We start from the raw sequence: 144179 nt of genomic DNA, 5'->3' as shown, positions 1-144179 counted from the left end.
TGCTTCCAAATGTTTTCTTATATTAATCATATGAAAAGTTTTAAACTTTTTTCCACTCCAATTAATTCTATAAAAATTAAGATTATTTTTAAATAATCTTTGTGAGAAAAACTATTAATTTTCATAGAATTGTTAGATTTCTATTTTAAAAATATATCTTTACACAAAACCCCACCCCTTGTGCCTTTTATAAGACATACATATTTTGTCTTGATGTTTCTGTATTACAACCAGCTGTGAGTTGGCATTTATCAAGGCTGAATTTATTATGTAAAATAAGAAAGCAATAAGTTTTTATAAAGTTTCAGTATAAATCAGCCTTATTTTTTAAGTTATCATTTAATCAAAACCATCTGTGTCTTCTAATGCCTGATCAGGCAGAGACTAATAGATGAAAGCTGAAACTTGTATATAATCAAGTATGAATGTACAGAAAAATCAGTCTAAAAGAGTGCAAGACTATGTCAGATTAAAACAAAACTCAATCTTCAACATTTTTCAGGAGAAAATGAGTATTTAATCACTTACTCCTCCAAAGTGGCATGTAATCAGTTGCTTTTCCAGGTCAACAAATAGTAGTCAATTGCATATAAATGGAAATAAAAGAAAAGCATACCAATAAAGCAATTATGAAACCACAGAGCACAAGGAAAGCAATGAATTTTGGGGAAGAAAAATCTGGAAACTGCACAGAACAGAAATACCTATATGTAATGTTGCCTAAGCATTGATCTAGACTTCATTGTTTGTTCAGCAGTGAAGCTGTGAGTTTGGATGGGTGCATTATAGTCTTCCTAACTTAGTTTTTCTCTAAAAATGTTAGGCTTTTTATTAATTGGTGGATCCAATGCTTTCTCTCTTCCTTTCTTTGTGCTCCCTTTCTGAAATTGCTGTATTATACATACACTATATAAAATATTCTGTATGTGTAATGCAGAGTATTGTGTACTTAGGCTCATATGTATATTTCTGCAGTGTTAAAACTGACAATTTTCTACTTCTTCTATTAATATTTTCTTATCTTGTAGGTTTTCATAGAATATATAGGGCCAATAAACTAACTTTAACTACAGTAACTAATTTCTAATTTCAGTTCAGATTCACCTTGGTCTCCTTTATTTCATTAGGGTCTTTTACTGCAACACCTTCCATATACTTGTGAAAAACGTGAGATGATTAATTCATGTTCTTATGATAAACTGGAAAATTATAAAGCTGTATAAATTTATATCAGGTAAAAGTCTATGTTTTAGGAGGTTTCTGCAGCAGATGGTGAAACTGAGCACCCTGAAAATCAGGCGTCTCCATTCAGAAGGGAACAAAAGACTTTGCAGCTTTCTCAAGTATTGGGAGGGGACCTGTTGAGATGAGCCGGATCAGCAACTCACACCTCGGGAGCCACTTTCACAGACCATCAAGCAATATCACCCATATCTCGAACATTCATCAACTATAAGGATCCATAAAAACTGAATATTAACACATGGACTTGGGAGGGGAGCTTTTTTTCAATCTGACTGGAGACGAATTTGGGTTTGAATAACTAACCAAGAAACAAAGGGAAGTATGGGGAAATATTGCCAGAGGCAGAATAAAGAGTATAAAAACCAAGCCTCGAACATGGCAAATTCGTGAACCCAGCTAGAGACACTGGCTGCCAGGTCCTGTGTCTCTGGGGTCACCCTTGGCTCAACTTTTCCCGGGAGAACTTCTGTCAAGTAAGTTTCGCTGTTTGTGGGGTTCGTATTGTTTTGTTTTTATTGTTTAAAATTGTTATAATTTGATTCTAAATTTTGTGATTTGGATGTTAATAAACCAAATTATTGAATTTGGCAATAAATTTGTCCTGGCATTTATAACATACTGAAGTAGTTATTAATGTTTGATTTCTCTAGTTACTTTGGTTTACAAATGTAAAAGGAAAACAAATGTTAAAACAATCAAAATTCATTGAAGTGAATGTACTTATGTAAGTAAGTGCATATAATAAATGTATGTACAGTACATATTACTCTATGTACTTTGACTTATGTGTAAATATTTCTTTACAGTTCTGTGTATTCTACAATATTTTTTAACCCATCTCAAATATACATAAGCTCTATGCTGTTCTGGTATCTGTGACTTGTTAGACAAATACTTAGTCATGTTTTGCACCCTTGTGGGGGTTTATTATTATTTTTTTAAATATTCTATACACTATTATTATCAGAGAAAAAAACCCATACCAAAATACTGTTGCTGAAGAACATGTAGGTATCATTGGAAATCACTGACTACACTTGACTGGCTCATTTCAAGATCTTTTCTTGAAGTGCATAGAAGTCTACCTCACATGCCAAGTATTCTTTGATTAATATGTTTACAGATAACTAAATACCCTTCATCCTGGGTTTTTATAAGTGATTTATTGAACACCTTTTTTTTTCTTGACAATTTTTTGTTGCCTTTTTCCAGCTGAGCAATATTGGCACAGCTACTTAAAGACACTTGTCACTGGAGTTAGATAACATGACGTCTGGTAACATGATGGCTCCTGAAACAGTAAGAAAGTGAGAGTGTTGTCAGTTTTGGGGTTGGTTGGTTTTGGATGGATTCTTCGGGTTATGTTTGGTTGGGTGTTTTGTGTGTCATTGTGGGGTTGGGGTTTTTTTTTTTAAGGCTGTGTTTCTGAATGAGACAGTTCCAGAGAATACTACACTGGTTACACTGATGATATTAAGCATAATTCTAATGGAAACTAAGACTTAGTAACTAAATTGGCTGAGATCTCCTTTCATTTCCTTTGTATCCCTCTAGACCTCTACCCTCAGGAACTGAGCTGTGGATTTTACTTGTAAGAGTAGAAGGAAATGAGATGTCATATTCTCTTGTCCTCAGAGGCTGAAGGGAGTTCACCTGCATATTGTTTGGTCTAAAATTTCAATCCTGTTGCAAGACATTTTAAAGTAGAGAAAGAACACTGTATAGTGCATGTCTTCCTTCCATTGCTTCCTGAGAGCCTTCATTAGCAGCCCTGCAAAATCCTGTGTTTTGTTAGATTTCATTTATCTGCATTAATGATGACCCCGTCAGGTTTGCCCATTGTCTGCTTGCTCACACATTAACCCATGGCTGTCAAGCAAGCAATAGGTGGAGCTCCAGTGGGCTGGAGCTTCCTGCTCATTTCCAGATGTACTGATAAAAGACTCTTTGCGTGGATGTCTCTCAGGGTTTGAGAGGCTGTCAGGCTAAAGCTGAAGGGCTGGTTTTCCTCTTCACATGTCTCAAACACATGTACACACATATCTCCATATCAACGGTGTCAAAGCAAAACTTCCAAATGCAAGCTTGTTTCAATGCACATTTTCAGTCAGCACTTCTTCTTTCTTATGTCTGAACACAAAGTAATACCGATGTCCTCTTATATTTTTATGAAACCTCTAATCAGAGACAAAAAAAGCAGTTCTGATTGACAAAAGCACCGCTAGCTATTCTTATGAATATCCTCATGGCTTAGCAAGAAAAGTGAACTGAGCACCACCTATTCTATTAAACAAATGGTTTTTCTTTGATAATAACATTATAACAATTACAAAGCACTACAATGCTGAAATATTGTGTTGTTTCAGAAAATTTTTCAAAGGAGATTATTAAAAGGTTATTTAATAGACAAAATTTGCTATTAATTACTGAAGTTATAGAATATTCTGAGTTGCAAGGGGCCCAAAAGGATCATCGAGTTCAACTCTTAAGTGAATGGCCCTTATGGGGATTGAACCTGCAGAGAGGCAGCTGAATGATAATAAGAAAAAATATGCTTTTGTATATTTTAATTTGATTCAAATTTAAGCAAAGCAATTTAAAAGCTTCAGATTCAGGAAATAGATCAATTTTTACATTGAAATTGGATATGATTGATATACATAATTAGTTTGCACTATAATAGAAAATAATTTTAGAATAATCTTGGCTCTGGAATACTGCATTGGAACTTGGCAGCTGTCTTTGGCTATTGTGACATTTGAATTGTGCAGCTCAGTCCCCATTAGGGTGTTAACCAACTTTATCCATAAATAAATTGAGACATTTTAGGTAATGATAAATGCACACTGTTGGCTCTATATATCTGTAAAACTTGTATGGAGTTTAAAAAGTCTATTGTCAAATTCTTTTTCTGGGAATCAGAGGGTGGGGTGTTTAGTGCTTAAAAAATAAATAAATAAGAAAGGAAATGGGTGTGGCATTCCTCTGTCAATTGCAAGCCCAGGTTGGTAAACTGAGACTTTTTTTCTCTTGGATGTTTTCAATGGATTGACTAGATGAGTACAATTATGGGGAAATGCTAAATACTTCATGCTTGACTGGAAATTTTTCCCTGAGATTTTGATCTCACGGACTGTAATGTGCCTTCTACTTAAATAGATGTGTACCAGTGGTAAAAACACTTGGGACAGTCTCCCATTGAATTCTGCATTTAACAGCAGAAAGAAGTGAACTTCTGTTAACCTTTTCACAGCACAGGCACAAGCAGGTATTTACACTTAGGGAGGGTACACAAATCAATAAACTAATGGGTTACTTGGTGCAAAGTGATGTTTTCCATTAATGATGCTTATTACACCACTGAAGACATTATACCCAACTCTAGCCTGGGATGGGGAAATTCTGTTTGGCTTGTGTGGGCATCTGGTGCTGAAACTCATTTGAAGAAGAGATAGAGCAAATGATGGTTCAGTAGATAAACTGCAAGACTGACAGGGAGAAGTTATGTGGTAAGGCACAGAGAAGTAGAGGTATAGTCTAAGCTAAAAATCGAGAAAATTTGTCATTAAAAAGGTTGTATGGATCATAAAACTGTGTATAAAATATTAAAATCCTTTAAGCAAAAGCTTTTTCAAAGACTAGTCTGGGTTTTTTTCATCATGTTACTTCCTTCTGAGTTGCAGAAAAAAGCATTTTTTTGTTACAGCTGAAATATCAGATGCACTTAGGAATGCATATCTGAGCTTGTATAATAGCAAGCTTGCAATTCAGCAAGAAATTGACCTTTGTGAAAAATATCCATTGATTTTTTGGTATTAGAATTAATGAAAAGTGATCTGTAAGGCTTTCAGATCTATTCTTTCTACATTTTCAGCAGTAGGAGTATGAATCAAAGATGTATTTCCACTTTTAATAATATTTTTTCTGATGATTTTTTAAATGAGAGTATGTCTGAGTCTACTTGGTAGACTCAGCATGTGGGTGTCATCTGAAATGTAACCTGTGGTAGTTTATCAGGATAGAAGGAAACAGCAAAAAAAATCCTTGATTACTGAATGTTCTAGATCCTCTTTGTAAAAATGGGTGTAACCAAATATTAATCAACTTTTATCCCTTATGTGGCTTATGAAAAATTATGACAAATAGCTGGACCCATTCTTTCCAGCATGTATAGATATTTTCTTGAGGGGAAAATTAAATGGCAAATGTCCTTAAATCAGTCCAATCAATTACTAATAAATATCAGATATTACTTAATAACTAGACTTTAATGGCAAAAAGAATTAAATATTTAGAACAGAATTAAATCTATTTAAATTTGCAGTGGGGTTTAATTTGTAGTGGTCATTTTCCTGTCTCCTCTCCATCTGACAGAAGAACTAGACTCTCTAGTATATAGAACTATATAAAAAGGGTTGCTTTTTAACATATTGTAAGGATAATTTTAAGCAAATGATGTGACTGTTTTAAAGAAGGAGATTAAAATACAAAATGATTTTTTTTTTTTCATTTATTCTTGGGATAAAACAGTAGATTTATTATTATTACTATTTTGAAATGTCCATTTCCAGTTTAGGAGTCAACTAACACTAAGAATAAAGGAAGAAAAGGGGACAAATTAAATTAAAACAAAAATTGCATTGAAACATTACACCTTGAATTAAGCTAAATATTTCAGGTAGATTAGAATACATCTCTCTTTCTGCTTCCTCTCCTCCCAGTCAGCATTTTTAGAGCTGGAAAGTACTTTCTTGCTTGTGTCAATCTTAGTAGCCACAAACAGCTCTCAATTTCAAATTGCAATATTCACAGGTTTGGTACAGAAGGGAAGACTTCAATGTAGTTCCACTCATTCTTCTTTGGGACATTGCAGAAGATGGCTTACAGGCAGTTGCTTTTTATCTTTCAAAAGCCATAAGCTCTGAAATACTCAGAGTGACAGATGCAATTTGTTTCATTGAGGGGGTTTGTTTACTTTTTTTTCTGTTTTTAAAAAATATTTTCTTTTCAATTACAACAGCAGATCTGTGGGTGGATATGGCCTGATATAACTGTAGGATATCATTAGTATTTCTCTTTTATTTCTGTTTCAGCTGGAACTGTTGCCTTCTTTTACATTTGGCTGATTACAAGCCACAGTCTAAGGTCCTCTGATTTATTTGCAACCCAGATGAGTTTGGCAAGACAGAATCTTTTGAGCAAATGGCAAAATCTGTTGCTTCTCGCTCAGCTGAGAATCTTTCCTGCAAGTTGATCAAATTATTTTACAGTAGTTTAACATTCTCAGTGTCATATTTTCTTCTTGCTAAAGATACAGCTTTTTTTTCTTTTATTTTTTTCTTTAAAGTTCTGTGATGTTTTTTGATTCTTAAATTAATTAGTGGCTGAAAGAGAAATGCCTTAGATCAGTAATCTGAAAACTTTTTGTGGGCAATCAACCACTAGAAAAGGACTGAACTTCTTGAAATATTTATTCTAAAGAAATAAATCATTTGGTAAATAGCATCCCTTACAAAATTCACTTAAGATCTTGAGAATAAAGCTGTGTTCCTCATATTTATGAGGTTAGTGATTGACAAGAATCGTCTCAGTTTTGATTCATTATTGTATTGGTCTTTTGAGTTAATATTTTGGTTTGGGTTTTTTGCTGCTTCTTGATTTTATTTTTAATAAGCTTGATTTGAGTGTTATTCGTGTAATACAAGATTGCAATATTATTCTTGAATTTTTAAATTTTCTTATTTTTTATGAAACTGTCATATGCCAGAGTGAAAATTTTCACAGCAGTTCACAAGTCCAGAAAGTCAAATACACCTTCCACTAATATATTTTCAGGCTTTATTTAAAAATCAGTATTTAGCTTATTTTATGCAGTAGTGACCACAATGTCAAGTAAAATCATGTTTCAGCAGCTACTCAGCACACCTTCAAAGATGATCCATCTTTCATCAGTACAGCTACACAGTTTAAAAAAAGAGGGCTTCAGGTTAAAAATAGGTTGTATTGTAAAGACAATTACATCTTCAGTTGCCAGCATATGTTTATAGGGGTGGGCTATTGGCAATGAACGCTTTTATTAAGTGTGTTTTTCCTGTAAGTTCCCTGTAGCATGTTCCATTTTTGTTGACACTGTACCTCAGCTGTCTCTAAGGCAACCAGGCTGGCTTTTTGTCTTCTAAGACAGGAAGTCATAAGACACACATATGGATACACTAGAAAAAGAGACATCTGCAAGGAATTTAAATACTACCCAAAGACTTCTCATTCCTATGCTACTGCCTGATTCTCCTTATTTATTTGTGGGATCCATTCTTGTAGACCTGACCTGGATGAACATATTAGTCATAAGAATGAAGACTTTATCAAACGATTCAATAGAAAGATATGTAAGGGATGGAAGGTAAAATGGAGCAGGCATTTAAAATACTCTATATTAGGTAACTTAGAGCTCTCAGAATTTGACTGAGGTCACTGTGAGGTCAAATCAAGGCAGAGCAAGTACTAACTAGAGAAAATGTCATGATGTTAAGTCACAAAAAGGTCAAAGTTCAAAGGCATCAGCAAAAACCTGGTGCTAAGATGGAAAAGGTGGTAGGTGAACAAGTAGTGAATTGTAATTTTAAGGCCTCTTTTAGCAGTGATAAATTTATTATGAGTAAAAAATTCTATGATATGATTTTATTTAGAATTTAACTTTTTCCTTGTAGTTCTACTTTGCTGACTTTGCTTTTTCCCATATATACAAAGTAAGGGCATTTAGAGTAGGCATTTACATCAGGGAGCTTCCCCAGCATTTTGTTCTGGAGGAAATAATGACGAGGAAGGGCTTTGAGTTTTTTTATACTGGTGTTTCACATTTTTATTTTATTCCTGTTTTCTTCAAAAAACCCCCTATTTTCTGTGTTGTTGACTGCTGCTAAATTTGAGGATGGTAAATTTACAGCCTAGGTCAGGTTGTCTTGATGTAACTTTCCTGCAGAAATCTGTGCCATCAGGAAAATGTGTTGTTAAACGACTCTAAGAATTTCACATACTGAACTTCCTATGAGAACTGAGAAAGCTATGTTAATAACTATAACAATTATTAGCAAAATCATTGAATGATGACTGGACAAACAAAGCAGGTTTTGGTAACGAACACTGCTGCAATGTGCTAACTATGTTTCAGTGCAATTCAGTGTATCATCTTTCTGTTTGAGAAGGTTGCTTTCCTGACTTATATCTGTGCGGAACTGAAGAATAGTTTAAGAGAAATTAAGTTTTTAAGTAAAATATCTTTAATATTGCAAAGTATATTATAATAAATATTAATAAGTATGCAAGGAATTATGGTGTCTCTTGAAACTTTATTTGTTCCCCTAGAAATGTTTAGACCAAATTCAAAGACTAGGCACGTCTCCTGGTGGAAAAAAGGCTCCCAGAAAGGGAGTTTTAAATTACATTTCATGGTTAATTTATCTTCAATGAATACAATTGAAAAAAATTGGGGCCTTAGCTGTTCTTAAAATATGCCACTATACCACTGTTGAATATTGCCAAGTTTCTCAACTGTCAAATGGTCTTTGTACTCATGGTTCCATGGAAAAAAAATTGATTTCATGCCATATGATGACATAAATAGGAAGACCTGTTTCCTTGGAGGATAGAATTTGCTTTTAACTTGAGAGACTATTTTATCATAGCAAATAATTCTAGATGTTATCTAGCACTTCACGTCTGTTTCTTTGTTTTTGTCTTCTGTCTTTTTTGATGAATATGTTCTCCGAGGGGTATTGTCTGCATGCATCTCATTTATGCCTGATAAAAAACTGTGGTTAGATTTAATTTTGATTGTACAACTGTTTTCAACTTGCACTTCAATTTTCTTTGATTGCTTTTCTTTATCTGGTGCTTGCCATGAGTCATATATTAGTGAAATGTAAAAAACGTGCTAGTATAATATTGGTCTTTGGTCTTGTTCCACCCTTTTATATCATTGCACAGTCTCCAGACATGTTAATTTAAATAACTATTTCCAAATTTTTTTTTATTGCTCCATTCTTTCTACATCGCAACAATTCCTACTTCATGTGTAGAAGATATTTTCTCATTATAGAAGACATTTTCTCATTGTAGAAGATATTTTCTCATTATTTATGAACTGTTGCCTGCCAGCTTCTGACAACTGGCCTTCTTTACCTACTTAGTACTTACGACAATTTCTTCTCTCCAAATCCTAAATTGAAGTAAAATTTGGATATAAATGTAGATAAAATAAAAAATATATCTTAAAATATTTAAGATAATTTCTATCTTTCAAGCTATTTTTTTCTAAACATCATTATATTTGAAATATTGCTGTTCTGAACCCTTGCACTTGTCAGATTTTAAACATACGGAAGATTTTCATTCCATTTCCCAAAAAAGATTTTCATCCCAATTTCCCATTGACTTTGTGCTGTTGGATTGTGTCTTTTCCTGTTCTTTTTTTTTCCCCCAATATTCCCTCATGTTCTAACACATTAGTTTTAAAAATATTTGGAGACTCAAAGATTCGATACTGACAGACTCTTGAAGTAAATTGATCTCTTAACCTTTATACATACATTTTTCAACAAAACTAGGCAATTTAGTTATATTTTAATGAGAGCATGATACTGCAGTTTAATTTGTCCTGTGATCCTTTAAATGAATCACAATAGCATAAAAGGAACATGCCCATAGGATTGTCAGCACAGCATGCTGAAAAGAGCTTCCAGTCACCCATACCCAGGAAAAAAAAAAAGCCCGTAGAAATAATACTGCTATTGACAGTTGCCACTATAGATCCGACATGGTATTTCTAAGTCACACTAATAGTGTATAAGGTAAAAGTTATGGTTATGATATTTTGCACCCATGTCACAGATGTGATCAGGCATACATTCAAGACACAAAAATTAGTATTTCTGTTGTAAGAATAGTGCTACTGGTAAAGACAGTTTGTTTGGGATATAACTGACCAAATATTGACAACCATAATACAAATATCATAATCAGAATTAGTCATCTGGGTTCATTTATAGGCAGAATAGATAAATAGTCATTCTATGGCACAACAAATCTCAGTCTACAATGGGTAAGACAAAATACCTGCTTTCAGTGTTCTCCAGTGTCTGTGAAGGGTCACAGAGGTAGCTCAGGTAAAGCCCAGCTGCCATGTCACTGTCTACAGAGTTGGGAGACATCTCCAGTCAGCTCCCACATGTACTGTGTGCAATTGAAGCCAGATGTGAGTAGACACTACTCTTCATATATAATACCTGCTTCTGTTTTGTTGCTAAGAACAAAATTTAATTAGAATTTGGTTTTGTATTTTATTATATCTCTTTGACCTGCTGGACATCTTGCCCAAGGAAAACCCTCTAGAGCAACTCTTTATGAACTTGTTAGAATCCTTTCTTAAATTTGAATTACAGGTACTATTGTAATTCTCATTCTGTGTTCCTCCTAGGTTTTGAAGTTCAGGGCCATTCTGTCTCACCAATATAAATTTTGGAAATGCATAAAAAGTTCTGCATTAAAGCATCTAACTGTGGTGGAATAGTGCTGCTCCAGAAATTTATGATCAGCGATGAAAAGTAAGTAATTTAGGTAAAGCTGATTATGATGAATGCAATTACAGTCAGGTTTGCAACTTCCCCCTTATATATTTGGGCTGCCTTTGGTCTTTATTTATTTAAGATTTAATAAATGGCATATGTTTGTTCTTGAGAAAGTTGAAGATCTTCAGCTTTGTGATAAAGTAAATTCCATTGAACAGAAGTGACTGCATTTCTCATTCCTTCATAAGCCATTCTTGGGAGAAATTTACTCAGAGGCATTGAACATGAGTGCACGAGGGACACAGTGAACAAAAACAAGACCTCAGAGCTTCCCATGGGAAATGTCTTTCTTGTTAGGTCACACAATCAGGCTGTCACTTGTGCATTAAATATTTGAATCTTTTCAGCACAGATATGCTTTTACCAGCGGGGGAAAGGAGACTGGTCCCTTTATAGCCCACTCACAGCTTATCAGTTGTGGGGATATGTTGTTTCCTGGAAAGGCTCTTATCAGAAGATGATTGCACTAAGATAAGTCATTCCTACTATTTGCAACTGGTTTTGTCTTTCTTCAAGGCAAAACCTCTGCTCTAGAAACCTGACTACCTTTGTCTTCAGCTTTGGGTTTGAACAATGTACAGCAGCAGCAAAGCTCTGCATAATGACTCCTTCTTGCAGCCTTTTTCTGAGCAGCAGTCAGTCGTGTTCAGCCATAAATTCACTGTATGAGAGAGTAGTGCAATGTCTTGTGCAGGGATATGCCTACTCCATTTTTGCAATGGCATAGATTAGTCTAGACCACCACAAATTTGCTTTTGCATATTAGATTTTATTGGGTCTTTTTAATTTCCAAAATTTTAAATGTATTTAAGTAGTACATAAACAAATATGTTATGGAATGCTTGAAAAGGCTGAGGTTTTCCAGTTCTTCAGATCATTCTTATGAAAAGCAGACAAGAGCTTCATTTGAAATTTGAAAGTAATCAGGTGGTAAAAGTGAGCTGTGACCTCATAAATATGTGAAAATTCAGAGGCTTGCTCAATCACTGTGTCTGTTCTTCCTTTATGATTCTGGCACTGTTTTTCCATCTTGATAAGGATGTAAATAAATAACCAACTTTCCCTATCCAGACCTTTCACTGTTCCCCCTTGTATATGCACAGCAAACAGAGAAAAGGACTAGGAAAGGTAATTTGTCATTATCGAGTACGATTATCAAATTATGTCCAGGGTTATCTAGGAATATTCTGTTCTGCAGGGTAGAAAAAAACCCCAACAAATCATTACTTGGTGCAGCGTTTATTCCATAGTGCCTCCCAATGCTCAGGATCACTAGAGAGAAGAGGGTGTCCTTACACTTCTAGAGAAGTCTGAAAACCTGGAGAGCCCAAGTTTGGGTGTTTATGAGGTGCTCAGTCCTACTGCTGGACCATCTTAGTTTCTGCAGACAGGTTCCTCCTTCCATGCCTGAAGAACTATGTTCATTTCCTTAGAAAGAGAGTTAGAGGAAAAGCAGATCCTTTCATTAGAAAATGAAATAAGTACTTTCTTGGCATCTGGAGTGGGAATTAGTTCAGTATTAATGTAACATTTCCTCTGGTGATGCTTTGATAGAGTCAAAATCCATTAATTGACTTAAACTCAGATCACACTTTTATGAAGCAATTTTCAAGAATTATGAAAAACAAAATGATAATGACTTGATTTCAATTCCAAAGGCAAACATAAATCAAAATTAAAAAGGCACCCCTTAGGAGCACTTCCAGAGCACACTAGGTGGTGCTGTAATTCCAACAGCAATTGTTGAATGTGCTTTATTCCCTCTGCTTTCCTGTGAAGGTATAACTTGCTGCAGTGGGCTGTTAATAGTGTTCTAAAAATTATGAAATTATAAATGTTTGCAGTGTACTTAAAAGATGCTCTAACTGATCTTTTATTTAATAGAAACAACATTGAAACCTCTATTTTTTCATGCTTTGATTTTTGGTATGGTGAAATAAAGCCCAAAGATTTTTGATCCTTATTGTACTTAGGTCTGAGGTTTCAGACATCAAATCCTGGATGTCATGCTCAAAAAAAATGCTACTGGAGACTATCATAATCTGTGTCTGCATTGGTAACACCACTTTACCAACATCAGTAGAAGTGACTCCCACTGCACGTGGTCTGGAACAGGTCTGTCAGAAGTGCAGGAGAACACAATGGATTCAGATTCCCACCACTATCCATGTTACAGTTATGTAGCCTTGGGGCCCCATATACAGGAGTTGCTGCTAACTCGAAAAATGCCACTGGTCTTTGTGTTAAGCTGACAGCAGAGCTCCAGCTTTATCTGGCTCTGCCTGGACCTTGTCTTGATGTTCCTGGAAGTTTTTTTTAGTTTGTTTAGCTGCTACAGCAATTGCCTAATGAGAAGATGACCATGAATGTCTCCTTCTATCTTTTGCTTAGCTTTGTGCAATTTTGTGGTATAGTACTTCTTGTTATGTAATTTGCCTAATAATAGACAATAATATAATAAAGCTATTCTATATAGAATGAACGATATTTGACCCTGGAATAAAATGTAGGCTAGAGGGGACAGGGAATGACAGTAAAGCCTTTTAAATTATATGAGAGGCCCCATTGCTATAAACCACTCCGTGTGGTCAGTCACTGGTCACCACAGAAATGCAGCCTTGGGACTGGTCAAAACCAGTGTTAGGGACAACAAGGAGAACAGGGGAGAAGTATCTAATATGTTAAAATATGCTGTGTATAGGGAATTTGGTTGTACTGTGGAACTGTAAACCAGTGGCACAAGCAAAGTGTACAGCATGTTAGAAAGTGCCTCAAAATAGTGCTACAGGGACCTTAGAGGGGAGGAAGAAAACCAGCATCATGCCTCTCCTTGAGGAAACAAGAAAGGAGTCATCAGCTTACACTCTTAACCAAAGGAAGGGTGTGATAACACCAAAAGTAAAGTGTAGACACTACTAACTGGGTGGACTCAATTTTAAGTACTGCTTTGGAAGACTTTTCCATAATAGTACTTTTTCTTTGATTATTGTCCTTTTTTCCCCCTCCCTGTAACAAGGAGTCCTGGGCTAATAATCATTCCTTGATTAGACTGTTATAATTTGAGATTTGCAAAAATGAGGTTTTAACCCATAAGGTTTTTTTTTATCCCATACAAATTGTACAAGTTGTAGCTCAATAAACGTGATGGGCAGCTTAAATTATGATCTGGAAACAACACCTCCAGCATTCTGGCAGCACTGTGTTTTACTTCCCCCTCTGGGAGACCGTTGCATGAGCCAGGGAAAGAAGATAAAGAAAATGATTTTAAGTGGCAAGATGAGTGATTGAGACTTCATACCTGCTATGTATGTATACAGATGATTAGAAACTCTTCCACAGCACTTTCCCACCCTTGTAATCCAAGTGTGTGTATTTAAGCAAATATTAGTAGGGTACCACTGGCATACCTAATGTTACTTAATTTCATTGTTAGTAAGAAGAATGGAAATTGAGTACAACTTTCAAAGCAAAAAAAAAAAAAAGTCACTGCAGAGCTGGATGAAATTATCTTGCAAATACTACTCATACTTGTTTTTATATGTATAGCTCTAAAAAATGATACGCGTTCACAGTGGCCCTATTAACATATCAATAACAGCTGGAAATACTCTCCAGCCTTGATGTAAATTAGGAATCATGTGGGAAGATGTGAGAGCATTCCAGTTCAACATTTAGATTAACAATTTTAGACAGTTTGAACCCCTACCCTAGGAACAAATAAAAAAACATATATAATTTTTAGTTCTGCACAAGTCATATATTACTTTACTGTATCAAAGTTTGTTCAGGTTATTTAAATAGAGCCCTTCTCTTGTCAAGTGTCCTGTATTAAATTATAGTTACATGTTGACATTCATTACAAAGGAAAGATTTCATCAGATGTTTCCTATCATGTCAGACAGACTTTGCTTTGGGTAGGCAAGAACTGCAGAAATTATCTCGACTTAATTAAATATAAATAGTGAAGATTTAGGAGAATACTTTTCTAAAATACTTTATATGCTGTCAGCAGTGATTATTTTTGAGCTTTCTAATTTGTTTAAAGCACAAAAAAGGCCAATTTCCATGTTAGGAAATTCTTTGCTCCTACTTTTGCCTTTCAGTTTTCTGCTCGAAAACTTGTTTTATCCATTGTTTTATCTATTATCTTATTTATTAAGGAGTGTTTAAATTCACCATTCTAATGGTCCTTTCAGCTGATAAATTCTTTAATTTCTGGAGAAAAAAATAGTTTTTTATGTTTGAAATGCAAAATTATATTTGGTTAATTTAAAATAAGTGTCTACTTTCAAAATTGAACTAAAAAGGAGCAATGTATCTCATTTTATTATTGTTTTCTATTCTAATCAAAAAGTAATCATGCCAGCAGCATCTTTTTTGTTATTTCATACTCCGCATAAAAAAAAAATCCAGTCAAACATGCTCTATTTTTCTGAAAAAAAATGAATCAGTTGACTTATTTCAACTACTTTTGAAAGACTAATAGAAGCCTCAAGGCTATTAAGTTCATACAGATTCCTGAAAATTAACCTGAAACTTGGGGTATGGGTGATGCTTCCTGAGTAAAATGCTGTGGTATAAGGTTAGTGAGACCCATGAGTAGATTCATCTGTGGGAAAAGCCTCAACTCTGTGGACACTTGAACATCTAACCATGACACGTCTAGCCATAAGAATCTAAGTATACTGAGTTCCACGATTTTTTTAAGAGTTTCAGCAATGTGTAAAGGCCTATTATTTTTTCCTTCTTCAGAGGAAAGGGGAAGATATGTATATATATGTACATATTAAAAAAAAAATATATATAAAATCTGTATTACTGAATCAATAGAAAGCAGATGTTTTTTCCCCAGCATTCTCTTTTCTACTTATAAAGCTGCTTCTGCTTGAAACTGAAATCTTTACATCAGTATCTCTGAAGCAAAATGTTTACTTCCAATGTACTACAAAAACCTAATATCATTCTTTTCGCATCAGCCTCAAATCTGGTTCCTTAAATTGTTGTGGTTCTCCTTGAGAGCTGAGATGGTGTATCTCTTGCTTTATTAGAGACCATGTGTCTGCCAGTGACCTCCTCTAGGCTATGTGAGCTTTGTGGCTAAGTAGTATCCAGTGACTATGAAAGCTTATTTTTTTATCACATTTTCAGGCTAATTTTTGGTAGATGAGGAAAATTAGATAATTTGATGAGATGAGGATAATTAGATAACAATTATTAGATAATAAGTGGAATGAGATGGATTGTTACATCATGAAATATAGCATGCCAAGGTAAGGAAATGCCATTTCCCCGTAGGAAGTTAAAACAATGAACACCTATTTTGAGATGAGAAAGATGCTATCAGCTTATGTAGACAAAAGCTTATCATATGTCATAATTTTATGATTGCAAAATAAATATCATTAAAGATAAAACAGTCTCTTGTAGATAGTGCTTTTTACTGATACTCTTCTAACGGCTTAATGAAGCAACATTTAAAAACCTCTGTAGTCACTTTGGAAAAGTTCATATTGCATCCTTCTTTTTCCCATAACTGTTCCTGCAAATTTTTGCCAAAACCTTTTTAGCTTTAGTTTCACATCCTCCATGTTGTTTTCACTCAATTGACAAAAGGTGAAAGGTCTTTCTCTTGTTTTAAAGAGTAAAACACGTCCATAGGTATCTCCTTTTAAATCCAGACAGGACAAGAGTTTGGCCATATAGGGTTTTTCTCTCACATTTTGTCTTTAAAGCAAAGGCTGAACACAGACTATCATAAGCAGATATCACTTCAGGTCAAAGGCTCCATCAGACTTTCTTCTCTTCTGTCCATCTCCCTTTGTCATCTTTCATGATACTAATATTCTGCTGGAAGAAAATCGATGCCAATACACTAAGGTTTCGGAACATCTAAAGTTTAGAGGAGTTTGACCAAATTAATGAAATTCTTTGTACGAAAGATGATGATATTCAGTCATTGCCAACCTTCAGTAAAAACTACAATGTGTGCTTTTGTTTATTTCCTTTAGCATACATCAAGCAAAACCTGAGGGTACAAGGAAGCAAAACTAGAGAAATTAGGCGCAGCCTGTTTTTCACTTCCTCTCTCTACCTATTCCCCTTTCCCTAGGATTATATAAAATAAAATTAAAAAAAAAAAAAAAAAAAAAAAAAAGGATGACTTTTGTGATTCTAAGACATAAAAGGTTTTGAAAATGCTCAGGTAAGAAGTTTAGATTAGTTATGTTCTTCTAATGATGCCTTTTAAAGCAAATAAAAACATTAGGATATTATTATTTATAAGTCATAACTTAGAATAAACTAAACAAAAACTTAACAAATCAGAGGTCTGGCAAACACTGGTTGTATGGAGCTTAAGACAGACAAGTGCCAGATTGTGCACCTAGGATAGGGCAACCCTGGGTGTACCTACAGACTGGGAAATGAAGTGCTAGAGAGCAGTGAAGTGCAAAGGGGCCTGGGATCCTGGTCGAGGGCAAATTGAACATGAGCCAGCAGTGCCCTGGCAGCCAGGAGGGCCAACCCAGTCCTGGGGTGCATCAGGCACAGCATTGCAGCCAGGCAAGGGAGGGGATTGTCCTGCTCTTCTCTGAGCTGGGGGAGCCTCACCTTGAGGTTGTGTGCAGTTATGGGTGCTTCAATATAAAACATACATCAGGCTATTAGAGAGCAAAGACAAGACAGCGGAGTGCCTGAGGGGGAAAGCTATAAAAGGAGCAGCTGAGGTCACTTGGTCTGTTCAGGCTGGAGGAGACTGAGGGGAGACCTCTTTGCAGTCTGCAACTTTCTTGTGGGGGGAAGAGGAGGGGCAGGCACTGATCTCTTCTCTGTGGTGACAGTGACAGGACCCGAGGGAATGGCCTGATGCTGTGTCTAATGGAAACTGAGAAACTGGAAGAATGGAAATTGAAATTGAGTAAAAGGGGAGGTTTAGGTTGGATATTAAAAAAGGTTCTTCACCCACAGTAACACTGGGCACTGGAACAGGCCCCCTTGTTCCCAGGGTTGTGGTCACAGCGCCAGCCTGACAGAATTTGCAAAGTGTTTGAACAATGCTGTAGGGCACATGTTGTGTCTCTTGGGGTTGTTCTGTTCAGAGCCAGGAGCTGGGCTTTGTGGGTCTCTTCCAAATCAACATAGTCTGTGATTCTATGATTCTATAGCATATCAACCGTTAGCTTGTCTAGTAACAATACAGATATGCAAACAATATTATTTCCATTTGAGAATAATTTTTAATTAAGTAATCTGTTCAGGGATTTTTGTCAAGTTGCCTGGTGACATTACCTCTTTTCAATTTAGACTTATTGTAAGATAATAGGAAGATTTTTAAAAAAGCAGACAACTCTAAGAGTAAATCTGGAGCTTTATAGAAATTTGTCAAATTTAGGGCTGGGAAACTGTATTCAGAATCCTTGCCATAAAGAAATTCCTAACATATTTTGCATGCTAATCACAGATATCAAGGTATCCTAAATACTTTAGTCTGGCTCATCCTCTAGCTTACAGGTATTTGAAAGTATTAGTTTCCTCCTTTTAGGTCTGTACTTTATTGAAGTTACTTAGGAACTTGCATTAGTGATGCAGGATAGTGGTAATTTTATACATTTATATATATATACATAAGTGTATAAAATGTATAAATATATATAAATATATATATATAAATGTATAAAATGTATAAATATATATATTTATATATATAAAAGTTTTTCAATTTCTTTACCAGTTCTCAAGTTTTGAAAAACTAGAACCGCTTTGAATTCTTAAAAAAAGGGAAGAATTTGGGTGACTATTTAAACTCAGCATTGGGCTAGGTTATACATACTATTAAAAATAATTATCATTACTGTAAAATAACAATGGATAATCAGGCTACGTAATATTTATTACTCTTACATCTGTAGGGACTAGAAATGAACATTCAAAAGTCCTTAGTGTAGAAGTCCTACAATGTCACTTTTCATTTATATCACTGAGAGGGAGAATGAGCCATAGAGAATTTATTTCTGCAGAAAACATATGATGTACAGGAAATATGCAAATGTACTCATTCTGTTAACAATTTTAATTTACCTTTCAGTCTAGAAGAGCTTGGAAGTTTTAAAACTTTCACAAAGCAATTTGTAAGATCAACTTAGATCTGAGTTGTGGTCAATTTTCCAGATCTTTGTTGTTGTGACACTTTGAGTGTTTTACAGTAATTTAGTTTATTTTAAGTACCATAAAAGACACAGGATGAAAAGACTTAAGCTGTTAAACTAAATTTTATTTTTGTAGGAGTGATGGTCATGCATTAACTTTATAAAGAAAATTAAGAAGGATCACTAAAACTAAGAAGATAATTTGTTTCAATAAAGCATGTAATATTGCTTTGAATAAAAACAAGTTTTAAAAGTTTCAAGCGCTAAAGGTCAGGAAATAACTCACATGACCAGTTTAATTCCTTCTCAAAATATGTTAATGGGAGGGTAAGCATAGAGTAGAAAGAAGAAAACAAGGATGTAATGTATACTTGTATATAGGTCTGTTGCACTAGGTTGAGACTTGTAAACTTAAGGTGAACTAAAACTTTTCTGCTTATTCATGAAGATTAAGAAGAGACTTTGCATAAATTGGCCTGCCATATTTTAGGAGATCTACTGATTTTCTCTTTGATTTATTTCCTAACAGTATCTCCAAAGCAGAACAGGCTGTGGTCCACTTTTTGAAGGGTTTTCTGGCTTGTGCAATCGAACTCCAATGATAATAGCTGTGACTATTAGCTGGTTTGAAATGTAACCCTGTTAAACATCAACCAAAGCATTCCACAGAAGGCTGCTGTCTTCTGCTGGTGCGTGACTTAGCTGTTTACAGAAAACTGACTGGATGTTTCTGGCTGTTTACAAAGTGGTTCTGAAGGTTTACTTAGCAGTGGTCTGCTTTCAACAAAGTTGTGTGTACGATTTCCGACTGCATTAGATTTTTTTTCTTTCTTTTTTTTTGGACTTCCGTGAAAAGGCGGAACAGTTTAACATTATTTAGGAATCTGTTTCACTTGGTTTTAGAACTTAGTTTGGAAGAAAGCATGTGCCTTTCTAGAGGAATTATCTTCCGGGCATGTTTTAGATTGTTTTAGATTTGTTGTCACCTACCTCTGCTTTGGATCCCAAAGATGGCCTAGATGGGGTTGTTCCAGGTTTACTTTTTATATTTTACTACTTGCATTTAGTGGGATCTAGTATTCTTAAAAGATCCTCAGCAAACAAGAAGGTGACAGCAGCACACAGTTTTTGACCACTTTCATCCCACAATCCAAAAGAATCAATTTAAGTAGTTTGTCTTTTTCTTATATTGTTCTGAAATGTAATCCTACACATCTAATAATACATTTTACTCCTTAAAGAAAGTTCTTGACTTTTTCTTTTGTTCTTCTAAGTTTATTCATCAGTTCATAACTCTGTGGCATGATACCAGAGCTGACTTCTCCTAATATGTCATCTGCATTCCTGCAGCAAAATTTACCACTTGGAATCATGAGTATCATATCAAAAATATGCCATGGGGAGAAAAAAACGTTAATAATAAAATCAACATTTGTATTTCCCAGCATTATGAGATGAAATAGATTACTGCTGCAATGTCAATTTATTAAATAGTATTTCTCAGTCATCTAACTTAAAACAGGTACTTGATATAAATTAATGTCCTGAATAACAGAATAAAAAGAATATGTAGCATATTTTCAGATAACAATGACTTAGAAGGAAGCCATAAGGCATAGATGGTGAGAGATTAGAATGTTTTTTGAAAACACAAAAGTATTTCAGAAACATGTGACAGAGGGAAAAGGTTAGCAAAAGTGTTGAAGCTGAAATGTATTTACTTAATTAGAAACCACAGCAAATTAATCCAAATTTGCGAAGATATTAGTCTAACTTAATACAAATATTGAAAAGATGAAGTATTTGTTGTGAAAAATATATCTGCATGGAGCTGGGAAAACTGATCTGAACTCACTAAAATGCTGCACTAGGTTGCTGACCCTTGGTAAACAGGTGTTCTTCAGTGCAGGCTTATGATTTGTAGCCATGTAGCACTCCATAAAACCTGTTTCAAAGTCATACAAGTGTTGAAATCCCAGTCTTAAAAGTTAGGTATTTGAATGCTTTGGAAATTGAATGTCATTGAAAATGGAAACTAACACTAAAATTTAGGCACATATAAAAATCATGCTGTCAGCCCAGTACACAAAGAACAATGGACAGTTGACATAGCTTTCAAAAGACAATGGAAGGAAATGCCTTTAAGGGAACTGTTAAAGAAAAGCTTTTTAAAATAGTCCATAAGTCTTTTTTGACTCTGCCTTCAGTTCTGCCATAAGTTGGCAGTATCTCAAGGCATGGCTGCTGCAATGGTGCTGTTGAGGATCTTTGTGTGTGAATGTTGAATAAGGCTTTAGATTGCAAAGGAGGATGAACTATTTCTTCATGAAGTCATAGACATGAAGAGGGAAATTCTAGTCCTTTTTCCTATGGATCCCAATAGGTGAAATAAAATCAAATACTTGCCTTGAGAGTTGGTTTCAAAGGAAGTCAGCCATGGGGTAAGAAATTTGCCTAGACAGGCCAACCCATGTAGCAAGCATCTGCTCCTGTTAGCCCCGAACAGCGGCTGGCATGGGTCTGTGTCACCTGCAGGTACCTTCTTCACACTGCTGTCTAGTGACACTATCTCCGTGTCACCACACTGTATCAGTATGTAACCAAAAACATAACTCAGGTCACAGGCAGACATAATGATAATTTATGTAAATCTTGAAAAGTATCTTCAATTAAATTTAAAAAAAATTACAACCAGCTTTTATCAGAACACAACAGCAATTCTCATCAGGCTGTCTGTAATCAGTATTGCCACCTTTGACTATAATTTTTGTAACTCCTCCATCCTCTCTACTGGGAAGCTTTAAATAATAATTGCACGTACTGTATTTACTCAGTAGAATTCTTACAAGCAAAGATTTTGGAGATTTATTGTATTTCACTTCTCCGCTCTGAGTAGATTCTTGAGAGTCTTTTTTGCTTCTCAGAGAACAGCTTGCTCCAAGCCAGAGAAGGCAACATGATGTATTTCTTAGGGTTTAGAAAGCATATGAAGTTTCACGTACTGCAAATAAATATGTGTGGTTAGTTGACCCCGGCTGGATGCCAGGTGCCCACCAAAGCCACCTTATCACTCCCTTCCTCAACTGGACAGCAGAGAAAAAGTATAACAAAAGGCTTTTGTTATAATGAGATAAGGGCAGGCAGAGATCATTCAACATTGACCCTCGTGAGCAAAACAGACAGTTGGATTTGTTACCAATAAAATCAAAATATGATAATGATAAATGAAACATGTAGGACTGGTCGTAAGTAGTATTGTTAATTTCTGTGAAACCAGCCTGTTGGTTGGGTTCACATGTGAATATCAGAATTTTGAATAGCTCCATGGGGTGAAAATGAGAGGGGAAGTAAGATCTCTAACATCATATGCAATGTCTTTAGATTCTGGCCTTTAAAACTCACTTCTAGATTTGCTTTCAGATAATAATTGAAAGGAATCTTTTACCTGTAAGAGATGAATGCAGGGTAGAGCTTACCTTATGATAGTAATTCAGATGCTTAATTTCATTAGCCACATTTTAAATGAGATTTTCTACTTGCTCATTTATCTGAAAGGATGGTGAATCCTCTAGAAGGATGAACATCTTCAGTTCTTCCTTTGAAATGCACGTCATAAATCTCCTTGGCTAAATGTACTGCTCCTTTTCTTGCAGTGGCAGCATCCTTTGAGGTAATTCTTCCTGCTCTTCCCATTTTATTCACTTTCAAAACAAATGGTCTACTACTGTGTTTTTCAAATTCTTTTGGGGGCTTTTCCAACATCTCTCACATAGTATGTATGAGATACATGAAAAAGCTAAGACAATACACATTCCGGAGAAGCAGCAACAAAAAACATTACTACTATTTCCATTAAAAATATATATTTATATTCACTTTAATTATCAATTAAATTTTAAGGGTAAGAGATTTCCTCAAAAGAGATTTACTTAAATACTTACATTAGAGATTTGATTTTGCAATTGTCTTCAGAAGTTGTTTAATTAAACAAATGCTTATCCTTAGTTTAGGAACTGTCAAAATATGTACTTTTAAAGGTCAGGGCTTAGGTAGTTTCCTTAATGTCATGAGGAGGGAAAAAGAGGAACAAAGATCACTGCTTGGATACTTTCCTTGCTTTGAATGGAAAGAAAAACCCAAACAAACCATAAAGTCTTAACAATCATTTCGCTTTCATCACGTTTTAAAAGGCTTGCGCAAAGCCCTTCTCCTTTAAAAAGCCAAGCAGAATTTGTCCCTTTATGATGATTGTCTTAGAAAATTTAAAATGCAGGGAAACGAGTTTAGCAGCTGTCAAAATTAGTGCAACTCCTGGGACTAATAAAAAGAAAAACTGTAATGTTGGCACATCAAATAACATCCTCGGGATGTGGGACAACACCTAATGTGCGTTTTGTCTGACCTACAAGATGTGTGAGTGGCGGCCCTTACCCACAGTCATTAACTTGAAGAGGGACACTATGCTTAGGTCTCAAGGTGCATGTACCACTTAAAGGAGAGTAAACATTATACTGTAAGTGTGGGGCACCAAAACAAACCCCGAATTTGTGGAGAGCTGCACTGCAATACTGATGCGTGCTTAAATGCCCCTCATAACGTGTGTGTGTGTGTGTGTGTGACATTTCTTCAGTGTGTGGATGTGTCTAATAATGCTCATCTTTATAAAATATTTATTCAATTTATTAAATTCAGTATTTATTCATATCTATTCAATTCATTGTGAGAAACTGTAAGAATAACTAAGTATGGGTTTTTAAAAAATATTTCCAGATGCTAAAACAGACAAAAATATCATTAGAAAATATAAGTATGAAAAGAGCAAAGTGATGTTTCAAGAGAAATTTATTTCCAATATACTGCTTTAATTACCTTGAACTAAATAGGTCAAGGACTAAAATGCAGAAAATGATTGAAAGTCAAAATGTAAAACCCCCCCATACGCATCACCCTTCAAAGAAAGGTTTCCAGGCTTATCTGGATGAATCCTGACCTGAAAAAGAACCTCTTCCCTCCTGCCCTAAAGACAGCATGAAAGAGAGCTTTATCTTGTAGGTCAGAGAAAGTAGGAAGAGGTTAGAATTGCCAGAAGTCAAGCTGAAGCGACCTTTGCAAGGAAATTAAAACAAATAAACAAAAAGATTCTTTAGATAAAGAAGAGAACAAGATCTGTTTGTACGAGGTAACCTGTACTGGCCCCAAATAAGAGTAGTATTTCAAATCACTTTTAAATAATTATGCCAAAAATGCGAAAAAGACAGACAGCTAATGATTATGGACATGTGGCAATGGAAACCACCTCCCTAATGGTGGTACAGTAACTCAGTATGTAACATATTCTAAATGGATTATAGATGGGAACTGATTAGGTGCTCCCAAGAATTTTGCCATTTCAATGTGGTAGCAGCTGTTTGGGAAAATGGGATGAGAAGTAAAGTTTAAAAAAAGTAGAATAAAGTATAATTTGTGATTTTCAATTATCTATCTTCCTAAAGGAATATGAGCCTAGATAAAATACCTGATCACATTACCAGAAATGGAAGTTATTTTTTGATATCCCTAACTCAGTTCAAGCATAAGGCATATGCTTTTTGTGCCAGCTGTGGATGTTGTGTTTTGTATTGAACACTCTTAACAGGTTGTGGAGCAGTGGGCGTGTCTTATGGCTTGTTTTGCGCTGACAGTGTTAAAGCTTTTGTTCCATGGACTCACAAACTTCTTTTTGCTGGGTCATTTTGATTCTGGGAATGAAATCTGATGCCTGTATAGGGCACTCCATAAACTCCTCCAAACAAAAGACATGTTCTATGTATGATCAAGGTCTTTAATTTGGGGGTGCACCTTTTGCCCCAGATAACCAACAGGACAAGACGAAAGGCCCTCATATTGTGCCAAGGGAGGTTTAGGTAGTGGATATCAGGAAAAATTTCTTTACTGAAAAGGTGGTCAAGCATTGGAACAGGATGCCCAGGAAAGTGGTTGTCCCTGTCCTTGGAAGTGTTCACAGCCCAGTGCACTTGGTGCTGGGGATGTGATTTAGTAGTGGATGTGGCAATATTGTGTTAATGCTTGAACTAAATGATCTCAGAGGTGTGTTCCAACCTAAATGATTCTATGTACGAATATATAAACAGCTAGCCTTGCCTTTGCTACTGTGGCCAACAATCCCTTGGACAACTCATGGATACAAAATAATAGTAAATGGCTTCTTGCTTGTGAGAACTAAGCAATGATGCCTGGGAGGGATTTAAAGGCTGTCTTATGAACACATTAAATACACTGGTTATTGGTTAGAAGTTACCGCACTGACTTTAGTGAAAAACTATTGTTCTCCAAAGAGCTTGAAGAAAATCTGCTTTCCAAAGGCAGAATTTAAGACACTGTGGAAAAGAGCCAACAGCTCTGAACTAGGGTTGCCTTTTCACAAGCAACTGGAGACAAATTTTATTAGATTCTTTTTTTTCCAAGCGGTAATAGCTACTGTTGACTGACTGTATTCAGAGAGCAGAGGATAGACAGCTCAACAACAAAAGCTTTCATAATGTTTTCACCAAGGGCTGCGGTGCCTGCAAATTTTTGTTTACTTTAATTTTGACAACTATTATCTGCCTGTCAGTGTGGAAGTGCCACACAACGGGGAGAAAGAGACCACCTCCTGGACGAGATTAGCTGCCCGCTTATTCCCTAACACCACCTAAACTTACAACTCTTGCCATGGTGAAGAAATATACTTTGTCCTCCTGGAATAACTGCAGTTTATACATGTTATGGTGGGATTGACCCCCCTCTTTGCTGGTGATTCATATATGTCCTAACCCTGAGAACTCCTATGTGTCCTACTGTACACCCTGCTACAGCATTTTATCACTAGGAAAAGCTATTCTGCCTTATCTAAATCTCTGTCCTCTGCTGATTAAGACATCCTTTTTTTCCCAGATTCTGTAAGAGCCATTTCAGAAGGCTGCTTTGTGGGTGGCAGAGGATGCAGGCAGACTGTGCCTGGTATGCCGTTGCAGGTGACTCTCCCAAGCTCACTATCTGCAGTGGACAGAAAAAATTACTCTCATGACTCGTTTAGGGCTTGTTTAGCCCTCTTTAGGGCTACTATGTGGCAGGGCTACTTCCTATTCCTTTTTATAGAGGAAGCTGAACATAAAATAGAAGTAGTTCAATACAGCACTGTCTAGACAAACAATGAACACTGATGCATGGAGCAGGTAAGCAGTGCAAGAACTGTTGGGAGTCTTCAAGGATTTGGAAATTTGTAAAGCTGGTTTTCAGTGTCCTGAATTCTAGCCATTTTCTACACATGCATAGTAGTTGCATATTGTGTGAAAAGAGCATTATCTTGTCTCTCTAAAGTGAAATATTCCAGAATTATCCCCAATTTTATTAAATGCAGCTACAGTATTCACCATATAAACTAAAGCTTGGCATACAGAGCCAGTGCCAGTAGAGTGCTGCAGACTCTTGAAAGGTGGTTACAGGCTATTTTTGCTTTAAGAATGTTTTAATTTGGGTTATATCTCCAGAGACAAAAAAAAATCCAAAAAAAAATTGCATTGTATTAAGTATTTTAATTCCAAACACAGTTTTCATTTCAGAAGAGAAAACTGCCTGAAACTTTTGCAAAGAAAATAATTACTGATACATGGAACATTTTCTGCTTAAATACACTCCTTGCATGTTTAAGGAAATGAAATTTCATTAATGTTTGGCATCTTATATGTATAATCCCATGGAGTTCAAAGTCTTGTTTTACATTTCAGCACTGGGAATCAGGATTTCCCAACACAATGCAGTCAGAAAAAATGAATTAGCAGTGACGCAGAGCTCATGACCTCCTTGGCGCCAAGGGGCTACATTTAGCCAATTTCCTGCAAGGATATAGTTCAAGGAAAGTTTCTCACTGATGCCTAATGTAATTTATATGATCACATTTACCTTTTTGTTTTAATTTTTCCAGGAGTGACTTTAAAAAATATCATTTTTAATAGTTTTTGAATACCATTCTCTTGTTGAAGATAAGATTTAATTTCATTGCCTTTGTATATGCCCTGTTTGACAGTTAAGTCCAGTGTTTTGTTATTTCAACAGACTTCAAACATGTCATAAATAAATTTCCACTGGGTTGGCACTTCCTTTTTGCTTCCTGATGTAGGGATTGATTGTTCTTTGCATGTCCCTTGGGATTTTATGAGCTTTCTCAGAATGACTGACTTGACCACAAATTCAACATCATAATTTTCAGAAACTGTTCACACAGAAAAGCCAATAGAGGCAATTTTTAGAACAATAGCAAGTGCACCATATTGTATGAGATCAAATGCCTTCTCAGGTGTAACAAAGGACACAGACAATGATGGAATCTATTCAAAATGTCATCAGTAGCAGACAAGGCTGTTAATATGAAAGTTATATGAGATAATACTCCTAGAATAAGCATTTCTCACAAGGGGTGCCTTTGTATATGCTTAAAAATACTGGTGTGGCTAAATAGCCTACTTGGCATTTGGAATGTTTATCTAGTACTGTGGAGAGGAAAAAATATTAAAACTATATACTGAATCCACTTAGTATAAGAATGTAGTAAAATTTTAATAATATCTAAATTAGTTAAGTCATATAATTGAATAATAAAGTATCTCAGAAACAAGAAAAGAAATTAGTGTAATAAAAATTAACTGATAAAGTAGAAGTTCAGTGTTCAATCCAAATGCTTAGCAAGAGATGTCCAGTATCATCTTAAATATTCAAGTGAATCCTGGTCTTCTCTAGGCTTTGCATTAATACCTGACAGCCTTGAAGTGTCAGCTACGCTTGGTGTCTGAAACAAGAGTCTTGCTATGTTTAGTTTCAGAAAGTACCTTTGAATATTCTACTAACTATTCAATAGTATTAGTGTATTCTGTTCAGTAGTTAATAAAATAGCATGAATAAGATCTCTTCTTCTGGATAGTTCAACAGAATTGTTAAACATCTGAGATTTAAACCACCCTTTTTTCTAAAGGACTTTTGGCCATAGCTGGGTATAATTTCTCTTCTGTGCCAAACACTTCTTTATGAAATGCTTGGGAAGACACCTGTGTCCAAAGAATCAAGGAATCATAGAATAATTTAGGTTGGAAAAAACCTCTAAAATCATCAAGTCCAAACTGAAGCTAGTGTTGCCAAGCTCATCACTAAACCATGTCCTCAAGTGCCACATCTACATGTCTCTTAAATATCTCCAGCAATGGTGGCTTAACCACTTCCCCGTATCAGCTTGTTCCAGTGCTTTAAAACCCTTTCGGTAAAGAAAGTTTTCATAATATCCAGTCTAAACTTTCTCTGGTCCAATTTGAGGCTATTTCCTCTCATCATATTGCTTGTTACTTGGGAGCCCTATTCCCGCCTCAGTAAAACCCTTTCAGGTAGTGATAGAGAGCCAGATCGTCTCCTGTGAGCCTCCTTTTCTCCAGGTTAAACATCCTCAGCTCCTTCAGCTGCTCCTCATAAAGCTTGTTCTACAGGTCCTTCACCAGCTTTGTTCCAGCCCTTTTGCACCAGCCCTTCTCTGGACTGGCTCCAGCCCCTTGATGTCTCACTTGTACTGAGAAGCCCAGAACTGTTTCTGTCATGGCAACAGATGCACAATGACTTCCAGCTCCTCTTGGTTGTTGTCCATGTGGTGTGCATCGGCGCAGATGTACTTCAGTCAGGCTATTTATTCCATCATCCTCTATGAGTTTTTGGATGTCTGACTTGGATTTCCCACTGACTTTGAAATGCTTTAACCAATTAGAAGATTTCTCTGGAGCCAACTGGGCACAGATCTGGGTTGGACTGCTATTGCCCTATAAGATCTTAAAGGCAGCTCTTTTAGGAAATTAATTTTTGCCAATACTTTGAAGCTGCAAATGAGATTGTTCAGTTATTTCCTACTGCAAATATTGGGTAAAACTGGATTAAATATTTAAAGACATTAATTGCTGAAAAATATGTTTTGTAACGCTGAATGATGCATAATTAGCCTTCCTAGACTTACTATTTAAAATATTTCTGGAAAGCATTCTATGTGATACAAAACTAAGTGTCAAATATGCATTTATTTTATGTCCAAAAATGCTGCTGGCACAGTCATCCACTTCGGAACAAGTGGTTATTTGACTACTGAACAAACGTGATACTAATGAATGGAGTATAACATCACACGATTTTCCTATGTTCTTACCACAGAAAAAACATGGAGGGCTTTGATCCAAAGTAATCATTTTTCCTGTTTTCATCCACAAGTTGTACAGTTTCACCATGCTGTGTGGAAAGGGAGCTGGAATTATATACCCAGTGTAAGCAACTATTACACAAGTTTTATTTGGGAAGTAAATGAGCTCAGAAATATTTGTGCATTTGCTTAAAAGAACCAAAACTACTTACTAATTTGTCGGTGTATCTATGTTTTATGTAATCATGAGAATCATGCCAGTTTAATCAGAATTTTATGCCCAGTGGCATAATCTTCAGTCTTCAGTTGTAACTAGTGTGCAGCTAGCATGTAAAATGAAATTGCAAATGCAAAATTGCATTCAGGAGTGAACCTTTTCTTACCCAACTCCACAAATTTAGAAATCTGCTGCAGAAACCAGAATTGAGAGTATGATCTCCACGGGAAGACTGATATTTTCATTACCACATCTTATCAGAAAGAAGGTGAGTCTCATTAGAGGAGATGCTCAATGTCCTGCAATGCAAATATTTGAAGTTTAAAATCATTTAGCTCAATTTTGGCTCTGAGCTGCTTTATTAGGAGAGAAACTATGTGATGCCACATTCAGGCCTTTCTTATTTGCTTGCTTGCTTGCTATCATTGTAGGCAGAAAAAATATCCAAGAGTCTGGATGCCCCAACACTGTCTGCCCCTGGATCACACCCATCACTGGTGTGATCCAGGGGCAAACAGCAGTTGGTCTCAGTTTTGAAAGTGGGGAGATGAATAGGGAATAAACTAACAATTACAGAAACAATGTTGGGAGAGAAATCCCTAAGGAGTGATTGCACAAGAGAACAGGTGGTGAAGTTAAAAGGTGACAGAAACTCAGAGAGACTTGAAGTACCATTTTACATAAAATTAATTCCAGGAATACTACTTAAAATATAATTTATTACAAAAAGCTACACATATGTTCTCTTATCTATTATAGAGTAATAGGTAAACCCCCCCATTTTCTCTAAGTCATTTATAATATGTACTGTGGAGATCATGGAGCACACTTGAAAAGGTTTGCAAACTGCTCCAGCATCTGCAATTATCTGCTCTAAGACCTAGCAAAGGAATAATTTCTTTGCTCAGGTTAAATTCTCATTCTTACTTGCAAGGAAATTATGGTATTTGGAAAGAGATTTTTTATTCCTGGTAATCTTATTTTTGTATGTATCTGTAATGGTGTTTTATCTAGCAAAATAGGAAGGAGTTCAAAACAACAGGTTTACCCCAGATTTTCCTTCAAAATTGAATCTTTGAATTTTTTTTTACTCTATTTACTTGTATATATACTTCACATATATATATTCATTTATGCATATATTTATTTCTATAGAGATATATTATATAAGCTTTATTGATTACCTAAATATATCTGTAGGATTTTAGCAACTGTTGTTAACATTTAGAGAAAAACAGCTATATTCTAGACTTTGAAGTGAGTGATATTCTTTTTTTTTTTTTTTTCCTTTTTTTTTTTAACCAGTACATAAGAGTGTAATTACTCTCTTGATTGGTCATTAAAAAAAATGATATAATTTTGAGAGTCACCAAGAACTATGTTATAGTTTAAGCATCTTTTTGCTTGACTTGGATGCAATTATTTGAATTCTGCCTGGGAAGCATTTCCCAATTAAATCGTGTTAGAATTCAAGACCACTTTCTCTGTACAAATTGACTAAAATAATTAATTTCAATAGAAAGCAATGGGAAGAAAATAAATACCCTTAGTGAGCTGCAGTTCTGGCACCCTTGGGGGAATGGGAACAGATTGTTTTGCTACAGATCTAGGACTGTTATTCATTATTTTTTCTCACTGCCTCTCATCCCATCTTTCAAAGACAACAACTCCCCTCTTCTGGACCACAATACAGATTTTGTTTGGATCCTTCTTAGCGGGATGTGTATGAATGTGGGGTTATGAGATTCCATACAGGACGCATGAACCCAGCTGAGCCAGAAGGGAGACTGCTGCTCTGCTCTTGTGAAGATGCTGGTGTTTCTCACAGAAACAGTAGCTGCAGGAAAAGGATAGAAATGGATCAGAAAAGTTGGCCAATGGCGGTATTGTGAACATTATAGGGGATCAGACTATATAGTAACTGCATATTATATATGCACATTATATATGAATTTGATATAACATAGTGAGACAGCCTATCTCACAAGTGCTGGATACCAGATTTTAGTGCCTGGTAGTGCAGAACTTCAAACATTTTTAATTCCCATCAAAGTTTGCAGTGAAATAGATGATATGTCTTGTTTGCATCTTGTCATGGGCATTAATCTGCTGTTTATGGACTATTTAGAAAAGTCTAGCTCTGGTCTGAAAATGGGTTATGCAAGAGAAAGGTATTTCTATTGTGTTTATTTTTCAATTAAATGTATTTTTTTCACTTGTTGAAAATGTATGGAATATATGAATAGTACTGGAATGATATTTTTATGGAGTTATCTGAAAACTTTGGAATGCTTTCTTTCCTATTTGTAGTTAATTATCTCTAGAGAGTAAATTTAACATTTTTTTCCTGTATTTTGGCATGAGAGGTAGATTAGATCTGTTAGAAACGATTACTGTTTGATGTAATCTGGAAATAAAACAGAATGTACCAGAATTCTAACTACAGAAAGAAATTAGCTTTCATAACATTATTTTTTCAATGCATTAAGGGTGCATTTAATGCTTTTCTCACACACAGTGTGTCTCAGCACATGGAATGATCCAGCTGAGCAACTTTCTCTGCTTATAGTTTTCTACTCAGCAGATGACAGTTTAGGTCAATGATTGTTTTATTTGGTTTAAAGACAAAAGAAAATGTAAACAATACAAATAATAATGATAACATTATCAAATGGGAGAAAAAAACTTTCAAAGCTTCAGAGATAGAACAGATCAGCTCTCACCAACTGAATATTGTTTTTGTCTTTGAAAGTCAACTACTTTTGTTTTTTCATTTCTGCTAAGATAAATATGGACACGTGAGGGTTAAGTATGAATTTACACATTTGGATCTTGAAGACAGACAAGCAGAACATTATGTAATTGCTTCAATGACAGTTTTTTACTGCAAGAAAATGTCAGATTAAAAGTTTTCTCATTTAGTAGACAGCTTCATCAGAAACAATGAAAATAAGATGTAAAATAGTTTCATGGTTGATGCGTAGATCTCTATCTTACATAAATTCAGATTAAGTGTTTTTGAAGTCCACTAAGAGAATTGCAAATTTTTGAGATTTGTGAACCCCTTCCCTTCCCTTCCCTTCCCTTCCCTTCCCTTCCCTTCCCTTCCCTTCCCTTCCCTTCCCTTCCCTTCCCTTCCCTTCCCTTCCCTTCCCTTCCCTTCCCTTCCCTTCCCTTCCCTTCCCTTCCCTTCCCTTCCCTTCCCTTCCCTTCCCTTCCCTTCCCTTCCCTTCCCAAACCTTCCCAAACCTTCCCAAACCTTCCCAAACCTTCCCAAACCTTCCCAAACCTTCCCAAACCTTCCCAAACCTTCCCAAACCTTCCCTTCCCTTCCCTTCCCAAACCTTCCCAAACCTTCCCTTCCCTTCCCAAACCTTCCCTTCCCTTCCCAAACCTTCCCTTCCCTTCCCAAACCTTCCCAAACCTTCCCAAACCTTCCCTTCCCAAACCTTCCCTTCCCTTCCCTTCCCTTCCCTTCCCTTCCCTTCCCTTCCCTTCCCTTCCCTTCCCTTCCCTTCCCTTCCCTTCCCTTCCCTTCCCTTCCCTTCCCTTCCCTTCCCTTCCCTTCCCTTCCCTTCCCTTCCCTTCCCTTCCCTTCCCTTCCCTTCCCTTCCCTTCCCTTCCCTTCCCTTCCCTTCCCTTCCCTTCCCTTCCCTTCCCTTCCCTTCCCTTCCCTTCCCTTCCCTTCCCTTCCCTTCCCTTCCCTTCCCTTCCCTTCCCTTCCCTTCCCTCTTCTCCGAACCTCTCCTCTCCTTGTAAAAAGATGGATTTTTCCACCTTTTTTCTCACATCTGTGAAACAAGTTCATCACCTGAAATCATCCCACCAGAATCCCGTGCATCCATGACTTGCTATTGCTGCTAAGTGCTGTGAGTATTCAAGTGTGTTTCGTTCCTTCATACCAAGCCCTACACTAAAATGTGCTCTTCCTTTGCATGAGAACCCACAAATCCTCAGGGCAGTTATTTGAAGAAAGCATCCTCTGTAAGGGGAGTGGAAGATGCAGAGCTCGCTGTGGGGATTGCATGAAAGGTTGGAAGGCGGCAGCTGCCGCCCGGAGCTCCGCAGGACCCGCGGGGAGGTTATCACAGGCAGCCAAGGGGAATGTGTGCTGCTCTACTCACGTCAAACTGCAGCCTGCCCTGCCTTTAGCCCCAGGCCTGTGCCATGAAATTACTGATAATCTCAGGGATGAATGCTTGACAGACTTTTCATGTATATAAATGATGTAGCATTTTGCCTTTCAGATCTCTGATTCTCCTGGGTGGTTTGAAGGAAAAAAAATCAGACCTTTATTACTGACATAAGTGGAATTACTACTGTCTTATTTAACTCTAGTAGATTTTAAACCATAGAAGCTTAAGTAAAGAGATTTTTTAAATTCAAAATAGTTTTCTTTTTTGAATTCTTTTAGTGGTTATACCTTACTACACATGAAGATGACAGCTTAGGAAATGGAAATGTATTGGTTTCATCAAGGTATATATAAAGTATTCAATAATCATTAAATAAGCACTGTAAACCAAGAAAGGCTCCAAACTAATGACGTGCACATCTGGCAAGACAGCTGAAAATTTAAGTATAAACAAATTCTAACTGTGTCAATTTACCCTACAAATTAATGAAATCACACCAAAAATACAAAAAGGAACCATTGCATCTCACTTACTCAAAGAGAACAAAGCATGTCATATCCTACAGAAGACAAGCGTGACAAAAGTGAGAAAGCAGATATAGCCATATGAACTAGATGAAAAGAATTAATTCACATAGTTGTAAAACTTCCAGAACTACTGGCTTATAGCAGATGGTAACACCCAGGACAGCTCAGTGCCTTCTCTAACATCTGGTGTTCTGTTACAAGAACATGATGGTCAAATAAATAGTACTGGAATCCTGGTCAAGTCAACCACACTAGTTTAGAATAATATATTCTCCATTTCTGACTTGAATCTTACTGACTTATTTCATATGAAGTATAATAACATAAACAAAGCTAAGAGAACTTTTCACTTGAGTTTTGGGCATAAAGCTGTTAGAACTTTATGAATATTTACTGAATTTTACTTCACAGAATAAATAGAAAAGTCATCAGTTTCCATGCCTTGATAGAGTTTAGGTATATATCCTGCATTCTAGGCATTTGCCAAAGTGCATCTTTAGGTAAGGGAAAATTACTTCAGAAATTGCCTTGTGTGAATTGGGAGCAAATGAAAGAGGAATTTTTTGGTCTAAATTTAAGATTTAGGTATTGCTCACAGTGATTATATAATAACTTGTGAATCTAATTCATTGTGTATTTTTTCTGTATGTATCCTTTCATCTTACTCTTTACAGATTCTTCAGTGAGAAGGAAATTTTAAGCACTGACTGGTAAGAATGGTTAAGGCTGAGCTATGTTTTAGTGTAACATTTCAGTGTGTGGTAAACTCTTGTGGCAGAAACAATACAGTGGACACCACAATTTGCTTTAAGCTGTCTGTTTCACAACTTCCCAAACTTATACAAATGATTTTGTTGTCAGTGGCGGTTGTTTTAAATGCTCTTAATTAACACTTCATAAATTGTGAGATTTTTCGTTTTCTCTGTCTTTTCTCAGTCATTTTTCCATGTGGCATGATTTCCATGGGGCTTCACAGTGTTTCTGGCTCTCTCTGGGAGAGTTAACAGGAAATCCAGTAGATATCGGCTGCTTCATTTCGCATGAAAACAGGAACAAAACTTATGGATGGTGTCTTCTCAAGCTAGGGAGTTGTAACAGCTATAGTTACCAATCTGTGAAACCTGGAGTTTTCAGGTAGAATACTCCTGAGTAAATGTAGTTCTTCCCTTATTCAGTAATCAATGATGTTAGAACAACCTGTAAAGAACAAGAGTGCTCCATGACATTTACCAGGCCCTGCTACTCTGAAGACTGATCACAGTCTTACAATGATGCCATTGAAATGAGAAATACCAGATCAGCAGAAAGAACCAGTGATGTCAGTAACAAGCCTCTTCCTGCAGATGTATGGTATTGACTTGCCTTTAGCTAACCTCTTCCTGATATTCTTCTCAGTGGCCAAGATTTTTATTTATGTATTTAGTAATTCATTTATCTTTCACTTTTCTGAGTATCTATTTTTCTTCCTGGGAGTTTGAGGAACCCCCTAATACAGCTTCATTCCTAGCTGGCCCTAGCACCTGCCTGATGGGTAAGTCACAGAAGAAGCCACAATCTGTTGGCTGTGGTGGCTGCAGCTGCATTTCCAGTTTGAAACCACTCAGAGAGAGGATGCTGGTTTAGGAATGCATGTGCCCAGTTCTGCAGGACCCTGACTGGAGACAGAGTGAATAAGTGACATTCCTGCGACTGTAGGAATGGTAAAATTTTATTCACCCATGGTTGTTTGTCATTGTTAGAGTTACTAAAATAAAAATACTTATTTTAGAACTGATTTTCAAAGTTACAGTTAGGTTACAGTAAAGAATATAATTCTTACATGTTTCAAAGAACAACGACATAATAAAAGGAAATGTTAACTCGTAGATCTTTGAAACAAAAACTTACGAGTATGAAAGCTGAATGTTTTTAAACTTAATGCAGTAATGTACTGAATGAACAGATAAAATTCTACCACTTGGATTATCTAAAGTGTAAACTACTCTTGTTTATCTTTCGAAAGAATACTGATCTTTTATATATAATCCTTGCAGCAATATCAAGACATCTCATTTCTGCACACCTTGTTTCTTCAAATAAATATACAAGTGTGCTGTCACAGAGCCTTCTAGTTTCCTGGTAGATGACACCAATATGTATTTGAAAACTCACTCTCTTATTTTTGAAAATTACATTTGATAAAAGATTAATCTCTATATAAAGCATGTATTTATATTTTATTCATAGTTTGGAAGTGAAGTTATAACTTAGTACTAGCTCTTCCTTTAGTAGATATAACTGACTTAACATCAGAAATAAATTTCAGTGTTTGTTATTTTAACTAACCTGAATTTTGCTTTAGGTTATTTCAAACTAAGCTTCCAGGCAGTGTGTCTGTTGACATGATTAGTTTGTTTTGTTTTGTTTTGTTTTGTTTTTTCTGAAAGCAATACAAGTCCATGGTGTTTTTGTGCTTCAGTTAGAGATTATTTGCTGTACTTTAAAATAAGTATCTCTTAAATGGTTTACAAAAACTGATTGGATAAGCTGAAATCAATAGTATCTACCCTGATGGTAACCCATGGACTACAAAGTGTTTTTCATCCAAATTACTGGAAAGGATGCAGGCTAGTGAAACTACATATATAGGATATAAGATTTGAGCTTACAAGTAGTATCTATCCTTAAAATGTTATTATTCTTCTGGGAAAGATTGCATAACCCCATTTCATCTGTCTTCACAATGCTGTAAAGCAGTTGGTGAGTACATCTATCCTAAGGAAGAGCACAGACCTCAGGGTTTTTGTGGTACACATGAGAAGTCTCCTTACCTGCCCTTGAACCCAAGATTTTATTCCCCTCACAGCATGAATGAGCTGTGAACATAATTTCAGTAACAAGGTTGAATTTAGTTCCAAATGCTGCCCTGGACATCCACGACTGAGTGAGTGAACTGTTAGACTGCAGAATCCAGCAGAATTAAAGCTTGACTTTTCTTACTGGGAGAGTGATTCTATAAATTGGGGGTCTTTTGTTTATAAATTATCCTTTCTGTTTCAGGTGGTATTTGCTAGGGTGATCAATGCATCTGTTATCTTTTTTTGCAAGTTTCCTCTCAACTGTAATTATTTTTATTATTATTATTATTTGCTTGGACAGATTGGATTTGCAAACTTGGAATGTGAAGTTTCAGACTTCTTTTTAACACTTGCTTTCATATAGGAGAACTGAACAGTAACTCTAGGCCTCTAAAATGAGATTAATCCCAGTGTTGGGATGATTATTTAGGAGAGAGAGGAGAAAGTGGTGTTAATGATAATAGAGAAGAAAGTAATGCTATTTTTAGTGAGAGATTGGATATAAAAGGGAAATAGAAGGGTTAGAGTTAACAGTGATATGTGAAAAAGGCTGACAGGGAAATACAGATATTCTTATGGGGAGACTGAGATACGGTCCAGAAACCTAAGAAAGTAATTCGAGAAAGAGAACAAAGGGGAAGAGTTCAGTGACCACCTACAGCTGATTATAGATGTAGAAAATGGACAAAGAGTTTGCTGAAATGCAGTTGAAAGGTCAGTGACTGTCATGAATGGATACAATATTTTGCTGAGTTTTGCTGAGAAGAAAAGGGAATAAATACATGATTTTTAGAGGTTTCTGTAGTTGTTTTCCAGAAGTAGACATGTGTATACAAGAGAGCAAAGATCTCTGTTTTAAGATTTTTATTATTTTTTCTGGAATGTGCTACTTGTAACTCAGTACATTCTCAAGCTGAAATAAGGTCCCCTGATTCACAGATCCATTCTACAGAAAAAATATAGTTTTTAATGATAAATTACTGAGATTTTAGAGCTTGTAATTGTAAAATCGGTGATCTCCTGATGCTTTCTACTGTCCACATTCCATTACAACATTTGGACAAGAAAGTATAGATAAAATGAGTCCAGATGTGTTCTATAAAATGGTTTTCATCTCTTCAGAGCTTTTGAGACCTCTAGTGTATTGTGGAGTCTTAAACCTGTGTTTAAATGGCCTAATTTCATTAGGTCTTATTAGCCATTAATATTAATTAATTTTAAAAAATTATATACCTGGCCCATTTGATCTCATTTTTTCATCACTCAATTAGAAGGTTGTCCTGTGTTCTTTCCCATTAGTTTTATCTGCAGTTCAGGAAAAGAGAAAGAGAAAAAAAAAAAGCTATTAAATAAATTATCAACTATTTTTTCTTCAAAGAAGCAAAAAACCTATAATATAAAGAATTCATCCTATATCATATTTTCTAAATTAAAATGTTCTGAAAATTCTGAATTGACCACTTGTAAACTTTTCTACCTGATAGCAACCATTTGTACCTCCAAATGATGCAAAATTAAACATATTTATCACAATCTTTTACTATATCCTTAAATTAAATATGAAATAAATAATATTTAAAAGAACACAGTCTATTCCTCAGCTTAATCTGTTGATGAGCTTACTGACAGCATAAATGATCCCATTCCTGTCTTTTGGCATAGCTGATGTGATAGCTGGTAATGCTTCAAAAAAAAGGAGCGATATGCTAAAATTCAAGGGCAGCTGGAGTAGTAACTGAGATCTAACGACTGAAAATGAGAATACTGAAAGCAATCCTAACACTAAGCCTTTCAAGATGATACAGTACATATGCAGGATTTCATGCTGGTCTTTCAAACAGAGCTGAGAGACCTGATTTACTATCAACTTGTTCAGCAGGAATTAAACAAAAATGTCAGCTGACTAACAACACTCACAGTGGAAACAGCATGTCCCTCTGGTAGTGCAGGTAAAGAGTGCTTACCCTGCATAATTTATGGTCTCCCTAGAGTTCAATACTGAAAGACTACAGAAACTGCTGTCAATTCCTGATGAAATGCAAGCATAAGTCTGTTTACTATTAAATGTGATTTACTGCACTTACATGGACTCTCCCTCTCCCAGCCACCTTGTAATTTTTTGTACAAGGTACAGGGATTTTAGACAAAAAACAATAAAAGCTTTTTATTTGGAGTTAGTACAGAATAACTTGGATATAGAAGTACCATCTATCTTTACTAATCTCCTTTTAAGTATAACCTATTTTTATATCTTTTTTAAAATATCAAGGTCTGAAGTGAAGATGAAAATTTCAAAGAGATCATAGTCAAGTATCACTTCAAAATTGAAAATGGTGTAGACCTATAAAATACTTTATGCAATAAATGCAAGGAAGACCTATTCTACAGATTATTGGAGATGACACGGAGATAAATGGAACCACATTTATCACATAGAATCTGCTGAGTCTATCCAATAGTAATGATAATAATTCTGATGTTTTTGTTATGCATTTTTATAACACTTTGCTCATGAAGAACAGAACTGGCGATTCTGATTATCAGAAAATGTTATCAACTGCTTGTATGTATTATTCTATGCATCTCCATAATTTTGAGAATGGTTAACTAGTCACATAGTTCAGACATAATCCTGATTTTGTAGTAACTTTTACGAGTCAGGAATTTGCTCTCTATAAATCTTATTTTACTTAGTTTGGCATAATTTATGCCCAAAAGTACCAATACTTGGAAAGTTAAGAACCAGAAAAAACATGCATTCAAGAAAGTATTTCTTATTGAACGCCGGTGTTTGTGATAAAGTTGAAGCTTCTTGTTCATTGGTCTCATTTTTGAGCTTCCTGTCTTCCCTTTCCTAGTCAGATGAATTTTACCATTTTGGAGTGTAGTATGCTCACTCAGTAGAAATGCAAGTACCTGCTCTGCCACAAGGGGTTTATTAGCTCTTTTCATGAACCCTTTAGACATTTGATCATTGCTCTGTTTAGTAGAGTTTTTTTTTTTATTTGCACAGTATTTTAATATGTGCTTTTTATAATCTATGTGGAATTACTGGATGGAATGTAGACTTTTGTTCTGCCTTTACTTGTGCCCTTCTCCTGTATAGCCGCAAGTATATTTTTGATCTGTTAGATCAAAATTAGCTAGATACCTGCTCACTTAGGCTTGGTTCCTGGTACCAGATTTGGTTTGTCTTTCTCTTCAGTGCCTTTCTTCTGTAGTGGGAGAGATAGAAATTTTAAATATTCACATACACTGCTTTTTTTTTTTTCCCCTCAAGTCTTCATAAAAGTGCAGTGGTTTTGGTTCGCCAATTTGAGTCACGGCAGTAATTCAACCTGTTATTTAATTATTTCTTACGGTATTTTAGGCTTCCTTCAAGCCAGTAATCTACTGAAGTGGATGCTTGGATGTTTTTGAATGCCGAATTAAGTTCGATCATTAACCTCTAGCTATTATGTTTACATTGGCAATTTAAATACTGATGATTTGTGTGACTACTAATCCTACTGATGGGAAGTGTGATTTGTTATAGCAGCTAAAGTTGTACATCGATGTTAAATTGTCACCCACATTTCTACCTGCATTTGATTGCTCAAGCAATATAGTAATAAAGACATTGCTCAGTATTTGCATGCCTAAACTTCACCCTATTATCCTATTTAGATAATAAATAGCTGGCATCCAAGGAAGAACACTGAGCACAGCAGGCAGACAGTGGTAAGTGTGAAGTCTCAAAGTATTTCTCATCCTGTCAGACTGCATCAACCCACGATGGGGACTGAGTAATTAACAGGAACTTTCACTCAGTTTTAAGAAGTACGAAATACAAAGAATCTAGAAAAGCAATCCCTCCTGGCCAACGTTCTAGGATGTAATGCTATTTTATTATTAACTCTTTAAGAAGAGCTGCTTAGATCTAGCACAATTATTTTTACAGATCTGACCACTCCTGTCACAAAAATCTTGCTTTGCAGCTCTGCTTGTTCCGCTCTGCACTCAACAGTTTCTCTCCAATTTCTGATATTGCAAGTTTAAAATCTTACCTTGTTTTAAAATAGATGTTTGATTTCACGTTTTCTGAAAGAGACATTTTAATGTAAAGCCTGTGTCAATCCATAGCAGACTGGTCTAAGTCCTTTCATGTCCCCATCAGAACACATTTTTCCCCTTCAAAATATATTTGCATCTGCATACATTTATCAAGAGATCTGATTTACTGCGTAAGGGTAAAACTCACCAAAGCATTTTGAAAGATTTAGCTGTAAACTTTATAATGTAGCCTAACACTAAATAAAAAGCAGTGTTGGTATTTCCACTTTCATGCTAATAATCTTGAACAGATGTCATTTTATATTTTTCCTTGGGAATGACACCAAGAAATGAAATAGGAGATGAATATATTGGAATGTAAGTAGTTGCTGCAGTGCTTTAAATATAGTCCTTATACTTGGGCAACGTACAGAATCTCCTTGTTATTGATTGTACCTTCTTTGCTACTTTCATTTTAGAGACAGAAATATCACTGTCTCACAAAACCCTCAGTATAACTCTATTCCAAATAGCAAACACAACAGGTACAAGAAAATGTCTGCAGCCTTCCTTCATAAAAGTGCTTTCTCCTCATTGCTTCTTTACCTGTTAAGAATCCAGAAAGTAGAGCTGAATCTGAGTTCCTTTTTACGCAGATGATTAAACATTCTCACCATTATATAATACAATTTCCATTTTATTTTAAACATATTTTGCATGATATAAAAATATTGATCACAGTGAGCTTTAACAATTGTTACTGCTATAAACAGAAATGCTGCACGATGGTTTTAGTGGAAATAAATTATATAGTCATTATCTCTTAAAAAAAAAATCACAAGAAGGAGAACCTAGGCTGTTTGGTCATTGACAGAAAACAAGTCCTTATTGAGTTCTTTACAAAACGTGAGCCCCAGTTGTTTTCTACATTTGCTTTCCCCGTCCTGCGAAAAGCACGAGTCTGTCTCTGAAAGCCCCACAGGGTCTCTGGTGAACATTTAATTCCAAATATTAGCAAAGTTTCTGTCGTTCTTTTGTTCTAATGGAAAAATGTACACCGACATGGCAGGTAGTGCTCTCTCTGCTAATTGATGAGTGGTCTTTTCCAATATGTGGGAACACAGCGGCACACTTCTTCGCTGAAGTAAAACCCGGCGTCGCAGCGCTTCGTCCGCACTGTACACGGAGGTCTGTAACAACTGAAGAAAGGGAAAAGAAAGCGGGCATTAATATAACAGGATCATTTATATTTAACTGAAGCAGAAATCTGTGTGCCTTCACATCGCTGTTTCTCAATGGGGTATTGAATTCCTACAAATACATATATTTTAATTTATGTTCTTGCAACAATTTTAGTTTAACTATTTTTCACAAAAGACAATGAAACAATAATGGATGATACTGAAGAGAAATTATTCTATTGCAACAGATACATGTGGATCTTTTTTTATTACACTGTTGGTTGTAGTTGCATTCTAATCTTGAGTAGTATTTTTTAAAGTTTTAGTTTGAAAACAAAATATATTTCTGTGCTGAAATTGGTTTTTTATAACCTACTGCATGCTGCAAATTGGAGGTGGTAATCCAGAATCAGGTGATAACCATATCTATCCTCCTCCTACCCAGGACCGTTTCTCATCTTATTGACTACTTCAATAAGCCTGAGAGAGATTTGTCTACATATGTTACACTGTGGCTCTGATCGTGAAAATGAGAACATACTTCAAGTTGCAAATTCCCACAGCCAGTCTCTGAGCCAGTGGAAATATATCTACATTCATATTGCACCTGTGTGCATTCTGAAGAAAAATCAGAGCCTTTTCTGATTTTTCTGTCATGATTCTTATGACATTTCTGGTACATCTTAATGCAAAAAGAACAGAATTAGTGTCTACCTTATTTAAATAAATTTAACAGAAGTACAGCATTGAACCACAAGTCACATCTCTCTATGCAGCAGCAGCAGTTTTCCTCACCAGTTCCTTGACTGAAAAATAGAACTTATACAAAGATAGTATCTCTGGTTGTCCCTGAACCCTTCCTTTTCCTATTTAATTTTTCTATTAAAACAAGAACTTGACCCAAAATAACCTTACAATAACAATGCTAAGTACTTTCTGGTGTATAATGGAGACAAAGTACAACTCTGTGATTTCTTCAGACACTGGCAATGGGTCAAGAGACAAAAGTATATATCTTGAATTTCACCACAGTTATACTTAAAACTTGTGTTTAAATAACGTGTGCCTGTTTTTGAAACACTGATATTATGATCTATTACGATAACACTTAACATATATCTAGCACGCTAAATTGTGCAATGTCACTCTCCTCTTCCCTAGGTAATTCTTGTTTCAGGCTTGTGGCTACACTTACTGTTGCAAATAAGTTAGTATGTTGTGTGCTTGCTTTGGACACTAAGTTACTACTTTGCAATAATTTGTTTATGATACCAGGCCTGCACTACAGTTACATTAATTCACACCATGTAGTTCAACCAATGAATATTGCTATGAGGAAAGTGATAAGGAATGAGGAAGACTGCAAATGGGATATTTATTAACTGGTCACAACATGTGCAGTATTTTCAATGTCATTTATCATAGATTAGTTCACCATTGTGGACTCTGTAATTAAGGGAGTAGCATTATTTTGCGCCACTTAATAAATGTTTGAAATCAGTGTAGCAGCCCATGGGAATCTCTCAAAGCCCTACTGATCTATTCCCCCAAAAGTTTGGAAATAGTGGTAAAAGGCCACAAAAAGGTTTGTGAAAGGATCTAATATTGTGAGCAAATAGGCAACCAGCAATAGATCTGTTCTGGGAAAAAGGTACTCCACAGAGATGCAGTGGATGAAACACTGAACTCACCTTTTTGTTACTCCTACCATGAAAGTTCAGACCATTTCATGCACTGAACGACAGTAAAATGAATTAAGGTAAGAAGAAAAAGAGGCAAAGCCAAACTCTTCCACACATCTATGACTACACAATGAAAAGCAGTCATGCAAGCATTAAGCATGAGGAGTTCACTTTGTTTAGGAATCATGCCTCCTTGTGAACTTCAGCTTGCAGCTGGGAGTGCTATACAGCACCTCTCCCATGTGAGTTTGTGCCTAGCAGTAGTCAAGGTCAGGTTACTTCAGTCTTACCCTTATTTGGGACACTTCAACAGAGCAAGAAAGACCCTCTCCTCCTCTAAAGTGCTTAGCAGATGAAGTTCCTAATTATCTGGCCCAGCCAAAACTGACCAAAATAAATTTTAGAGGTGGTAGCACAGGCTGAATAGCAGCAGAGTCATTGTAACTATATAAATGTGGTTTCCTTAGGAAACTGCTGAACAATAGACCAGGTCTTTCAAGAGATTTGGTCTGAATGCTGTTTACAGAGTGGTTTCATGTGACAGAGGTCTGTTTCAATGAGGATAATCTGAGCACGCTGGAGCTAAGACAGATGTTTAGTCACTGTTCATAGTGCTGGGCAAAGCAGCAGCAACTTTCTCCTTATGGTTAATAATTTTTGAATTTTTGCTATGCAAAATGCCCAGATTGTCACTGTGGGCAGTCTAACAACTCCACAGATGAAACAAGTGCAAATGCTATTTCTTGGGCCGATAAACAGCATAATCACCCTAAAAAGCAGTATGCTGAGAGCTTTTTTTCTCCCTTCCCATCCTGTGCTTTGTAGATGATTTTGTGCTCTTTTCATCTGAAGCAAGGTGTAACACTAGAGGTGGAGATATTTTAGGTACAGTGCACAAAAATATTAGTGCTTCAAAACCAGAAGCTACAAGCACTACTTGTAGGACAGGGAGCTGTCTAGGATATGACTACAGGATTATGCTCATGTCTAGGGTTCATACGTCTAACACAAAGCTAAACAGAGTGGTACTTTATTAGTTCCTAATGTGTATAATTATTACATTTTCTATTTTTATTATCTAAATTAAATTGTATCATCAATGCTGTTTCAAAGGAGCAAGGGATCTTTCACAGAAAAAAGGATATTGCAGGACTTTTATTTCTTTTAGAGACAGCTTGTGCTGAAAGAGCCAAAATGTGAGAAACCTTTTCTTAAGGAGGAGAGCTTGTCCCCTCTGTTTTCCTTAACAGTGCTAACATCTACAGGACTATTGGTTGTAGAGGTATAAAGTAACAACATATATAAACCTTCCTTTCTGTAGTCAAAGACAAAAGAAAAACAGCTTACAAAAAAGGTTAAAGCATCCTGTATTATACTGTCCTTGGAAATGAGAAAGTGATACAAACTCTATCCTATTCAACCACAACACAACAGAAAAAGGCTGAACTTAATTTTCTCCCTCAAATACTAAGTCTTTAAATCAACAGAGATACTGAAATCGACATCAAATGTTTATTATAGCATTCCTTAGCCTCTTAAGTGCCCGATTTTTTCCGTTGGGAATGTTCTTTTAAAATGTAGGTGGTTTATATTTGTAGCACTGCTGGAAGTGAAACCTACAGTGCAAAGGCTTTGAAATATATAAAACTGATATAACCAGCCTGGCTTCTTTTCCTCTGCAAACATAAAATTGTAATTATTTCAGTTGAATTATAGAGAAGAAATAATTTCTGATGTATCTAACAACACTTTTATTTCACTTAAAAGGCCAAATATTGGTAAACAAGTAATGTCAGTTAAGAATCTTTTCCCTCATTTTAGAGATTTCAACATAAGTGTCACTACTTATATTTGACATTTTTCATTATGAAGATGATCAAATGTATGTATATATATAGCAATATATTTATTCCAATTAATTACATTTTAAATTAAATATTAAATAAAGTTTATTTTTTATAAGCATCATACACAGACATTTAAATGTCCTGGTTTGTTTAAATTTTCCTTTTGCTGTGCCTGAATTGTTATTTGTCATTCATATAAGAGAAATACTTCCCTGATATTGTAAATAAGTGATCTTTCTGCTCCAAAGGGCATTGTGTAGGAAATTTAAAAAAAAACTGAGAAGTTTGTTCAAGAAATTTACAAGAGCACTTTACAGGAAAACTTTCCTCACGTAATATACCAAGCAAAAATAATACTGTTTGTTTCTCAGAACCCAAAGTTATTCATATTTTTATATATAGACTGCTAATGCTATGGGTGTAGCAGTCATGGAAAAAAAGGGTCCTGGGGTATAAAGAAATTGAGGAATTTTCTTTCTGATTAAATTTTATTTGAAATTGTGAACGCAGGCACTCAGTTCTGTAGTTATATATGTCCACTTTTGACAAAAATCATCCAGAGATAGGTGATTCCAAAATTTAGCAGATGGAAATGAAAATGTTATCTCCAGAACTAAGAACTGAAATCTAGTTAGGAATATTTGAGTTATCTGAATATTTGAATTACTTGAATTGCAATTTTCAATACTTGGAGAAAAATAGAGTGGGATTTTAAATACGATAACATACAGGGAGTTTGAACTTCATTTTCACCAGGAAGAAAAAGGAAAAGGATGAAAAGTTCCAGGAAGCAGTCATAAGACTACTAGAAGCTACACATGCTTTACAATATTTACTATGCCTACTAGTTTCCTTTTAGAAATTCTAGAAGTCCTAGAAAATAAAAGGAACTGATGATGGGCTTACTGTTTAATTAAGCTATAGAGCAACTCAACGAGACAGCTAATGTCACAACCCAAAATTTTAGGCTCTGAACAGAACAAAAGAAATAAAAACTGAGGTTTTACCTGCATGTCTGGTGATGGAACCTCTTTCCTTTCAAGAAGCATTTATTGGGAGATTCTATACATTCACAGATGCATTTTGCAGGATTTAGTGGCTGATGTCTAGGACAGGTCTTTTTACATACACACTGGCACTTTTCTTCATCAAATTCCTTGTTGGGCCCACAGGAAGCAGGGATGAGTTTGTTTTTGCACATGCACTGACACGATGATCTGTCTAATTCTTTGTGAGGTCCACAGCTCGAGGGCCGCACGCCTCCTTTGCAGACACATTGACAGGTTTCTTCATCCAGCTCCTTGTTCGGTCCACAAATATGGAATCCTTCAGATGTGTCTAGAAAAACATCAGAGAAGCTGCACTAGTACCAGAATTTTGTGTCTACTCTCTCACCTATTTTTATGTGAAGAAATAAGCAAGTCCATAATTTTATGGTGTTTCAAAAACAAGCACATGTCTAAAGAAAGGCAACAACCAGTAGTAGCATTGATACAGAAAAAGATACAAATAATTACTACAACTTCTTGTCTTTAGAATGACATTTGATGCTTTAAGGGAAAATGCTTACCAGAGTCTCCAAGGTAAGAAGAGAAACCAAAATCATGCTGTGACAAACATCTGCAAATTTGATTATTCCAAATATGATTTTTCGGACAGGTCTTGTTTGCCACATGACACCTGTGAAATTAAAAATGCCGTTGATATACTACTGTAAGAACTCAAGGAGAAACCCCACCCCCTGTTTTAGCTGTTGATTGCTTTAGTTTCTCTCCACTGCAAATATCTTTCTGAGAGTGTCAGCTCATACATAATTTTATTTTTATTCCTGTCAAATCTGGTAATAAAGGTTCTCCTCACTACAGAGATTCTGAACTATCTGTTGAAGAAACCTTCTCACATTTCAAGTTTTAGCTCCAGCTTCTAGAAGGTGATATTTGTACTATTGTACTTTGATGTTGTTTGGAAACAGACCTAACCCTAGAACATAAGCTTCATTTAGAAGAGTATAAAAATTCTTTTGCATGCCAAATACTGCATGGTAACAGGCATAATTTTCCATGTTGTTTTTTGAAGTACAAAAATGTTTTCAAATTTAAGACATCAAAAGACAGCAGATAATAGTTTCTCAATGAGCGCTGTAGTTAAACTTTAAAAAAAATAAAATCAGTTTATCAGATTCCATTTCACTTTATGTGAAAGTTATGTACCATTAGCTGACACTTTCTCATTAGTTACTCATTCTGGCCAGCCTTCTCCAACCTAAAGATTTGGACTTCATCAGTGATGCCTCTTCACTTTAAAAATAAAGACAATACACAAGTTAACACTTTAGTCCTCTTTTCCTGCTACAGTTTGCAGCCAAGGTAGCGGCAGCAAAGAAAGCTAAAAATTCAAACAGCAGCTGTTGCCTTTTGAAAGAATGAGTGAACTGAGCTATCCGGTGAATCACTGATAGAATATTTATGTGTATTTTCTCATCTTCCTTGCTTGCAATTTCTTTATCACCACAGCTGACATTACATATTTGAAGAAGTCAAGCCTAACTTCATATATCCGGATTGTGTAGATTATTCATTGTTTCTGTAGTAGTTCTAAAATCCTTTCTATAATCTTTTAAGACAACTCCTATATGACACATTTGATGCACTTTTCATTCCCTTGAGCACCATTACTCACACATTCAAAAATGCAAGTGCTGGGACATTCTTCCGTGATCATCATTCAAGTGCACCACTTGCCTTCAACACACTAAATCACTTTGCTTGTAAAAACTGCTGTGGTTGAACATCACCCTGCATCGCCTCATGTTTTATCAAACTGGTGTTTCCTGATTTCATTCCACTAATGATCTCGCTCTTGCTGCCTCACTCGGCATACACTTCCTTTAGCCTGCCTTCCAATTCCGCTTTAGAAACAGTACGGATAATTTAGACACCTATTACTGTATTCTGTTAAAAAATCCCAAACCAACCAAATCAAACCAAGCAACAAAAAACCAAACCTGCCTGCCTGTTTTATTGCATAAAGCCATAGATTCTAAATTTAAAAAGAGTAAGTAACAGTAAAGAAGACCTTTATATATTCTGATCTACTACTATGTTGTCTTACCTCTGGTTGAAGCAAAGAGCTACCTGTGAGTGCTGGTCCAAGTCCTGGTATCTGTACTCTCATCTCCCTCAACTACAGGTAGCTGTTTCCTGGCTAGAATAAACTCTTGCACTGGTCATTGCAACTGCTCTTAACTTAGAAATGCTGAGAAGCTGGAGAGAGTCAACATAATTTGACTTTCTTCTTGACTTTTGGGGTTTTTTTAATAACCCGTTAATTATGTAATTAAACTAATTATTAATAGATTTATTTCCAAGCCACTGTTCATGATCCATATTTTGATGAAAAATTCTAATAAATTAAACTCAAATAGAATATAATCTATGTTTAGGAACATGTCAGAAAACATCCAGACTTAAATTGAATAAAACCACAGAAGCGAATGCTTAACACCTCTGAGAAGTTCTACTCACTCCGCTTATTAAAAATGTCAGTGCATTCCAGTTTGGCTTGTGGCTTACTGATTCTTCCTCAAAGCAACTGTTAGTCCGTTATGTATTTTTGACCTCCTAAATATTTATACATCATAAAATCATCCCTCAGACCTCTAAATTACGCAAGGAGATCTTCAACTGTTTTAGTAACTTAAAATCAGGTTTCTGGTGCCAGATTGTTCTGTGACATTTTCCATTCAAAATAACACACACAAAAAAGCAATATACTACTTCTACTGGCTACTAATTGGCTACTTCTGTAGAATGACAATTAACCCTTTATTTTCCCCTTTCATTCTATTTTATGTGCACCTTTGGCATATGAAAATGTCTAAAAAGATTTGTAAGTTGAAGATTCTCTTAAAAAAAGCCTTTTTAAAAAAAGCATTTAAAATATAAAAATACAGATGGAGAGAAAAATGTTGTCTCCTAATTATTTACAAATATATTTTTGGCTTTTCTTTTAAAAAGAAATTTATTTTGCTGATTTTTTTTTTAACTATTAATCAGATTGTAGCTCTTCCATCAAGCAAATCCCACACACGTTATTCTTGAGTTTTAAGTCACCTCTCTCCAGTTTCTCTACTGGGTAAAAAGGTGATTGTAATTTAGCAAAATTCTCTTTGTGTAACATAATGGCAGCTCCCTTGCAGAATGCATTCTGCTACTGCTATGCACAGCTCGCCCACCCTAACTGTGAAAACTTCCCAGCAGTATTTTAAATCTGAATCATACAGGCTTGCTCACAACGTGAAAGGAAGGAGAAGCCTCATACTCACTGAGCTTGTGCTGCTGGCAAGGAACGCCGTATGATGGAGTGGACCTGTCTGTAAACATCCAGCTTGGACATGCACCGGCAGGAGGTGTGATTGGCAAAGCTGACCGTGACGGGCTTGGGGCCGTGCGACAGAGGCACCGTGATCTCAAACAGCTACAACAGGCAAAGCAAAGCAAAGAACTTCTCTTACAGGTCCAACCAAAACTGATGTCAGGACATAGGAAAAACCTATCACGAATTTAAGTTCAGGTTTTTTTTGTTGTCTTCCAGCATTCAATTATACTGCTAAATAATTATTATGTGCAAAATGAATACAATGGCTATGGCATGAAAATTAACGTTTTTAATGTTAAACCCTGTTACGTGCCAATTTGCTTACTACGACATTTAATATACAAGAGGAAAATATTCAAAGAACTAATTTTTCTAGAGGAGATGACTTCAAATTGGCAGCATTTTAAAAAAATCCAAAATGAAACATTTGGAAGGTGCTTTGAAAAGCTGAAGAATGATAAAAAGAAGACAGCAGGTTACCACCCAATATACCAGTTGTACAATTACAAAAGCTTATGTAAAACAGCAGTAGAGTGGACTTTGATCAAACCAATTCTGGATGAGTAACGCTTGAACTACAGCATACTGCGTTTTTTAAATTTTTAGTATTTGTATCTGCACAAGCTATATGCCTATCCTGATGGAATATATATTGAACTATTCATTTTGTTTTACAAAATATTAAGAAATATCCACTATTGAGGAAATAATCCATATGTGAATTGACAAAATCTTAATTTTAGTGGGAATTATAGTTCAGCTTGTGAAAAAGGACAACTTCAGTGACACCTTGTAGTAAAACTGAAGAAGTGATAACAGAAAAACGGAGACACTCATTTCAGTTTTCAGTTCAGTACATAAATTTTATCACATTTAGTGGTTTTGCTGTAAGAGGCAAGTCTCAATAATCTCCTGAAAAGTTACGACAAATACACTAGGTCAAAGTCTAAAAGGTGTTTTCTTTATTTTGTTTAAGAAGGGCAACAGTGAACTGCTGCATTTTAGCTGTTCAGTCATCCTTCCAAATACATTTAAGAACATTTCTGCTCTTCTGGGGATTTTACTACCTTTAAAAATGGTAATTGGTTTTTATTCAAGTTCCAGTTGGTAAGATTGTATAAAAAGACTAATTTTTTGTGAGATATATTTGCAATGTTCTTTAAAAATCTGCAACTTTGGAGTATGTCATATAGGCAGCATGCAAATGTAATCGAATACTGGTAATTTTCAATGCTTCAAAATATAAAATACAACATTATGGGATGTATTCACCTACTTAAAGAGCTGATTCTTATAAGATATCTATGAATTCATGGACAGAATAAAGAGCATGAATTTAATTACAATATTACACACATAAGGAGAATCTTGTTTTTTCTGTTCTCTCGTGACAGTATGAACTTGCTTTTTCTGAAGCTGAAATAAAAATCTGCTACAGAGAGAATGGATAAATCTTAGAAAATTAAACAAGCATGAGTCTGTGAATGGACCTAACTGCAGCTGGAAAACAAGTGCATGTTCTTCCTGTATTCTTGCAGTAGATCAATTTGCCATGCTGCCAAGCACAGCAGACTCCAGACCACTGGAGATGGCAGCTCAGGACGACTGCTATATTTCCAAAGCACCTAAAAGAGGTAGGTCCCTGCCCAACTGTCCTATTTGGCTTCAGGAGATCACTGATAGAAATTTCACAAAAACAGCTGAGATGTATCAATTACGGTAGTGGAAATGGAAATGATGGTGAATGTGAATTAATGTTAATTTACATTTATCCTCACATTAAAGCTGTGAAAAGTATCAGTTTGGAGATGAATATTGCTAACAACTATTCCCATCAACACTTCAGTGGTACAGTGAGAAAAAAGTCTAGTTAAACAATATAAAGGTAGACTAGCTTCCTTGACCTCCTCAAATTACCTTCAGTTTGTTCAAATAAATTCTCTTAACAGTAATGTACTTTACATCACCCAAGAGTTGCTACTGTTTATTCAGTGAACTATTTAAGTGAATAAACTCTCAACGTGCATAGGTTATGTCTGAATCTTCATCTAAGTAAAACACTTCAGAATATGTAAAACCTGACCATAAACAATGCTTTATGATAACATCTACAATGTATTTTTTGCTCACTTTCCTCATTCAATAGAACAACAAGCTCAATATCCTCTGTCACTATAGGATATGCCTGGCAACATTTAACAGCCAAATGTCAATACCTAGAAAGGATATTTCTATCAAAAATGCCTCATAACATCTATGTATGATGCCTCATAACATCTATGTATGAGGCTGGTTCTCAATTCTTTTTCTGGCACCACTGTTGGCTGTGGCTACTATTGCTGGTACTCACATGGCCCAAATTGATAATTCTTGGAGATCAAATGGCTTACATTTCTGTTTGATCCCTCATTCTCTAAAAGACTGGTTTACTGCATTCTTAGAAGCCCAAATCTTTTCTTCCTTTCCAAATTTAAAATACAATAAAAAACAGACTAATTCACTCTAAAGGGAAAAGCCATTTCCTTCAGGTACCAGTGCTTAAATACAGATATTCAGTACCAAAGACTACACTGAATGAGCTTCAGTCCCAGAAGGACACAGGATCTGACAGCAGCAGGGATTAGAGAAGTCTTTGAAAAGTGGAAAGCTTTTATTGCTCTGAAAAATGTTAGTTATAATAAATGAAACAGCAATTTATGAGTTTTGCTCTAGTCAGAGGCAAAGAAAAGAAAACAATAGACTCAACTTGTCCATGCTGTCCTGTACTGTTTTGTCAGCAATACTGCATTGTCAGGAAACCAGTGGAAAGCAACAGAAGCAATAAGCGATTGTACAACTAAAGAGTAATATATACAAGAAAAAACCCAAACCTCCCCCACATAATCACAAAGCTCTGTCCTCCTCCAGAAGCTGCTAATTGTAAACATAAATCAGTGACACATTGTTAATCTCAGAGTTCAGCACATACTAACAGAAGCTCTGTGTGATTGAAGAACAATTGAAAGCCATAAATAATTAATGCATTTAATAAGAATTCAACACCTGCTATTCAGCCAGTCTAAGGCTGTTTTATCACAGAAAGACAGATGGCAGGTCTTCCAGTCTTTCACACCATTTCTAGGGTTTCTCTTCCAAGTACTGTCCACAACCTAGAACTTCATATGATTTTAAACTTAGAAAAAAAAAATCTAACAGAAGATGGGAATATCTGAATGTGTTGACAAAAATGCTATTAGAACTCTTGACAAAGTAATTTTCTATATATTCCTTCTCACTGATCCTTAGAATCATACAATGGTTTGATTTGGAAAGGACCTTAGAGGTCATCTAATTAGAACCCCTCTGCCATGGGCAGGGATACCTTACACTAGACCAGTTTATTCAAAGCCTCAAAAGGCATATAATTTTGAACCATGGCCTTGATGGCTTCTTCTTTACATTACAAGGACTTCATAGCGTACTTACCAGAAAAACTGAGGTTTTTTATACAAACTATTTCTTTGCTTCAGTGACTAAAATAATTTATTCAGCACTATCATCATATGTGCAAATATCCATTATATCAGCACACATAAAATTGTTATTATCCTCACTGACTTCTGAAATATATCAAAACTGTTATTACATGGGAAGGCCATCATTCTAGATACTTTTCAAATACAGGATTTATGTAGTTTTTTTTCCCCGAGATTTACATTAACTACCCCATGTTCTTCTGATGGGCTGTGGCTTATTTTGGCAAGTTTCCCTGAAACTGATTGAGTCTAAGTTTCCATCACTTATGATCTTTGCACTTTCTAAAGTGTCAGTAAGGCCAGCCAAATATAACCAGTGTAACACAGTACAATATGTCTAGAGAGATTTTTAAACTAAGGACATAAGACTGATTTCAAAACTAAACACCTCTATATTGAAAAGAATGAAAATAAACTATTTGTGAAATGGCACATCATGATTATTTTACTGTTGAACTTCCTTGAAAAACTATTTCAAAGCTTATGTGGGATATAACAACAGGTTTGATATAATAAATTGATGTTTATTTAATATGCTTGAGTTCCTTATTCTATCTTTTTTTTCTATTTTAGTCCCTTTCTTTTCCCATAAATATTAAGAAAAACCATTTGGAGCTGATATATCTCCCACTATTAAAAGTACCTACAATATCACTACAATAATTGGTCTAACAGAAATATGCTTGGGAAAAGGTAGAAATGGTAATGTTGGAAACAACTGAATATTCTTGGGGCAGATCTCTGAATTGTAAAAAAGAACACCATGTACAACCCAAACTGGGCAAGCAATTTCAAGATGTTAACTTGTTTCCTGTGAGAAAATCTCCTCTAAATCTAATTTTGATTTGCTTGGATAGATGTTTTCCCTTGAGGAACTATGACTGTAACCGTGTAACAAGATGATTTAGGACCTTTACAATACGTTGATCTAAAAGAAGCCAAAAAAAAAGTCCTTCCTGACAGCCAAGAGGGAGAATGGGATAAAATAGCTCTTTGACATCTGGTCTCTGCTTCCCTAAAAAATTCCTTCCCTTCATCTAGTGTGAAGTGCTTACAGGTGGGGCATAAAAACATGCTGCTGAGGGACAGGCTATATCTGCACCAGGTAGTTCCACATCTTCATAACCACTGTTGAATTATTTGTGCCAAGAGAGAACAGCTGTTTGATAACAAATTAGAGAAAAAACCCAAACAACCACACCACAAAATGAAAACTCAACCAGTCACATTTCCCCACATCCTTACTAGACAAGCCACCACTTACAAACTGGGCTACTGCAGTCAGGAGAGGATCTACTGCAGTTTGTGAATTAGTCTAGGGAGTCTTCAAATATTATCACAGATCTTGTACCATATCTTAATTAAAAAGTTGTCTCATATCTCAATCCCAGTTGTATAAACATCCCCTAGCAACTACAAAAACAGGTTTTGGGAAAAAATTGTATTAAAAAAAAGAAGAATACTTTTCTACTTTTCTCGTAATAAAGTTAAGTAGCTAGAAAGAAGGAACACAGCCTGACCTAGAAAACTATTGACCTTGCTCTGGACCACCACTATGTTCCACAAGGCAATCTGGGAACATCTGACCTGGTCCATTCTACTGGAAATCTATGATTTGTCCCCTATAAAAATAATGTCTGTGCTTATTTCTTTCATTTTTAATTAATTTTGATGAACGCTGATATAATCTTTCTTTATGTTTTAATGTCTGGAACCAATGCTAAAGCTTGCCCTCACAGTAAGAGCTCCAGCTGAAAAATTAATTTCCCATTAAAAACTTCTTCTGCAGGGTGAAGAGTATGAAGTTATCTTATGGAGTTCATGCACAAAAAATAAGGTTAAAAATTGGTGAACTATGAGAAAACTATTTGTTCCTATTTCTTTCAGGAAATGAGATAAACTGTGTGAAAATAGATGTGTAGGGTACCTCAATTACGCAGAAGATCTTGAACTCAGTACTTTCTTTCTTCCTAATTCTTATCTGATATGGGGTGAACTGTCGTTAAATACTTTAAAAAAAACTGAGGTGGTGACAGATGGAAGAGATATAGCTATAGGTCTTTTCCCTTATAAAGGGTTTTTTTAAAACTGCATTCCATCAAGGACCAGATAAAACTGGAAATCAGATGCAAGATGCAAAACTCATAGATACAATTGCTTGCTTTCACAGAATAAATACGAAAACAGTGTTTTTGCCCCTTCTTTCAAATAAGACCTTTAAGATTTTCCTGTTCAGAGTCTCTCAAATCTTTAACTACTCCTACATCATATAATCACCAATACCATCAATAATTTCAAAAGGAAACTCAGTGCCAAACATTTTCTACTGCGTAAATAATTACTTCACTCGATAGATGTGAACAGTAAGATGGAGAGAAAGGCCAAACTGATACAGTGCTCAAAAACTAGGGAATCTAGTTTCTAATGTTATCTGGAACAATTCTCTCTGTGATAAGATAATCCTTTATTTTGGTAACCTAAACTTTACCAATATATTAAAAAAAGTGAAGTCCCATTTCTCGGGTTTTAAAATGAAAACTGTATTTGCATCTTTCAAGCAAGTGGAATTGAGACAATAGTTTCTTCTAATAATGAGAGAAACAGTAAGGCTTGAACAAAGTCAGTGCTGTAAGTGTCCTCATTTAAGCTATTTGAGCTAACTTACTCCTGTGCTGTGTGACTACTTACCAGAAGCCTAAATTTAGGATTGAAAATTCTTAGAAGGATATACTATTTCAGACAGACAGATTTGGTGAGAAATAAGGGCAGAAAATGCACTCTACAAAATTAGTGAGTTTTGCTGTTTTCTTTACATTCCCTTTTCCTAACTCCCCCCAAAAAAGGCTCAGAGTACTAAGAATTTTTATGATAAAGGAGTGACATTTCTAAGGGCTTCAATTTTATAACTGGGTATGCAGTTTTTGGTCTTCATTATATATATATGTACTGCATCTTCAGTTAGATTAATCCTCTTGACAAAGGAAGCAAGATTTACACTAAAAAAGATGCAAAAGCCCACAACCAACAAAAACCTACCAAATACTATAATAACAGGAAAATATTCTAGGAAATGCTTTTAAGTATAACTATTTTTACACTATTTTTGAGGGAAATGTTGAAAAATAACTGTGATAATTCCTGTATTTACTTAGAATAATGTAGTATATGCTGCTTTAAAGGCAGCTCACAAGCTCAGTGCATGATCTCTGCACACTCCTACCTGAGCACTAACCCTGAACTTTAAGAAGAAAAGTTGTTAGTCACTTACTGCACATAGACCTGGAAGAAGATGCATTACAACAAAACAAATAGGTACATAACACTAACATGTTTTAATATAGTAAAACATTCTTCCTAAAAGACTTTATTTGAAACATGGATCCTGTCTGCACATGTCCTACAGCAGTCTATACTAATAAAATTACAGGCTAGTTTTCCATGGAGTGCTTGCCCCATACAGGCATAAGGTAGATATAAAAAAAAAAAAAAAAAAAAAAAAAAAGAAAAAAAAAAAGAGAGAGAAAAGAGAGAGAGACGATTAAGTTTCATGAATAATCTCAAAATTGAGACTGAGCTATCATAATTTATTTTTTCCTCTGAAAAATAAAAAAATATTTTGGGGAAAAGAGAGTTAAGCACATTTTTCTCAGGCAGTAGTAGTGTTTTCAGCTGTTTTTCTTGTGTATTTTGGAATCAACTATTTCCTTTGTCATAGCAGCAATAAGAAGATTTAAAGTATGCATGAACATAAATGTATTTGCAAGGAGCACATGAACTGTAATAAAAGAGTGAGAACTTACTGTCTTGCTGATGTAATTTGTGCTGATATTCATACACTGAAGTCCTTCACTATTGCAGCAACCTCCACATCTGTAGGTGGATACACATGGGGGTTTAAAGAAGGTGTTGGTAGTTGCTCCAAACTCTTTTCCCACATCCACACACACTTCACGTGGCATACACTGAGTTTTTCTCCACTCAGTATCAATACCTGCCAAGTTACAGGGAATTTCATATGTTATAAAGTAACTGCTAAAAATCAAAACTATCCTGCAGTAAATTAGAATTCCTTTTTAAGCTTCAGAACTAGAATGTGAATTTCTAGAGTCACACCCTTTAGTCAGTGAAAGACATGTCTATGTTACCTTCTAGCTGATTTTTCTTCTTCATAGGGACATGACATATCATCATGGAGCAGATGAAAAACCAGGGTGGAGCTAAAAGGGAACCTAACAGGCAGGGGAGACCTTAAAGCACAGAATTATGGCCTGGATTGTGTTGGAAAGGACCTTTAAAGGTCACCTGTCACCTAGTCCAACACCCTTGTAATGACCAAGGACATTTTCAAGCAGATCAGGTTGTTCAGAGCTCCACTGAAACTTGAACGACCTTGAATGTTTCCATTCATTCAGGATGGGGCATCTACCACCTCACTGGGCAACCTCTTCCAATAAGTCACCATACTTACAGCAAAAAATTCCTTCCCTTCATCTAGTGTGAATCTACTTTCTTTAGCTGAAAATTATTATGCTTCTCCTATCACAACAGGACCTGCTAAAACACCTCATGTCTTTCTTATAGACCTCCTTTAGGTTCTGAAAGGCTGCTAGATCTCCTAGGAGTCTTCTCCAGGCTGAACAGCCCCAGCTCTTTCAGCCCACCTTCATAGGAGAGGTCCTCCAGCCCTCTGAACATCCTCACAGCCCTCTTCTGGATCTGCTCCAACAGGTCCACATCCTTCCTGTGCTGGGGGACCCTGAGCTGGACACCGGGGGCATAGTACTGCTGATGGGGTCTCACTGGAGCACAGAGGGGCAGAATCGTCCGCCTCAAACTGTTGGCCAGCAGCTAAAGCTGCACATGTCCTTTCTTCACCTGGGGCAAGTCTCATCTTGAGTGAAGTCTGCACTTTAGTACTGCTCACTTCCGCAAAGTAATTTTAACCAGCCCCACATAGTACTTCACTTGGGATATAATATATTAGAAATGTTAAATTTTATACTCTTAATGTGAAATTAATTTAAATACGTTAACTAGAAGGGTATAATTTGAAGCAAAAGCTTACTGTTTAGCAATTATGTACAGCATGTGATTTAATCTGATGGATGATTTTTGTGCCCAGATTATCCCCACAGATTTGGGCAAAGACTTTGTATCATGTTACACAGCATTTTACAAAATATAATCTTGACCCCCAGACTTGCAGCTGTACAGGTCCTTTATTACCTCTTGGCACTAGATTTTGGTAAGCTATTCAACAAAAACCGGAAATTTTGCCTTATGTGTACTTTAAACTCTCTCTGTCATTAATGTACATGATTTCCATTATTATATGAAAAAATACACCTCCTGCTATAAATCCTGCATTTCTCTGCCTACAAGCACTTGCTTAAACTGTAAGTTAATATATTTTCATCCAAGCTATCTGAAACACTGAAAGGTATTCAAGCACATTGGTTTGAAAACTGTTTTGCTTGTTTTAGCACAACATCATTACAACTATCCTCTTGTAACACGAAAGGGTTACAAGTGGATTATTTAGCACTCCAAAGTCATAATGCATAAGAGAAGAAAGCATTACCAGTCGTGATGTAACTGCAGAAAATGAAATGAAATAGTTCAATGAATCCAACTATTAGCATCCTCTTTGCTTTCTGTAAAATTGTTACAGCCTCTAAAAGTAGGATTCCTTATACTTGAAAACAAGCTCTTCACTTTCTCTACTTAGCTGAGAAAGCACTTTCTTACAATGGACATACCTAAAATATGTCTGCAGAATGATTTTTTTCATTATCAAAGGCTGCCTATCAAAGATGCTATATTATAGACAACACATCCTATCAAACTGCTGAGGTTGGTTTATTGTCAACGCTTAGCTTTTAAAATATTTTTGACACAATTGAAAAGACTTCAGATTTTCATTTACTGTGTGTTGGAACATGGACTGTGTCCTGTACTTACTTTTCAGGATCTCTGCATTATAGTGTGCAGCGGCAAATTTCAGGGAATCATCTGATCTTGTGTCAAAGCTGGCGTGTTCCCTGTTGTGTTGCCAGCCTCCTCTCCTCAACTGACATTTGAACATTTTCCAGTATTCTGGGTAAAGTACTGTCATGAGTTCATCCACACTGGACACAGACCGCAACTGCTCTTCCAGGTCTTTGCTTCCATGAGCCTGCCAAAGGAACATGCAAAATTAATTACTTTCTCTAGTACACAAGGTTTGCCAGAAACTAGCCTGAAAACCAACTCAAACAGCATAAAATAAAGGGGTTCTCATTATAAAAACTGCTTCTGTCAGTCAATGCCAACATTACTGTATAGACAAATAATGAAATGTTTTGCTTCTTCCAACACTTCTTTATCACCCATGTAGTTCAAAATATCTGTGTGAGAAAGAAGCACTAGAACTAAACCTACACAAACACAGTTTGCAGATTATTTTAAAAAAATGCATTTTTATCCTGGAAAGATAGTTTTTGTGATAAAATTTTGAATGCTTAAACCCCCAAATATTTAAATTATATTTAATGTCATATACTACTAAAGTAACACCAAGTTTTTCTCATTTTCCCTCAGTCCCAGAAAATTAAAAAAAATGAGAAATGCAAAAACAGGTGAAAACAAACAAACAAACAAAACACCAAACCTAGAAATTAATTAATGTTATTTAGTATCTTTCTAGGGAAAATCTTAAGAAACAAATTCCATTATAAAGCACTAATCCTTAAATCAGTAGGACACGAGGACTTTGGTGTCTTGAAGAATCTAAACCTTACACTCCCTTGCTGTTTCAGGCCTAACTTCAAATCCTGTAATCTTGCTTTCTTATTCTCTGCCCTTCACACAAACTCATTGCAACTACAGTTTTCTAAATGACTGATATTTACATTCCAGTTTATCGCTTATCAGGAAGATTTCTCTGTTTCTCTAAGATGAAATATACTGCATCAAAAGACTGGTGTTTATCCCCTGCCCACCTTTCTCATCCATGAATTGCTGACTTCCCAAAGGGAAGAGCAGTATGGAGAAAGAAGAGTATTCGAGAACCTTTAGCCACCTTCGCAGCCTGCACGGCCCTTAGATGGCAGTATGAGACACAAAATATAGAGGTATGCTTTGTGCAAAATGCATCAACTGGCTGGAGACTCACTACAGTTTACTACAAAACTGTTGCTCTAATCAAAAAACCACCAGGCTGTAAGAGTGTAAAACATATCTAAATACAGAAATACAAAACTATATGAACAGAATTTTACAATTTCTTATCCGAACTTAGTTCGAGTAGTTAGTTCAACTACTAACAAAAAATAAACTCTTTCAGTTCAAGGATTTTGAACATTACTTGAGTAAAACAGGTAGTTCAGAACTAGCCCATCTGAATCAAAACTGCTCCTTGTCTCAATAACAACTACAAGGGTATAAAATGGCTGCATTTTATGGTTGCATCTACTCCCTTATCCGGTGTCAAACACAGCAGAAACACCTCAGGATAAGGCAAATTCAGAGAACTCATTTCTGTAAATAGAGTTATACACAGAACTGTGAAGGGAATGAGGCACTGGAACAGTGCCACCCAGAGAAGCTGTAGATGTCTGATCCCTGCAATTGTTCAAGGGCAGGTTGGATGTAGCTCAGAGCAACCTGGTGTAGTGAAAGATGTACCTGTCTGTGGCAGGGGACCTGGAGTTAGATGATGTTTAAGGTCCCTTCCAACTCAGCCCATTCTGCGATCCTATTATTCTAATACCAATTTTAGATTTGTTTTATTTGACAAAGCATTATGAAGTTAAAAAATATTTTCACTGAAGCCTCAGTAACCAGTGTCCTTGCAGGCGACTTTGTCCTGGGAAGTTTCAAGGACTAAGCATTGTCTCAGAAATGTGTCCATTGAGGTCTTCACCTCTTTCCCTTGTCACCATAGGAAGGGCCATCTCTGACCCAAGCCATGCATCAAGCAGTTCTCGAGATTTGCCTTCAAATTTATTGGTAACACTGAGAATTTCACTCCTCTTCACCCATTATCTCTTTGCAGTATGCCACTCAGGTTCTCAATCAGTGTGTCACAAAAATCCAAGCTTAAAAACAACTAATTTGGCTACTCGCTGCTTGCCCCTCCTGAGAGGTGAGAAGGGCAGGGTTTGAGCAGCCTCACTCCTGCCAAACTGTTTCCTGAGGGTGCCGCTGCACATGGCCCTTGAGTAATGGGCAGCGAGTTGCTGCACCAGCACAATGCCAGGGTTGCAGATGCATGTCTGCCACGTGATGGGAATATGCATGGCACAGCGTCTATATCCTGTCACAAGGCTGGAAGCCAGTCTGTTATGTAAAAGGCACAGGAATAAAACCTGGGGTTACCCATCCAGTAGCTGATCCTAGGAAGTTCTAGCAGGTCATGGGGGTAACATGGAAAGAGATTTCAAACAAAGCTTTGTCACCTTTGATGAATCCTTAAAAGCCTGTACAGCCCACAGTAGACAAAACATTGGCTATTGTGGTTGCAGACATTCAAAGTACAGGCCTAGAGCATTAGGAAAATAAGTAATGAAGCTCAATATTACTTTGTTCACAAGAAGTCAGGCATGGAGCAGGAAAGTGAAATTCTTGAAAATAATGCATGCTGATTAATTCCTCTTTCATCAGGCAATCAAATCATGTCATTTCAGCTGGACAAAACTTTTTTATACATGTATTAAATATGTATGAATAAAACTCAAGATATGAAGAAATTAATGGCTTTAGTTAAGCATGGTATCAAATGAAATAAAGTATTGTTTTACCCTGGATATTCCACGGGCTATAGTGCCATGTGCCTACAACCTGAGACAAGGCAGCCCCAGTTGTGTGTAACAGACTGAGGAAGGAGAGGCTGGAGAGCAGTGCTGTGGAAAGGGACCTGGGGGTCCTGGTCAATGGCAAGTTGGACAGGAGTCAGCAGTGCCCTGGCAGCCAGGAGGACCAACCCAGTCCTGGGGTGCATCAGGCACAGCAGCACAGCCAGGCAAGGCAGGGGATTGTACCCCTCTGCTCTGCACTGGGGTGGCCCCACCTTGAGTGCTGGTGCAGTTTTGGGTGCCTCAAAATAAAAGAAAATGAAACAAACAAGCTATTAGAGAGGGTCCAAAGGAAGGTTGGTGAAGGGTCTGAAGTGACTGAGAACACTTCAGTCTAAAGGAGTCTGAGGGGAGACCTCATTGTGGTCTTAGCATGCTCACAAAGGGAAGCAGAGGGGCAGACATTGATCTCATCAAAGACCAGTGACAGGATTTGAGGAAATGGCAAGAAGCTGAGTTGGGGGATGTTTAGTTTTGATCTCAGGAAAAGGTTCTTCACCCAGAGGGTGATTGGGCACTGGAACAGGCTCCCCAGGGAGTGGTCACAGCACTAAGCCTGTCTGAGTTCAAGGAGTGTTTGTACAATGCTCTCAGGCACATGGTGTGACTCTTGGGGCTGCTGTGTGCAAAGCCAGGAGTTTGACTTCAATAACCCTGATGGGTCCTCTCCAACTCAGTTTATTCTGTAATTCAGAGTACTCACTTAACATAAACAAAAGGAAAACAATTTCTGGAGCAGAAATATAAAATTACTTTAAAAAAAAATTCATCATTATTGCATCTGAAGTATTTTCTGCTTAGCTTGATAAAGCCATATGCTTGTAAAGATGGCTTCAATTCAAATTTACCCTGTGGAAAAACAATTTGATCATTAGAGGCATTTTGTTCTAACCTCTTCTCCAAATTTGAAAGAAAAGGAGAAGGACATTCATATATCTGTACTAAATACACTACACCTAGTGCCCAGAGTTAGGGAACAAAAAAAAATAGAAAATATGTCTTGATTTTTCAACATGATTACAGTGTTACCTTGAGATACAGATCAACGATCTCTTCCTGTCCATCTATGTATTTTTTAACTGCAGCAAATTAGTCTCACCTGTGAAAAACTGTTTAGAGGAACACTTGTTTAAGGAATTTGAGATTTAATTTTGTAGAACAGCCAAATGTCTTGACACGAACACCAAATGAAACCTTAAGTTCTGGATCATTATAAGAGTACATCCTGCATACAGGATAAGCATCATATCATCAAGGTTCCTTAGAAAGAGTTTCCTAATTTTTAAGGGAAGAATGAATCTGCTTCTGTAAATATCATAGTAGTCTGGCAACATTTTTAATTTTGTGTAAATTTTGGTAATTTCATAAAAATAAACTGTCTTGGTCCATATTTTTTATTCTTTGCTCTTTCTTAATTATGCATTGGCTTGTAGTGTAGGACACTAGATTTCCATTATAAAACAACTGAGATCTAAAACCATATTTAGAATATATGATGACAGAAAGAAAGTAACATCAACAAAAATGTACTAGAGATCAGAGGAGCTCTCATTTTTCATTCTTCTTATGCAAGTGCAGATTAGTGAAGTTCAGAAAGAAACATGACTTGTAGCTGCAATTACTGTCATCAAGCTAGTTATTCCCAAATGTTAAGTTCAAAGGGAGGGGAAAAAAAAAAGCAATAGAACATTACCAAAGGTTCTAATAAGAGAAAATCTATGACTTTTAGGACTGAAGACAGCTTTTTGATAAATTTAAACAGTTAATTTTTATATAATTACAGACTGCTCCTAATGAAATCATGGACCAAGTCCTTAATGTTTCACTGGTAATGCATTCAGGTATTTATGTTTTACATTAAGAAGGAAACAGGATAGTGCCAAGAGTGATTGCACAGTAAACAGTTGTCTCTATCCCATGCTTTCTATATTCTTGGCATTTTCAAGTCAGTTAAGGGATTGGGGTTTGAACTTTTTTTTAATGACCACTCCCTTCACAAGTGTTTATCTCTATTCTCTGGTTGACCAGTCTACAATTTTTAGTCATTTTTACCTGTTATCAGTGTTGTCCTGCATGAACATCTAAATATGCTAGAGGATATATTCTAGAGAAAGACACTGATTAAATCTTTGACTAGCCAAATTCTACAAGATGATAGGCTATATTAAGCAAAATAACAACCTAAAAATACAAGTATGAATGGAAAATACAATAAACATACATTTCTCCATTTCATTAACTTCACATTTTTCATGAGAAACAGGAAATTACAAATGCATACAAGTAAAGGTGTAAAGCTTGATGACAAGTACGCTCTTGCTATTATTTACTTAACTTCAGACCATTTTGTTCTATCAAAGAATATTTTTCACAAATGTGTCTCTCCATTACATGGTACATCCAGTTTTTCATAAAATTATGGCTTGCAAGGGAAAGGGCAGGATACCAAATAGGCTCTATATCCATTAACGAAGTCAGATGTATAACAGATTTTCCATGCATTACATTACTTATCTTTCATATGTTCCCAGTGTTTGTCTCTATTATTAATAACAAAGGTCAGAACACTTAATATTTGGCAGCATGCTTGACACATAATTGATGGTGCAATGTGCTTTAACAGTACCTTATGTATCTGAATACAGTTGTCAGCTCATTTCATTTCCAAGGATTTTGTGGACAATTCTTAGTAGGAAAATATTGTCTATAAAGCCCTCCATTTTAGGACACTTATATTCTGTATTTATTGATTGACTGAAATGGATTAAAAATCAAGTATTTAAATCTGAATGTTGAAATGACTTGTAAGCAAAGGGATATATTGCAAGAGGAAAGTATTTATAAATGCTTCACTTGCATAATAATTTATTGCAATTTTCATGTATTTCAGCGCTAGTTTTTTAGAAGGTAGTGCCAGTAAAAAAAAATTCTAATTAAAAATTATAGCTATAGTTAAGAATTAAATTCAACTTTTATGCCCGCTTCTATGGTCTTACTAGAAAAGCCCTGATTTTGTTCTCCCATGCACCCATTTGTCACCAGCAAACTTGGATGCCTGTAGCTGTGAATTTTAAGTTACCATTAAATAAAGCAACAAAACAGTGCCTTACAGAAGCCAAACAGTAACAGTGAACATAAATTTTATTTCACATTACTTCATTTTAGTAGAAAGACCATTGCAATTAATGTGAACTAAATCAAAACGTCATGACAACAGAGAGATTAGAATCAGTCTCCACTCCAAAGAGTTTACAAAGCACATCAGACAAACATAGAAAATAAGAATCAAAGTACAAAATAAATAAATAAAAGAGTCTGAACTATATTGTGCTTTATGTGACTTCTATTCACTATGGCATTTTAAAAACTAAGAATAATATCACGGAAAGAAAACAAATAAATGGGAGGAGTGAGGGGACAGAATGAACAAAGTAGATAGGCAGGAAAAATAAATGAGTTTGGGAAGAAATTCAAAAGAGAATTTGCTAAGAAGGAAGAAAAAGACATTGGCTATGAGGATAAACTTAACTACAGAAGTTTCACATCTATACTGTGTATCACGTCTTCTTTCTCTTGTTTTTACCATTTTTGAGAAGAAGATGCATAAACTGCTAGAAAATCATCCTAGGCTTATACTATTTAATCTCGCTCCTCCTGTTTATAAGAATTTAGGCTGAGGTAGTAGGTAATGTAAAATTTCCATATTAAGAGAAATTCAATTTTATGCACGTCAGCATTTTTAGGGCAATATTTTATTTAGATATTTTTAGACAATGCTGGAATATATATCTAAGTTTATAGATTTGCACAAAGGTACTTAAGTCCTTTAGTCAAACATTTAGCTGCTGCTGAGGTCCTGAAACATGCTTCTTGGCTGGTACCTATTCTACAAGTACCTGCATTCCTCAGTGGCTCTCAACCTTCACTAAAAAAATGCCAGCGCTTTGATATATTCAATGGGAATTACTTATGAAAATACCCCTTATTTTTTAATCCGGGTTTGAGTTCCCTAGGAAGCAGAGATAAAAGAAAAAAAATCTAGTTGCTTTCTAGAGGAACTCTGTAGGCTGCTGCCTGATTGCTTTAGAAACTCATTTTGGACAGCCAGTTCTCACAGGTTTGTACAAACTTGGGCAATTAATACCATTCCTGACTATAACAGAGAGCAGTTTTCAGAACAAGGATTTGTGGCACCTCAGCACTTTTTTTGGAAGCAATTTCACAGCTAGATTATAGTAACAGGAAAGGTTTTGTTCTCACACACTTCAGCCTGATTTTTAAAATCTGCATTGTTCCAAAGCAGCACTTCGGTGTTCCTAAATCCCTGCAGACTATTTCTAGGAGTACAGCAAATTGTAATTGAAAAATAAAATACAAAAATCAAACCCATTATCAATAGACTTAATTCACTATTCAGGAGCTTTCACTAGATAAGCACCACAAAAAGGTCAAAGGCTGCAAACACGAGGAATAACCATTTGCTGTCTAAGTGCAGCTGCATCTGGACTGTTTAATTGATTCCAAGGCTTGTACTCAAGCTTCCAGCTAGCATTACAGATAGATTTGGAATCAATAAGGATTTGGATTATTGCTGCTGAAAGGCTTACATGTGATTAAATCTTGGAGACATCAGGCAGTGCTATCTGTACCAGACGAGACTGATGATTTTCTTGGTCATCAGCAGCTCCAGTGAGCAGTGGTGACAAATGTGTGGATCGCCATGCATGACCAGATGCATGACTAGAAGAAAGGGGAAGCCATTTGTAAGTAAAAAACACTTGTAAAGTGACAATAAAGGACAACACTGTGATGATTGCTGGGACATCAAGGTGATTAACAGACACAGAACCCTGCCAGAAAGGAGACAGCAAACGGAATGAGAATGCCAGTGCCCTCAGCCACGCAGCCACTGCAGCCACAAAGCTTCTGGTGCTGACTGTGTGTGCTCTGTCTTCAAGATACCTGGGTTGCTGCCACATGGGAGTTCTGTAGAATTTGACAGATTAGAAAAACAATGTGTTCATTTTGAATGCTTTTAAGCAATTTTTAACTAACATTGACAAAAATAAAGCACACAATTCTAAAAACAAAAACTTGCACTCCTACTAGAAATCCTCCTCATTATAAGATCTTAATGTCTCAGAAAAAGATAAAATGCCTTTTTTTAAAATATGGTCTGAATATTGCTGGTTTTTCAAAATACCCTGCAATCTCGTTTTCCTTTCAGCAGTCACATGTATCCCATCAAAATCAGTACAAAAGAATAAACCACCAGGCCTTTCAAAGGAGGTTGCTTATTCTCAAACTTTGCTTAGTGTTCTAAGCACTGGCACTGCTTTTATTAACTACCATTAGCTTCATCAAAAAAAGAAATCAAACAAATACAGAGTCTTCTTTGAAGAAAATTATTAACATAGTAGCACTGCAATGAGCTGCCATCACTGGAGCAAATGCAACACCAGCAGTGAGAATTAAAAACTTCCTCAGCATCAAATTGAGAGTTACTGAGTGGAGATGTAAAGGGCAACCCCTTCAATTTACTTTGAATGCCAGCACATTCTGAAACACTGCTTGAGCACAGTACCTGTGCTACATGAATACATCCCAGATCCTAATTAGTCAGTGAGTAGGAGTTCTGGCTGTGTATCAAGAGACTGGCTTCAAGAAGGCAGTAAGTAGTTTTTACATCATATTGTCTATTCTACAGGTCAATCGTTCAGGAATAATAAATTGCACATTTGTAAGAACATTTCTGAGTTATGCTGAACACATAAGTTCTCACTGCACTTGTGATATTTAGTTTTCAATTCAACACCTTTGCTTATTCTTGAATTTTTGAAAATGTAGTCATTTACAGGAGGGGAAAATTACATGAACACATCATGTCTTATTGTTGAATAATTTCTCTCAATACTAAATAACTTTCCTTTTCACCAAGTTTTTAAAATCACTATTTGAAACACTGAGCAAATATAACTAATTGATGGTCTAAATATTTAGCAACAGGTCACAGATATTTCTTGAATTAGTTATACTTTTAAAATGGTTCATAAAACAAATAATTTCACAGGCCATGAAACTAGATCATTGAATTTCAAAGACAAACTTGAACTTTATTCCTAAACAAATGTCTTAATCTACAAGGACATGATTTCTGTTTTGTTAAACAAATCTTGTACAGTTTACAGAGCTGTATAGAAATATTAATTACAAGACCACCTACTTAGTCACTATTTTAAAAAAATATTTCAGCCATGCACAAAACACACACATGAAATTCAACAAAAACTAAAGAAAAATGAGCAAGTTATTTACAAAATCTTAGTTTTAAATTATTACGGAAAAGTTTTGTATATATGAAAGAGGAAACACATAAAGGGCCTCAGAAATCTGTGCATTTTATGAAATGTTAGGGTTTCTAAGTACATGCCATTAAAATTAAATTATTATTCGTTTATGCTATTTAGCATCATGGTTTTTCAGTTCATTTGACACAAGTCTGTTTAATAAGCCAAAGTAACACACCAGACTAACATATCAGACTAACGTAACGCCTCAGAAATCTGTGCATTTTATTAAATGTTAGGGTTTCTAAGTACATGCATTAAAATTAAATTATTATTGGTTTATGCTGTTTAGCATCATGGTTTTTCAGTTCATTTCACGCAAGTCTGTTTAGTAAGCCAAAGTAACACCCCAGACTAATGTATCAGACAGGTTTTGGAAACCAAGGTGTTAAGTTGTGAGATTTCATTCATAAAAAATACCAGAAGAAGCTTTTATTTTTGTTATTAAGCTACTATTTAAATATTTAAATATTTAAATATTTTATGTAAAGGATCTTTGCTAATCCAGGCAAAAGAAAGAAATCTCATCTGAATTTTTTTAGCCTGTGTAGGTATACAATTCAGAGGACCTGCTACCCAGAACTGGCTTGTGCCTAACCGGATCATTTGTGTTGGAAATTTGTCCTGCCCTCAATTCTGTTGTGAAACATCACTTGGACCACAATTTGACACCTGTTACAGATAAGTTATGCAGAGGCAAACCCACTTGTTTAGACACTGAGCTTGTAATACCTTTTTTTCCATTTTTGCTTTCCCTGATTGGCTTACTTCATTGCAAACTACAGTATAAAAATCAGTAGTTCTGTGGAGCTGTCACATCTGTTCTGAATGGTGGGGAGGAAAAAATTGAAAAAAAAAAATAAAAGTGTCTTTGATCACAAAAAGAGAAACCTTGCTTGTGTATCACTAAAGAAAAAAGCTTATTGTACCATGTAAAACCTGACAGGTATTTAGAGATTTGCCAGCAAGTCATGAGAGATGGGGAAAGGCAAATGAAACCTTGAGAATGGCAAATCCAAGAAGTAAATTGAGACTTGGTCACAATTCCCTTTCATGCAATTAAATCAGGAGAAATGTATGTTGCCCATTATTTTTGGCTTACATTATTCTGAATAGTGTATTGTACAACAGTTTTACTTAAAAAGGATCAAGGAACATCAGTAGTATTAATACAGATGCTAATTTACACTGACAGGGCAGAGCAATCCAATGCTGAACACAGTATGCTATCAGAAGAGCTTTTGAATGAGGCTTGACTGCAGAATGAAGTTATGGCAAGTATGCCCTGAGGTATCAACTTCCATTGAATGGCAAGAAGACCCATAACCTCTGATGGAAGATGGAACTGTGCATCTTGAAATCTACTATAATTGCCATTTAGTTGAAACTTGTCCTATACCACCTTGCTGAACTGCCTCTATTCTTGTCCAGGTCCAGAAACTAATGAAAAATAAAGCAGATTTATATGGATTATATATATTAAAAGGAGACATACAGAGAGCAAGAGAAAGGAGAAAGAGGCTCTAGTTATTCCAAGTCTGTGGAAAGATGTAAGGAAGATGTTTAAAACTAACCTAAGCATAGGCAGAAACCTTACTGTTATATTGAAATATTTACTTATGTTAAGCTTTTTATCTGCTCTTAGAAGTAAACAATTTCTTAATTAAGAAATGAGTTTCTATCATTGCATTTTGTAGTCACTTGGTCACAGAGTCTTGAAAAGAACTTCAGGTAAAGGAACCCAGTCAGGTTTGTGACATGAACACAGGAATGGCAGGAGAGATAAGGGAGTTAAAGTGGGTTAGTTCTATGACTATGCAACAACCCAGTCTCCAACTTGGAGCACCCTGAGATTTTATTCTTCAGCAGTAAAGGTATACATGAGGTGACAGATTCTAATACAAAAAGTAGGAAAAAAAACCCCAACAAAAGTCTCTAGACTTTCTGAAAAAAAAATAGATCTTATAATTTTCATCATCTTCAAAATCAAACCTTCTAGAGGTTTTCTCAAGATATCAGCAGGAGAAAGTGTCAAAGCAGGAGAGCTTATGCAGAGAGAATTTTCAAATTCTCCAGCACTACTGGCAACCTTTCAGGAAGTGAGTTTCCAAGCACATGAAACTACTTCCTAAAGACAATCTGGAAAGATTACTTATAATGGTTTTCATATAAAACCATGATGGAGTCATGTGCACACAAAAATAACGCAGTAGAAGGATCCCTTTAACTTTTTTCCCCAGTAGCTTATTGCACATATCTCAAAGCACACACATGTATTCACAGGATTGCAGTCCTGGACATTGGAATTTTGGACACACACTTTGTAATACCAAGAGCCCATTGTAGTCACTGAGGTCACCATTTACAGGACCAGGCCATGAAACAACTTCTGTTTGTTCTTGCACGCTTCTAATATTTCTTTTACTGAGAAATGCAATTTTCTCAGTGCTTTAACAGCAGCTCTTTTCAAACAAAGTACATTCAGACACAAGGAACACATGTCTCATTAGAGTAACTGGCAGTGAGAATGACATTTCTGGTATGCTGAATTAAATTTTGCTTCAAAAGAAAGTGTTTTGTTTATTTTCAAATTTGTTTGAACTAGAACCACAAAAGAAGGAAAAACATAAATGGATGAATTTTAAGGACTTTTTTTTTCATACTGAAATAGTTCTAAAACAATATGGAGAGCAATTATTAATTTTACTTGACAAACATATATGATGCTATTAGATATTTTTACTAATTGAACTAGAGGCCTTTCTGATACCTCACACAACAATGTCCCATGCTCTCTTACCTTTAGGAAAAGTCAAATAGCTGCCACTCTCTATTATAAGTGGCAAAACTTGATCAGTATCTATTAAATTTCTGTTTTTCCTGAGTAGGAAAGGAACAAAGAACACAGAACTTGCTGTTTCAAAAGACTAAGATTACAGAAGTGTTGCCTTAATATGTCTCTTTGCAGTTATTTGCGTTTGTCATTTGGATCCATTAGAACTTAAACTATGGCATAATTGTATTTCTTTTTTGAGCTGTCATTAAAATTGACTGTGCCTTTAAACAAATGTGCCCAGATGCTCTGGGTACAGCTAATCACAGGCACAAAGGCTCAGTCAAGGTCAGGCTGCAACTTTGTCTCTAATTGCCTGGTTATACATTCCTTGTTCACGCAAATCTTCGACCGACTTCAATGGGATTTTTGTTTAGTGAGGATTACAGGATTCAGCCTCCTGGCTTAACTACTGCATCTATACATCACTGGGTGTAATATGCTTCAGTCCCTACAGTCACAGTATCTGTTGTTTTACTAGCCCTAAATATTATGTTGAGTTTTTAAAGACTTTTACCATTCCACAGCCCTAAAATGCAGTTTCTGTTTTTTATCCTTTTCTTTTTTTGGCTCTTCCATGGTCAACCACTGTTGGACTTTAAAAAATAGCCACCTGGAAGCTTGTCTTGGTCTTACTGCTGTTGCAATTTTAATTTCAAGCATTCTAATTTGCATTCTAAACCTACTGACCTATCTACTATATCAGCCATTCAGCCAAAACACAAAGACCATATATTTCCTACTCCAAAGTCTTTCTCCTAAATTCTTAGTTACATTTCAGGTCCTTATTCAAGCAATTTGGTGATTTTTACACGATCTTACCAATGCCCATAATAACCTTAGTTGGCTTCTCTAAACATTTTTGCTTACCACAGCATGTTTGTGCGGTTAAGTCTCAATTACATTTTTTTTTCCATGTTTACATCAGGTTGCCTGCAGTCTTCCTAGTTTACCCCACAACATATGTTCATGAAACATTTTTTCATCATTATGCAAACACTACAATCTAGACAAAGTGCATGCCATCACTTTTTATCAGACCAGCTGTACAACTGAAAGACAAGGGTGCTTCTGCGTTGTCAGCTCAGGCCTGCTGGTCTCTTCCTCATCCAAACTGAGCACATGAGGAAACCCAGACACCGCTGACGAGACAGTTCACTCAAGTGCCTGATTCTAACAGCACAAAACAAAACACCATGAGCTGTGCCCAGCACATCTCAGCTGCTTTAGAAACAAAAACCCCCTTTTGTCACCTCTCGGGGCATGCAACCTGCAGTATCACACTACACAAAAACCTTTCCAAGGGGCGGAAGCACACATAGTTTGACAATTTAAATTATTACAAAAAGGTCTTTAAAATCCAAAATATCCAAAATCCAAGAAAAGCAAGTTTCTCTGAACTGATGGACCCGCTAAAGCAACAAAAACAGTAATTATGCCTCAGAGACATTAAATGGGAGCTGAGGGTACTGACAAAACGCTCTAACAAGTGTGTGCTCTCTTCCTGCTCTGGGCAGCATTGACATTGGGTGGACCATAACCAAGGGGCCTGAGGGCTTGAGTTTGCTCTCTCCTACAGGGCACCAAGCCCACCTCGATGGAGCCTTTCCTTCCCTAAGAAATGCCATGGACATGAGGTACATTTGGTGCAACACTTGTCAAAACCTTGATGAACTTCTAACATCTCCCAGAGTAAAGCCTGGCACATGGATTCTCCGGAAAGTAAAAACAGATCAGTGAAACTACAGGACAGCACATATAATTTACAACTCAGTAACGTCCCCATGCAAGTCGTATCACAAGGAAGCCAAGCAGCTTCAGGGGGCTACAGTTTAATCTAATCAGATTTATTGATACATGTTAAATCCCTGTTGCATTTGCACATAAAATTGTAGGATAAATTTTTAGGAAATGGGCATTTGTCAATAATCCCTCTCCATGCAAGATCTTTGTGGAAATGTAACCACCTCAAGCCCTCTGACCCCTGTACTCTAAACTGTCTGCTGGATTAAAGAAAAAAACATTTAATGCTGGAAGAATTTTTACAACACAAACTTAACCTCTGCCATTGCAAACATTTCAAGTAAAATACCAAAAATAACCCAAACAAAGCTGTCCAGGTAGAAACAAGCATTTACTGGTCTTACCACAGGAAATCATTACATGACTGTCTCACACCCTCTGAACTCCCTCACACTTGTAATCCTATCTCAGGTCATGCTATCTATATTCATGTTCTCAGTGATATTGTCTCCATTTTCGTAGCACAATACTTTTGATAGAGATGTAGAAAAATAAAATCTTATGTTTGAGAAACATATGCCTCCTTAATGCATTGGCAAGAAAAAATTAACTATTTTTTATTTCTGTTGATTAGAAAGATGTGCTGGTGAGCACTCAGTATTGTTGTTATGTTAAACATTTAGATTTTTAAATCTATAGACTTTTTTTCTACCCAGGCCCACAGTCTTTAGTTCATATGGGTCTTTGGGTAACTTCATATGTTTCTGTTAGCTTCAATTCTAAATATTAGTTTCTGACTTTTGAGCAATATGTCAACTGTGAGCCACAGACTGAGAAACTGACTGATTTTTGTCTTATGAGAGGCCAATACACGCTTTTAATAATATGTTACTGTAATTTGAACAAGGTTTCTTGAGCAGCAGATAAAAAATGAAGAATTGCTTACATCAGGATCAGAAGCATAAACTGAAGTGACACACTGGGTAAAGCACTTTCATTTAGTTAAAAAGTCTCTAGTGAGTTGCAAGCAGCAGCCAAGATAAAACTGCTGCTCAAGATCTGCAGTTTCTGTGACTTCACTAAGTGAAGTCACGAGTCACGAGTGATAAGAATACTGTTTAATGGGGTCCACTTTCAAGGTTACCTTATGTTCCAAGAGAGTTCGAAACAGTCACTGCCAAATGACATACAAACTGGTATTTTTCATGCTTGAAAGGCACATGCTAGTCAAAAGATTTTATCAGCTATTTACTTTAAATGCAAAAGGGCATTCAATTCCCACTGACAAAACAGGGATACAAACTCAATAAGTTTAGGACACTTGCACAGTCAGCAGGTGCTGGACTCTTATGTAGAAACAGTAGTTAACTTCTGTGGCTCAAGCACCAGCCTGACCATGGTACTCTTTCTGCCCCGGCATATACAGTCGCAGTAAAGAGCACAGCTAATTGCCAGATGAGGTACAGATCAGCACAGGTCAGCCTGCGGGCTTTGCATAAGGACTTCTTATTCTTTTTCAGTATCATGGAACTCTGTCCCATCAAACAAGGGAGGCTGAATAACCCAGCAGAGTGATGCAGCTCAAAGTCTAGACTGCTGTAATTTAAATGAAAGACGTGTATCTCACTGTCCTCTCCATAAGCAACATGAAGCACACACATGGGGAGAATGAATTGGAACTGGACAATCCAAATTTTGGAAGGTAACAAAGTACATGTTACCCAGCCAATAAGTACATGTTTTTAAACTGAACTCAAAACCATGTGTTTTCCGTGAATTGAAATTCTTGTGTGTCTTATTCTGACCTTCTTTCAGTAAAGCCTGTGCTAAGTCATGGTACTTTGCAGCCTGCACTCAGAACAGAAAACAATTCTCTGAAGTGCCCAGATGCATGCTTTCCATTCTCAGCCTTTTTCAGATTTTCAACAAATACTCAGCTTTTAAGGATGGATTCCTATTCTTTGCAACCACATGTGGCTGGTTTCCTGAGCTCAATGCCAACATTTCCTTAGAGCATTCCTTACATGAATAGCCTTAACCTCTCACCACTATCTTTAAGACCAAATGACATACACATTAAAGTCTCCCAGCTCCAACTATAAAAGCTATTTGTCCTTACTGATTCTGCCCACAGACTCCAGTGCTGCCAGACTCAGCACCCTTCTTAGGGTAAGGCTAAGTAATCCTTCATAGGGCTAAACACATTTGAAGGTAGTTTTGAAGAGCACAAGGATGTTCCTTATATAAACAGCAACACTTCATGATACTCTCCCTGTACAAAATTACTACAAGAATCACATCGTAATCACATTAGTACAAAATCAGAGAAACTGCAGGAAATACATGGAAAAGGGAGCAATGAGTCTTCAGTTCCTAGAGCTTTGCCCAGTGCTAGTAAACACTAAAGTCCCATATTAATTCATTGAGATAACCAGGTCAGGCAAACACCACTAGCGGGCAGAATTATACCTATTTAGCAGTACCTCCAAATTTAAAGCCACAGAACTTGTGGGAAAAACCAAACAGAACGCTGTCGTTAACTGACTATAGCAATGCTCCTGAAAAAAGGCCTTACATCTGTTAATAAAAGGTAAAAGTTACACATGGTATCATATCCTGAATTAGAAGGTATAGTATATCAAAAAGATGTTGATTTGCCATTATATTTGAAGTGATTGCCTCAGGATTTATACTTAATCTGGTTTTCGGAAAGCATGAGCCATTCTAGATAGAAACAGATGTCAGAAAATGCATTGTGAGACACAAAATATGGCACATTATTAAAAAAAAAAAGCTTGCTTATGATTTTTTTTCAAAGAAAACTTAAAAAGACAATGCAGAGTAGTCAAATCCAGCAAAGGTATAAAAGGCATAAATGAATATATAGTTATATATGTGATCTTTCATGACTTCAGATTTATCACAGGTATATTAGTGACTCCCTTTTTCATGATTTTGATATCTTGCTGGGTCCCATATAAATATTTTTGATAAGTAAGGGAAGAGTTAAAAACTTGGAAATATAGTTTTCATTTTAAAATCTCCCAAATGCAGATTTATGAGCATGGTTGGGAAGGGGGAATGTGTGGGGGATTTTTGGGTTTGTTTGGGGTTTTTTTTTTTTTTTGTTTTTTTTTTTTTTTTTTTTTTTTTGTGTGTGTGTGTGGTTTTTTTGTTGTTGTTTCTTTGTTTTTTGTTTTTTTTTTGAGGGGGTTGTTATTTCTTTTTTGTTGTTTTGTTTGCTTGCTTATGGCCAACTAGTACTCGTTACTTTCTAATCCTCCTAGAATAACAGATTGAAAAGGTCCCCAACAGCCATCTAGTCCAATATCCCAAATTTCCAAAGACAAAAAAGTTCACAGTCTCTCTACAAAACTAGTTCTAGTGCTAAATCATCCCCATAGAAAATATATCTTCCTCCTTATATCCTTTGGAAGCCTCTTCTGTTTCAACATATGATCACTGTCTTTTGTTCGAAGCCTACGCACCTCAGTGAAAAGCCTGATCCCATACCTGCAGTAATCTCCAAGTAGAAGACCACTGTTTGGCCCAGTCCTTTCAGACCCTTCTAATTGGGCAGATGTTTCACCCATCTCAGTGGCCCGCTGCTAGACTCAGTCAAGTTTATTAACATCTTTCATGTTGGCTTTTTTTCTTTTTCCTGAAAACCAAGCACACTATTCCATGTGTGGTTTAACAGTCAAGTAGAGGACAACCACTTTGCTCTGATTACTGGCCACACTCCTCTTGAGGGAGCCCAGGATGCTTTCAGCCTGCATGGCTGACAGGGTATAATACTGGCTGATATTCAGCTTAACCATCCACCAGGAACCCTAAGTCCTTTCCCACAGGGCTGCTTCCCAACCACTGAGCCTCAGCCTCTATCATTGCAAGGAGCTCTTCCATCCCAGGTTAAAGACTTGCATTTGTCTTTATTGCATCTTATCAGATTCCAGCCAGTCCATTTTCCCAGTGTACCTGAGTCCCTCTGAATGGCAAACCTGCAACAGTCTATCAGCTTCACTGCCCCCACACCACTGGTTTTTGTAAAGCAACACCTCCAGTTTTTGCTGTACGAAAACCATGAGGGTGTGCTCTGTCTCACAACCATGTACTCTCTTCTCCTGTAACTCTCAAAGATATAAAAAGGTGGTTAGAGCACAGTAACACCAAGGTTGTGCGTTTGATCCCTGTAGGGGTCATTCACTTCAGAGATGGACTCAACAACCCTTGTGGATCCCTTCCAACTCAGAATAATGTGTCAATCTGACTGTAGTAAAACAGGAGAAATCCCAGGAGAGGGCTCTCATACACAAACCTAGTAATTTCATCAGAGACTGTGATCAGATTAGTCAAGCATGATTTACCCTTGGCATTCACAGTCTGACTCCAAAAATACTCCATTTACCAGTTCTCTAATTAAATCAAAGTTGGCTCTTTTCAAGGGCAGGATGATACTCTGCTACTTCAATTCCTCACATGAGCTTCAGTAATTCATGGTTGCTACAAGCCAAGGCTGTCTTTGATTATTGCCTTCTTGGCCAGCTCTTTATTTGTGAGGACTCTCTCACTCAGATATATTGCACCCTCATTAGTGTCCTTTTGACAGTCTCCAGAAACATCCTGGGCTGCTTTTATGCATTGCCCTTTCAGCAGGCAAGAGGGAGGCTAAAGTATATTCCAAGAACAAGGGTCTCAGAATTGCTTAAATATGACACTGTCCTATTCTCATACTACGCAAATACCCTAAAATGCGCTCACCATTATGTCCCCCATACCTGCCCCTCCTCTGATGCTGATCAGCAAGAAACCCATCCACTCAAACTGCTTCTACTCGCAAAGGAAAACCCCCACACTCCATTCTTTCCTGCCAGTCTTCCTACATCATCCATCCATCACAGTTGTTCCAACAATGCCTTATTGATGTGTCTGCACACAGAGGTCTGTCTCCTCCTGATTGATTCCTAGGTTGTGTGCATCTCTCTGCAGGCAATTCTCCCCTGAGAGTCTATAAACCAGAAGATTTATGTGTTGCTTTGGAGTTGTTCTTCCTCAGGTTTGACCATGTGCTGATAGTACTTTTCTGTCTGTCATCCAAATTTTGATTGTTTTCTTCCAACAATTTTTTTCCTGCTCTTTAAAATCTGTGTCTAACCCTCTCAACTCCAGTAACAAAACATGAATTAAAATGTGTGTACAGTCCATCTCACAAAGTTTGTCTGTCAACTATCACACTTTCAAATTAGCACTGCTACTTTGGGAGAAGCTGTACTGCTGTAAATTAAAATTATGAAAAACCTGTAGAAGTCTATGCAATAACATGTTTCATCAATATCACATGGGAGGCAATGGGAAGAAAAGTTTTATCCTAGCTGAACAAGGATAAAGTCTCATCTAACTCAGTGAGTTTAAAGACCAGAACCAAATACTAAAATCATTATCTGGAATTGAGCAAACAGCCACATAAGTACAGTTATCCTGCACTGGTACTCCAACCACTTCCTTTAAAAGTTATCCCAGGAACATTTACAGATTGCAGTACTGAGACCGCCTAACTTGATTTCATTTGGCACAGGATAGATCTAGATGGCACACTCTAGATCAGAACGCAGGCACCCTTGCTGGGAGGTGCAGTTGACTCTCTTGATGGACAAGAGGCCTTGACACAAAACATTTCCTAAGACAAAAAATCAGCAGGGACTCAGTTCTGCTGAGGATATTGACCTGCAAGACACTGAAACATTAATCAACAGTGAGGAACACTGGCCTCACTTCTTGAACTACAATTCCACTTCCTTGGCTAAGCCTGCAGAAGAGCTTTAGAGAACAATAATATAGGCTCATTACAGGCTAATATTCCTAAGAAGTGTATGCAGTTTCTCTTCCAGCAAATCAACTGACCAATGGTAACTTAATATTTGTTTAGCAAATGGAAGTCACTTAAAAGAAGTTGTTACTGACCCCCACAGTTAGTTCAAAAAGCCTCTGAGAGGAGGAATAGACACACAGTTCAATGCACAGGAAAAAAATGGTATTAATGTTGACTACTGAATGAAAACTCTATCAAATAACTCCCACTGATGGGTTATTGCTGTAATATTGTATAAAAAATGTAGATCACTTGCAGTTCTTCCTAAGCAAAAATACTCATAATCCAAATTTCCAGATAAGAATCTTCTTTCATCCAGACTTAATTCTGAGCACATCTTTTTTGAATTAAACCAAGGAGATAATCCTCAAGGTGAAAATAAAGTGATATAAACATCTACAGAGCTGGAGTACAGGTTACCCTTCATTTCAAATTTATTTTTTTTAAAAAATCATAATTTTTTTTAAATATAAGCTGCAATATATCTGCAGCTTAGTGCAGCTTTCTATTGCTAGGTGACTATTCCTGTATTTATATAGACTCTTAAGCAACACCACGTAACTTTTAAGTATAACTTCCTACATATTACTTGGTTAGAGGTATTATTTTAGAAGCTAGATCATAGCACAGAAAATGCTATAGAAAAACCAGAGTTGCAGGACCAAAAGAGGCGGTTCCTCACCATTCCATGAAGGCTTTATTCAAAATGAAGACAAAAGAAGGTTGAGTACATTATAAAATTGCTAGACTAAAATCAAAATTGTTTCTGTAGCTAAGTTCTGCTCATTTTTAAACCTGGAATGAAAAGGCAGCCCAACCATTTGCCAGAACTGCCTGCAAATCAAAACCCCTAACTGAAGGAGCCAGGCAATCTTTCCGGCTGTTGTGACCAGGGCTACACTGATTTTAGTGGAGTTGAGACTACTACCCGCAGCTGAAGATCTGGTCTTCCTATTTAAATTCTGTCTTGACTTTGAGTAATTCTGTTGAGGTCACTAGAACAGGGTTACTCAGGACATAAATTTGCTCCAAGGGCTTTTGTTGCCTGAGATATATTTATATTACATTAATGTATAAACAGAAAATGCCTAGCAAGTTCCAGTGAAGCAATTAATGTAATTAGTTTGTAACTTGTGCTTAAGTCTCTCAGGGGTTACTGAGGGTCAAATTAGGGCAACATATTTCTGAAAAGCACAGGTCCTAAAATAACATCTTACATCTCTAAGTGGTACCACCTCTGTATTTTGACTTCTAATAATCTTTTTAAAGAGTAAACAGATGCAAATGACAGAATAAAATACATCTGAAATGATGGAATGTCATATTGAAAAGCAAATTATACTTTTGTGTTTCCAGAAATAAAAATGCTTTAGTTAATTTCTATTTAAACTTTAGAACATTATAAAGATACAAATAACCACAAAAATAAGTATTTTTTTCATATACTCTAAAACAGAAAAATTCAGGTGCAAAGAAAAAGTGAGTAATGTGTACTTTTTACTATCTGTAACCTTTCGTCATCTGGAGTTTAAGTTTCAGTAAAACTTGCACACACAAGTTAGCAGGATTGGGCCTAAACATTAAACGTCAGTGGACCACAGCAAGCTGTTTAAGGAAACTGATGTCACTTGTCATACACATGAACCAAGCAGCAGTGTCTTTTACAAGCAGTAGAATGGTTTCATTAAAAAAGGCAAAAGTTAGGTAACTTGAAGGTTGAGAAACACTATAAGACAGTCATTATCTATAGGAATGTCAGGGAGAATATTTTTTTATTAACCAAACCTGTCTGAGAACCCTAAACAGCCACTAAAATATAATTAAAATAAACTATCAAAGGTCACCATGGACCATTTGTTCATTTGGATAACAACACAGGCAGATACCAGCCGTTGATAACTCTCATTTATTGAATTTATTAACAAGCTGCAGGAATGTGCTTGTTGCATTACATGACTATGCATATTGAACAATTGTTTTATTTCAACTTTCCTTTCTTCCATTTTACATAGTTCACAACCCTTTACACTATGCAAACACAACACTATTTTTAGCTCTTGTTATGTCACACACGACATTTATCAACACGTCAATTAGTTACAGAAAAGTGAAAAGAAAGAGTAAGAAATGCAGTCTCCTTAAGGGCTAAAGAGATCAGATACATCATGAGTTTACTACTTGTAGCATGTGGTTCACTAGATTTATCTGACAGTACATCAAAACTCTGAATTTTTTCATGCCAAATATGTAAATTTGTTATTTAGCAGTTACTAAAGTAGGAACTTTCAACGTGGAGATAAAAAGGAACAGAATATTCAAGCCTGTTTGAGTCCCATTAACAAAACCCCAATGCTTCCATATACAGCTAGAGTACCAAGTGATGTGAGCAGCCAAAAGCACATCAGCTTTAATGCAGAAAGACAGAAATACGTATTTCTGAAGCATGGGCAGAAGTGGAAAAACGCTTTTGATCTAGCTCATGAAGGAAAATAAACCCCGACAATACACATCTGGGATGCTGGTCTCAGGTTCCATTATAATATTATAGTGCAATGTTTCTAATTTGTATAGATATATTTTTAATTTGTAACTGCAAATACAAAGTCCTTTGAATTAAAAAGGAATTCAAGCAAGTCAGATAGTTCACACTGAAATAAAAGGAAATATTGTTTCTGATTTACAGACGAGTAACAGCTGGCACTTATTATGTCTATGTACTACATCCATCACCAAAAACACAAACTCCAATAAATCTACCTTATGTCCTTATAAATATAAAGCCTTTTTTTCTTTGCCTAGACCAGATTGCTAGCTTATGTAAAGTGGTACAGCTCTAAATCCAGACCTCTAGCTTCTAATCATTCAAATTATCGACCAGACACAAATTTATCTAGTTCAGCTTTTACAGATGGGGGTGGATTTTGGTCCTGTTGTTGTTTTTGTTTGTTTGTTTTTTAAACCAACTGACTGACTTTCACAGAGAACACAAGACATAGCACCCGTAAACCAGAGTATCAGCAAGTACTGCTGCTGCTTTTTTCAAAGCTCTGTCTGCAACAGATGCCAATTTGTGCATCATTATCTCTACTACCGCGTGTGTTGTTTTTAAAAAGACAATCTACTGCAACTGGATAGTGACAAGAATAAAAATAATAAAGGCAATGGAAAGAACTTTAACCACAGAAAGACGAGTAGGACTTGGCCTCTCATGATCCGACCACCCAATGTAGGGGACATTAGTACTGAGAAACAAACGTGCTTTAACTCTCCCATCTGATGAAGAAAGAATGAAGCAGAACAGATTGTCCAGTGAGCTTCTGTTAAGTGCTTATCATAATTTTCAGTACAGAGGATAGAGCAAACCACTAGAGAGCAAATATTTCTTAAGTCTATTCAAACTACATGGGAGGACTCAATCCAGACTGTGAAGAAGGAAACAGTTTTCCATTAAATAGAGCATTAAGCGTCAAACGAAAGTTGATCTTCTACCTAATGAGGTGAGGAGCAACTTATAGACAGATAGTGATGAGAAGACATAGTTATGTCTTTCAGTCGTTACATTCAGGTTTAAAAAAGGTCGGTTGTAACCAGGCAGCTGACATGGATAACAGAGTAACAAAGGGCTTCTACTAAAAGAAAGCATTCTCCTATATGTTAATCTGGATGCTTTAAAAATCAAATTACTTTGTCTAGTTTTCTCTAAGACACTTTCAATATTTTCAGAAGGAACAACAGAGCTATTACTTGCCATCTTTGAGAACAACCAATCTGAAGGAATGGTGGTGCCAGGAGACTAGAAAAGAAAACACGAGTTCCTACCCCAGGCTCAATTCCAATTGCACAAACACTAGAGTAACTAGAGCACTAGAGCAAACGATAAACAAGTTATCTGTAAGTTCTTAGGGAGGAAAATGAAGAATCATCCTTATCCCTTACCCCCCAAGAGACTGTAAACATCTGTTACAGCTGTGTGTAACACACCAATCACATCAAATTAGTATCATTATCTTTTCCTGTTATGGCAGAGAAATGGTTTCCTGATAAAGAAGGAGCAATATGGATTGGATGAGTTAGGACAAATCTTCTATATGGCAATAATCAGCATTGTTGCATTGTCACATGGGGAAGAGCCATACTTTCCCTCGGCTTGCCTGCAACCCAGCCTCACTGCTCCCAACACCCTTCTAGCAACCTTGCATCATCTCTGCATGCATATGTGGCCACAAGTCAGATCCAGACAGCCTCTGCTGCAAGATAGATCACACATACTTTTAAACTTAGTATTTCTGCAGCCTAAATTAAGTCAGAAACCAAAGCCTTATATCTGTATAACAGCTTCCCCAACCCCTGCCCCCATGAATGATATTGAGAGGTTCTGTGGTCAAAGGGACCCACTAAAACATACTGATTAGCAAACTTGGCCCTTTCTCCAATGCGTAGCACTGGTTAAGGACTACAAGAAACAAAAAACAGTTGTCATGGAGCTACACTTCCTCTTACAATTATTCTTGAGACAAAAATCTGTGCAATTTTTTTCTGCCAGCTCAGTTTTCTTGGAAAGTTTGTGACCTCAGTGTGAATTACAAGCCACATGTTGTCCACTCTGTAATTTATTTTGACTTTAGTAAGGCTTTTGCCTTGATATTCTAAGACGCAGGAAGTATGGTCTAGAGGAAGTTACTACAAAGAGGGAAGCAAAACTTCTGGAAAACTGTACCCTACGTTGTTTGTCAATGTTTCACTGTCAAAGTGAACACAGCTGTGTTCACTGTCAAAGTTAACGCACTTATTGCTGTGCAGGTGAACATACTCATTTTGGATTTGGGTAGCTGAAGAGGGGAGATGCTTATCAAAATATGCTTCTGACTGCTTAGTGGTAGGCTGTAAAAAGTTTGGATGACAGGATTAGAATTCAAAAGAAACTTTATCAATATAAGAAATACAGGGGGGAAAAACGATTATGAGATTTTATTAGGACACCCCTGCTCTTCGGAATGTTTTAAGTTCAGTCCTTCAAGCAGGAATAGTCAACTGGACAAATACAACTGAAGTTCTAACTTTGTAGCAGCCCTCCAGTAAACCCATCAATAAGTCACAAGCTGAACATGAGGTAAAAACTAAAAAGAACACTCTGAAGAGGCTAGTACTTAGTTCAAAGAAGAGGAGTTTGAGGGAAGTTAAGAGCTAAATACAAGGAAAGAGGAAATAAGTACTATTCCATATCCACATTATCTTGGACAAAGAGTAACAGATTTATACTTACAGCACATACTATTTACACTGGATATCAGGAAAACATTCTGCTGAATCAACTTCTTTTCTAGAGATCTATATGGGAAGCTATATTAACCAAATTCCCCTTTTGCCTCTTAATGGTCCCCCTTTTCTATGCCACATAAAGACTTTTCTCAAGGGTTTTTGGTTTGCTTCGAATCTAGCCAGTGTCTTGCTTTCTGCCAGTCTTGTAAAACAGCACTGCCGCAGCTGAAGTCGGGAAAGCAATCAAAACAAACTTCTCCACTGGAACTAGATGAGCATATCTCATCAGCAATCGCTGTAAATGTTCCAAGCATATGCAACAAAGTACGGACATGTTGATTCAAAACTTCTTTTACTGTGAAGCTTCAGCTAGGTCCAGTGGACCAAGTAACTCCTTCAAAATTTATGTGGACAGCTCTACATGCAAATCTGATTCCAAGAAAAAGTGTCCTTTTGTGTAATTATATATCTCTTAGAAGGAAAACACAGTTAGTTAAAAATGCCCAAGAAATAATCCAATTTTTCCTTAAAGGTCTTGGATACAACCAGCCAACAAAATCACCTTGTGAAAACACATAAAGTACTTCTAAACTATTACTTTGTGCTGCAGTTACAAAACAGCCTAACAAACGTTATTTGGACACCTGTTCCAAAATCAGGACTCTCTCTAACATATTGCCATCCAGTAGTTGAAGACGATGCGGGAGAGGAAAGGAGTAAAAGGGAAACATATTTTTCTGACTAATGGATCAATTCCAAACACTTTGAAATGCAGGAGCTCTTTCTTTTTTCTTTTGTTTTCTTAGTAGTTGTGCAAAAATTACAATGACTTTCAGACAAAATACACTTCAATCTTGGAAGGCCACATATATAAGGGTATATAACAGGAAACATGAAAAAAGGCAGAAATCTAATAGGCCTTTTAGAAGACAAAACACAAGGGGTGACACAATAGCAAAATGTAATTTTTCAGTAAGCAGAACACACATTGCTGACTACCTTTCCCACTCATGAATTCAGATATAAGCCATTCATCCTAGCACTAGGTCTATATAAAAAGTGATCTGTAGTTTAGCTACAAAATGATGCTCCTTTGTAGGCTGCTGCATGCAGACATTCACCAGAAGCCAATCCTTTGTGTAAGAGGCACTTGATTTACTTGACCTGGTTGATTTTAAACCATAAATTTCTAATCAGAAAAACTGTTCTAAAGTTCTAAAAATTAAGAGTATGAATTAATCCCATCAAAACTTACTCAGTGTCATATTATGACTTTAATCTCAAGGAGGGCTATGGAAATCAAATCATCAGTTTATTTGAATTGTGTGACAATTTACAGTGAGAATCTTTTATAATCATGAAGTCATAAAAAGCTGCAACATTTGGCTTTTCAGAAAGATTTTCCCCATATAATAAAGACATTAGCATTGCAGTTTGGTTGAGATTACATTTATGTAACTGAGCTCGAATATGTTTCTGTTTTAAACCACTTAATTTTAGGGAGAAGAAAAAAAAAATTACTATTGGTCCCCTTTAAATACAGTTTGATTTTAATTTAAAGCAATTGCTAAAAATTTTTAACCCTCCAAAACTCTTAAAGACAATTTTAAATTATCTCTGAAACAGCTCCATACTGAATCTTAACTCTAGCTAATTTCTGTAAATTAAAATATGAAGTTCCAAAGACTAATCTCATTTTCTGCACATGAAAAATTCCACTGCAAAAAGTATCCAACTCTTATTCTTTCAAGGTGCCTACTCCAACAGCTGAGCAACAGCTCAGCTATTTTCCTTTCTAATAATTCCACGCATAAAAACCTATTAGGTTTTGACTAAGCAGAAAAGAAAGCCTTGTTAGAAAGAAAATTAAGTCAATCAAAATGTGTGATGTATATCAGTTGTTTTTGTATATTTACTTGGCATCCATTTGGCATAATTTTGAAACTATTTCCTGATATTATTATTTTAACTTTGAAGAAGCTGAAATTTGTTACATAACTCATGATATGGTATGACTGAGATTGCAGGGGCAATGAGCTCTCAGAAGATTTAAGCTTATAAAGACTTTTTCCAAAAAAAAGAGAATTTTAAAGAAAATAAAATGCAGTTGGATCAGCTAGCTATCTCCAAAAAATCTCTAAAGAACAGCAATCAAAATCTCAGAAACAAATATATGGAAAAAAAATCTGATAAAATACATTAACTAAAGCTGGTTTCATGAAATACTAAAGCTGAATGAATGGTTGCATTATCTATAGCTTGGTAAGTCCATACTGCAACCTGATTCACCCATTTCTCATGATGTCATCACAGAACAGAGTAGAGTGAAGGAACACAGTTTCACAGCAGAATAGTATTTTGAACTACTACAGCTCTACATGAGGAAGAAGGAACTTCCATCTCAGCAGCCACCCAGAAGTAGAGAAATCTTGACTGCCCTCTAAAGTTTATGTAGTGGGAAAGAACTGAAGCAGAAAAGAACATGGTGAAAGCTTTCTAAGTGGGCTCTTCTTTTTCGGGTTTTTTGGAACCCAGAGTTCTTAGAAACCTCTGTAAAGTCACAAGCTGTTCATTGACTCATCTGTCTCGGCTGAAGTGAAAGCAGAAGTTTAAACTACTGGATGCCCAGGCTGTCTGAAAGTCCTGCTCTAAGAGCTGAGAGGTGTAAGGCAAGATTAAGTGCTTCTTCAACCTACCTTGATTAACAGAAATGTATGCAGACTCATTCTGGTGAGATCCAAGCACAGCAAACCCCATGAGTAGGGGATTCTTAAACAAAAAAATCAAAAAACCTCCAAACCTCTGCAAATCCAAACAAATAAAAAATGGATCCGAGTCATGAACCAAAAAGGTCAATATTTTTTAAATTTGTCTCAATAGAAGCAATGTAGGAAATAAATTTGACCTTTATTATCAAAAAAATTATCATTTTGTAACAAGTTAAAAAAACTCCACAACATATACATACATTCCACTTTAGGCACTAGGTAATCTCAAGTTTCCCAATGCCTTAGTCCATGCAGAGAGAACTTCCTAAGGCTAATTTAGAATTTGCATGGGTTTATCCTTTGAAGCTGTTCCCTCTCCCTGATCTCTTACAACAGCTTTGGGTGACCAAGTTTCTAATACAGCACATGGCTACATGCCCATAGATGCTGGACTGTGTTCAAAATGCAATTCAGTTAACAAGCACACTAAAGCCCTCCAACGGTAATAGCTACTCCTTTCCTCACAAACTTCCAAATCCCTCATTTTCTAAAGATTATTAAGATTTTTTAGACTGTGGAAAAAAGTTGACACCACTCATTTGAAATTATTCTATACTGCCTTTTAAAGGATACTAAAAACAAGTAGCTTAACATACTTTCACATATCCCTATGTAGTTGTCTAACTAAATAAATTAACTTCAATCTTTAACTGGGTCTTATAAGTAATGGCAAAAGAACTTGGCAATAATTTTTAAGATCTTGAAGTAAACACTTTATTCCCACTAAAACAACTATATATGTGCAATAGAACTACATCACAGCCTACCAAATCCATTGTCTTTTGTTCACTCAGAAACTGAATAAAATCCTGAACTTTGTAACTGTCAGAGAGTTCTTAATCTTCATGTACACAGACATCAGTTCAAAAATATTCAACGCAGAAATGTAGCTAGTAAACTCAAAGTGGGGATACAGATATCAAAACTACGACTGCTAGCAGAAAACACCTGACATCGCCAATTTGCAGTTTGCATAGCCAATGCTACATACACAGAGACAAGAAGTACACTTTCACATTCATGATATTTTTTTTCTGGAACTAGAATTTTAAGCATATACCACAGCTGTTATTCAAGGCCTGGATATCCAAAGCAGGTCTTGAAACCAGTAGTGACACACCTGAATCAAGACAGCCTGTCACTATCTTTGTGCTACCTACTATATATTCAATCACAGCACTTATATCAAGTTCAAACATTAAATGAAGGTAGTTTGTGACGATGCACAAGTTAACAGCAAACTAGTTACCTAGTGAAGGCACTAACAGTGAAGTGGCTGTTTCTTAAACAAGGGTTCAAGAACAGATATCCTCTGATAAATTCAACATATTGCTTTCTAAACTTCCCTTCCCACTGTGATCCTTAACTAAAAGGTTGTTGGAAATTACAGAAGCAAAACAAAAGGAGTTTCTTTGGGTCTCCACTTTCTCTAGCAATTTATACATACACATTGAGCAATGCAGCAAATTTGGGGTTTGTGGGTTTTTTGTTTGTTTTCCATAAGTAAGAAGAGAATTACACCAACTCTCACTACCACGTCCATCACTTCTCCAAAACTAGCTTCTTGCTTATTTCAAGTCCCTGGCTGGTGACCATGCTTCCCAAAGAGGGACTTAGTCTGACCTGATCTGCCGTCTGTACATGACACTGCAGCTGCATTCACAGGCTGGGAAGGGGCCTCAATGGCTTCTAAGGAGCATTTTCTTGAGCAGAAGTGTTTCTTATGAAGTGTTACAGGTTTTTCTAAGTAGAGCCTCTTGTGAGGGAATGAAAAAAGGAGGACAAATGCCCACAGAACCACACCACAGTTACTGTGGCCTGGAATTTCGAAGCAGCTCTAATTCACTCAGCAGGCTGCTGTACAGCCTGGTAGAATGGATTAGAGGTAGAAGACCTGAAGGCTGGCCATTACCCTTCACCCACCTACACCATCTCTGTGCTTCTGAGAAGGTGAAAACTAAAAATCCTTCCTAACAGTTTTCTTCTGGGCTATGATCAGGCAGCAGCTGACAGAACGAGAGGACACAGTTTCAAGTTGCGCTAAGGGAAATATAAGTTGGATTTTAGGAAAAAGCTTTTCACGGAAAGAATAATAAAGTACTGGAATGATCTGCCTGGGGAGGTGTTGGAGTCACCATCCCTGGATGTGTTTAAAAAAAGATTGGATGTGGCACTCGGTGACATGGTTTAATTGGTGTCAGGGCTGGTTTGGACTCGATCTTGGAGGTCTCTTCCAACCTAGTAATTCTGTAATGATGGAAAATGATGTACACCAAAGATGCACCTAACACACTTCTATCACATGCATTCCATCTGGCTATATTTACAGGGACAACAAAATAAACTGAAGTTGCAAGTTATGCCTAACCATGCTCAATACCCAAAGGTGTTTTACTACACCCACATCTGCTTAGCACTTTGAAACAACAGCATGTCCTAGCACCATTTGCACACATGAAGTTTTTTGGGACTCACGAACGAGGGTCACCAAGGAGAATCTCCCCAGGACACTTTGAAAGCTTGAGTTTTGTGCAAAGTGCAACAGGTGCTTCTGTCTAAAAACCACACTTAGTAGAGGGGGGGGTCAGTGACCACTCTTCATATATGGTCTGGTATCCTGAAAGCTTTCCTTGAAAATGGGAATCTGTTACCCCTGTATGGTTTCTATCAGAAGTTTAAAATTACCCAGCGAGTCTTTGCAGCTATGCAATCATCAGGGTGTCTTGCTTCACACTGGGCAGCTGCCCAGCATCTTGGTGCCAAGAGGCCAGTCATGGATACCCTGAGAGTGGTCATGCTGGATCACAGGATCTGGCCCTTAGCAGCTTGTTGCCCTTTTTCCCCACTTTGTTTCCACAAAGATCAGATCCTTGATCTTTTACCCAAAAGTATAAACACGAGCAAAGACTTGAGATTTGTACTGGGGATCTTGGCTCCATATTTTGTTTCTTTCTACGTGTGGATCTGACATAAGTCTGCAGATTGGGACAAAAACATGGATTGCATTCTGTTTCCACATTAAGTGCAAGCCCAGAGTAACTACTGACCTAATACACTTATTTGGGATATAAAACTGAGTAAATAAGAGACCACAAGCCAAAATAACTCTTAGATTTATAGATTTAACTTCTTCAGTTTATGACTTTTATACTCCTTAACAGATCAGAACAGCCACGTATTTTTGATACGCAAAGTGTATTTCAGGTTTAGCATGCTCAACTGAGGAAAAGTGCATTTATATTTAATTATAAAATAAATTATCTTTGTTCCCTAAATATACTGCTTGAAAGCTTTTCTTTTCCTGTTAGCAATATTGCCAAATCTTATTTTCCTCTTCAAACAGAACTTTTACTGTTTTATTTAAACTCTTGGAGGCACAATTCAAACTTCCACATATGTTTCTATACAAAACCCATCAACGGCAAAAAAACTCTAAAAAATTATATATTTCTTCCAATGCCAGAAAGGTCATTTGGACTGAGATGCCCAAAATTACTGACTGGATTTGGCTCACTAGAATAATTCCTTCTGCACGTAGCTACAGCTTCCTCCATCTAGAGCTCTTTTTCAGATACTTCAAGATGTAAATAAGGGCAAGCTGGGGCTGCATGAATTACTCACACAGCTTGCTCCCTGTCATAACATCTATGGAAAGATCACAGCTCTTCTCTCTTCACTTAACTAGAAACAGGCAAACCATTATGATACCTGCTCTGGTTTACTGATCTATGATGGATGAACTCACACAAAAGCAGCATGTGTCCTTGTAAGAGAACAATAAAGTACAAGAAGGACATGTAAGAGGCAGCTCACAACCTCCAGTCACATGATAAGATATATCTTCATTACAATGAAAAGAGACACTTGTGTTACTCACTGATTAGCATAATAGGGCTGAAATGATGTTTGGATGCATCACATGAATAACACTGAATGCTAGTACCAGCTGTTTCAACAAGAAATAACTACATTTTGGTCTTGTATGATTATACACCAATAACTGCATGATGTATAATCATACAAGACTTTCTCCACATTCTCTTCACAAATTGCACTAATCAGATCACCCCACTTCAAAACACAAAGAGGATCTGACAAGCTAACAGTAAAAGACAAGAAAAACAAGCTACAACCCCAGTGTTTCTGTATGAGAGCTGTAAAATAAAAATAATATCGTGAATAGCAGCAACAAAATAATTATACACTATTTATTTCAAAATCAGAACTGTTTGAAATCTAGTAAAGCAACTGAATAACATAGTAAAGGGTGTGGAGAGGAGACTTTCTCCTCCCTTCCAAGACTCAATTACATGATGCAACAACCTCATTGCAGCAGAGGCAACAGTTACAAGCATACAAGCAGCCAAAACAAAGGAATTCAACAAACTTGGGGGGGGGGCGGGGGGGAGTGCTGTATATATAACTAGATAACAAACCTGGTGGGCTTCTTACCCTGGCTCAGGCCTTATCTGCTGCCTGATGGAAGCCAAAGGATAAAACTGGAAAAAATTCATCTCCACTTTAGACACCATCTTTCAGTATTACCATCACAAGCAGATGAAATACTAACCCAGATAGACTTCATCATGGTATTTGCAAGGTTTTTGTACTTGTCGTCACACCAGAGAGGATTTTGGCATGCCATACTATAAATGTTGGTACAAAGGTCCTCTGCTTGGAGAGCCAAAACCACCAAAGGAAGTCTACGCCATCCTCTTGCTCACAGAGGCCATTTTCATCTATGTTATCTCAGCACTGAATCAGATGTCTTGAAACATAAAGGCTCCTATCTTAGAGCAACTAAACTCAAGCACAAAAATAGATGTTAAAGTCACCATTTCCCTTGAAAGTTTTTTTCCAAAGATTAGTCATTCTTACAGCTCAGAACAAAAAATCCCACACACCAATGTGTGTCCCACAGACCAATGTCTCTGGCTTCAGTTTTATGTCTTCTGCCATATTACAGTTTTCCTTTTTCAAGGACTTCTATATGGTTTACCTAGTCATCTTTTGATATGAAACTCTTTAAGCTCTTACTAGAAGTTATTTCCCTCTCCATTACTATGCATCTCTTTCCCCCAACCCAGTTTTTCAATACAAGTGCATCTGCTGACATTGAAATTGGAGACAGTAGCTCAGTAAGGCAGTACCTGCCTTACTAAGTGCCACATGGAGAAGAGGGAAGAAGGGTACGATACACTGTTGTTCCCTTTTATACGCATGAAATTCTTATGATCCTTTCTCACTGACAACACTGAAATGTAGAAATGTACTTAACTATGGCTTTTAAATCAGTCTTCTAGTACTATTTCACATTTAGTCATCTATGCAACAAGTACATTCAATCTTAGATACCAGAAGGCAAAACAGTTTTATTTCAACTATCATGAGTCTAAAGTTTCCTTATTTTGCACTGCTGCCAATTTTTCACATTTGGGAGTGCTGGTATTTTACTGCAGCAGGTAAAAAAGGGTTCTCTATGAGATGTAGCAGATAACAATGACACAGGAAACACTTCAGCAGCAGTAATATATGTTTGTTTATTACTCTCCCTATCTTTATAGGTTGTTATTTTACAGATCATATAAAACACTTGCAATTTATTAGTAAGGCCACTTAAGCTAGCATGGTAGGACAGTTGAACCATTCTTCAAATTACCATTTCCAGGCATTCAAGAACACATTTTCTCCAATGCTTTGTTTCTGTCAATGCACATTAGCAATCATAACTATGGGACAGACAGGGTCAGGATTATCAAACTGAAAAAAAATCAAGGATCTGAGTTAAGGGTTTTAACTGATTCATTTTTGCTTTCCTTTCTAATGAAATTAAACAGCCTTTTGCCATAAAAACATGAATGGGAAATATCAGAAACTGCACTCAGTGTTCCTCATTTATCACATTTTCTATGAAACTAATAATTGGAGTGCTGAGGCAAGAACTGCACTTTACCTACTAGTCACCTGCACTTTATTGTAATCACAATCTACTGAAAGCAACTTTTTTCTGTTTAAAGCAGAGAGATGCATTAGATTACACTTCATAGTTTGGGGCAAATATGATGAAAAAATGAGGTAACTATGAAACACTTCTGACTCAGATGAAATGAGTGTGGGAGAGATGACTCAGGTCTCACTTTCCCACTCAGAATAGAACCATTGAAAAACGATGAAGGTGAAGCAAGAAGGTAGGAGAAGGAGTGAAGCAGACCCCACCTTTGGCACCTGAGAGGACAGGTAACCATTTCATTGGTGCTGCCACAAGGGCTTCTGAGTTTATCTAACAGTACACTTGTGGACAGTCACATTTAGATATTAAACAAGTTATAATGACATTTAGATATGAAACAAGTTATATGTCTCAGGGTTGCTTTTCCCTGAGATTCTCCTCGGGGTTGCTGTTCCCCAAGGTAATAAGGTTTTCAGTCTTCTCTTTGCCCTAAGTGTTTCACACTGGAGCCAGAGACGACAAGCTGAGCCCACCAGTGCATGTTTCCAAGGTTGTTTATTCTTCATTATCTCAGTTCTTTCTCAGCTCTGCCAGGCCTCCCTGGCAGGGTACATTATCTTAGTTCTTTCTCAGCTCTGCAAGGCATCTCCAGCAGAGCAGGACACGCGGCAGACTGGGTGGATCAGAGGGTCCTGGACCTTTTGTATCATTCCCCTGATCCAACCACCGTCCAAAACATACTCTTTATTTACAGAATCACACCAATACTTACTACCTATGCTAACATGTCATTTCTACTCTAAGCCAATCTCTAAAATCCAACTCAGCAAAAGATGGGGGACGAGAACAAGAACAAGGAGCACAGGGGCCATTCCCAATTCCTCCATCTTGTCTCTTCAGACTCATATACTAAAAATCCTAGATTCTACATTTATATTCTATGATAAACTAAATACTACTTATTTTGAATTCTCTCAGCTTGTGATTCTTCATACAGAGTGGGCATTCACTCCCATGGCCAGGGATCAGAGGCAGTGTCCTCCTGGGCTCTGTGTGAGGCTGGCTGACCCCCTTGTACAGATCCCAGACCCCCCTGTCCGGTCTCCAAACCCTCCAGGGTGGCCAGAGGGATGTTCTAGATTCCGACAATATGTACTTCACTCCATGTAGATCAGGGAATAAAGACCTGGAAAACTACTTAAAAGTATCTCACTAATAAAAGGAAGATTGGTGAATCCGTTGCTTTTATCTTATGCATCTTGATGACCTTTTATACCATGAAGTGATAAAGAAAACAATACTATACTTTAAGTGAAATTAGTCAGCCTTCTATTTACCCAAATCAGATAGCATGCCCATTGTGATTTGACTGTGTGATGAGTCAAGCAGCTAAGAATTACAAAATCTTTTCTAAATAAAGACCTGATTTTGGCTTGAAAATATATTTCATTCTAAATATGAACAGTTCTCCAGGTAATATAGTGTCGTGGTTGGGGGGGGAGGTGAATTCTTCCAGGGGGATGTGGGCAGTCCAATCAGTGATCAGCTTTTCTGCTGGCACCTGGGTTGGTCACTCAGAGGTTTGGACACGCCTCTGAGGACACAAAGAGTTAAAAGCAAGAGTCTGAGGGGCTCGGCCTCTTTTTTCGGATCCTGGTTCCAGCAGAGAGAGGTGTCAGGCCTCCTTCCCCTGCCTGGCGACGAGGCTGGGTGGGGGAGGGGAAACACGTGGTCGGCTCAGGTAAGCCGGAGCCCCCGGGGCGGGGGGAGAAGAGAAGGGACAGGACTGGAACTGAGCTGCCCCGTCCAGGATGGAGGGGTGGAAAACTGTGGAAGTGCCTTCTGTGTGTGCTCACCCCCCTCCTTCCCCCCAAACTCCGAGAGAAGGTGCCCAGCCACGTGGGGGTTTGCGGAGCCTGGGAGTGCCTGAGCCTGCACCCTGCTGGGAGATAGAAACTGTTAACCCTCGCTTGGCAGAAAGAAACTTTTCTTAGACATTAATTCTCATGACTGGTGGTTTTCGGAGAGAAGGAAGCGGCCTGGGACCGAGATGATAAAGCATGATTGGAAGGAATTCGATGGAAGAATGAGAGGAGTAGCCTTCTGAGCTAGAATTCTCTTGCATAATGTCAGCCATGGACTGAACTTAAGTCTCTTTTGAACATAAACTGCATTTTTGGGTAGATGCAGCTGCCCCTGCTTTTGCTACAGTGACTGGCACTTGAAGAGTTAGAGCGAGCAGAAAAAAGAGGGGGAGGGTGAGGTAGTGCCCTCTGCCCTCAAGGCAGACCTGCTCCTAGAACCCCGGCCCCTGGGTGAAAAGGGAGAAAGCTTGGCATGCAGCATCCTTAAAAAGCCCTGTATGTAGTTTTGGCCTATGAGACAGCGGTGAGAGCGCTGGACATAGGAAAAAGAGAGAGTCACCCTGGCAGACTTCTCCGGGCGGTGCCACGGGTGACATGGAAACACATAAGGGGTGAACCCCTATTTTCTGAAGAACAGTTTGTGGTGCGAGAGAGACTCCTCTCTCCCTTGCTGAATTGAAGATTAGTTTTTTTTGAGTGGTGATTGTTTGATTTAAAACCCAGAGGTTGGTCTGTGAAAAGTGATGGGTGGGGAGGTAAAAACTGAGGGAAGAAATGTTCTAAGAAGTTTTTATTTCTGTCTCTGTGTGTGTTTAAGTGTATTTCTGTCCCTGTTCTTATGTAATTAATAAAGTTTTGGTAGGTTTTTTTTTGTTTTCAAGATTTAAGCCTGCTCTGCTCTGTTCCTGATCACATCCCACAGGAGTTGTTAGAGAAAAAAACATATATTCATGGGTGCACTAACATCTGGCCAGTGCTAACCCATGACATATAGATTTGCTGCATTCTACTACTTTGAGATTTCAACTGTCAATGAGTATACAGCCTTCAAACCTTACATCAATAAAATATTAACAAGTATAAGAAGTAAATATCTTGGAGTTTTAATATATACCTAAGATACACCATGACTGCAGCAAGTATCAGCACGAGGTCCTGAAAAACAACTTTTTGATCTGCAATTTGAGTCTCTCCTCACCATTTAAAAGAGTCAGCATCCTACTTTCATTTGGGACAGAGTTCATTTCTTCTTAGTAGCTGGTACATGGTTGTGTTTTGGATTTGGTACGAGACTGACACAGAAAACACACTGTGTTGCTGAGCAGTGTTTAACCTAAGCCAAGGATTTTCTAGCTCCCCTTGCTCTGCCAGCGAACAGGTGCACAAGAGGCTGGGAGGGAGCACAGCCACAACAGCTGACCCCACGTGGCCAAATGGATACTCCACGCCATCACAAACATCAGAAAACAGAAACATCAAAACATCAGAAAACACCAGAAAACATGACAAACAGTGTAGAAACTGGGAGGAGCCAATCACTGCTGGAGGATAGGTTGGGCATCACGCAGCAGGTGGGAAGCAGTTGTGCTGTGCATCACTTGTCTCTCTTTGGGTTTAGACTTCTTTCTTTCTTCTTTCCATTAAAATAATTGGTTTTGTTATAATGCAACAGTTCAACTATTAAACTGTTCTTATCTCAACCCAAGAGTTTCACCTTTCTTTTTCCAGATTCTCCTCCCCATCCCACTAGGAGTTAGTGGCAGTGGGGAGGGAGTAGCTGTGTGGTACTTACTTGGCAGCTGGGGTCAAACTGTGACAGTCAGTATAAAATTTTTAGGCATTGTGTAAAAATAGGCAGTTAAAAAAATCTAAAATTTAGAAGTAAATACCTATTTTTCAGACTATTTTCATTTTAAATTTGTTTTTGGACTCTGTATTTTCTAAATTGCAATTGACCTACTGAAAACAAAACCATAAAATTAGAAGAGATTCATTCATGGGAAAAAAGAGTAATTTTCATTCAGCTACAGTAGAATTGTTAGCTGACAGTTTTAAATATGCATTTAAATACACATTCTTATTTTCAAGTTATATAAAGAATCTATGTGTATATATAGATATAGACACATATTGTGAATGTGCATGTGTGTCTTTGTGTGTCTATACATAAAAGGGTGGGAACAGCATGATTATATTCTATAGCTAGATCTAAACTAAGCAACAGCATCCGGACACAGAACAATACCTTAAAATAAAAATATATGATCTCAGGAAATTCCATACTAAAATTATCCCTCCTTTAATTCCACTGTATTAGCACTGAGTGGGAACCAAGACAACAGCTGGTGCTAGGAATCAGATGCATTGATCCATATACAGTTTTATTTTTTAAAAAAAATTGAACATGCTTTGGACTCTCTCAGCAAAGAGTATGTTACATAGCGTTCCTACTAACCTTAGTTTTTACATGCATGTTACTGGAGCAGTAGGAATAAATTGGATAGCAGTTCCCTTCTTTATCCATTTCACATTCTCCTTCAGCTACTTTCTACATATAACTCAGCACCAACTAATGGGATTCAAACACCAAGCAAATATTCAATACTGCAGAAACCTGGGCTTGATCTGAGCACAAAAGTTTCATACACTTCAGAAAAATCCCTCAGCAATTTCACCAAAAAGACTATGGAATACACGAAAGGCAACTGAAAAGAGATGCTCTAGGTACACAGGATAAATGTGCAAGCGCACACATATTTAACTCCCCCTCAACCAGCCTGCCCCTTTAAATGATGTAACTTTTGAAAACTGAAATTTGTGAATATACCTTGAAACTGTGGTTACAGAGGCCATGCCATGTATTCCTCATAGCTGCCAGTCTGTCTTGTAGCTACAGCACAAGACCAGACAGAGTGACTCAGCTGCTTAAACTTTGAGCAGTTAAGGTTCAATAATCACAGATGTTTTTCAAAGAATTACTGCCTCCTTTAAGGTATTTTCTGCTCTTGGGCTATTTTTTTTTCATAGGACATTGCAAAGTGTAAAGAAAACAGGCCCTCACAGCTGGGTTAACTGTACCACTGTGATCTAAGTCATTGATAACAAATGTCCTAGACTATCACAAAAAAAATCCCCATATCCACTCCTATTCCCAAATGCTCATTCATGCCCTCCCACTAATTCTTGTCTCCTGGGTAGACACAGGCACAGGTGAAGCCAAGAAGTAAACCAAACTGAAAATCATCAGTTCAACTCCTTAACCCTCACACCTTCCCCCCAGGCAAGCTGTCACACGAATCACATTCCTAACTCATCTCCCCACATACTCCACTGGCACTCAGGAAGGGACAGTGCAGGTGACAAGCAAGTGGGTAGTGGGAATACCATTTGTGCTATCAGCACCAAACTATGCAGGCTCTGGCAGTTAAGTTCGTCTAGAATTTCCCCAGTTTTTCCACTTGTAAGACCTTGTTTCCACCTGTTTATTCAAAGGTTTTGACAGACTTTAACCTGAAGCTTGATTTCCCACTGAGGAACTGTCCTAATGTCTGTTTCTTGTCCACATTAATATAGTGCAGCCTCCTCACTGAAGATTTGCAGCATGTTTAACTGACAGGGAAGTATGATATGGAGAGATGAGAAGAGAAAGAAAAAATAGAGGGTGCCTCAGGGGCATACTTTTAAAATCTCCAGCAAAATTTAGCCAACAAATAAGCATCACAGCTTATGAGTTTCCAGTAGACTTCGGCAGATTGCGCTGCTAAAACACAAAAAAGTTTAAGGAACAATCAGTGTACATTCCCTGCAGCTGCTGAACAAGACCTGCTGTGAAGATACAGCTTTGGTTTGCAGCAGGTCATGAAGTCAGTGAGAAGAACAAACTTCAGTGCAAAGAAACACAAAGCAGAAAAGGATCAGTCTGTCCTGAGAATAAAATGAGAAAAATAAATGACACAGGAAAGAGAGCTGGAGTCTGCAGCTGAAACCTGGATCTCAGAGAAGAGAGTGGGAGAAACATGGAAAGAAAGCTGTGATCTGAAGCTGGTGAGGGAGATGGGGGAGAGACACACACTCCATGAGGGACACGGGTTGGCATTAATTTGCTATGCAGACAAAAAGTGGAAAAGGAATCAATGAGCTGTGACAGCCTGGTGTAACCTCATTGCCATTTATTCACATGAGAAAGGGCAAATAAAAATTATCATAATGGGTACAAAGAGGAGAAGGGAGAGATCAGATTATTTCACAGTTTGATGGAGAAGCAAGGTGTAGAGAAAACACATCGAGAAACTAGAGATAGATTTAAAACACAGAAGCTGCTCAAGAACCCAAGTGAAAGAATCCTAAAGGACAGCAGCCTGCTGCCCCCTCAGCTATTTTACTATTTACAAAAAGCAGCCTTGAATGAGGAAAAAACATCCAAAAGTTTAAGACACACAGGCTTCCATCTCTTCAGCTGGATCAGTTTACGTATCAATTCAGAGTCCACCAAATAAGGTTCAGCATGGAAATCAAAGGCTGAAGTAAGGGAGGTAAGTAGATGCACTTAGGCTTCCCAGATCCCCACATCCAGCCCAATTCTGTAGAGGACCGTACACTGTCCTCCAGATTTGGACAGTACAGCTTCAGGCATTTTCGTTTATCTTTTTAAAGTGCCTAAACAGCAGGTAACGCCAACGAGTATCAGAAGTACATCAGAAAAATAAGTTTTTAACACTAGCATTGTCCAACTTTTGAAAGCTTTATTTTTACTGAAGTAGGTATATATTCATATACTTCATACATTTGTGATTGCAATGTCTGTCAGCGCTACCAGATTTATCTGGTAGAGTGGCAGCAAGACATTGATAATAAATCTTCATATCATACCAAGAGAAAGATTCCTAGACACCAAACTTGAGTCACTGAAAGTTGAAGTTAAAAGTAGAAGACAAATAATATTTATATGTCCTTCTGGTAGTTTAGTTATTTTTACAGAAATTATTTTGGACCACTACCTTCACTCAATATAAATAACTCATCATTAGACGATCTTGCAAATTGTCAGTGCAGGTTTAGCTGCTCATAAACTACATGGAATGCGTTGCAAAAATTAACCTGCTTACAATAACATCATTAACCAGATCACTTTCTCACTACTCAGATCACAACCTAATGTATCTAATCACAAAGAAACCTGAGCTGGAGCTTCATAGTTGCTCCTACGCCATGGTCAGCAGGAAGCACAGCTGACTAGTTAAATTAGCAATCAGTCCAGTATTACTAGCCCTCCCCTTCAATATTGCTGAATCTTATATGTATGTAGGAGAAAAACAAAAACCTTAAACCAGCAATATTAGTTTGGATAATAAGAACCTTATTGCCAACAAAGATTAAATGAAAAAGATAATCTTATTAGAATAATCTGTTCACATTGGTAGTCATGATTCATGAGGATATGTTTGTGAAGCACTGCATCCAGGTACACAACTACTCTTACTTAATTTTGTACACAGTAAAGCAAGATTAGCCACTAGAAGTTATTTATCTGAAATACTCCTAAGTAAACTGTTGCACAGTTCTATAAATTCAGCATAAATCCATGGTGCTACACAAAGGAGTACTTCCCACAACAAGGTTTCCAACACAAGTAGAGGGAGGAGAAAGAACTAGGAGAAGAGGGAGAGGCTGCTGGCTGGAGCACATTTTCTGTCAAATGAAGTAGTCTTATTTACCATAACTGATATGCAACACAGTTACTTGTTATTCACAGATACCACCTTCTTCAACTACTAGGGCTGGACCCAGACAGGTATGATCAATTACACCTTTCTCTCAGTTTTACTTACAGAGCATTTTGGACAACTTAAGTAAAAACACTGCAAATTCAGTATGAAAAATAATTAAATAAAACAATTTGTCCTTCCAAAGTACAGCTCTGTCAAAGTTGGCATGAAATATAGTGACCTTAAAGAGGGTGCTAGAAATTTCTCACACTCTTGAGATCTTTACTGACTAGAATCAGAGAGGTTGTGGGCTTTTCTTCTCTGTTTTCTTTCAATCTCCTAGAAGATCTTGAAGCCATTGCTGCAGCCCAGTTAAAGCACTTGCGTATCAGAGTACGAGGATGCTGTTTGCAAACTAATTTTGATTTTATGAAAGCAGATAGGAGAATTGGTAAGCAGTGGATTAGAGTAGTTCTGCGTGAAATTGAGTTACTTTAATGATTACAAAAATCATTAATTGCATTTTTCTTTCATTTATTAATTCTATTTTTCTACTAAGATTGCTACTGAGGTATCAGTGCAAGTTTTGTAAGATAAGCAATTAATTTCACATCTTAGTAAGACTTTGCATTTACTTTTAATTCTTCAATACTGCCCTAACTCAAAGTGAAACGAAAATTCCCATTCTGATTAAACTAATTAGCTAATGAACACTACGCACTCTAGCTCAGATTAAGCTTTTTTAATAATTTCCTCATTAGGCAGTTTGAAGGTAAAAAAGATATATATAGTTACGACAAAAATTTAAGTCTTTACAAGAATACGTTAAATAGTCTAAGTTACGGGCTTTATGATAATGCACGTACCAAGGGTTTTGAGGAAGGAAAGAACAAAATCAAAGGTAAATACAATTGTAATTGTTTTCACACCTCTAATAAAATATGCATAACAATAACAGAAATCAATAGCTTGGCACAAATATGAAGAAATATTTAGAATTAAAAATGTTGTCATTATCCAGAAGAACTTCAGTTTTATTCAATACATCACTTGTTAGATAATATCTCTCTTATAACAAAAAGGATTTAAACAAACATGCTTCTATAGGACCTTTGGCAAGATGCATAAATTCCTCAAATAAAGCAGAACATGGTATTTTCTAGCGAGGCAGAAGAAAAAATGTCCCAATACCACAATTCAGAAGGAACCAGCACTTCAAGGATTAAAAAAAAAAAAACAAAAAGCAAACCCTAACCCTTGATGACTTAGTCTTGTTCAGAAGACTACAGATGTTTCTAAGGGGGTAACACTCAATGTCTGCTAAAGCTCACATTATATAATCTTTATCTGGAGGGCTTCTCTTAATTCCCTTATCGTCTCCCACCTCCTAGAACATGGGAATAGAAAATTAAGGGAAATTTGTGACCCAACTCCACCTTCTTCCTCTAAATAACCTTGCAAATGTTCCTGTCCTTTTCTATGGAGTAGAGCATCAAGAGAAAGAAAGGGTCTCTTGGATTGCCCCTGTACTCAGCACTGCACTACTGTTCATCAAATTGCATTTGGAAGATGGAATTTCCTACAAATAAATCCATAATAAGGGTTTCAGGCACCATAAACACCTCAAAAGATCTATAGATTTTAATTCTGACCTACAGGGAAAATACTTCCCCAAGCTGGCAAAGCCACAAGCAGACAGCAACTAAAGAGACACCACTTGTGTAACAAAGGTCTAAAGATGAAAATAAAATCAGTCTCTTAACCAAGAGGGTGAGAGAAATCTGACAATGCACCCAGTCACTCTGACTGGCCAAAATATAAGACTAATGAAATTTCTATTTGATTGAAATACAGAATGAAATAATTAAGTGACACATTTATGTTTCTTCTTTAGTTTGGTCTTCAAAAATTTAAGACATATATCCCAGATCCTCAAATTAGATGCCTTTATTTTTTTCCCTCTAGTGCTAAATGTAACACACAAGTTTCAAATTATAAATGTTAATAATATTAATCATTATTAACTTTAGAATAAGTCTTTACACACATTGCAAATGAACAAATCAAAGCAACTCCACTGCCCCCAAACCAGCACCATTCTGGTATGATGTAGCTGAGAATCTACAAACTGCTCATAGAATCTTCAGAATGAAAACAGACCACACCCATGGAGAAAATATCCTTAAAGAAATAGTGAAGAGGCAGAGGCATGTCTTCTAATATCCTCAATCCAACAACTGTGGATGTTAGGTGAGTAGGAGGGGAGGAAACCACAGAAAATTATTAAGTCCAAATATTCTCCTTAAACAGAAGAGCACATGCTGCTGACATGACAAAGGTCACTTGCCTTGGCAAACCATTAGTTTGCCTCTGTGGGGTATCTCCTATATTCTTATGCTTAAGGCTAGGCTTGACATTTACCTAAAAATTTGCAAGCATGGGCAGGTTTTAAATTTGCTTGATCATATGCACCTAATTAGTGCACATAACCAAGCCCTCACAAATCTTGCCTGACAGTAACATCTTATTGTTAGCAGGCATAAACAGCCTTTGGAAGACTGCTGACATATTTCACAGATCACACTGAGACCACATCTCATTTTTAAAGAAAAATCATTAAGGACATTAAATATATAGCTCATGGTTTATAACTCAAAAGATAGCTAGTTCCATTAAATCTCTCACTGCGCACATGTGGCAGGCAGAAAAACACATTAAAAGCATAATGAACACAAAAGTTTAAATAATCATACATCATCTTGAAACAGGCCCCTAAGAACAGCTTTTATGTGAATTTTTAGGAAGTAGTAATAACTATGAAATGCCTTCCCCCATCCTGTTTTTCAGTATAAATATGGGTAGTTCTTTAAAGGAGGCATTTTAATCATACTCATGCCTGACATGTTACAAAATACTGGCATATCAAGACACACTTAAAACAAATACACATGTGGAATTATTAGGAAAAAGAACAAAACGTCATTGTGTCCCTGCACACATCTGTTGTGTCTCACACATGTAATCTCGTGCGCACTCTTGGCTCTCACCTCTCCTTGTTCTGCTGTCTTAAAAAGCATTAGGAAAGTATGAATTCAGGTGATCAAAGGTAAAGAACAGTTTCATTTCAAAAAAGCAGGTTACATAAGTGAAAGATCTTTAGCCTGAAAAAGAACGGTGGAGAGGGGAACTCAATAAAACCACAAGTGGCATGGTCAGAATTACTCCCTGTCTTGGCCAGAGGAGGGACCCTGGAAGTTTCATATGTAATCAGCAGGTGTCAGAACCAATGTGCTTGCTTGTCTTGAGCCCTTGTTTAGTTGTTTTTAAATTTACTATTATATATAGTAAACAGAACATCCACTTAAAGGCATACTTGTTGAACAGCATTGATGTGAAAAGCTTCTGTGGGCTTAATGAGCACCTGGAGAAAATTCAACTGAAAGCTGTTAAAGAAATCGAAATAACACACATACACACCACCATTTAAGACAAGTAAGTTCACAAGCTGCTGCCAACAGCCTGTCAGCATGTAGTGACACTTTCCATTTCTTTGCTCAGAAGGAGGTTGTCAGCTAGATCCTGCAATTTGGCAAGGTCTTGGATGGTAAGGCCATAAAATAAAAAGAAAAGAAGGCCAGCCAAAGAAACTAAGAGGTACTGGAAGACCAGAAGAGTGCCCTTAGCCAGGTGCATGTTGCCATGGTTGCCCTTTCACAAACATGATGAGTCTGGGGATCCTGCTAATACCTGCTGATGGATTTTCTAACCAAAGTCCCCAGCTGGCCAAGGAGTGAGCAGCAGGTACACACTGACACACCAGATATTTCTCCTGAATGTGGTCTGTGGGATGCAAAGGTGAAGGAACAAACTGGAATAGAAATCTCCCAAGCCATTTCCATGAGGTGGTTCGAGGACAAATCAGCTGTATGTTGAGCAACAAGCTCCCTACAGGTGAATCAATCAGGGCAGCTGACATGAAGAGTAAAAAAAACCTTTTTGGGGCAGGACTCATTGGGTACTGTCTACTTGCAGAAATAGACATGGCCATGGCTAAAGGGCAGCCTTCAACCTGGGAAGGAACTGGGGAGAAGGGTGTGTCAGGGGGAAGACGTGACAGATCATTTCTCATCATGTACTGTGTGTTAGGTTTCAAACATCACTCTCCAATCATCCTCTGCCACATCAGTGGGACACGGTGTGCACACTCAGTGGCTATGCAGCATGGGCTCTCCAACCAGATTGTTGAGAATGGCATACACGGCTGATCAGGCATTTTGTCTGACCAGCTACAGATATTCTTCTACTCTTATGTGACTTCAATAGTCCATATATAGAGGATAAGCCAACTAATCATGGAGTAAGGCAGCAACTTACAAGCTCAAAGTAAATACAGAGATCATCCATCTGTCATATGGAGATGAGGATTTGAAAATTTCATTAATTTTCTGAAACTGCTAGCTAAAATATTCCAAGAGTTTCATTACTACAAAGAGCCTTTTTATGCTGTTAATCCAGATTAGTAGTGACTGTTCAATTTAGAGTTTGCCTATATCTTTAGTTCTACCTGATGCAATAGAACAGCCTAATTTTCCCTTCCTTTGAAGCATGGCCCTGGCCTCTGAAAATTCTTCTCTGCTCCTTCACCAACTTCCTGTTCCAAATTCATGGTTCATTGTGCTTTTACTGCTTTACAGACCATCCACAGACATTTCAAAAAGGAAAGGACTTCAGAGCTCCTCTACAGATTTTTACTTCTTTATGTGTTTTAGTGATTTGATCACCTGCTGGCCCAGCCACATGGAGAAATAACAAAATCATTAATCTTAAAGGACTTCACAATTTTCATAACCGATAATCAGAGAGAAATCAGCAGCTCTTCTTGGATAAGAAAAATAAAAGTGATTTTACACAAAACGCTTCACAACTTTTAGTTGTACAGGCTGCCCTTCATCTGACTTGAGCAGCACAATCTTGGAGAGAACCATAACTGTAGGTAGCCCTTTACCAAACAATTTGCCACTCTAAGGTGGCCTGATCTCAGTCTGAGTCCAGCTGTTAATTTAAACTACCTCCCTCAGCACACAAACACTGAACCCCTCCCAAGAGGGGACATTCTCACGTGTCCAGTGCTATTAAGGTGGCATTCCTGGCAGCTGAAACAAATGGCACTGAGGTAGTCAAGAGCTGCCCACCTGCTGGGCTCTGCTGAGCCACAAAAGCAGCCCAGAGCACTCTAAACCACGGGTTCAAAAAAGTTCTCATACCTCAGGGTGCGCCTGGGAACACAAGGCAGAAAGCACAAACAGCATCACTGATACTCCAGTAAGTGAGGAGACTCGGAGAATTTGATTTTGAGCCTCTTCCGTTGTCTGGCAGTTTAGATTACACTAAACTTTACAAAGGAGACATGCAAATACCAACTGTATTGGGCCTCACATCAGTGGGACTTTTAGCAGCTAACTATATTCTCCTGAATGCTGTTTCTGGTGGGCTGCACAACAAGATTCTTGGTGTTTTTAAAGGAACCAACATTTTGCCCTTCTCTAATCAGCCAGAAAAACATCTAATTGGGAAGTCAAAGTAATTGTCCTTCCTTGAAAAAAAAATTCTCCATACTTACCAAATCTACTGTGCAAGCCTGCTTATTAAGAAGACTGTCTCATTTCCTCCAAATCACAGAATATTTCAGTACTAATGAATTAAAGGAAGTAGAACTAAAAAAATATCCTTGTGACAAAGGCATACTGAATGCATAACATGAATATTTTGACATTTATTAGGTCAAATTAAATAAAGTAAATTATTGTATTTGTACTGCAGCAGCACTTTGCCCATTATGCAAGATGTGCTGGAGAGTGGGTGGGGTGAAGAGGAAGTCCTAAGCTCTGTTTTAATTTGGAAACATCTGCCCCTAGGAAAGGGACGAATATCAATAAGACATCATCTTGCAAGTTTATTTTGTATTTTCCTTTCACAGTTAATTGCACTGCTGATCTAAACATAAGCAGCAATTCTATAAAAATTACACAATTATTTCCACCAAGACTCTTGATATTATTACTTTTGCAGGCAAATTATGTTCCTGTCAAGTCCATCTGTGGGTAGTCACAAATAGGTAGAACTGGAATGACTGAAGTTCCTTATTTTTAAGAAGAAACAGGAGTAGTGTATTCTAAGTAACAGTGACTGTGCAGTTCAGCAGATTCTCTCCTCAGCAGCACACCAAACAAAGAATTATCCTTTTAGCAGTACAAAATACAAGCACTGTCTTTGAATTCCAGTGAAACCTACTATTATGGTATCCCCATAGTCTCCAACTCACTGCAGTCACAAAGCTGTCGCATAGCATGTAACACCTCACAGTTGTTAGTCAAGAGGAATGGCAGGCCAAGACTGGTAAATTCACAGGGCTCCAAAGGTAACATTTTAAAAGAAAATAGATTATTAACAAAACTTAAGAAACAAACCCCAAAACAAACAAACAAACACCACCAAAAAAACCCCACCAAAACCATTTCAGAATTACTTCCAATGCTTGAGACAAAAATAGCCTTTTTTTTTTTCCTTAGGGAACAAAGAAAACCAAAGAGACTTTAGCTTAAGCAAACTGGAGAGTTTACCCACCAGCTCTAACTTTCTCTCTCCCCCTCTGAAACAAATATACCCATGAAACAAACTAACTAGCCCTCCAAACATTTAATTGTCTACACAAACATGAGTAGGTCAAGAGCAGATAAGGTGTACAGCTTCACTTGGCCAATTTTTCTCTTGGCTCTAAATATTGTACTGATGCCACAAATACATTCTGGACAGCTGGAGCAGTTCACCACAAATGCATTTGGCCAGCTGAATTTGGCAGTTGAAGTAAGTTGAAGGACAACAACAGTAGTTTTGCTTCTTTTTAAACAATCTCAAACAGAATATAATATTTCAGTTGGAAGACACCTTCACCAATCATCCAGTCCAGCTGCCTGACCACTTCAGGACTGACCAAAAGATAGAGAATGTTTTTACAGGCATTGTTCAAATGCCTCCAAAATACTGACAGGCTCAAGAAGATTGTTCCAGTGTTTGATCATCCTCCTAGTAAAGCAATGCTTCCTTATGTCCAGTCTAAACTCCCACTGGTGCAGATTTAACCATTCCCATGCATCCAACCACTGCACCTGAGGGAGAAGGGATCAGCACCTCTCTCTCAACTTCCTCTCTCCAGAAAGCTGAGAGCAGTGAGGTCACCCCTCAGACTCCTCTCCAAGCTAGATGGACAGAGTCCTCAGCTGCTCTTCATAGGACATTCCTTTCAGTCGTGTCACCAACTTTGTTGCCCTCCTCTGGCTGCATCCAAGGACCTTCACATCCTTCTTGAATTCTAGGGCTCAGAACTGCACACAGAACTCAGGGTGAGGCCACAATAACGCTTAATACACAGGAGAGCAGGGTATCTACTGTTTCTAAAAATCTTTAGAAATATTAGAAGTTTCCACACATTCTTGTGGGGTGTTGGGGGAGTTAGTCTGGGTTATCCTTGGGGAAAAATATTAAGAAATACCCAATTGTTGCACCTGTTCTCAGAAGCTATCCCTTCCCTTAATTCCTCTCTTCTCTCTTTTTCAACAGAACACAACTATTGAGTAAGGAAAGTCAAAGAATAACAGTGTAAAGGATTTTGTTCTTCATGATTCCTGGAATTACTTATTTCTCAGTGCTGCCACAAGAAGGTAGGAGAAGTAACACAGGTGATGTCACACTTGACACCAGAAATATATGTGTCATTTTCTCCCCAGCAGCCTTCTGGCATCGTCTTCCAAGAACTGTCCAGTCCTTTGCCAGAATTTTCCCTCGTCCAGTATAAAAGTCCTGCTCAGTTCAGTAAGGAAAAGATATTAAACGCCTTCAACAGTTTTTAAGCCGCATTCTCATGGTCAAGCTATCAGAAAGCTGTCACTAGTAGGCAAAGTCATTATGTGAACAGTATGAAGTAATACAGAGTTTAGGGTGACAGCAGTGTCAGGTAACTAATGTCATTAACTTCCCCAAGCAATCATTTTTCATTGAAGTTAACCATAATCAAGATCCCAAAAGTTAGCTGCAGATGATGTATGGCCTTAATAATGACATGAAGAATGATTCCACGCTCATCTACACTCAGTAAAGATTGTAATACAGTCAAAATACAGCAACTACTATTATTTTTTTCCTTCTTCTTATCAGAGGTTTTCCCCCATGTTTTTCCTCCTACCACAAAGAACACCATTTCTCTTGGTTACTTTGCTAAAAAGGAGCTTCCTACTAGAGTATCTATTCCTTCCACTGGCAACTGCAGTCTCTAAATACTTGTAAGGAATTATAGCTATCTTAGACAAATCAGGAAATGTCAAAAGAAAAACCAACAAACTATTACAGAGCTAAAGGGATTAACTTATGATGATTACAATGGAAGAATAGAAGAATAAATGACCTACAGTGTAGCTATTTCCTAACTAAAGTCTGAAATGCATCAAAGAGGGAGAGCAACACAAATATTGTCACCAAAAGAACTTCTGCAGACAGATAAATACAAAACAAGACAAACAAGTTGACAAATTCAACAAACAATTGTCCATGCTCCCATAATAAATAAATAATAAAAAATAATAGAATCCAACATTTAAATTAAAATTCTGGCACAATTTATGCAGCCATTAGTGTCTTTGAAGTAGATACACATTTACATGAAGGGGAATTTGGTATTATATTATCACTCTGAATAGAACCAAGTGAAATTTAAACAGTAATATACATTTACCATACATAAGGAAAACAATCATACCTGTCCTACTCACAAGGCAAAATTCAGTACTTTACTAAACAAAACTCCTTAAGAACTCAGTCTTAGATATTCCAAGCAAGATTGTCCCTTGAAAGTTGCAAGCTCTTTCATATCACATTCTACAAACAGCTGTAACATATTTTTTTTACATTAAACAGGATATTACATTTGATAGGAAACCAGTGTGACTTTAATTGGATTCCCTTTTTTTCCAAGGATTTTTTAATGAATCACTGACCACATTCAAAAAAGCAGCAGCTGCACACAAGGCTCTCAACAGACTTTCTATCCTGGATGCAGGGTATCAATGGAAGAATATTATTACCATCCCCCTCAGCTACAACAGTCTGAAGTCTAAGTCCTGGTTTATTTTTACTAAAATAAGTGGATACACACCCTTGAAAAACAGGCAAGACTTTGAATACACACAACCTAAGTGAGCATAAAAATAATACTTTTGATGGGATGCTTCTGAATGCCATTAAACACCGCAGTTAAAATGACCTCCACATTTTTTTTATAACCTTCATAAATGCATGGGATTGCTGCTGACAAACAGCTGAAGTCCCTCCCAGGCACACCAGCATGCTTACACTAGACACCCAGGAATGCACTCCAAGAACTAGAAAGTGCAGTAAGCTCTTTGAGCTTAGTACTGTACTTTACTCACACAAAAGGCTAGATCAAAGTTTAATATCTATGTTTGCAGAAGCATTGCTTAGTCTGTAAAATAATTGCTACCAGTGTTCATCCTGTGGCATCTGCTACAAATAACGCTTCTAAAAAAACAGCATCTTTTTGTGTTCATGTGTCTGAAAAGAGAGTGGCTACACACATACACACAAGAAAGCAGACTAAACAGCAGCAGCAGGGAAAAATAACATTCTCCCTACATGCTCAATCTAGCACTGCTTAGGTATGAAGAGTGAGGTGTGTGCTTGTTTTCAGAACAGACAAGACAGCCCCATCTCTCACATGAGCATGGAACACAGAGTAAGGCATTTGATAAACTTACAGGTGACCATAAAATTGATGGGCGTGAGATTATGGCCATGGAAATACAGTGACAGCAGGAATCCCTAGAAACTGGCACGCTGCTTTTCCTCACATTCCCACTAACTAACAGTATTTATACTCTGTTAGCTGTCGACGAGCAGCACTGTATGACTAGGTCGGATTTGGAATAACTTTATAGTAACAAAATTAAAAACGTGTATCTCAGGTAGCATCCAAGAAAAATGAAGCTCAAGCAAGTGCATGTATGTACATTGCAAAAAAACCCAAATCACAGAATCACAGCACAAACTATTCTGTACTTTATTGCTGTCTGTGTAGAGAGTCCCAATGAAATTTTCAGGGATGCACTTTAGAAGAGGCAAATACATTTTCATTTGCTATTGCCATTCTACTACAAAACTAAGAATGTTTGCATAAATATAGTTTTAAACCTTTTCAAACTACATGGGACAATCGACCACTATGGCTTTTGCATAATCACATAATTCTAAAGACTATGCAACAAAATGATTGTGTAGCTATGGCAAACTCTGCCAACTGTGTGGTTTCATTCCAGGTATTGTTACCATAATAAGCTATTGTTACCTCATTGCCATTAATGAAGTCTAGGTACATGCTACTGCTACACCTTCATTTCAATAACCTAAGAAGTTTAATTCCTGCACAGAATGCCCACATAGTTCCTTCAGTTCATTTTTAAACTTCCAACAAACAAAAAAAAGTAATTATTTATTTCTTTTAAATAATACGCTCCCAGGTGGACAGCGAATACTCATTCCATGTTCCCTATTCAAAATTACCTAAAGAACAAAAGCCAGAGACCAAATATATTATGAGACTTATTAAAACAATCAAAGACAGCAGAAGGAGCTAAAGTTTCAAGCCACCGGTGTGGCAAACAGCTCACCCTCCCCTTGCTGCAGCTGCTCCGAGCATCCCTGCGGGGCGGCGGGTCCCTGCCATACGGCGTGCAACCTGGGGCAGGAGGGCTGATCCCCCGGGCCTGCCTGGAGCAGAGAGGCAACTGAAGCACCAGGCTGCCGCCCGCAACAAGCCACCCAGGCGGAGAGAGGGGCCGGGGCCGCCCGCCCTCCTGCCCCGCCGGGAGGGGCGGGGTGCGGCTGCCAGGGGGTCAGCTCGTCGGGACAACCCCCTGGGCTGCAGGAAATCCGCAAGAGGTGATTTACGGGCAGGGCTCATTCCCGTCCCACTGAGCGGGCAGTTCAGCTGGGAAGTATTAATCTGGTTTCTGAAGGCTTGTTAAATAACGAACTCTACCCTTAGGCTGGAAGAAAAAAAAAAAAAAAAAAAGAAAAAAAAAAGTACGGGTGGGGGATAGTAGTGGAGAGGGATGAGGCAGTGTTGCACAAGCTTATCAGTGCCCACTTGCTGCAGAACATGCCCTTGCAAGAGCTGTGTAAGAAGAATTACTACTATTTATATCTGTAACACTTCCAAGTTGGTGCATATCTCTAGACAAGTTTAATACATGAAAATTATCTGCTTAAAAAACACAATACCCCTATTTTCTGGCCAGCTTTTCCTCATATGTTACAGGAGCCTCAACTTCATTCACACTTTTTGAAATGTTTTCTAAAGGTAAAGCTCTTAAAATAGGAGTGGAGAGAGAGAAATAAATATATTGTATAAAGAGCTGACCCAAAAGCCTGCATGACCCGCACTTAGGCTCAGTTTAACACGCAGCAGCATGGCATCTTGATGGGAAGTAAAAGCATAACACTTATAAACTCCTTTGAAGGTAATGAAGTTCAAGCAGATGACTTTATATTGACAACGCAATCATCTTTTCTTTGAAACAATTATTTGCAGTTTACTTATTTAATCCTTTTATAATTAAGATATTCATCATAGAAACAAATATGTGCAGTACTCACTCACTGAAACAGTTCCAGCAAAAGCAACAAACTCACAACTTAAGACTTCCAAGGTAACTAAGTCTGCTTGGACCCAGAATCTCTCCCTAGTTACTACTCAGCAGTAGTCAGGCACAAAAACGTTTTCCTATTAATGTAATCACTTAACACATGCTATCCCACTCCCTGGTCTCTTGACCTTTCCTTCCTTTGGTTTGTTCACAGTTCCTCTTTTTCCAGGGAGCACTTGCACTTATACACAATGCACTACAGTGGCAGCTCCCAAAGACGTTGAGGTTTTTTCACGAAACAGAGTAACTTTCCACACCATCTGCACGGGAACAGAAAGCATCACTGAGGAGAGTACCTTCACTATCAGCTGTTCTACCTCAGCAGTCTAAGTACACAAAATGTGCTGTGCTCCAGTTTAGATTCTTTCTACCTTTCCAGCATAAGCTATTCTGAGGCTTTACAACTCAAATGCCAGTTTCACCCAGTAAATAACTGACCTACAGTCATGGGTTGGAAGGAGTTGAGGTATTTTTACCCTCCACTAAGTTTTGACTTTTTTTTTCTTTTTAATTTTTATAAATAGTCCAAGTGCTAAGAGTGGCTAGCTGAATTGATTTTGTGTTCCTACTTTTAAATACTTAAGTATGAAAAACACTTTACAGACTTTTAAGCAATATGATCACTGGTAGCATATTAGCACTCAGGATATTGCCATATTAGGCATTCAGCTGTAGTTAAAATATTTTAAGAGAGACTATAGTATAATCAGTAAACTTTTCCATGCAGATTACTATTTGAAAAGTATGAAAGAATGACTTCTGTGTACAATGTACGGTCTACAACAGTTTGCATACCTGAAGTGCAGCTAATGCATACTATCAAAACTTTACTTCCCACATAGTTACAGTAAAATCTCACAAACTTTTAATCAGTAAAGCAAACAGCATAGGGGGAGAAAAAAATTCAGAATATTAGTTTAAATTGTAATCCACACAACTCCCTCTCTGACCCGTACTGAAATGAATAATGAATGAGCTAAGTCATGATTGCTTTCAATAAGTATGTCAGAAATCTTCAAAACAATGAGATGAGGGTAAGACAGACATCAAAGGTGTTCCTAACAATGCCACACGCTTATACAACCACATACTATGCTTTTTTTTTTTTTTTTTTTTTTTTTTTTTTTTTTTTTTTTTTTTTTGGCATCAGCATACCAGGAACTGCATAACCGCAAGTACCAAAGGTACTTGAGTTTTATATTACGAAACTTAATATGCAAACAAAAATTAACCGAGAATTTTAAGTATTTGTGTCTGGAATCTGAGAATTTCAGGCCAACGTTCACCATGCGTCTGGGCAGAACTAAGGTTTTCAGACTGGAGTGTCACCTTACACCTCCCATCAACTCTGTCACGCAGCAGCAGCTCGCGCAAACCGTCAGTAACTCCAAGAGACTTTTCAACAAATGGAAAGTCTAGGGGTTTGTTGTCATCGTCCTCCCACGCCTCCCGTGCCCAGCCGCTCCCCTGAGCGGTTCTCAGCCCGCCCTCCCTCGGCGCTCCCCGCGCAGGACCCCGCTCGGAGGCGCCTGCGGGGCCGCCCGGGCTGCCAGGGCCGGCACCAGCCGCAGCCCCAGGGCCGCTGCCACGGCGGAGCCGGGGCCGGACCGCTCCCGCCGGGCAGTGCCCGCTCCACGGCAGGAGCGCAGCCCGGGGGCTGCCGCTGCTCATCAGGTGTTTCGCGTCTCTCTGTAAACGCAGGTGTCTCTCGTGCAGCCTACCCTCCAGCAACCCCGAAAACTCAGACACTTCTAAAAAAATTCCTTCCTCACACTTTTAAGGAACCCCCCACTTCAAAAGGCTTCTCCCACATCTTTTCCTTGGTGCAATTCCCAAGCTGTCCGTTCGAAGGGACTCGCAGCCGCATGCCCAGAGGAGCGAGCTGGCATCTACAGCGGGGGCACGGGCTCACCTTTGCCTCCCCCGCGTCGGGCTCCTCCTCGTAGTAGCCCTGGCCGGACTCGTAGGCGGCGGCAGCGGCCGGCTGCCGGGGTCCCAGGAGCACGGAGCCGGCAGCCAGGCAGCAGCTCAGGGAGAGCACCTCCAGCAAGTGCATGGTGCAGGGATGGCAGAGCGGGCGCGGAGCGCGGCCGCGGGGCACTCGGAGGAATGCAGCCGAAATTATGAGGCTCCTTTTCCTCTCCCCCGCTTCTCTCGCTGTCCTCTCCCCCCTCCCTCCCCTCACAATATCCAAGGCAGTAAAATCCGTGGGATGGAGAAGATGCGGTAGCAGCAGATCCTAGGCGCCTGCAGGGGAGTTCCCAACTTTCCCAGCCGCTTTGCAAATTCTCACCAAAGTTATCCAGAGTTTGCCAGGTAAAAAACCCACCAGGAAACCGGACATCCGAGGCTGCGCTCACTCAGGAGCAGGGGAGGTGGAAAACGCAGAGAGGAGGAGGAGGAGGAGGAGGAGGGAAAGGAAGGGAAGGAGAGAGAGAGCCAGGGAGCAGCAGAGCGGGACCGAGCGCCCGCTCGCTCCCGGGCAGACCCCTTGGCGCGGGCCGGGCCGGGGGCTCGGTGCGGGGGTCCCGCTCCGCCGGCTGTGCGGACGCCTGTCAGCGGTGGCGCGGCCGGGGGCTGCGCGGCGCCTGGGGCTGCGCGGCAGCGGCGGCGGCCGCGCATGGCGAAAGCGCCCTCTGCCTGCGCCTCTGCGCGCCGAGAGGGGCCGGCGGCCGCCTTCCTCCTCCTCCGCCGCCGCCTCTGCCTCCTCCTCCAGCCGCCGCTGCCGCGGCGGCGCCGCCGGCCGCTGGCGCCCCGGGGAGCGGTCGCCCCGCACCGCGGGCAAGAGGCCGCCCGGGGCGCGCCGCGGCCCTGCCGGGAGGGGGAGGCGAACGCGCCCGGTGCCTCAGAGCTGGGCTCGTCCAGCCCCGAGCTTCGGGGGATGAAGCTCAGGGCAGGTCCCAGCCGCGAGGAAAAAGCAAAGCGCCCGGCTCATTTAACTTGGCTCGGGAGCCAAGGGGTGAAGTTCGGTAAAACTCACACAAAGAAATCATCCAAGAAAATTTTTGTGAATCCTAATCAGCGACTTGTTGAGTAGTGTTGGCAGCTTCACTTAAGACAGTATGCAGCTATTTTTGCCTGCAGAAGAAAAGATTTAGCCGTGTTAGAAACAGCCATCCAAAGAGCGCCGTAATTATTTGTAGCCTTCCTATCAATGACATTCTGGAGCCGTCTTCGAAGAGAAGTAACAGCCCATTCAGAGCCCTAAATAAAACTGAGTACAAATCCTGTGTTCCAGTTACACTGTGATTAAACGTTTTAAAAGAATGCACATTGCTATCAAAGTAACACTCTACAGCCTGCTCAAATCTCAGCTATGCAACAGGAAAACGTTATATTCCCTATAGTCTTAAATTTTGCTTAATTATTGAACCTTATGTAAATATTTTAAAAGCTTTTAATTTCTTTTCTGCATCGCTTGTGTACATCTTTTGGTAATTAGACTGTATGGGAAATAACTGTGGGGGCAGATCCCTGACTGCCTTGATTAGATGCTGGCAGTCTGTTCATGTTACACTGTTCTTATTCTTTGCGAATCCCATTATGTTACTGTTCTGGGAGTTATACATAAAGGTGTCTCTATCAGGCTCTCAGGTACTTTTTGGGGTTTTTTTGATTTATTTGTTATAATTTCCAAGTTGGTATTCCAGCATGCTGCTGCACAAATATTTTGATGCTAGAAAGTAATCACTTCATTTGTGACCAGAATGAAATCTAAAGTTTTAATGGAGCTGTATTTTAAGAGGTTGTATAGTCATTAGAAAATTATTGAAGCACTAACTTTTTCTAAATACTTTCAAGATGGAGTAAAGCAATGAAATAAAGACAGGGGTAGAAGCTAAGCAGAACAGCTATGAAGATACAAAATAGCATACATAAATTAAAAAGACCATTGTTCTTCACTGGACCCTTACAGTGCTTCAGATCAAAGCGCGAGACTAAAACCTAAAGAGAACATAGTCCAGGATGCAAAATCCATCTAAATAGAAATACAGCATTACTGATTTGAGTTTAAACATATTAAAAATCTTTCAAAAGTACCACAAACTGATACAGAGAAGAAGTTCTTTTGCAGCACTTTACTAAAACCTGACTGACAAATTATGCACAGATAATATTATTTCAATAAGTGAGCGCTGTGCAAGGAGAAGCCGCGTAACTAAATCACAAAACAGGATGAAACATACCACTCCTGCTGTGCCATCATAATATTAGCTGGCTTCATTATTTATTTCCCCAGTTCTCCAACACTTTCATTCTTCCCCTCACAATTCATAGAACATCCATCATGGGATCAAAGGCTTTTATGTAATAGAGCATTTCCACCAACTGCCCTGTATAGCGAGTTTAAAGTGCCATAATTGAAAGCCAGTAATAGTCATGGTGGCTCAAGTGTCAGTCTAATCAGAGTTTTAACAAATGGTTGAAATCTATGATAGTTTATATGTTCTGTGTACAAACATATTCCATTGGCTCTGGGACACTAAGGTTTTCCTTAATCTAGACTATTTCTCTGCATCCCATAAAAGATGGCTAATTTAAAGGTTTACAAACTAAAATATATTTTGTACTTTTTCCACCACTTAATGGTTATTATTTGTCCTCTTGTTTACAACTTAAGTAGAAATCAGCTTACATGACAATTAATTTAAAATTCTTTGTGACAACTCTGTACACTAACAGTGAGCTGACTTTATAAACACAGATGATTAAAGACATATCCTAATAGTGAAAAGACACAGGTCTGGATCTTACTGTTCTATGTGCTTCAATGACAACAATAGCTACTGTTGAAAAATAAAAACAAATTTTCTATGTCAGAATTAAGATCCTTTCAAATGAATTATTTTAATATTGTTTTAAGAATGAGTTTTAAAAATCCAGGCCCCGATCCCTGATTCAAGTTGGTGTAATGTACATCTGCCAAGAATGTTCTTCTCCTGTATCTAGAAATACCCAGTGTGTTCCTTGCAGATACATACTGCTTCTGAAACACGGATGCATTTCAATGCCTGTTTCCTATCTGTTTGTTAGCAGTGTGAAAACTCACTGCAAGAAATGTGAGCTGAGAGTGGGGAATAGAAGAGAGTTAAGAGCAGCAAGAAAAATCCGTAGCATGCTTTCATAATGAGGTTCACTTGCTTAATGTAGAAATAAATGCTAACAAATGTTTTCTTTTCACAGAACATAATTTCCATTATCTTTATGTTTAAATAATTGTGTTTGGTTTAAAGCAATCTCCTTTTATTTTCCTATTAAACAGACAGACAGAGGCATACTCAAGAGTTAAAATCAAATACCACCGTTTGTTTTTGTTTTAATAAACCTTATTCTACTGGTAAGTTCCAATGGAATTTATGTTTAATGTAAATCTCAAAGGTAGAAAATATTGCTTCCTGTGTGCAGAAACTCAAAAGACTGTGGAAGTGCCATTCTGGAGTCATCCCAAAAGATGAAGGCACTAAGTAAGCTTCCTTAGTTCCTTTACAGATGGGACTGCACAATACTTCCTCTCATGCTTAAAAAAAAAAAAGGTTATTGATCCATGTCTAAAATATCAATGTCTGGTGTAGATACAGCTGTAAATGTTTAGGGAAAAAACAAAACAAAAACAAACAAACAAAACAAACAAACAAAATCCCCAACTCCTGGTAATTCAGATTCAGTGCCAAACTGAACACTACTGCTCACTGATACATTTTCTGCCATTGAATCATTCAATCCAAAGCTTTTTTACACATTTCTTTTCAGATTGCTTATCTACTCATAGTAACCAGCTTTACAGAAGACTTAGCTACTGAAAAAGGGGGGTACAGTGGATTTGAGGCTGTAGTCCACTTCTCTACATATCTCATTTGTATAAAACATAATTTAATGGAAATATTTAGGAGTACTGCCAATTTTACTGATTATAAGAGTAATGTCTTTCCTCACTCATCAAAAGCATGTTTAAAACCCTATCTTTTTCTTGGTATGGGCCCTCATTTAGTATTTCCTCATATAATCCTAGAAAAGGATCTAAGCACTGTGGCTTGGAGATCATCAATAGCTCAAATATTTTCCTTGGCTTTGAATAGATATCCTCACTTGTAAAACCCCATGGGAAACTGTTCTACACCAAACTTCCAGCTAGGACTCCTAAAATGTAGTATTATCCATTTATTCGCATTATTGCCAGAACAAGTAACCTTAGTTCAATTTGAAAGACATCATTGCTGTAAGATAATTTTCTGCAAGCTTTACCTAGCAGCCTGCACTTTTTTATCTAGAAATTTCTCTTTTATTTAGTATAAAAGTTGGTCCCTTTTGAAAATTAATTAACAAGACAAGAATCCGTAGAATTCAGCTTTTTGACACCAGTTGATATTCAAGGATTACAGGATTATTGGGATTTCTTTGTTCTCAGAGATTCCCTTTTTAAACTGTTAAAATCAAGACCATTGGCATCTAACGTTAGAACTTCTCTGTGTTACAGACTAAATGACTGCAATAGTGTAAAACCCTTCCAACCCATGCTATAAGAAGGGGTTAGTATGATGCAAAAATGGACAGCATCAGGCTGCATCTCAAGAAAACTGTTTGAATTAACCAAAGCAAATGATATATCTCTAAAGCTTAGAGTGGAGAAAGGCCTAGCACACATTTTATTCAGCTGACTTGCATTATGATTTTTCTCTTTACCATAGTTTTTCTTCTCTCTTGTGATGTAAGGTCTCCCACAACAACAGGTATCCATAGAATATTAATTGAACATCCTGTAAACTGATGATGCTCGTTGTTATAACCTCTGTCTATAAACAAGAAAATAACTGATTGCAAATTTATGCTGCCTCTTAACTGAGATCTGTGCACAATCTAAACTGTATATAGCTGAAGCCATGTCATTAAATAAACAGTCTTAGATTCAACAAATATATTAGGAGCTAACAGCACATGACCATTAAACATGCAAACACTTAGCATGATACATACCTTCCTGCAGTAGTTTTCCAAGTGACAAGCTATGAGATAGCATATTCAAAATAATTTTCTTCCCAGTTATACTTACAAAATTTGGTAGTATAGCAGGGCAAGATGGTCACAAATCAATTCAATAGACATTTCCATATAATTTCTAAAACAATGGCAAAAATAATTGTTTCTTTAAAGAGATATAGTTCCCCCTGATTTTGCTCCTGTATACCTTCTCTTCGTTTATATATCTGCTGCATTCCTTCTGTTTTTCTTCAGTGCTTCAAACTTTCTGTTCAATATTTTGCCATTCTAGGAATTAAAAATGTGCTAAACTGTACAAATATAAAATGCTGAAGTAGTAAAACCTTAAAAAATTTTCAAAAATTACTGAGACCAGTTTGCTTCCAAACCCAGAATATTGAAATGAGCCTCATTTTTTCTTAATAGGGTTTCTTTACAAAAGTCAATTCTTTTCTCCTATTTAAAATAGCCTTTTACAGAGTTGAACCCTTACCCTTCCTTACCTAATTTTCTAGTTTTAGGTTAATAAGATCAGTGTTGTCAAAGTCTTTATAAATTTTTGTTTTCCAAAGTTATGCTTATAACTGTCATTTGAATAACATTTATCCAGGGGTTAAATGAAAAAAAGGTGCTCAACACTGAAAAAAAGGTACTTCAAAACTGAATGTGTTGGGCAGAACAAAAGACCCCAAACCATTCTTCTGCACGTACGTTCCCATGTGGTATTTGCTTTTTAGGCAGATTCATTTTAAGCTTGCAAGTAGATGTATGTCTTTTATAATTTTTGAGGATTTTCTATCTCCAGCCAGATGTTCCCTGTCCTGTAGATTTGGCTTTTACAACATAAGTGGAATACACACATTTCCCAAGAGTAAGGTGCCCACTACCTCCTTTTTTTTTCTTTTTTTTTTTCTTTTTTTTTCTTTTTCTTTTTTTTTTCTTTTTTTTTTCTTTTTTTCACTTTATGAAAATTACTTCCAATTTTAAGTCTATCTGTCTTTGCTGTCCTTGCTCCCCTAGGTCCCATCTTTACATATAACAAAGTAGAGGTACATTGCCTGTGTGCTGGCCTTGATTCCTTGTGGTCAGAAATTGTTACCGACCTATTGCAGAGTTTAAAAGTTGGAAATTCCCTCCTGACTTTGTAATCCACACTGCAGGGTTTGCTTCAGCCCATCATACTGATACAGAAACCATAAATAACAAAATGTGGGGACATTCAGGTCTGAGATTCTTGCTAAGGTCCAACTTCATTTTTCACATAGTTGAAAATAGCTGGAAATGAATTTAAAAATTATGAAAGAGAGATTTGTGGTTTGGGTTGGATACTGGTTTAGGATTCTTGGTTTGTTGAATTCTTCATTTTCCTTGATACACAGGTAGTGAAACTCTGGAGTTTGTTGTTACCAGAGGTTTAATCTGCAAGGCTGAAAAATGCATCAGACATAGTTCTGGGCATTGGGACCATAAAATGATTTTTAAGTAAAAGGGAACTGAGGAGGTGAAAGGTAGGAGTAGTCCAGTGTTGGATGATTTATTTAATGAATACAGATGCTGGAAAAGCATGAAGGAAATGGACTGCAGTAGCAGACACTCACTATGCTCTCCTCAAATAGCATATTCAACTGTAACTGTTGGAGACAAAAAACAAAACAAAACAAAACAAAACAACCAAAAAAAAACCAAACCAAAACAAAAACAACAACAACAAAAACCAAACCAAACCCCCCCCCCCAAAAAAAAACCAAAAAAAAAAACCCAACAAAAACACTCACAAAAAAACCCCAAAGAAAACCAGTCTAGACAGATGGTTTGTCCAAGCCAATAGGACATATCTTATATTTTGAGGGAAACTGAATCAATTTCTCATTGATTCAGGTCCAAACCACAGGGTAAATTTGTTCTTGTCTTACAGTCTCATGTTCTGACCACTCTACTTAGTCATAACAAAAATATTTATTTTTACATATCATTATTACACCAAAAGTCAGTCCAACTAGTATGGTTGAAAGGAAGTACACAGGAAATCAAATATGTAAAATAGAATTAACATTACTAATTTTGAATTTGCAACATGCTTATCTTGGTTGCTAAGAAGGTTTTGTTCTCTGTAAAACAATTGGTTAATAAAAACCATGACATGTTCCCTTCAAAAAGTTTTATGTTTTGTGCTGAATCAAGAGTGTTATTGTTGCTATCAGACTTCAGGATACATCCTAGGCACATACCTAGAAGGATGAGGAACCAGCATCTCCAAGAATTCAAAATTCAATCCCTAACCTTTTCACTTGTCAAAAGCTGCTAAGAAAAAACAAGCAAGCAAAAGCAATGACAACAAATTAAAGAACAAAGGTGCACTCATATGGAGATTGCATCAGAGGCCCCAAATAATTCCTTCCTAAATTGTATGGCCAGAAAATTTTATTTTCCCACATACTTTACACTGGGTGACAGAGGTCCTAGTTCCCTGTGATATAGTGAAAGCCATGCTAATTTCCCCCATTATCATTAATGAATTTATGCAATAAGAGACATTCTTAGACCAGCTCTTGACTGCTTCCTACTTTCAACAAAACCCACTAATCTGTCTCTGACCAGAGTCTTGATGTTCAACACTTCAGGTTAAACTAGGCAACTGGTAGAGACCGTCAGTGCGCAAAGCCGGCTGCAGTGGAGCACACCCATCGTCCTTCAGGTTGCTTATCTCTTTCTAATGTGGATTCAAGCAGCTACTATTGACCTAAAAAGCAGGTAGCATGCTGGGCCTAATCTATTTTTTGAATTCCTATCCCATCACGAACCTACAGCTATACTCCACAGGGACACTTCAACTAATCTGTCCCAGCATAAAATTCTTAAGTGCAAAGGGTAGATCAACAGACCACTTTCAGGAGCAAGTTCCAGCTGTGAAACTCAACCTAATCTTCTCTATTGATAAACATAAGCCTGAGTGTATTCAAAACTAAAACTAGCCCCAGCCTCTTAGTAAGACTCCCTGCAGAGATGGCATCTTCCCAGGGTAACCAGCTGATCTGGAGAGATGAGGAGGAGGTAGAGAGACATGCATGTGTATTAAGAAAAGCTAGAAATTACAAATATTTTATTAAAAAAAATAAAAATTATATGTTTCAAACTGTGAATTATTACATTAAAATAATTTGCAGAGATGCACAGACGTTACCTTTGCTTACTTTTTCTGCCTTATAATTCAGAGTGGTCAAAATTTACCTTTTATTTAACTGTATGGCTACTCATAGATATCTCACTTAAACAGGATAGAGCAAAGTTCAAGTCACCTTTCCATCCATCATATTTTTCTGTTCCCTTGATCCCTCCTGACCAGTCAGGAGCAGTCCCTCTGCTATGGAAGGACTCTGGGATGAGGGAACAGGAGGTGTGGTGCTGGGTTCTGAGTTGCCCCAGCTGAGGAGGTACAGAGCAGGTTGGACTGTCAGACCACCTGATTTTAATTTACTTTAATCTGTTCTGTGGACTAGTATAAATCAAGGACAACCTCTCCAAGCCCATGAGCTCAGCTGCATGCAAAGAGAAGAAACAAGAGAGACAGATTTTTTTTCCTGGGATCTGGCCATATTAGGTAAGTAACCTGGTGAAGCTCAGGGAACCCTAACTGCATGGTGCTGCTGCTGAGACTACCAAGACAGCCACAAGAGAGATAAGTTATGCTAGAGTTTTAAAAGCATTTTTCTGCTTCCAAGGCATTGCAGATGGCAAATGGCTTCACTACACTCTTTTTGCTCTTGAGTTACTCCTAGTAAGCGTCTAATATTTTAGAATGAAAATAGGTGTTTATTAGTGGATCATGGAATTCTAGTATTCTAGTTGATAGAACTACATAAAAATCAAAACAGTCCAAAGAAATATTTGTTTCCACACAATTCTGAAACTATTCACCTGACAAGCTAATGTTTATAGCCCACAGTTTTGCACTGTGCACTTTAAGGCAACCGGAGGGAATTAGGAGCCATAATTAATTGTAACAATATCCTTTTATATTGTAATCACCTTCTTTCAAATCACATCTGATTTTCTAAGTCCCTATTCTTTTTCTGGCCCTTATCCACATACGTTGGATGTGGATAAGCTAAGCCAAAAGGGGTAAGGCTAAAATAAGAGAGAGATGTATTCACAGCAAAACTGTTAATATTTGTAGGAGATCTTGAAAAGTAATTTGATTTGATTCCTCTTTTTTTGAAACACAACTTCAGAGTCTAGATGTACAGTAGATTCAAAGGATTTTGTGCATATTGTGTGACCTATTGTTTAGTTAAACTGTGTAACAGATCCCTTGTTAAATAATAATGCTGGGTTCCAGCAGGAATAAAACAACTTTTTGAGTTCAATCTACTCTCAGTCAAGGTCAAAAAGAGCTGGGATCAAACTCACTGAGTTTCAAAAGCTAAATATACAATATCAAAGTTCATAATTAAGAAGACTCATTTCATCAGTCAACTTCATGTTTGCACAGCAGTGGGAGTAATTATAACACAACTCATTTTTTTCAGGTTGGCTTGAACACTTGACCTTATAAACAAACTCCTTTTTTTGACCTTCCTAAGATGCAAAGCCAAACCATTTGCTTTTAACAAAACAGAGCTGTCAGTTTGACATTTCAAAGCATGTTTAAATGCTTTCTTTCATTAAAAAGATAGTTTATCTTTAAAATAGACACTTACAGGCTATTTCTACTATTTTTTACCATGCAAAGATTAAAAAAAAAAGTTCTGCTTTCTTGACATTTTCTTAAGGTCATCAGTTTAACTGTATTTGTTCTAGCCTTTAGAATACATAGAAATCTTCAAATCCAAGCAAATGCCAGGATGCCTCAAGGGCATTGTTGCCTTGATATTCCTCTTGCACCATGCCAACATTTACTGACCAAAGAATGTGAAATCCAAATGGAGAACTACAATTGCTTTCAACAATAGTCATGTGTGGGCAGATATTCATCAAAACTAGCTGTACACAGAAAGGGTAAAACAAAGAGGAGAGGATCTCATCTCCCTTCTGTCATCCCAGAATTAAGGCTCCAGTCTAAAGCCAAGGGTCTGATGGTTCATTACGGTCAATGAAAAACAGAACAGGCTCCTTCCAAAGAGGAAGTAGTTTTCCATTTCTTTGGCACTTTCTTTAGGACATATGCTAAAATATGTTTTCTCTCAGTTAGTGACAGAAGGAGACTATATGCTAACTTTGACATCCCTAAAGTTACAGAAAAGAAGTCTCATGTTGAGAATTTACATTAGAATATCTGTCCCTGGGGAGATCCAATGCCATAAGAGGATGCCCAATAAAGGCCGGTGGAAAAAAGGACAGGAACCTAGTCTGCAGCATGGCCATTTGATTATCAAAATGGAGCAAACATTATAACATAATTAATTATAATTAATAACATAATTATAACATAATTAATAAAATAAGGGGACTATTGATTGTTGACTGGTAATGCTTTCATATTAAAATTAGTCATCTTTTTAGCTCTCTATTGAACAAAAATTGAAAGTTGTGACAAAAGGTGATTAGACATGTCAGTAGGTTTTGCTGGAGAGTTGTCAAATGAGTGAATGAAAAAAATTCACATTGCAATTGATTAAGTCAAACTGAAAATTTGTTAGGTCCTTAATATTCTCATCTTGCTCATGGAGTGATTTCTGTGAAAGTACTTTGATTTTTATCGGAGATATTTGGACTGTCAAAATCAAGCCAGGTTGAAATAAGATATTGCTAGATGATCTGACATTTTGACTGAATTTTGAGATGCAGTCATCTCTTGGGAAATATGCCATTAAAAAAGCTAAGTGATCTACAAAGTGTGAAAGTAGACTACAGATTAAAGTTGACTACAGATCTCCCTCCCCTCTCCCCCACCCTCCCTTTATTTTTCTTTCTCAGAGTTTCTTTTAAACTCTGGAAACTAAAAAACAATCTGTCTCTTTCTAGTTAAAGAACCTCTTATGGAAGTCTATGTTGTGAAAAAAAATTGCTAACAATTTTGGTGATCTGGTTAATCTGTTATACGTAGGTAGAACTGACTCTTTCATGTCTCCTTGGTATTTCAGCAGTAAAGCATTCAAAGTATTCTGGTTACCAAAGTGAACAGACATTGCTCAACAAGTAAAGGTTACAATTTTATCAAGGAGAAACAACATTTAGAGGTTCATTGTTTTTGCCATTAAAGAGAGCATGCCATTTTTCTACCCCTTTTTCTTTGCACTGCAACTAAAAGTTTTTACAACTTATATGTATTTTTGATAATCAGAACTTTATGAGGATTTTGATGTAAAAGTGAAGTGTCTTGCTGGACTCTATATTTTTTTTTAAGTGAAGTATAAGAGATTTCTATAGAACTGTTATGTTTTTATAGAGTATGTTAATTCCTGGAATTGCTATGTGCATCAAATTATACATACAAAACATAAAAACTCTGCCATGTAAAAAAGTGGGCAGCTGGGTATTTTAAAGATCCAGTTTTATTGTAGATAAAAAAATCTCACGCAAAGACTCTTAGATTTTATCATGGAAGGGTAACAAACCTAATATCAAGCATTAAAAACCAAAATTACTTCATTTCCTCTCTTCCTAGAGAGGAAAGACTAGATTTAGAATTCTGCTCCCAACAGAAATAAGAAAGGTTAAAAAAAAACCCTCCAAACTGAAAAAAAACCCAACTCTGCTTAAGGAGCAGACAAACATGAAGCATTTTACCTACAATTATGAAATCTTCTGAATTAGAAATATATATACCTGAGACAAAGTGCACACCTATGTCTATCTCGTTGCAAAAAACCCTTCTCTGATTCAAACCATAGCTCTGATCAGAAGAGATCCTCTTCCAGTTATGTAGGACTGATTATAGGTCCAGGTCAGGTTTTTGAAGACTGTTGTGGAATGGTGGTTTCAATAAGAGTCTCAGGTCTTCACAAACTAGTGGAGAAGCACGCAGGGTTCCCTTACTCATGTATCACTGTGGTAGTCCTTACATTCTAAATGTATTATGAAATGGTTTATTTAGCAAACCAGATGTGAAAATTCCCCACAAGCTGTTCCATTCCTTCTACTGGAACCATGTTTATGGTTGTGATTTAAACAGCACTATTTTGCCTTTGTGCATGTCACAAGAATTAAATGGAAATGAGACTGTGTTCCATGTACTCAGGTATTCTTTCATTTATAGCTAAATTTCAGTCATTCCATATAAGTGGTCTGATTTTCAGAAGTATCATGTTTTACGGGCTAGTAAATTTAGTTTATCTGAATGCAACACTTTCTAATATATGAGACTCAGAAAATTGTGCCTAATTTCTCTACAGGCATTCTCACTGCAAATGGTAAATGCCTACCTGGGAATGAGGAAATTCCATACTTATTCACCGTAAGCTTCTTGTGCAGTAAATCCAAACTGCTCAACTGAATGAACAGCAGGCTAGAAAGAGAGCACCAATCAAGGTACAATTTCCATATGAGAGATCTGTTTTTCAGAAGCACTTTTTTAATCTTGTATATAGAGCACTGTCTTGTACAAAATTATGAACAGATAATAATTCCACTGCAATTTCTTCTCCTGAATCTTGCTGGTCTGGCATATAGTATGTATTTTTTTAAATGGTATCATGTATGTAGCATTACATAATTAGGAAAATAAAGTAGCACTTAATTTTCTCTTTTATTAACTACACAGTTTTCTGCTTGACTATTATTAATCCAATGAAGAGGTAGTTGCCTTAACCTTTTTTGCCACCTATTTGCAGTAACAATTCTAGGAAGTTGCAAAAATTATAAATATATTATGACATTCATTTTGTGTTCTTACTTCAAAAAAGAAAAAAATTGCATGAAGTAACATATCCTATTAATCACAGAGATTTGAATCCATCTAATCTTTTTTCTATAATTTTGGCTAGACATCTATTATAATGTCAAATACTATTAGTGAAGCTTTGGCTACTCAATATGTGCAACACAAGTTCTTGCATGAGAATTGACACAACAGAGCAATAAGACAATAAAAGGGCAGCAGGGCCTGTGGCCTCTGCTCTCCAGTTCTGTAACGGGAAGAAAAAGCGAATTCAGTGGGAGCTGTCAACTCTAAAACATCTCAGTTCAATGTGATTTCACCAAAGATCAAATGGAAAAGGCTAATCTTATTTTCTAGACACTTAAATCCCATTTTCCCAGGCAGATTTACTCCAGGTTCATCCAAATGTGTCTTAAGCAGAATATCTTATTCTGAAGTGTCTTTTTTTTTCTAATACAACAGGCACAATAGCACTGAATACATCAGTGTCACAGTTGTTGTTTCCAAAGACCAGGCAGAAGGCCACAAGACATCCATGGAAAGAAGGAAGCATGTCACTAACATTCTTATAGTACATTTATATTTCCTTAAAATATTTATTTATACTTGCATATCAGAAATTTTCAGCTTGATATCTTCTCACACTTGTAATCATCCTTTATTGGTAGAAAGCAACAGAAACCCTTTAATAGTTTTTCCTAGGACCTTAAAGTTCTTTTTGCTTTTGTTTAAATAATAGATTGACAGGAATGCAATTTACTAATACTTTGTGTTTTGTACATGAAAGATATCCTACTTCTCAGTCAAATGTATGCTACCAGAATAGTTAAAGTGAGATGAATAAACCATGTAGCCAAAGTGTTGCTTAAGATTGGTTACCTACAGAAAAACTGTAAAGATCCTGCAAATGTGGAATTTTAAAAAGTATTTTCCCCTTTTGGCATCCAGTATTTAACTCTGAAAGAATTTTTCGTACTTTGAAGATTTGCTGTTTCCATTTCTGTGACTTTTTCCATTTCCCTTCAGTAAGATTTTTATTTTCAATTCAAAAACCAAAGTGTTAAAATGAAGTAATACCTATGTTGTTCTTAATTAGCAGAAAAATTTACCAACTAATTACCTGCAAATCTGACTCAAGTCACAGTGTTTCTAAGTTACACTTTGGATATAATTTAGAGCTGTGTGCTCATTATTTGCCGTGGAGATGGGGATGAGGGGGAAGGCAATATTCTAATGGTAATAAAATCCAAAATTTACTAAAAATCAATAACAAAATTTTCCACTATCCTCAGTGAGAAAGCTTCATACCTAGTGTTTTGCTTTTTAAGCAGAAACGTAAATGATAAAGAAATCTAGACACATTTTGGTTTTACATATTGCAACTGATCTTGGCAAAACTGATAGAAACGTAGCACCAGTGTTTTGTGTTGCAAAACCAATCATTAATTATCAAGTTTGGTCCTGTATTGAAAGCAAGAGAAGTGTTCCCTTTCCAGCTTGGCATACTCAGCAATGTATCTTTCTCTTTCTTCATTCTGTAGGAATGAAAATGTAATTTAAGGACAAGATGAGGCTTGCACTAAGCTGATCCTGTCATTACAAAAGTTCTTTGTTTTCCTTTTAAAAATTAGTACTTATTTTGAATAGAAGAAAACAAGCCAAGAATCTTGACAGTTTGTACTGTTTTAAAAAACAGCTCCCACAAGAATACTTCTTTTTAAATTGTGGAAACTTACAGGTGTGTATGTTCAGAAGTGGAAGGCAAGGCTTAACCGTTTCTTTTACTTCTATTAAAAAAGGAGTTTTTTTCTATATTTCCCTCCTTTAATCACCACTGATGGAGCAGGGAAAACCTCATATACCGCTATACCCCTCTGGAAATATTTATACCTAGTTCTGAAAGCAAACCAAAAAAACCAGCAAAATATTCCTCCTCCCGTAAATAAAACATATAAATTAATGTTTTGAAACTTTGAAGAAGAAGAATAGTAAAAGCAAATGCTATACAATATGGGAAATTTGCTAAAACCCCAGGATTTTCCTCTTCATATACCAAGCATCGGGGGTTTTTTTCCCTGCTAAAAAAATGTAATAATTCCTTCTTCAACTTTGTGTGAGTAAAAATTTGTAAAGGTGATTTAGCAGCATTTGCAAAGCCATGAAAGTCCATCAGAAGCAGGGAATTCTTGCCAGTCTCTGTAAAACTCCAATAACACTGTTAAAGATGACAACTGGGAACTCACAGCAAACCACCACAGAGCATGAGCCAAAAACCAAAACCTCATATTACCAAGTTTCTTTTCCTTGGTATCACATAAAGTGTAATTTGTACAAACTGAGAAAGAAATGGGAGACTATTATTTTCAGGAGTGATGGACAGTTTACTGCCTCAGCCCATAAACTGAAGGTACAGAAGTATATAATGAACATTTAGTTTTAAGGTTGCATATTAAATAATTCTAATGACAGTGCTTTGACCAGGCAGAGAAAAATTGTGAAATGTATAATTTAGTGTTGCAAAGAAAATACAATACTAGCCAAGGACTTTCCTGTGTGATTCTGAAATTGAATTCTTTGAAAGGAATTTGCATTTCGGACAAAAATCCCAGGCTTTCTGGCTGTGAAAAACAGGGGAAATGCCAGAAACAAACAACAAACAAATAAACAAAAGCATTCAGTATAAAAAGACCTAATAAACTAGTAAATAAATAATGAGTGATCTCAGTTGAGACAAAAAAGAAAAAAAATGCAGTTAACAGATGAAAATATCTTTATTTTCTCCATTTAAAAAAATAAAGCGGCTATTTTACCTCTCTTACTACTACAATATTTTAACTTAAAAAGCTATAGAATAAGAAATTAGTAATCAAGAGAAGAGACAAGAATAATAGCAGTACTAGATTAGGCAGCATGTATCAAACGAAACAAATTATTTTGCTCGTAGGTGACAGACAGCATTAGAATTTAGTTTTTTATTTTCTATTTTAAAAAAGTAAATATGAACATATTGTTGTCCAATCTCAATAACTGTGAAAACTATGTAAAATGTCAATAAAGGAAACCAGTAAGGACACGAAAGAATCCAAACACATATGTTGAGTAGATGCAAAATTCTCTCTGATGCAATGTATTAATGATTTTAAAAGTGATCAAATCAATATATAATTGTCTTCATAGATGATATTGCTTATATAGGTTAAGTGGGAAATAATTTATTTGAACCAAAAGTGACTGAGAAACAATAAACATGAAAATCATTAAGCCTTTTTCAGCTGTATTCTCACAGATATGTTTCTTTTTCACAGAAATATGACTTTTTTTCCTAGTGGTAAACTCTGACATATTAAACAAAATTCTTTCTTCTTTTTTTTTTCTTGTTGGGTACCCTCAAATATTTCTAGAATAGATGCAGCTTGTATGTTGAATGGAAATACTGGGGAAAAGGGCCTCTCCAGTCTGCTGTCTCAACCCTTACAGTGACCAACAGCAGGAATCTGAGGAAGATGGAAGCAAGCACATAGCTATACTTTCTCAGAATATTATCTAAACCTCAGCAAGATGCAGCTTAAAAACTTCTTGAGCAGAAACATTATCTCTTTTTCTATACAACTGTTCTTGTTTTTCTTCCAGGAATCCGAACTGTCACACTTTGACATCATGTAGATTTTCACTATCCATAACACCATGTGGCAGCTCACTAAGTTGTGTGAAGGAACATTTACTTTGCTTTGCTCTGAATACTACTAGTTTTATTTTATGCTTCTCATGACAGATTTGAAATAAATCCTTCCTTATCCTCCCTTCCTTCACACTTCATTTTGTAAACTTCCTTCCACATTTTTAGTTTTCTTTTTCTGTCAAGTGTCCTAGCCAGTATGCTTTCTGCTCATGCAGATGATGGTTTTATATGTTTGATTATCTCTGTCATCCTTCTCTAAACCTTTTTTCATGTATAACTGAAACTAATAAAAAAAATGTATACAGTTCATAGATGTTTGTTACAGATAAAAAAAAATCACAGTGGTGTTTTCTATTTAATTTCTTTACTACATTAATAATAAATTTTATTATTATTTAATAATTTTTACTTTCTTCCTTATTACTAATCATTAGGTCAAGAAATATTCCCTATATAGTTTACAAAAATTTGCTCCTGAAGAGCAATCTAAACAAACAAACATTTGCTCTCATATTGCAAGTCATACAGCTTTTTGCGCCAAGCTTATGAGTCAATTTTAAAGTTATATATGCATTAGTAAAGATCTAAAGTGGAAATCAGGCAATGTTGGAAAAAAGTGCTCAGTTTGCCAATATCACAAAACCTGCCCTTCCTAAGAAGTAATGTTAGTGTTTCTGGGACAGCACACTAATGCTGCAATAATTTGTTCTTCCTAAAGTCTTATCTGACTCATACAGACCATCCAGAATGTTCTTAAGAAATAAAGACACATTAATACTTCAGGTCTTCATTCTGTGGACAAGAAAAGGCTCAACAATGCACCGTAGCACCTGAAAGGGATTACCAATGCCATTGCTGCTAGAATAGAGATCAGGCACTCTGTTATTGTCACCCCACATGAACCCCATAGCATTATTCCATGTAATGGAGTGTAATTTATATTAATGCCCTGTGTGAACCAAGGCTTGCAGCAGCAGAGGGATCTTCTGCAAGAGCTGCTGATGTTTTATCCATCAGTGCATCTGAGGCCGTTTTGCCCGATGAAGCAACTGACTGTGACATCTGTCACAGTCATTCAACTGATGGTCATTTCTGGAAAATTACATTCATAGGAAAAGATGTGTACATAGTAGATAAAATATTCCGTTGGGTTGTGGTCAAGATATTTCCTGCTGCCAGCTCTCAAAAGATTTACTGTTTTCAGTTTGAGTTTTCTATTATACAATAAAAGATATTTTTAAGTGACCTTCACTGTGAATATAGGGTTAGTTAAAGAGCAGAAAAATTGTAACAGACCAAGTAAAATGGAGCCGTGTTGTAATCCCTATCTTGCCTTTACTTCAGATATTTGGCTCCAGAAGGCTTAAAACAAATGAAAAATCAATGGTAGAAAAGAGAACACTTAATGTAGCAGAAATACAAGACAACCAACATGCTAAAGCAAGTATAAATAAAAAGAAGAGATCGATTTGTAATCAGTGAGAGCAGCATTGATTGGAACAAACCATAACTACAAGTCCTCTAGTTAGATTTACACATTTTTAATGACACATTCTAGGTTACAAAACTCATGCTAACAAGTTCTCACATATGGTGTTATGCTGGTCTGATCAGCTTTAAATCTGGAAAAACAAAAATACATTTTATTCCTTTCCCTCCTCCAACTCCCTGTAATATTTCCTAGTGAAACAGAGTATTTATACATCAGTGCTATGTGCATTTTTAAATCTGATGACTTTGCTCTCCTAGCTCACAAAATACAAAATGCGTGGCAAGGATCTGAAAGGCCTACTAGCCTTTTCTCAGAAGGTATAGGCATGATCATATTTATTAGTATTTTTTTTGGCATCAAAAATACTTGGAAAGAGAGGCTATAAACCAGAAAACATTTGTTATTCAAGCTCACAGCACCAAAATTTGTAAGTAATATAGTCTTTGAAATATCAGTACAATTAACTGTGTTCATCTTACAAGTCCTGTGCATTTCAGGTAAGAGCTCTTGTGGTACAAATTAACAAACTGCCAGTTTTGGCTTCCTGTGCTTCCACTTCTCTGCCTCTCCTTTTCAGTTGCCCAGCATGGAACATCCATAGGAGTGCAGTTCAAATGACATAAACGGTGAATTGGTGAACTCACAAGCTAATTTGTCCAAGTGAATAGTGACCACAAAGCAGGTCATAAGCCTCATTTTTTGCAATTTTTAACTTCTTGATTAGTATTTGAAGTGCCTCTGAGGTACTACCTAACAAGAGGAGTTCTGAAATAAATACTAAAACTGTGAATACTAAATACTATTTCACTTTATAGAAGTGAAATAAAATTTAAAAAGAAGAGTCAAGAGGTTCTATTAGCTTTTTGGAATACTCTGACATAAGTTGCTAATACATGTAAACATATGTCGAACTATATATTATGCCACATTGACCGCTATGTAAAATGTTTTATGATAAAAATTATATCTGTGATCGTAGCTGAAATTAAGTTTTTTCCACATATTTATTCTAATATAACCATTTAAGAAAAACTAACAGCTGCTATAGAATGAAAATGCTCAATTAGTGTGGTCTTCCAAATCTTCACATCACAACCGATTCCCAGATTACTGTGCATTGCATTCTGCTTGCAGGTGTTAAGTGTTGCTCCCGAGGAATGTCTGTGTTACAGAGACATGACTGCTGGTAAAACGTGGTGCTCAAGGGGTGGCTGGGGTGCAGAGAAACAGGAAGTATTCTCTCCTACCAAAAATAAGGAACATTACAACATTATATTCAGGATATCATCTACCTAGAGATCAATCTCTGCTAGAGCAGGATAGGAAATGACGGTACTGTTTTGAAATGAGTGAAGCACAGATCTAATACAAAAGACAATATAGCAATCGCAACAGAGGAAAGCAACTGTCATGGTTGATTCTGTAGTGAAAAGGATGCTTTTGTTTGACAAACATTACTAGAGCTGGATAGTGTATGGTCTGCAATAATCAGAATAGAAGAGAGGACTGACTACAAGAACAGACAAGACTGAAGTTGCCTGACACAGCTCTGAGGCAGTAATATATGCTGGAACACGTCACACACCTCAGCTAGAGGGACTTCACAAATGAAGACACACTGAGAACTTAGTGTAAAAGGGAAGTCTAAATTTGACCTTCAAAGTCTTCTTTCTGCAAATGCCAAAAACACCTCAAACCAAACTGAAAAAATCCCAATCAAATAGGAATTGGTTTCTCCTGAGTGCCTGACCATTTTTTCCAAGTCCTATTGGAAAAGAAAGTGTAAGAAGAAGGCTCCATTATGTTAAGATTGATAATTTGTCACTTGGATACAAAGCAGAACAGCTAGAAACAAATCACAACCTCAGTGCAAGAGGTGGTAAGTGCAATAAAAGTAAGTATAATAACAAAATTACAAGTGGTGAAGCAGAGTCTACCACATCTCCTTCATGTTTTCTGTTTTCTAGTGCTAGGAGTCTCAGATAAAAACTTAAAATGGGAAGAAACATTTTTCAAATCATTATAATGAGTTTATTTACTCCATATGAATCATTAATAAATATTTTAAAAAGTGATGGTAACAGCTTTGAGAAGAAGGCGTTCAGGGAAAAGCAACAAACTACAACACGCTTAGGCCATGAGTTAATGAACTTCAGTTTTCTGGCTGGAGCCTCCAAAAGAGAAAGAAAAGATGTTGTAGGGGTCAAACCCAAGGATTAGAATGATTTATTGCTTAAGCAGCTATGATATATAGGGTAAAGGAGTTATCAGGGCATTCAAATTAGGTTATATATGCTAGAATCATGTACAGTAAATCATTACAATTTCTACAAACCCTAGATAATTTTCTAATACAAACAGAACCTGGTCCAACACGCAATCTTTCCAAGAGACTGCAGCTGAAACACTGAGACAGAAACTGGTTACCCAGGGACCAGTAAGGATGGCCTGTTTATATTATGGATGAACAGAGGACGTTTGCAAGCAACACCCACTCACTCATTCTCATGTATCAGTTATACAGTGCATTGAAAGGGCTAAATGTTCAGCAAACTCAGTATAATGAGCCAAAGTTAGTAGTGGAGTGGTAGTACTGCTCCCAAGAGACACAGAGTGTTTATTTGCTATGTGGGCCTGGGAACTTAGGTCATATTCCAAGTCTTAAAATGACAAATAGCATTACAATTATGGGTATCTTCCGAAGTGAAAAGCAGCCCATGTGGTCTGCTGACTACTTGAGTTTCTTTAAAAATAAATGGTAATTTAAAGTCAGCACTGACCTGTAAGTCCCCATCCCTTCAAGGAAAATTAATAGTTGGATCTAATCTATGAGGGACTGAGATCCATGTACAAAAGAGATAAAACATTGTCAGCAATAAAAATTACTTAAGCTGTGACAATCAGTAAAGGCAGGAATGCTATGTCTGTCTCACAATGACAATAAACCTGCTTATCCTAAGTAACTTACATTTTCCATGTAAGACTGCACTAGTATCCACTGCCAAAATGTGACATGCTATGCAAAAAAGATGTAGATAGAAAAGGATATTATGTTCCTATTTTCAGCAGTTTTCTTAAAGATATCATGAAAACAAATGAAATAGCAATGTGAATAATTTATAAACTGCATATGGAACTGTATCCTAGTTTTTCTGTCTACCTAATTTTCTGTTGTCATCCTACCTTTACCAGCTCAGACATAAAAAAAAGCTTCAGGGGACCTTTTAAAACACCATGAAAAAATACATTCAATCCTGCTGTTTAAATTAGTTGTTTAACTTCGTAAACATCTGTCCAACCACAGGGCTTTGCACAATAAAATAATTAGAATAATAAAATTAATTGGACTATTTTTTCTAATGTTTACTTGAGATAGCTGGAGCAGAAAAAGAACTGAACCACTAATAACTAATTTATTAGTCAAGAATTCAACATATTTTCTTTACATAGACTACTATTAATTATTTACAGTCAAATTTAATAAATCTAATGTTTATTCTCTCCTTTTGTCCCAGCCCTTGAGAAGAAAATTTAAAAGCTTAAATAGTCAAAACATGTTTTTCTCTAGTCACTCTTTCCATAAGAAAAAGTTGTAAAGGAAAATTTGAGAAGACAGTAGCTCAAAGATTTAACCTGCATAAAATCTTAAGTCAATTTGAATAATTTATTTGGCTTATGCCTTAAATCAGCTAAATAACCATCTAACTGGGGCAATATGGACACTTTATCCCAGCAAAATATCCATTAAACACCAAGTCTGAGTGACTTAATCTAGAATTGCTACAAGCTCTCAGGTGTAAGCTCTTATCCCAATTGCACTCCACCATCACTTGCCTGCTGCGTTTCACCTGTACACAGCTAGAGAGACCAGCACAGCTACGTAAGAGAAGCTCTTTGCTGGGGTAATGTCAGGGAAAACATTTCTATTCAACATTGAATGAAAATTTCTATCCTGAAAAATTGTTGAATAAAGAGCCTTGCTCTGCCCATTAACCCACAATTTGCTGCTCTACAGATTAATCAGGTTTTTGCCCTTAAAACCCTATTTTGTTACCAGCCTCCATTCATTAGTGAAAAGATCTAAAAATTGGAAGCCTATGGATATTTGATTGACCATCTTCAGAACTATTTGGCCCCAAAATAGACTTAGGTTATTTCTAACAAGCTGCTTAGTGGCATAAGAGTACTCTACCAAAAAAAGAAATGTTTTGAAAACGCTCAGCCCAAGGCAGGAGACATTTAATTCAACATAAAAATCTCATTGTCAAGAACTTTGAGAGATCATTACACCATGGTTAGCTAATTTTAAATATAAAGAGTTAAAATGTTGCTGAGATCACACTCAGGACTGGGAAAGAGAATGTACTAAAATCCCTAGTTTTGTTCAAATTTTTATCATATTTTTGGATTATTTTCCCTTGCTGCCTGATCCAGCAGCTGCAGTGCTAAATTCCAGATCATTTATCAAAAATCCTTTCTTCCTCTGAGAGATACCTGAAATGGACCAAACTAAATTCTTTTCTTAGGTAACATGTTATTTATATATAAAACATTATTGTAAACTGAGATTTTATGGAAGATTAACAAAACCAACAAGGCTAATTACCATACTGAAAGATGCACAGGTAATTAAAACCATGTATATACATACTGTCTTTGAATTCACAATTTAAGCTACTGTTTTCACAGTAACCTAAGGCAATAAATATTTAGGCAAGTGTATCATTCACTCCCAAAAGCTCAAATGTGACAGTGAATGTATTTCTTTATTCACAGACTGAGACACCAAGCAGTTCCTTCAAGGTACTACTTTTAAAGGAATTTTTGGAACAATTACTGTTGAGAGAAGAGTCACATAAAGCTGCAGGGGCACGGCACAGCACAAGCACATTCAAAAGGTTTTGAAGTGGCCAAACTTTATGTAAACAGAAAGGCTAAACATTTCTTGTTTCTGGGTCACAGGCAAACAAGACCTTTGACCTTCAAGCTATAGATTTCTTACTCAGGCAAATTACTTACACTGCAATACTTCATAAACAACAGGAGCCCAACGTGTCCCACCAGGCATTACAAATAAGGTGAGGTTACACTCCCGTTAGGTTTGATTTGGATGGAAATGAGACTCCCTGGGAAGTCTGTTTAAGCCTTTTAAATAATGCCTGATCAATGGCATGGCAATTTAGTTTTAGAATTGCTGATAATGATGCTGATTTGCTATTTTAGGGTCTTACCTGGTATGAATCAGCATAAATATTTGATTCAGATTTTTTTTTAATTAGAAATATTACATGGTAGATGAAAAGCAAAATACATCCACTATCAATATCTAATTTGCTTCCGTGATTTTTTCTTTAGGGGAATTCAGTATTTTACTGCTTTCTCTTATACATGCATAAATAAATACTTAAAATATGATGTAGAAACAGGCGAAAAATGCAAATTAAACTGGCAGTTTGTCTAGGTATGCGCAATTCTTCTTGCCAGTGAGTTCCATACCTTCTCTTAGTTTTATATATTCAGAGCCTAAAACAACAACAACAACAACAAAATGTTTTAAGAAGCAACTAGAAGCCCACACTTCCACCAGAAGAAAGGAACAGAAGCTCTTATTATTTCACTTTTCTCTATCAAATAACATGCATATATAACCCTGTTATTTTTTATCAGATTTTAGAGTAAGAAATGGGATAGTTCCTGTTGGAATGATGACTCTCACCCTTTAAGTTGCATTGTCTCTTATTAGTTTCTCCTTCAATTCACTTTCTTTAGGAAAGAACTTTAAGTGCCAAGAATTAAGAGATATGTCAACATCCAGTAGTCTACATTCAGAGGGATAAACAGAATGAAGTCACAGGAGAACTGCTCGTGATTCAGTAGCACTTTGCTCAAAATGGAAAGAGTGAGCAAGGGTACAAATTTTCCTTTTTTCCCTTCTGTTTTAATGCTTGGGATGTGATTCAGGCTGTTAGAGCCGTAGCAATAAACAAACATTTAGGTATGCTCCAGCCATATAAAAACATCAATATGTGTAGAGTTCTGGTCATTTACCTGAGATTTACAAGTCACAAGATTTGTCCTTCCCCCCAGGAGACTAATAAGTAACCAAATTCAGACTATATTTTCAAATGTTCTTCTAGAGGTGAAAGAGCTCCTGAAACAGCAAAAACAGCAACAACAGGCTATTGGATCAAAAACAGGGAACAGAATTTAAAAATACTTTTAAAATCTAGTGAATGGAAAACTCATTTCCTTATTTTCAAGGCTTAGGCAACAGAAACCATGTCTTCTCCTTGGACATGTAATACAAAATTAGACACTTTAGAGTTACCACTAATTCTTACTTCAAAAACACTTGGTTTTTTTTCTTTTTTTCTCTCTTTTTTTTTCTTTTCTTTTTTGTTTTTTTTGTAGAATATCAGAATTGTTTAATGATATAATAACTTTTCAAGATCGAGGAAATCCCTCTTTTTTGTGTTTCATACCAAGTCCCTCTCTCCTTACCGCAAGTGCAAATACATTTGGACCTACTGTTTTGGTAACTTTTTTGTGGTTAAAATTTTTGGCCAAAATTTTGCCTGTGCATAAGCATCCCAGTCTTTTGGGCTGTACAGGATCCAATAAAAACAGCACAAAGCCTGACAAAATAAAATATAACATTTTGCTTTGTTGTGATCTCTTCCATTGAACTTTTCCAGGAATCAGGGGTAGTCACTTATCAGAAATCTGATTGCACTGAACAAAATTCAATATAAAATTGCACCTCAAAATAGACTAAAAAAAAAAAAAAAGTTTAACAATACAAACAAGTGGTGTTTGTTAATTAGATGCTAACCAGCCAGTTGTGCTGAAGGAGTGGGGAGGCAGCTCAAAGTACTACTTTCTGTGTAGTATTCTTTCCTTATATTTAAACTTTACTCATGAGAAAAGAGAAAAGTCAAATTACAGGTTACAAATTAGTATGTTTTACACATATAAAGTTGTCTTTTTGTAGTGTGCTTTTTATTGATTGCCCAAATCCACTGAGTAGTGAACAAAACAGTAATTACTTAGACGCTCAGATCACAAATTTTTGGTAAGAGTAGAAAATGTGACAACCTAAAATGAATTATCAATCCTACAATCTTGAACAAGAAAAACACCTTTCTAATGACCATTTTTCCTCTCTGAGAAGAAAAAAAAAACCACTTTTCACAGGAAGATCTCATTTCATTTAATTTTTTCTCTTCACTTACTCCATTCGTTTTCCTTCAGTTACAGAATGTCAGATGAGGTATAGTTTCTTTCATTTGCCCATCTAACTCCTCTCACTTTAAAAAAAGCAACCCACTGGCTAAAACTAATTGGGGCACTCAAATTGCATTAGAAAACATCTGCTACACCTATTGAAAATTCTTTAAAAGAAAAAGTATCTCAAAGTAGTATGATTGCCTGCATTTTTTCCCAATCACCGAATTCCAAAGGATTAACATAACTTTTCACAGTTCCAGAAATTACCCCGATCTTATTCTATCTCTCTTCTAATTCCAGAAATATATTAACCAATTAAAAATCCAGAAGCCAACTAAAAAATAACTTTCACAGTCTCTATAAAATCCTATTTCTGTAAGAACAATCCCCATTAGTAAATTATGTAGGATTAGACATTAAAAAATAGGAAGACTCATTCACTGCAGTGAAGTGGTTTTCGTAACAGCTGTCTGGCTAAGAAGCTAGACAAGGTAATAAGCTTGAGTGATTTCGCTGGTTAAGGAAGAGAGAACATAGGCCAGGCTGTGAAACAGCACTTGTCATAACAACAGAGCTGTACTGACTTGCTTTGCAATTTGTGGTATATAAATAACAACATATTTACTCCTATTGATCTATTTAATATTATTGAAACAGTATTTCTTCAGAAAGACTGAATTAGATTTCTTTTTAACATAAACATATTTGTTGTTTTTGATCTCAATGCTCTTTTTTCCTTGATTCATATATTTCATGTTGTTCCCTTACTTCCCCACCGAAAGGTTCTATGAAGTCAACAGAGCATGTAAATGAGAAAACAAGTATTCAATAAAGTATTATACATCATAAGATTTACTCCTAGTCAAATAAGAGCTTTACAAAGAAGACAATAAAAATCAAGTGCTAAATGCACACGTGTGTGTGAGGATGCGCCTCCTTAACAACCTATGGACTAATTCCTTGTAAGCTTTTCTAAACTCCTTTCCCACTCATCACAGCAGAAATTTTGTCATCAAAAGAAATTGAATTGTCTGCATTCATTTACAACAAGAAGTAATACTACATTTATGACCAAAAGTCATCTGATTTAGAACAACCGAATATAAATTAAGTACAAAATTTGATACACCCCCAGGGACCAAATCAAGTTCCTTTTGGAAACAAGAAAATACTGTCCAAACTTCTTCTTTCTTTCTTTTTTTTTTTTCAGTCCATGTTTTCTGGCCATATTTTAATTTACAGTTAGTTCAAATGTCAGCCTTTTCCGGCATCACAATTTCTCTCACAAAGAACGCTGACTTGTTACCTTTAATTTCACTCTTGCAAGAGTACTGAAACATTATAGCATTGTAATAAGATAGATTCTGTCATTCCAATTCCCCTCTTATAGAGAAATGAGAATACTGAAGCACATTTAAAGCGAAACAGGTATTAAAATTCCTTACCTCACTTCTACTTACTCACTCCAGCTTCTATGCTAAATAGCACTGTAATATTAAAGGAAGTGAATTTCAGCTAAACACAGTGACAAAAGGACGTGCCAAATTAGGCTGGTTTTCAGGAAATATAAATTCATCTATGTGACTACAATGCTTGAGGTCAAACAACAACAATAAGCTTTTATAGAAAAAAGTAATTCTTTAATCTAGCCTTAGGTGGATATCCTTACATAGGTATAGACTGTCAGAAACAAAGACATGACACAAAGTTTGTTGTATTAATTAAGAAACTAACCAATGGATATGATGCCCAACTGAAAAACTCAGGCTTGGAGAAGCATGCTACCTGCACCTCATCTGGACAGCTGTGCTTTATCAGCACACAGGAATCAGGAGCGAGTGTCAACACCTGAATCTTCCTGTCCCTGCTGCTCAGGAGAGCAGTGATTGACTAGAACAGCAGAGAAGATTAAAGACAGCTGGTTCTTAATTCCTTCCAGAATGGAATGAAGGTAATAACTTTGCATTGAAACAAGGCTGAATAATACTGATCATCAAAGCTACTATTTTCTTTTTATTAACCTGAAGGAGTATTTTGATGATGCTGGGTAATTCCCTAACAGAAAAACGTATGCCAAAATAGAGAGGAGAGAGGATTAAGATACTATCCTTTAACAATTGCTTTAATTGTTTTATACCTTTTTTATTAATTTTGTTATGATAGTAATGCTGATTAATTTATTTTGTTTATTTAAAGTTTTTTGTTTATTAAAGCAATCCTTCATTTCATGAAGGATTTTACAGCTTTAATATAGACCTGCTGGAAAAAAAAAAAAAAAGAATATTTACATATGTATGAAAGTAGCCATTTTTACTAGAGTTGTCTCCTCACAGATTAGTATAGTTCTGGGACAGATGAACCCTCTTTGTTTACGGAGGCCACACAGACTTCGCTGAGATTAAATACCTCATATGGATGTTTATATGATTTCCCTGTGTCCTCTTTCTCACATTACAGAAATGGCTTTGCAAGACAGACCACAAATACTTATGTTCTTCACAACCTCCATCTCCCCCAAAACTGGGCGAAGTAAACTCTTCCCTTTGCTGAGGTGTGCTATTTCTAAATTGACAGTCTCATTTTCAATAGCAGTTTCAAAGAATTGCACTTAGTTAAAAATAAAAGGTCCAATTTCCATGATGGTGTAAGGGTTCTTCCCATGCTCTATTAGAACTTCTCTATAATGCATTTCTTTTCATTATCAGAGTAACTGTATCCCCCAGGATGTCACAAGGATTATTCCACTGGATTTTGCTTCAAAGGACATGTGAGCACACACATAATTGTATCAGTTATCTAGTATTATTTGCTTTACCATATATATTCTAGTAAATTGCAGTCATACCTAGGAGTCTGGCTTGTTGCTGAATGTGGCTATCTAACAATGAAACTTGAATATTTTTAGGTCAAAACTATAAGTCTTTAGGAGCTTGATTGCCAGCTTTTTGTAGGTTAAATAATATACTTTGGAATGCTTCTTTATTACATTAACCTTCCTATTCAAACAGGAACCTGCTGCCTTGGGAAAAAAAAGAAAAAAAGAAAAAGAGGGAAAAAAAAAAAAAGGTGCTTTTTGCCAGTGATTAGTAGATATTAAAATAGAAAAAGTCAACTTGGACTTGTAGTTAGATGACTTACAAGAGGGCAACAAAACTGTGTTTCATCAGTTTTGCAATAAAGCCCAGTAAATCTTACATAAACCTTCAGGCTAATTCTGTGTGAATCTACATGGTTCAGATTGGAGATATGAGACCAAGTCATGAAAGGAGCAGTCACTGTCCTTGCCCCAGTCATGTTAATTAGCTTCTCAGTTTTGGGTAGCTCAAGAGTTTCTGCACATCTTTCCCTGCTTCGAAGTTAACGTGAGACTTGCAGCATAGAACAATTAATAGCTTGATCAATATCTGTTACAGTGGTCTTGTGCAAATCAGCTTTATATTTTTATGTGACACATCAGCAGAATTATTATGGAACACATATTTATGGTTTTCTTACTTATATCTTTTTCAACTGTTTTGTTAGGTTTTTTCTTGGAACTATGGTCCATCATCTAATGGAGATTTTCTGTATTTCATTAACTGGAAAAAAAAATACACAGAGTGCAAAACCTTCCTTCTTCCACAGAAAGGCCTTCAGCTTTGGTTTCATGCTCTTGGGATGCTTCACATGGACATAAAAATTTTAAGCTCCTGATCAATCTGCACATGAGATTTTGTCCAATCAATAGGGAAACTGGGAGCTTTCCAAAGAGCCAAGACAAAAAAAGAGCTGACCTGAACCCATCAGTAAGATCTAAATACTTTGAGGTATCTTTCTTAGGGTAATGATCTTGCACTGTTATGCATCTGTTGGTAATGAATATAACAAGTTGGTATTTTTCTCTTAATCTTTTACATATCCAAGATATAAACATTGATACTTTTCCTTATCTGTTTCCTTATCTGAGCAGAATAATTGCAGATGAGTTTCTAATGAAAAACATTCATTTGCCTTTATCTGCTGGGTAGTCAGGAGGTGATAAAGAAGACGTGTTTAGTCATATTTTTGTGGAGATTGTTTAAAATTTTATTTAAGTAAAAAATACTCAAAATTGTTCTTAACACTAAAAACACCATGGCTTGCTTTGTTTGTTTTTTTAATTACTTCTAGTGAAGTTATACCAAGGAATTAAGACCAGTCTACAAAAAGGTTAAATTCATATTTATGTAGGCATCAATAAAAACATCCATCACTGCTTTTTAATTAATTGGATTCTTTTGCTTGATTGGACTTCAATCTTCAGCATGGATGGCAAGAAGCAGTAGTCTCTTCAGTGTCGCTCTTTATTTAAGATAACTAAGTGCATGCTTTTTCAGTCCCTAATAATCTTCTTGTATAAGGTTAAGCATGTATTTCAACATGTTCCTGAGATCTTTTGATAAATCACATAATAAAAATTGTCCCTCCTTCATTTGTGGAAGGACCTTGGTAGTACTTCTATTT

The 144179-nt window shown here is 36.9% G+C and overlaps 1 protein-coding gene across 1 annotated transcript; it reads right to left on the bottom strand.

The window, feature by feature from the left end:
• Window positions 1-41627: 41627 nt before the first annotated feature.
• Window positions 41628-115092, bottom strand: VEGFC (vascular endothelial growth factor C). The gene is made up of 7 exons (XM_063402173.1): window positions 114421-115092; window positions 59526-59739; window positions 57365-57555; window positions 49997-50148; window positions 47243-47352; window positions 46680-47010; window positions 41628-42161 (listed from the first exon to the last, which is right to left on the bottom strand). The coding sequence occupies exons 1-7, from the start codon at window positions 114562-114564 to the stop codon at window positions 42047-42049; spliced, it is 1257 nt and encodes a 418-aa protein (XP_063258243.1). The 5' UTR covers window positions 114565-115092; the 3' UTR covers window positions 41628-42046.
• Between the last annotated feature and the right edge of the window lie 29087 nt (window positions 115093-144179).

Source organism: Prinia subflava, chromosome 7 (assembly GCF_021018805.1).
Source record: "Prinia subflava isolate CZ2003 ecotype Zambia chromosome 7, Cam_Psub_1.2, whole genome shotgun sequence".
Lineage (NCBI taxonomy): Eukaryota > Metazoa > Chordata > Aves > Passeriformes > Cisticolidae > Prinia > Prinia subflava.
The sequence above is the reverse complement of the archived record's forward strand: the minus strand, read 5'-3'. Positions and strand labels throughout refer to the sequence as shown.

What these genes read in the sequence shown, in the direction of transcription:
- VEGFC (XM_063402173.1), bottom strand. Translation starts at nt 114,564, where the DNA reads ATGCACTTGCTGGAGGTGCTCTCCCTGAGCTGCTGCCTGGCTGCCGGC. An exon ending in TAATGCAGAGATCCTGAAAA is followed by an intron (nt 57,556 to 59,525) that starts GTAAGTACAGGA and finishes GTAACTTGGCAG; the next exon opens with GTATTGATACTGAGTGGAGA. An exon ending in CAAATTACATCAGCAAGACA is followed by an intron (nt 50,149 to 57,364) that starts GTAAGTTCTCAC and finishes TGCCTGTTGTAG; the next exon opens with CTGTTTGAGATCACGGTGCC.